The sequence below is a fragment of the Theobroma cacao genome, chromosome 5 (assembly GCF_053813885.1).
Source record: "Theobroma cacao isolate CCN51 chromosome 5, ASM5381388v1, whole genome shotgun sequence".
NCBI classification, from domain to species: domain Eukaryota; kingdom Viridiplantae; phylum Streptophyta; class Magnoliopsida; order Malvales; family Malvaceae; genus Theobroma; species Theobroma cacao.
Window position 1 is genome coordinate 45,088,710 of NC_142643.1, and position 136,222 is coordinate 45,224,931.

The window sequence follows — 136,222 nt, forward strand, 5'->3', positions numbered from 1 at the left end:
CACATTTATATATATTTATGTATAAAACGAATGATTAAAAATGTATCGAAAAGTAATAAAAAAATAATCAAACTCGTATCTGATAACTGAATATAATGTTCCTGTGTTATCCTTCCAAATGTACTTATAAAAATTCGGCTTGGATACTGTAACTCTGATATCAAATAAAAATATGAAATCTCCAACTCATAAATAAATAAAAAATATGTGCAAAGTCTCAATCATCGGCTTCTATCTATTACAAAATCAATTTGAGGTCCACTGACAAAATCTGAAGGGAAGTGAGCAAATTCAACTTGAAATTGGCTTTCTCTTTTAAGTGAATCAGAGAAGATCACAAATGCATACAAAATAATGTCGGTGATATGGAAGTGTCATTTGCTTAAGAGTATAATCTATGGTTTGATGGCATGAAGCCAAAAGAGAAAACAAAGAAGTATGGGGACAACCGTATCTTGTTGAATAGTCATATTCCCATGAGCCAACCATGGAAAAAGAAGAAGGAAAAAAGGTTCTTCTAGGAACATAAAAAACATGTTGGGGACAAAACGTGATGTCTTAAAACAAGCTTTTTTTTTTTTTTTTTTTTTTTAGATTTAGGACTCAGAATACTAAAGTATTTGTCGGCATTAAGGCATTAACTCAGTCCCTCCCCTCCCCCCCCCCAATTGATGTATGTATGTTTACTACAAGGTTCAATTCTTCTCTCTTTTGATCCCCACCCAAAGCATTTGAAGGTCATTCTCTCTTATATCCATTTGGTTGATACTCAAAAGGTGGTGAAACCCTCTCCCTTGTTCCACTTCCCTTCTAAGGTTTGCAAATTAACATTTCAATGGAAAGCACTTGAACTTTTCAATTCAAGTTCAAGATTTGGGGATTTATAAATGAAACAATGGTATTTCTCTCTTCGTATTTCAATATTACAACTAATAGTTAAAATTTGAAATATACACCTGTGCGTATATATACAAAAATGTGAAAATAAGGGTAAAACCTAAATTAAAATATATGTTAGATTTAAGAAAAAACGTATTATTGAAGTTGAGTATAAATATTCTAAATTATACAACCGAAGATAATTATCTCTCATCTTTTTCACTCATCCGTCTTAGGACTTAACTGTCAAAGCTTTATAAATGAAATAATGCTATTTCTCTCATATTTCAATATCAAAAAACTTGTAATTAACAATTCAAACATGTGCGCATACACACATGTGTAGATGAAAGTAAAATTCGAATTAAGATATATCTTAAATGTTTTTAAAATATTAATAACGTATTATCGAGATAAATGATTAAGATTTTAATCTTTCTAAATTATACAATTCAAAACAGTCTACCTATCTTAGAATTCAAATCCCAAAACCTTCAAAATAGCATCCCAAGTTTGTAACTGCTAGAAAGAGATAAGAGATTGGTTATTAATCATTGCAAAACTAAAGAGTATTAATCTTAGTCTATCTATCATGATATTCACCTGGTTTTTGGATCAACTAACTGAGGTATAATATGGTGATTGACCACTGTAGATATCATGTGTTCAAACCAACAGATCATAATTAATGTTTGGAACTTGAGCACTCAACTGAACTTTCCCAACGTTTGCAATGATTACTGCAGGCAAAATACTCTGATTTCAATCATTCCAACATTTTCACTATGACATGAAACCTTATCCAACAGTGGTAAACGAACATCTGATTCCAAAGGCACAGTACATTGGAATCTTAAGGCTTGGTCTAAGGGTCTTGGAATATATAGAAAGATGGATTTACTTTGCAAACTCTAAAGTACCTTTCAAGTAAAAATGATTTCCATCTTACAAATCTTCAGAATTTCCATAATTATTTGTTGGGGTTGGGCTACTCATATATTATAATTACAATGAGTTCGACATCACATTGCCACATCCTTGCCTACAAAGCTTAAAAGTCTGTCAATGCTGTGCTTCTGCTCCAAGGTTCACCTGTTGTTGTAGGAGTAAAATTGGCTCTTCTTTGCTTATGTTCCCATTGGATCACATCAAATGTCATTGGCTATGATTATACGATAAAACATGATTAATCTGTTCAATCTCGATCATGAATAATTTGTATTTAAATTGATCAGTGATTTTCCGTTGACATTATGCAAGTTAAACTCAAATGATAAACAAGTTCAGTTGTCTTGATATCTCATTAGCATTAACTCTTGAATACATGGTTCTTTCTTGAGATACAGTATATTATGTTCTTACTTGAAGGACAAAGAATATTATTGCTACGTACCCACCATATTTTATGTATAAAAAATCAACTTGCAGATAAGAATGAGATTGATTGGTTAAGATTTGACTTGTACGCAAATATAGATATAATTTCTGTGTTTGTATCTTAATTTTCTCTCTATATTCATAATCCCAACATGTCATGATTGCCATTAGGAGGCAGACTTCACCTTTCCTTTCTCTTTCTTAATTGCAATATTGTTTTGGCAAAGTGTTTGTTATACTAATAGGTAAAATGTTTTTTCATGGCAGCTCATTGTATAATTACTGCCAATTGGGATCACTGTCCTTTTCCTCAAATTTCATTTCCATGGTAAATTCATGAGGATCTCTAAAATTATTATAATTAGCAACTTAGCTTTTGTTTTTAATCATAAAATCAGTCTAAATCATTTCATAAATTGATTTAATTACTTGATAAACCATCCGTCTCAATATTAATTGAGTTTGATTTTCAAAAATGATATCCTAATTAATATAAAAATTGCATGCGTAATTTATTTGTCTTGAATTTTATGTTAAAATTTTTTTCTTAGAGTGAGAGAATCTCTTTTCTAATTGTATCTATTCTTGGTTAAATGGATACAACATGTATATCCCCAATGATCAGGACAAAGTTTGATGAAGCTTCCTACCCAAGTGCAATTGTTGTCCCTTCTATTTGATCAAATCAAAATTAGCTAAGAAATCACATACCATCCTATGAGAGGTCAATTTCTTAAAGTTCCATTAAACATTGATGTGATCTACTCGATTAAGACTGATATTAAGTTTACCTATCTTAATTAATTAATTCAAGCATCTAGCTCCCCTATTAATGAACTATTTAGCCTAATCTTAAGTCGGTGATTAAGATTAGACAACGCAAATATGGGTCGGCATTAACTTTTTTTCAAACTTAATGTTTTCTTACTAAAAATAAACAAGAATGTCATTAACAAAAAAATTTGTACTTTAAGCAATGTCACTGCTAATGACTGCCCACATTCCTCTAAATTATGTTTAATTTACAGCTAATACTTTAACTATCTTTTCTCTTTGGAAGCTAATCAAACCCTTTTCTTTTCATTTCTTTCTTTCTTTTTTTTTTTTTTTTTTGTTTTTCATTTCCTATTAAACTTTTATCTTGTGCTCCCACCTACTTGGAGCTTTATAAATTTTAGTCAAGATAAGACAGCTTGGATTAAAATATTCATTTGGGCATTAGATTCTTATGCTGTTAATTAGAATTAATTATGTGTTACAAAGAGCTATAAGTGCTTTAATTTGTGTCCCCCTTTGGTATAATTATGCTTTAGTTTTAAGTTTAGTTTTTGTAACATGATGATGAGACATGTTAAAGTACCATGATTATCGCGATAAATTAATCTTTGATTAGTAAAACAATTAACACTAATTAATGTATATATTTTTCAAGTGTTTGGTTTGAGAGCTCGAGAAAATACTCACAAATTTAACCAAGTATTGTAAAAATACATCAATTACAGAATTAAATGTTCGAATAGAACAAACACTTTAAAGATTGTGATTTTTGTCAAACTTAAACATTTTTTTATAAATGTGAGTTTATTCAATCTCAATAGCGATATGCCATTTCAAATCTTTAAACTGATAAGCCAAAGATTTTCATGACATTAGAAACCCGATATAAGTGTCAAACTTAAACATATAAATTTTATATGCATAATTCGACTATATGTGAATAAAATTGTAGATATTTAAATTTAGAGTTTGCCATATGAAATCGAGTTGAATCCCCAATGGTTAACCACTAACATAATTTTATTTTTTAAGATAAAAAGTGACATTAAGGTCAGTTAAATCTTGACGTTAAATGAGGACATCGGAGTTAAGTGTGAGTAAGAATATGGACAATTCGTAGTGGACTTGTATTAGAGTTTCAAAGATCATTTAATTAGCAAAGAAAATAAGCTTTTGGGACCGACCTTGGCTTCCAGGAAGCTTATCTTATAAGAATTAAATAGTTAATTTGACTAAATCCACAGAACCTTTGGCAAATAAAACTGCAAAAGAAGTCAATGGCGGCATATTTCCGCCAAGCTTTTTTGCTTTGCCATGGAAGGAAATAAAGAAACAAAGTCTTATTTGATAGCCACAAATATATATATAAAGGATCTAAGCATGCTATGCTTCCGTACGCAATTTTATTTCTTCATACGCTATTAGTATATTAATGACTCAAAAGCTTCAAAATGGCCCGGACATGGACTCCTCTAACAAAGAGAATATTAATACTATATTTTTTATGATTAAGATCAAATCTGTCTTTGTAATATGAGTCGATCTTGAATTTTGTCATTGTATTTTATAATTTTGTTGAATTTTGTCGGTGTTGTTTCCATTTTTGTTAATTTTTGGATATAAACTAATCAGTTTGATGAAATTTATTGTTTATATTAACACAATATTTTGTAAAATATTCTGATTTCATTACTTTTTATCCAAAAATCAATAAAATTAAAAGTATAATTGCAAAATCTACCATTTACGTTAACATAATATTTCATGGTATATTTCAATTTTATTACTTTTTATCCAAAAATCAACAAAAATTAAAAGTACAATTGTAAAATTTAACATTTACGTTAATATTTCGTGGTATATTTCAATATTATTATTTTTTATCCAAAAATTATTAGTGACAAAATTCAATAAAATTGAAATACAGTGGTCCAATTTTTTTATCAAAGCATTATTATTTTTATTGTTGTGTACAAAATAGGAATTTCTCAGTGCAATAGAGGAGACCAAAATCCTAATTCAACAAGCATTTATAGTTTTAAATAAATGCTATTTTAAAAAGAAAACCCAATTTCCACTTAAATCAATAACATTATTTTTTTTTTATAATTGGGGGAGGGAGGATTCGAACTCAAGAACATTATTTTTTATAATTGAAATCAAGAACATTATTAGTTACATGAGAAATTATAATTAGCACTTTTGACTATTGCAAATATTATTTGGAATAATGAAATTTTTATTCAATTATTTTCTATTAATAATCTAATAAACAAATCCATTAATTTAAAAACTTTTTATGCTCATTTTTTCTTTTTCTTTTTCTTGTATTATCCTTAATAAATAAACCAATAGAAAGTCTAACAAACCTAACCAAAGAAAATTGAGTATCACCTAATTAAGTTTATGGAACCCCACCTTATAATTAACCCAACTCCATTAGTTTTCCCCTTTTATTAAGTAAGAAAACAATGCCTTTGGCAATTAATTAGATCCTTATCATATCATACAAACAAACAAAAATTTTCCAAATCAGATAAAATATAAATAACCTAAAATCATGGTTTGAATTTGGTCCACAGAAGTGCCTACACATCTACATGAACCCCACTTTCACTTCCTTCACCCAAGGGCACAAGCAAAGGCCAAAAAGAAATGGGCGCATGGGTCCCCCCCTCCCTCCATGTCTGCCCCCCGAAAGCACCATTTTTTCTTCACTTTCATAAATTTTTGCCGCCAATTGCTCCTCCCATGTCTAGATTTATTAACTCCCATCAACTCTATTTAACCCATTGGCCCCCTTTTTTTACATTTGAAAGTTGAAACACAACGTTTTTTACACCTAGACTTTGGTCCCTCCTGCCCTTCCTCCTCAAACCCATGTTGTGAAAATGATGGGGATAAGGGCTCACACACTCTTTTGAAAGCTGCGTACAATTTTTCAAAATTTGTTTGCCCTTAAGTCACTTTACACGAGCTTTGGGCATTGAGGAATGAAACTATTAATGGCAGATGAGTATTTGGTCTACATGCCGTATCGAACACGCATTTCGAAATCATGTATTTATGAATTATCATTTAATATGGTTGATCAATCTGTTTGATTAAATTTAAAAATTATTAAATAAAACAATTAGTACCCTTTTGATAGAGTTCTTTTGAATTTTCATCTAAGGATAAAATCTTGACTTTTTAGTACGATTGCAATGCATTTGTGAAAGGCAATTAAGAAATGGGTTGTGTTAATTATGGAAATTTAGCAGTAAATTTAGGGTTGTATCCCATTATGAGCAAGACCCCAAATTCAAAAGACGGTGGTGGGAGGCAGCTGAAAATTGTCCAAAAGAAACCGCTTGAATCTTTTTGACTTTTGATGGAAACCTTGAAAAGTGAGAATATTCAAAGGAATAGACAAAAGTTCCATTCTTTCTACATTCCAAAACCAAAAAAAAAAATGTAGTTTCAAGTGAGAACTCAACTAAAAAATATTCAATATTTTTAATTTTCCACCCAACTATGATCAAGAATCTTCCAAATATATATACATAAATATATATATATATATATATATATATATATATATATAAAGTTGATAGATATAGGTTTGGTCTATCTCTTAACGTGTGAACCACATAGTAGCCACACCATATGCAAAAATCAATCCATGCGTGGAAAACCTTTTGGGATTCTTGGAACATTCAACAAATTAAGTATAAGAATGGGTGCATTTCAATACCTACTCTTTTGTCTTTGCCCAAAACATCAAATAAACTTTTTCTACATAGATTTTTACTACACCTTGAAAGCACGAATTACAAATTTTCATCTATATATCTTATAAAAAGGGGTTTGACTTATTTTAATAAGTCTCCCATTCTAATTAATTAAACTTATAGGCGAGCCATTAACAATTAAACTAAAATCCAGTTAAAATAATTGTACAAATTCAGAAATTCAATGATACAGTTATAATACAATACTTGAATTGTTAAACATTCAAACTCAGATTGAAACAAAGTCAAAAAGAGAAATAGATGACCTACCAATTAGACTGATATAAAGGTCTTTTGTACGACTCATTTGATTGACTAGCTAGTTGAGATAAGACTAGGATTGTTGAAGCATTTAATTAGATGCTTTTCACACACATTCACAGCCCCTCTCTTGGTTATCTTTCATTTCGAATGCCAGGAAAATTATTAATACCACTCACGAATTTGGTACCACCCAAATTAAAATTGTTCATGAGTTTCATAGCTTATATAGCTAGAAAGCCTAGAATTGTAGCCAAAAATAAAGAGCACATAGCTGGCAATATACTATTAAGGTAGCAATAGCATATTTTACCTGTCATGAGGCTTGCTTTCAAAGCTCACAAGCAATCTCCTACACATACAGTTGAGATATTACTTTGAGGAGTGGGGAGGGAAGGCTTGGGTTTTTTGCCCTTTCCACCCTTTTCCACAGTAGCCAACCAAAGGAAGCTCAGAGAAAGGAATGTCCCCTTTGAAAATTTTAGAGACAATTTCAGAGATTCTATTAAAAAAATTTAAAAAAAAACCTGATGCAATTGACCAGAAAATTTGACTATGATTTTGAAAGATCATATCATGCTTTTCCTTGTCTCTTTTCTTTTTCATCTTTTCTTTACTTCCAAATCTTCTTGTCAGAACTTTGTCATCTTATTAAGATGGTTATACTGTCAGCAAGTTAAAATTAGATTATAAATAGAGTTAACCATATATAAATACATAATTTCATAATTTAATATTTTTTCTCATAATATATGTATATATTACTCACCTCTATAACTATAACATACACAATAATTTTATAATACAAGACTTCTTTTCTTCTAACATTATGACATATATAGTGATTTAAAAACTGAATTATGGAAATTCATGTAATTTAAAGTAATAATATATTTTGATTTTCACATTACACTGTAGAAATTGATTGTAAATATACATAGTATATGGTTATTTTTTAATGCACAAAGTCAATTAAGATGCTCTTGAAAATAATAAAATAATAATAATAAATACCATTGATGCACTCATTAACAACACAAAATGAATAAAAAAATACCCACGAGTAAAGACGGTACAAAAATAAATGATGTTCGGTCTCTGTTATTACATCCTTGTGTTTGACCCCCCGACAGTGAGAATTAAATGGCATTGAATTTTTGCTGGCTTATTCACACTCCTAAAGGACTCCACACATCTATCCCATCTTTTAATACTTAGGAATTTAATTTTTTTTTCATATTATTAATTTAGATCAAAAATGTTAAAGTATCGATTATCAGATTATTTATGAAAATTTAAATATTTATAAAATTATTATTTATTATTTTCATATCATTTATAAGTCATCAAATTTAACATTAAACAAAATAACATAAATTTTGGAATAACTTCTAAGCAATATATCATTCATTCATTTCATGAAAAAATTATTATGAAAGTCTTCACATAAATTAAATATATGCACTCGCACACACACATGTATATTAATAAAAATTTAATATATGCATATATATATATATATAGTTATTAATTAAAATTAAAGAAAGAAAAGTTATGAACATCTACTTTGCAGTGGGTTGTAATTGTGATTCACAATATGAGCAATAAATTGATTTGGAACTGAAAAAATTCATGACATTTCACTGTCATAATAAATTCTTTTAAGAGTGAGAGTTGAGAGCAAATATGGAACCCTATTTATTTTGTAAGACATCATAGAATGTTGCTATTAATTTTACGCAAAATATATATAATGTGGGTTAAGCATTTATTCATATCAATAAATTTCATTCCCTACTAGACTTAAATTGTGTATTTAATATCTTTCGCAAAAAAATAAAGTTGAATACGATTATGAAAAGTAAGTATGAAATTAGAAGTGATCATGATCTGAGTGGACTGTTTGGAAATTGAGACTACTAAATACTCATGAAAAGTAAGTTCTAAAAGATTTAAACTGTGAATCAATTTATGTCTTAATAGGATTGGCTTTAAGATCAATTTTATAATCTTGTGCAATTTAGGATTTATCTTAAATTTTATAAATTTTTAAAAAATAATAATTAAAAAATATTTTATTAATTTAAGTTGCACTCAAATGATATACCAAAATCATGAATAATGTAAAACATTCATATATCCCCTTACAATTCACATTATAATTTATTTGTTGTTAAAATTTAGGATTTTTAAAGTCTTAACACTTTGTTTATATTGTTTGTATTTTTTATTTATTCAATTATTATTTTATAATGGATATATAAATGTTTTAAATAAGTAACTCTCTAATTTAGTGATTAGAATATAATAAAAAGTACTCTTTTTATAAGTTCAAGTCTTACCATTTGTAAATATTTAAGCTATACATATTAAATAGTCATTAGTTGGGAATCTATTTGAAACTCAATTTTTATGATTCAGTCTTTTATTGATTTAGGTTTAAGATCATAAATTACCCTAAAAATATCAATTATGAAAAACTTGACCATAAATCACTGATCAAGTTATGAAACCATTTTGAAATTGATATATAATATTTCGATGATGATCTCATTATATAAATAATAAAAAGATAATACTATTGTACACGATAGTCACATGGTCCGACTACTTGCTAATAGTACGAATGTAATAGATAATAAATGCATAAACATTTATTTCTAATATACAATAAAATTATCAATTTTGAAAATGAGTTATTTGTCTGATGATAATAAGTGCATGTAATTATTAGCTACGAAACTGAACTTAAATTTATTTGATTCAATACTAAGTATATTTATTCGTCAAATCTAAATAATTAAATTTGAATCAACTATTATTTTTTCTTTTTTAAATTATAAATTTATGTAAAGGAAAATACTCTGTATGAATACATGAAAACTGTAATAAAAACTGTCCAACTTCCCCATTTTACTAGCACACACCATCCTCCATAATTCCCTCCCACTTTCTCATCTTGAATTCAAAATCTACCACTTTCCAACCTTTTTCCCACCTTCCAAACATTTCCTTTTATTGTCAAAATTAAAAAAGAAAAAAATAACCCTAGAATCAGCCATGAAAGCACTGTTTTATGGGAAGTTTGGCATCATGGGTACCACCACAACAAACTTCAATATTTAAACCCAAAAATAAAATAATAAAAATAAAACCCTCTCAATAGAATCAATTTGGTCCCTACTATTCATTCAAACCCAAATTCCATTTTCCATAATTAATCTAATTAAATTTCACCAAAAAAAAATAAAAAAGTGATGGAGGGCAAAATGGTCAGAGAAATAATTTGTCCCTTTTCAGGAGTCTCCGACAAACAGCCATTGAAAGAAGATGAGGTACAACACTCCACTGCAACATGTTTGAACAGAACAGAAAAAGGAAAATTTTGAAAAATAAATAAATAAATAAATAACCAAACATAAAATCTTTTTATAAGATTTGAACTGATGACTTTGGGACATTTTCAATTACAGTGCCAACCACCGTTAACCCCACGTCGGTTCTATTTTATTGTCATTAAAAAAAAATTGTAACAGTTAAGTGACGCCGTTAAAATTATCTCCACATAAATCAAAATTCTATGAAAAAGACAAAAGGAAAAACACTTTAAATAAAGTTTGTTTTAAATAAGGTTGAATCATAAATCACTAACGATTGAGTAACGGCTGAATTTATGTGTCAAACGAAAAATATTTTTTTTAAAATAAAATATTCATTTCGAAAACTAATAGATTTACTTAAAATTTTAATTAAAATTTAAGAAGTAAAAATTTTTTACCCTAAAACAAAACATTACTGCTTTGATTTTTGTTTTTGTGAAGAAAATATATCTTTACTTATTTTTTTTAATTTTAATAAAGAAGAGATCAAAATCTGATTTTTAAAATCGATAGAATAAATAAAATTTTTAGTAAATCGATTATTGGGTGAAACTTGAAAAGGATATCTCTTACGATGAGATTATTTTTTTTTATAAAAATCGATGATTTAATAAAATAAAATAAAATGCTAAACATATATGAGTATAATAATATTGTCATTGACTATATATGCACGTCAAAAATCTAACTAACTTGATTCTAAAGAAAATTTTATATTATTTCTTGATCAAAATAAATACAAATATTAAAATCCAAATCTTCTTTGATATCACTTACTTTATGGGAGTTCAATTAAAAACTAAAAAAGTCTTAGTCCTAAGTAGTTGAGCTACAACATTACATGTTAAAGCATTAATAAAAGAAATAAAAAAATTGGGGCTCCAAAAAAGACATGCAATTATTGATGTGATCAAGTATAATAAAATCAAAGAATATATCACTATCTAACAAAATTGGGGAATTAAATGGGTTGGAAAGACATTTTAATATGTTTTAATTAACGATTATTCTCTTTCCATATTAAAAGCATGATCAATTATGTAATTTTTTCTTTTTGGGTTTTTTTAGTTATTTAAATGATGTCTTAAACCTAACCAAGATTAGCAAATTGACATAGCAACCCCATGTGTGCATTGCTTTATTAAAATATTGATATGTGTCCATTTAATTGTTATATTAATTCATTAATTAATTCACAGATAAAGGAAAGAAAAGGAAAGTAATTAAGAAGTGAAGGAAAAGTAAGAATTATTAGAAAAAAGAGGAAGAAATTGGTAGGATGATGTAACGCCGTTAAGGTTAAAAACTGAAAAAACTGTCCCTCTAAATAACCAACAACTCAACATTACAAAGAAAAAGAGGAGAAGTGAAAAACAAATAAAAATAAAAGAAAAAAAAGAACACAGCTTTCAAAGCCTGAGAGCCTAAATAAAAGGAAAATCGCAGAAAACATTTCTTCTGTTATTAAGACACACTAAAATAGAAGAGAGAGAGAGAGAGAGAGAGAAAGAGAGGGAGGGAGAGGAGAGAGAGAAACTGTAGAAGAGAGGAAGAGGGAAGAAAAGAGTTTCAAGATCTTGTTAGATCAAGCTAGAAAAACTGTAAGAGAAAAATATTATATCAAAGTTCTTATCTTTGTTGTTTTGGGTTTTTGGTTTTAACATAAGCAATGTGTGTTTGATCTGTTTAACTGACCTTTTTATCTTGTTGCTGTCTTTTTCAAGGTATTTTTGCTTCTTCCTCATGTTGTTTTCTGGGTTTTTTTTTTTATTTTTAAACTGGTATCTTATTCATGTTAGCTCTTTTAAAGGTACAGTCTTTCTTTTTTGGGGTTTTTTTCGTGTTTGTTTTATATGAATGTTTGCTAAGGAATGAAGAGTTTTTGCTAAATTTCTCTTTTCTCTTTATCCGTCAGCGGTTTTTCAATTCTGGGTTTTCTCATTTTGGTCTAAAAGTGTTGGGATTTGTTGAATTTTTTAGCTCTCTTAAGCTCAATGTGAAGCCGCCTTCTTTTTTTGCTTTCTTATGTTTGTTTTATGTGAATACTTGCCAAGAAATGAGGAGTTTTGCTAAAGCTTTCTCCCTTCTCTTGGTTTTTGAATTCTAAGTTTTCTTATTTTGGTCTAGAAGTTTTGGATTTGTTGATTTTTTTTGGCTTTCTTGTGTTTCTGCGCATGCATGAGTCTTTTCATTTTTTTTAATTGTTGGGTTCCTCGATTTGTCCTTGTTAATTTAAATAAACAAGTTTCTCGGTTAACTTATCATCTCTGTTTGTCCTGTCTCTATGAATGAGCTTGAGTGTTTTATTTCCTCAGAATTTATTTTGATTTATAAGCTTCCCTGAAAGGTGATGGTTTTTTCATTTTTCCTGCTTTTGGCTTCATAATCTTCATTTTCTCTTTTTATTCAAAAGAAGAGATTTTGTTTCCTTATCTTAGATATCTTGTACTTTTTGTGTTTTACGTCTTAGTTCTTACAATTATATGTGAAGGAAACAACTCTGCATACTAAAGTAGAGCCTTAAATTCCTTATAATTTGTATTTGAAGGTTTCATTTCATGGGAACTTCCAAATGATTCCATAAATCCTATTCTGGATTCTTCTTTGGAAAATACCCTGGTCATCTTTTTGTATCCCAAGGATGAAACAAAGTGAAAGTATTGTAAGGTTTGGAAAAGAAAAGGGGTTCTTTGGGAATAAAAGATTGTTACAACTTGAAGTACATGTGGCTGTTGGAAAGCTTCTGCACTAAGAGGAGACAAAATTAGATAGGAATAAATGTGAAAGTTATTACTATTGAATCTCACCTAGGTTTGTTCTAGCTCAGATGTGGAATTCATACTGCAGATCATGTGCAGATCTACTTGAAAAATAGGTTTTATTGTGATATCTGGGTTTTCAGTCACTGGGTTATCTATGCACAAGGAAACTTGTTTCAAATCTTTTATGATCATGTAGTACTTGTCATTCTTAGTGCAGTTCTTGCTTTGGGAACTTGAAATTGCCTGCTGAGGTTGGTTTTCCTTGTCAATGAATCTTGTTAAGCTCAACATGTTCAGCAGTGATCACTTTGTTTGAGATTTAAGTACTTGAAAAATCTGATGCATATTGAAACATTCTAGAAATGAATCATCTGTTTACCTTTCTTTTGATTTTTTTCTCCTTTTCTGAAGTGTCTTTATATATTTTAGCATATGAATGAAATTTTGCCATTTCTGAGCTAAAAGATTTCCAATTTTCTGTATCATTCTAATGCTCAACTTATTTCTAATGCAGTGTAATGGGTAGGGAACTTGCAGATGTGCACATGGACAATAAGCCAAATGGTGTAGTGAATTCAAATGGTGTGGTGAATTCAAATGGTAATCCAAGAATTTCAGAAGGCACTGAGTCAAAGAACTATGAGGTCAAGGAATGCACCGCAGAAAACTCAGTGGTTGAGAATGGTCATGAGAAGCAAGATGTGCTAGGTGTTAAAAGCACAAATTTTGGTATTGACCTCCCTGAAGGGAAAAATGAGAAGGCTGGAGATCAGAAGTCCAGTGACAATAAGAAGTTAAGCTCCCCTGCATCTAAATCCAGTGGTGCTGGAAATATTCATGTGCACCATGCTACCTCAAAAACTGTTGCAAATGGCACAGCAGATGTTAACTCTTCACCTTCCCCTACTGCTACAAAGAATTCAGAGGTAACTAAAATTCTTGAATAAGGATGGAAATTTCTGATCCAGTGAGTACCATATGGACCTTAAGTTGACTTGAATATGATCCAATTTATTTGAGATTTAGTTAGGTTAATACAACTATGTTCAATACAAGAAGCCTGACCAGTAAGAAAATGGTATGCGTTAAAAGTAGAGCCTTTCACGTTTTTATGTGTATTAGGAATTGGAAATATGGGAATAAAGAATTTTCTAAATGGAGATTTAGCATTATTTTGGAATCTTCTTTCCAAATCTTACTGTAATTGACTCTTTTTTTTTATGCCATGTTGAAATGACATTATGGAAATACAGTAAGTGATATTTTCTTGCTATGCTTATAAAGCATACTACGCTGCTTTTTATGCGTCCATCTAAACTTAATTGTTCATACGTGCATGGTTCTGATTTTTAAAATTTTCCCATTTCGTTCAGCCAAACTCTCCTCTGACTCCTCTGATGTTAAGGAAGCCATTGCAACCTTATGACAGGAAGCATCCTGATGAAGAAGATAATTGGTCTGTCGCATCCTCGTATCCTCTATTTGGTGTTAAGAAGTTAAGATATGATGTTATGAGGTTGTTGTTAGCAGTTCTTTTTTTTTTTGTTTAATTATAATTGAGGATTCCCCACTTGAAAGCTGAAGTCTCTCCCTGTACCTATATTTCTCTCTTTTATTTTTAACTTTTTTAGGAGAAGGGTCTCTGGTGGTGTAATTGGCTTGTATTGTTTTAGTTGAATTTTCCTTAGCTATGTCTAGTACTGCTGTATCTGTGCGAACTGCTAGATCGAGGGTAACTATTGGAACTGCTCCAACTTTCAGAAGTGCGGAACGTGCTGAGAAACGGAAGGAGGTATATTCTTAGTCAAAACAGTTATATTTGAATTCTATTTGCATACTTTTTTCAGTCATTGATTTCTTCCCCATTTCATCTTCAAGTTATCCCAATTTTATATTTTTTTTCCATACAGTTTTACCAGAAGTTAGAGGAAAAACACCAAGCTTTGGAGGCAGAGAGAAGCCAGTGTGAGGCCAGGACCAAGGTACATGGCATTTAAAGTATCTCTTTTGTAATATTTAGTTGGAGTCAATCTTCTTGGACAGTCATATTTGTGACATTTTTATACATTTAGTTAATAACAAAATGGGCCTCCTTGCTTTGTTGCAGGAAGAGCAAGAAGCAGCCCTTAAGCAGCTTAGAAAGAATATGGTCGTCAGAGCAAATCCAATACCTAGTTTCTACTATGAAGGACCTCCACCGAAGGTTGAACTGAAGAAGGTATTCTGTTGAATCTTTTCTCCTTTCTCTGAGTCATTCAAGCCTTGAAAATATTAAAAAACATAGAATGGACAAAAGAAGAAACCTGCTTAATTCATAATGATGGCTATGATCTGGGCTTTGGGTGCTGGTGAAAAGAAACTAATCTATGATGTGAAATTGACCATAAGGCTTAGAAAGGTATTTGAGGTAAAATTGCTTAAAATCACAGCTCCTGAAGTTGCCAATACAGCCTAAACCAAGATCCACCATCATCATTACCAATTGAAGAAGGGCCTTCTGCTGAGGCATATCAACTTCCTATTCAAAAATGCTCAAAGATAAAATACATATCTGACACATACCACTTTAAACAAAACTATTTACGTTTCATGCAGCTTTGCTGGGTAATGTATCATTTCATAATTGCTTTAATTTCATTTCAGCTGCCATTGACTCGGCCAAAGTCACCAAATCTTACCCGGAGAAAGAGCTGTGGCGACGCAGTCCATGCATCTCTGGATGAAAAAGCAAAAACTTGTTGCCGTACACATCGCCACAGCTTAGGTAGCCATAGAGAAGCATCCACTACTGCAAATGCACTCAAAAGTAAGGGTCAGCTCAGTGGACAGAGCAGTAATGGTGCTGGCAAGGTGAAAACTCGGGCAAAACAGGTAAAAGAGACGACAAAAGCTGCTCCTCCTAAAATCACCGAGCAGAGCAATGCTAACATCACTGTTCAGTCATGAGCAGCTGGTTTTTTGCTAACTCTTAAGCGGGGAAATGTTCTTGAATTTTCGTAGTGCCATATGGATGTCGAGAAAGGAATTAGCCTGTTTCATTTCAGCAGCGATGACTTGTTTTTTCAGTGGTTTGCGTTGATGTGAATTGTATATGTTTTGTAAGTTATATTGTTACATATCTTGTTATATATAAAAGAGTTATTGATTCTAATGTGGACCAAATGCCTTGCTTTCATCTGATATATTCTTGATGATGGACTGTAATTACTTCTTTCTTAAATTTTCTCATAATAGGTTTGTTAAACCATAACAATCTCTCTCGGAAAGTATCAAGGGCAGGAAAAGTGTGCCCATCATGAACATGAATAAATGCATTTAGCAGGCACAACAGAAATTCAAGGTCGTTGTCGAGCAATGACACTTGTAAAACTTTGTTGGACAAGTAATCACAAAACTTATGGATATGCATAGTAGAAATCTCTTCAACCCATAGAAGGTTATACAAGCTTGAGTTAACTGGACGTGGTTCTTCACTGCAATATTGTATTAAATCCACACGTAAGCAAACTCTTTGAAGTTCTCCCTGTGAGGCACAAATATTGAATTTCCAAAGTAAAATTAATTAAAAAATTGGAGGAAAAAAAAAAAAGAGATAAAAGCATTTAGACATCTAGATTAACTTCCAAGTTCCAACTATAAAATTGGATAAGACAGTATAAAAGAAAGAAACTCGACTCTAGTTAGTTATCCCTCCCTCCAAAAAGAAGGCCATGGCCCTTTCGACCCTCCCCATTTTTTCTTCACCATTTCTCTTCCCTCTCAAAACCCCGAAACCCTTTAAACCCCAAAAACCTCTGACGATAACTTGCAGTTCACAAGAACCGAAAAGACCCTTCAAGGCCCCACAAAGACCCACTTCCAGAAACAGGAAAAGAAGACCATATGGGACCTCTAGGAGGTCAATTCTCAAGAAAACATTCACTCAAGAGCAGGTCAAGTTCACTGCGAGTGTCTCTGATGACCCTCACGTGGGGATTGTTGGTGGAGGAATGGCTGGTCTGGTTTGTGCTTTGAGCTTGGAGAAGAGAGGTGTTAAGTCCACTGTTTTTGACACGGTTGGTTTTTTTTTTTTTTTAATTTTTGGTTACCTTTTGTGGCTCTTTGGTATGGGTTTCGGATCGTTTTTAATGTGGGTTATGGTTGTTTTTTAAGGTAGTTTTGGTCAATGCACAAAAGAAAGATTGTTCTTTTGTTCTTTAAAACTAAACTTTTTGGTTGTTCTTGTTGTTTATTATAAAATGTATGCGAATATAGGTTTTTTTATACAAAATAAAAGAGCTGTTTTTGGTGAATGGAAAGCAAAATTTTTTTGGTTGTACTTTTGGAGTGTATGTCAATGTGAGTTTGGAGTTGTCCAATTATCTTAGTTACTTTGTAATGAATCTTTGTCTCTGAATTTCTTGTCATATGACAGAAAAAGAAAAGACTTCTTTTTATTTTTATATTCTTTGGGAGAGCTCTTTGAACAGCTGTGATCATATGGTTTTGTCTTATTTCAAGATTGTCTTGCTGCTAAACAAATCTTGGATTACTAATTTTTTGTATCAAGTATTAGTCAATTATTGTTCTTCAGATAAGGAAAACTGCAGAATGTTTAATTAATTTAAATTTAGACTTTGGCAAGCATATGATCAATTATCTTTGTTAAACTTACCATTTATTCCAAATGAATGTAATTCAACCCTTGGCATGTAATTTTTCCCTACTACAATTCTTCAATATTAATGGTCAACTGTTTCGTTAGGGAAGGATAAGTGTTAAAATTTGTAGAAGTTCAATCATTTGAATTAACATCCTGTAATGCAGTTAAAAGGATTGCAATTAATGTGGTTTCTAACTTTTTTTTTCAATAAAAGGGTATGCATGGATTGGGAGGAAGAATGGGAACTAGGGTCATTGATCCCCAACAACTTATATTTGATCATGCTGCTCAGTTCTTTACTGTGAGTGATTCTTGGTTTGCTGAGCTAGTTGATTATTGGTTGGAGAAAGGTTTGGTTCGACAGTGGCAAGGTTTAGTTGGTGCACTTGAATTGGGTGGTCATTTTGTTCCTCTTCCTCCATCACCACCAAGGTTTATAGGTGTTAAGGGAATGCGCCCTTTAGCAGACTCATTACTTTCAGAGGTGATTACCTTTCTTTCTTGCTTCTTTTTATGATTTTTATACAGCTTAATTATTAGTAGAAAGGAAAGGTTAAGCTTTTGTTGAAGCAAATAAAATAATTATTTTCTAGAGAGGTTCTTGTTGTTATTGGACCCTGTTGTCTCAGGTGGTTAATTGGGTTGACATTTTAACAGTGGCTATAGCTGAGTAGAGTTTGATGCTTGGTGCAGACTTCTATGGTCAATGTGGTGAGACCTTGCTGGATAAGTAAACTTGAGCCTTTTAATGGGATGTGGCACTTGAGTGAGAATGGAAAACCTTGTGGGCAGTTTGATGCAATTGTTATTGCTCACAATGGTAATTCTATGCCTCCATACTTCCTCGTTTCATCTGTCTTGGTTTTTTCTTTGCAATTATATTTGCCTTTTCAAATCAAATTTGCTTGTTAATATTATATTATGATTATATCATAGTGGGATTAGGATTATATGCATTCACCGGGTGGAGTGTGAATGGCATTGCTACTATTATTGTTACTGTCAAGATCTAGATAGGGCAGACCTGGCAGAGAAAGCACTATATAATAGGTAACAAGCCCCCTTTACGACATAGTCAATGTTTGAAATTATTAATTTGGAGGCAAATCAAAGCATACTGTAAGGTTAGGGACAAGCTGTTTTTTGAAGGCTCACAAAAGGCAGGTTTGAAAACTAAATATCGCAACTATTTAGGGTAGGACGGTGTGGTGTTCCAGCTTTTGCAACTAACTTGCAGGGAAGAAGGATGAACTATGAAGGATACGATTCATTCTCATAACATCTTTTTTGGCTTCATAATTTGTATGATTGTTTTAAAAATAGCCACAATGAAGTCAATGTTTTAGTTTTTTATAATTATTTAGCAAATAGTCTGTGATGTACGACGCCCAATTTAATGACCTTCATTTATGTTATAGACTTATAAATCTTCATGTAGCTTTTTCTGAAGGAATCTAGGTTTCTGAATCTAAACGACAAATTGATAAATATCAGCAATAACCTTTCCATGTAATTGACAGGAAAATGTGCAAATCGCTTGCTTGCTTCGTCAGGTTTACCCCTGATTGCTAAACAAATGAAGGTAAATGCTTATTGTTATTAAATTTATTCTTATTTTGGTTGCGGCCTTATGTTTTCAACTGTTACCATTTTCTTTTGTTTGTAGAGGCTAGAATTGAGTTCTATATGGGCCCTTCTTGCAGCATTTGAGGATCCCCTTCCTATTGGAGATGGTAAAGTGACATTTGAAGGAGCCTTTGTTAAGGGAGTTGATTCTGTTTCTTGGATGGCAAACAACTCAATGAAGCTTTTGGGTTCTCAGACTAATGGTCCTCACTGTTGGACCTTTTTCAGCACTGCAGCATATGGAAAAAGAAATAAGGTTCCTCAGGTTAGTTTTGAGCTAAGGAATAATTCTGTTATTTTTAATGGACTTAAGCACCTAGTTACGCACACACAGCTAATCGAGTCAATACTCAATACGGAGCTATGTCCTCAATAATATGTTTGGCTACGGCCAGTACCACCTAGTAAAGTACTCTTCAGTTTGGATTACCTAAATATGGCCCTTTTAGCTGATTATAAAATATTAAAACAAGCCACCATCAACATCGGAGTTCTGTGAATAGTTTTTGTTAAGCATTTGGAATTGACTCACTTACGCATTCTATGTTGAGCCTTGGTAATACTATATTGTATCATGTTTGGAATTGTAGCATAAAGTTTTATGCAGTTTGCGGTTTTGTTGAAGATGTATAAGTTTCAAATTGCATTCCTAGGAAAATATAACTACTGCAACAGCGGAGAAGGTAAAAACAAGCATGCTTGAGGGTGTTGAAGCAGCACTTGGACTACCAAAACAATCACTTCAGAGACCTTTTTACTCAAGAGTCCAGCTATGGTAACATACTACTTTCTCTAACCTTGTGGATAAGTTGTTGTTTTCCATTTCGATCATTATGACGTGCTTGAATTCCTAGAATTGTATGTGGTTTTGATTCTGAGTTTATTGGAAAGTCCTATTTTTAGGAGCTACAAACATTATGTGTTATTTATGAGTAGTTCCTCAATCATGAGTTGTCCAAATACAAAAGGGCAAAATGATCGAAGTATTAGTTTGTGCTTGAATCAGAGATTGCTTTGCAAATTTTAGAACTTGTTTCTTTCTCTGTGGAACATGCAGGGGTGCAGCTCTTCCAACTAACACTCCAGGTATTCCATGTATATTCGATCCTGATGGAAGGGCTGGTATTTGTGGTGATTGGTTATTGGGATCAAGTTTAGAGTCAGCAGCTTTAAGCGGCATGGCTCTTGGCAATCATGTAAGTGCCACTGTGATTTTTCTTATTTGGAATGAGCTTTCTTCTAGACTGGTCTATTCAGACTGATTATCAGGTCTGATTCTGTGTGGCTGAGGTGGAGTTCAGTTCGACTCATGAGTCCTCAGCTTGTCTCAGTTTAGAGACTAATTGACAAGGCTTGTTTTGATTCTGTACACCAAATCACCTTGATTCTTCAATGAATCAATGTTATGCAGATTGCAGACTATTTACAAAGTGATGAGGCTTGTCCCGAGGAGTTTGCTGTTGGTTTAGAGAAGGAATTTCAGGCAATTCAAGGACATGATATTGGACAATTTCCAGGGGTTGAATCCTCAAGACAAGACAGTGAAATGCCTGCATATCAACTTGCCACTTAAAACCCAGTGTTGAACCTTGAAAGATTCCTGCAAAATCCAAGGTACAATTTGCTCTCACATAGCTTCTCCATTTTCTTATGCACCAACTGAATTCTAATGTTCCTTTTCTCAATTCCACATTTGGGTCCAATACCATAGCTTCAGGAGGCATCGCCATTGATCACAGGGACCTTGGCAAGCTCCAGTCATCATTCAAACAGTTACATACTAGATTTTGAGCTTCACGTAGAAGATTGCTCTGATGCTCGAAAACTGAAAACCAGGTGGAATTTCTGGAGGTTGCACTGGTTCTGGTTCAAATTCATATCACGTTGGTTCTGAAGCCTAAAAGATGTACTTCTCTACCTTACACACGGCAATAGAAGAAACATTGGTTTTGGTTCATTTCTTCTCCTGTCGCCATTGTCTTCTTTGGCTTAAACTTTGCTCAGGACCGCTGCTCATGAATATTTTCCAGTCGAATCCCGGAAAAGAAAGAATCAAAGATCTGGGTTTAGTCTTTTTCAAACCAAATACACAAGAATGTACTCAACAGATAATTTTTCATTCAATTACCAAAGCTCAAATTACAACCTAATTATGAATTACTAAGAAAAAGAAAGGAAAAAACCTAAAAAAAAAATACCGATAAGCTGTTTTACAATTAACAATCACATCTATCATTCTAAAGTTCCCCGAGTTAACCCTTTTTCACCATCAAATTTACAGCGTCTACCTCCTCTGCAAAATGAACCTCCGACGGACATTTCCTTTTTGTGTTCCTCACTTCTTCGTCTTCTTTGGCGTGGCTTTCTTAGCCGGCGATTTCACACTCCTAGGCTTTTTTGCCACCGCCGCCTTCTTCTTCGCCGGAGCCTTTACTTTCTTCCCTGGAGAACTCTTCTTAGCCGTCTTCGCCGCCTTTGCTGGCTTGGCTGCCGGTTTAGCTTTAGCCTTGGGAGTAGCTTTCGGCTTCACCGTGGTTTTCGCCTTAGGCTTCACAGGCGTCGCAACTTTTGTTTTCGCTTTCGGTTTCGTCGTGGCTTTAGCTGTCCTCGGCTTCGGTTTTGCAGCAGTCGAGGAAGTAGCTTTAGGCTTCGCGGCGGCTGGCTTCTTAGCTGCGGCGGAGGCCGGAGGGAGCTTGTAGGAGGCCTTGACCTTGACGAGCTTTCCAGAAGCAACAAACTTCTTCATCTGAACAAGCAGAAGCTTCCGAAAGTTCGAGGGCAATTGCTTATGCTTCTCTTCGATGAATTTCGTGATCGCATATTGGCTCGATCCTGTCTTCTCTTTCAACGTAACGATCGCATCCGAAATCATCTACAGAAAAAGAATCACAGAAAATTCGTATTAAAAACCAATCGAAGATCTCAAGAGAGAGAAACCTACGGTTTCTTGAGAGAGATAATCACTTCGAGAAATGGTGGATGTGAAGAAGCCGATTTCGGCTTCTTAGCGCCAGCACTTTTCTTCTTCGCGGCGGTAGCCGCGGCGGAATTAGTAGCGTAGGCCATGAGTCAAATGAGCAAGTAAACGAGTTCGAAAAGTTTTGAAACTCTGTTAAATTACAGTTACGCGTGAGCCATTTTATAATGGAAATGGTGAAAGCTGATTGGTGGACAAGCAAATGACGCGGATCGAATGACTAATGCGAAATTTTAAATTCTGGACGTTGGATTCGAATGCTATCGACGGTTGAGATTGGGAATTTGGATGAGGTGCGGATCGTGAAGGTTGAAAGGGGAGGGGTGTGAGGTTGAAGTTTGAGGTTGAGATGAGAGTTTGGGATGTGTTTTTGAGCTGATTTGAAGTGCGTGTAAATTGAGTATCGATGAATGGATTTTTATGGGGTTTGATTTTATTTTTAAATTAGGATCAGAGGTTTCTAACAAGAGTTTAATTGGAAATTTTGATTAAGAATTTTGAGAGAATTTCAAATTTAAATCCAAAGTGGTCGGAATTATAATTTTTTCAGAGTTTGATGCGATTTTAGTAGATTTTGAAAAAATTGTGTTCAATAAATTGACGTTTTTCAATCCTACTCGATTGTAGGATTGTAATGGAGTTATTTGGTTCAAAAATTACAAAAATCCGCCATGAAATAAGTTTGTGATTATGATTGGAACACAATTTAAGTTAAACATGCTTATTAAGTGTTATAGTTTATAATATTGAAATCAAATTGATATTATCATTTTAAATAACGATTCGATTTAACGATATCAATCAAACATAAACAAGATTCCCATGCTTCAAATTGTTCAAATCTTTAAATAAAAAGCACCACATTGTGAGTATTAAATTGAAACAACAATAACATTATGAATGGAACTCAAATGTACCCCATGAAGAAACACACAACTTTGTTTGAATATGTCCTTTTTCTCTTCAAGTAACTTACAACCATTGAAATCTCTAGTCAACAACATCAAAATTTGTCAGAATATAAATCAAAGGATTAAGTAAAACTTTGGGTTTGCCATGAAATTAAGAAAGGGCAACTAATTGCCTAGCATTTTACAAAAGCAAAAGCATTTCTTGTCCTTTTTATCATGTGTTCTTGTCAAACTGATCATGGAAGTATCAAGAACTTGGATGAGCAAGTATCCAATCATGCAAAGCTCACACTACCATGAAACCAAAGCAAAGATAGCTTTAGAAGTTTACTTGCTTTAACATATACAAATTGAAAGCAAATTAATTGGTAAGATGAATAAGTAGAGAAAACCAATCAAATTGCCTTAATTTGCTTCCAAGACGTTATGATGTTTAGATCAAAAATGAAAAATCAAAACATTTGACATATATATTAAGCTTTGAACTAATTTATATTAATCAAAGATGATTCGAGAAAGTATTAGAGTACGATCACTGTTATTAGGTTCAAATGTCACAGTGCCAAGACTACAAAGGCAATGTTCAAAAATCGTTAGCAATGAGAGTTCCTATGAGGATTAGCAACATTACATGGAATTTTGGGTGGCAAACATGGTTAAGGTTGCTTATTTCAAACAACTTCAAGCCATTCTAGTTATCTAGTTGGCCTAGAACAAAGGCTAGAATTTATGTTACTCCATCTCATAGCCTGCATATTTAGGTGTATAGGTAGAGCTAGCAGCAAAGTTATCGGTTAGCATCCAACAATCAAGCTGCTTCGGAAGAACTTGATCGAAAACTCAAGGGTCTGATTGGATTAAGTATGCTATTAGTAAATCTCGGTATTATATACGTTAAAATGATATTGATATTTTTTTCAGATAATTCAAACACACGATGGGTATTACAAGTGGTAAAATGACTTGCTGTCATGATCTATTGCGATTAAATCCTTTATTATTTTCATTCGTCAAAAAAAAAAAAATGACACTGGCATATACATGCCATGGCACACGAAGAACAGCTCCCTTTCTTTAACAATCTCATGGTGTACATGAAAGTTATCAATCTTTACTTGATAATCAGTTTCTATTGTATTCTCAAAACAAGAAAAACAATGAATTACAGTTATTGGGACTAAAACTTAAGAAAGAATTTTGTTGGCTTAAGCTGAATAGAGGCCATATTTTATGTGTCTTTGTTGCCAAAGGTGGAACTAGGCATATATTCCAAAAAAGCTCTTGTATTTGTTCAATTAATTAAGTCACTGGTCTTTTATCACTTTTAAATGATTTTAAATTTTTATTTTAAATCAAACAAATCTTTTGATTTAGCGAAAATTATAATGATTATGAGATCCAATGTCAACTATTCTATTTAATCGCATTACATCGGACCTAATTAATTAACACGACCATAATGAAAGTGAAAAGGAAAGAGTGAGGACGAGGAAAAAGGGATAAGTGACAACAAAATCCTACCATCTATGATTAGATTTAGATTTTGCTTTACGAAAAAAGGAAAAAAGGATGAAACAGAGAGGTTTATTGAGAAAATTAAATCAATTAAAAAGTAGAGGGAGGTGTGAGGAACCAAAAATTAAGTTTTTTTTAGGTTTGGTCGGTACCGACAAATTTAGGGTTTGCATATGGATTTCTCAAAATCGAAAAAACCAAACTCCCTCTAAAAAACTCTGAAATTGAACAAAAAAGGTTAATAACCGAAAAATCGAAAACCGAACTACTTCAATTATTTCAATTCGATTATTGAAAATCGAATTTACAAAAAATATACTAAAATTAGATATACAATAAAACCTCTATAAATTAATATCCTTGGGATTATAAAAATTTATTAATTAATCCAGATATTATTTAATCAATAAATTAATAATTTATTAATTTATACATTAATTAATAAAAAATTAATTTATAAAGGTATTTTTTATTTTTTTTCAAAACATTGAATTATTACATGTATTGTGTATTCTGGTTATACAAATATTTTCTAATTATCGAATTACAAATTATCATTATTTTATATATTTGTTTAATCAAAACAAGGTTATGAACGTATTTAGTCTTATTAAAAGAATAAGAGCTTATCTGAATTTTTTTGAATAATTCATAAGTTTTTTCGAACATTACGTCAAATAAAAATTTAAAGATTCGTTAAAATGTAATAAAAGATAAGAGAATTAATTGAATAAATAGATATAGTGCACGAATTTTTTTTTGTTTTTAAGATTAAGTCTAAAAGTGTTCTTAGTGCTTGTTTAACCTGACTTTTTTCTAACTTATCTATCTCTTAAAAGTAAAAGTCAGGTCAAACAAAAATTTTGAAAAGCTCTTAAAAAAATAGCTTTTTTTTTTTAAGAATAAAATTTTTAAAAAAAGAACTTCAGGAAAAGCTTCTGTGAGGAGCTTTTCTTCTCTTCTTTTAAAAATACAAGAGAATTTTTATTTTATTCCAAAAATATCCTCTTATGTTAAAAATAATTATAATATTACCCTATAAAAAAATATCTTTTATGATAATTTTAAGTAAAATTATAACTTATAAAAAAAATTTATAAAAAAAAATTTACCAAATAATTTTACTTTAATTTTAAAAGTTATTATTTTTCATAAGTGCTTCATAATAGCTTTTAAGTTAGAAAAAAATTAAACCAAACAGACTCTTAATCAAGTCTCGGAGAATTTAGAATCTAGAATTTAACTTTATAAAAAAATCCATTCTATTTGGATGATTCATCATGTGAACTTAGAATAGGAGTTGAGCTTTCACATGAAGAGAAAAGACATCATTCCGTGTAGTAAAAGGTTTTGGTTATGAACAAATAGCCTAAAAGCAAATCACGATTACGTTTTAAATATAACGTAATTGCCTATTTGCATAGGATTTAGCCTTGTAGCACATCATCCTTTTGAATTCTATTACTGTCAATTGGCTTCGTATAGCTCTCTAAACATTATTTGGTAAATAAATAAAGTTTAATTAAATGTGTAAGAATATGCTTAACTTTAAATAAATAAAGATAACGTAACTCAAGTTTATGGGGGATTTTAACTAATTTGTGCGGACAATGATCGAATAAACTCCAACAAAACTTAATCATTTTCAAAATCTTTGACCATTCGTAATAAAGATTAAAATTTACGATTCGAATACTTTCTCTAGATTTAGATATTATATGATTCGTAAAAACCCTAAAATAAAAAAAAATGGAAACTCCTAAACCTTTTTTTTCCATGTTAGGTAAGAAAAGTGAGAAGAAAAAAGGGTCATTTTCTCTCTCCCTCTCTCTCTCTACCACTTCCATGAGCTGATGGAGAGAAGGGAACCAATATTTCGGAGCTTTTATGTGTTTGATCATGATGGGCCTAAGGAGGAGAAAATATGGGGCCAATAGATGCAATACTGTGACCAGCACATGTTCACAAATGAGTAGCAAATAAGATCAATGGTGGAATGCAAAGGTTCCCAAGTTCTCACTTTACAAGAACATTAATATAACAAATAAATATTAGGATATAAGTTCACAGCAGCATAGCTTTTTTGATTCTGCTCAAGTTTTTAGTTGACATTGTAGGTTTTCCTCGTACAGATTCTCAAGCATACAAACAATCAAAGCTTACAAATCGAAAACAAGGAGGAGAAACAAGGGTTACACATAAATTCAAAGTTAAGAAGTTCACAAATTCCTATTCTATATAGTAAACCTTTTGGTCTAGTTCTGTGGTTCAAGCTAAATAATGTAGAAATGCTCCACCATTTGCAATCTTAGTTTGAAACCCCATATTATGTACAATAGGTATTCACATCTCTGAAACACCCGGTTTTTTTAGATTTTTTTGCTGATTTTAACAATTGGAGGTTCGGTTTTTGAAGTCAGAACAACAAATTGGTATCGCCATCAAATTGTCATGTATGAGCAGACTGTGTTGAGAGTAACCTTGAATGATTGTGCTCGCCTTCATATGTGACAATCAGCATTGAAGGGTCTTCCAGGCATCTCTCAACGTGCTTCCTTGCGGGGCAACCCCTCACACTGCTACACTTATAGTATCCCCTGCATCATAACAGTTTCTCCATTAATGGAATGGTTTCAGCGACAGGTTTACAATTTAAGTATAATGAGTCTAATACTAAGCTTGGGATAAGACAAATAGATTGTGTAATCGGGCAAAGGATAATTGCAAAGGTTTATATCAACAGAATGAGAATCATGTCTTTCTACAACTGGTCAGGCATAACATGGAATGGGGAAAAAGATTGATTCTTGACTAATGCATAAGGATTTTGGCAAGATCTTCAATTGGTCATCGTGATAATCCTGAGACTGGAATGAATGTCAAATTTGCCTAAAACATTTGATATGTTGCTTTAGATTTGATTCAATTTTCAAAACTAAGACAAACCTTAATTTAGCATGACAGAAGCACTAGAATACATTTGCCAATTTGCTCAAGCAACCAACTAACAAAGCCTTGCCTCCACAAGTTTCAGCCAATTAACATTACCAGAGATACTTATAATTGGGAAAGAATCAATTGATAAATCAACTAATAACTATCTAATACCGAAAGTAGTAAAACTAGTATGACATAAAGTGATAAAAAAATGGTTTTTTTTTTATTTGTTGGGGGTTGGAGGGAGGGGGGGAAAGGTGCTTACCTAGGGTGTGGAGAACCCTTAATTGGCTTTTGCCCATATTTCCTCCATGAATATTCATCAGGAGGAATATCTGCAACTTTGTTACTAATAGCAGGCACTTTAATAGACCTCTTAATTCTCAGTTTCCTATAAACAACAAACAGAAATGATAAGTAATTATAGTTATCATAACACCAACCTTAAACATATGAACTAGAGATCAAATCTAACCTCCTCTTTGAACAATGGCATTTACCGGTAGTACCACATTTCATACTGCCATCTTCTGCCCTACCTGAACACCTCCTTCTCGATTGTTGTGAGATTTGATCAAAATGGTGCGGCATGCCAATTAAATGGAAGGAGTTCCCATCTAAGTTAGTTACACTGCCATCCATGCTTAAAGATGACACAAATGATCTGGTAGATGACATGGTTGGTGTACAACTAGATCCATCAAATTTGATGTTCATACCACTATTATTCTTAGAAAACGCCATATCAGCTTGGTATTTCACTTGTTGCTGCTGAAATTGCAGCCTTTGCATCTGTTGCTGATGATGAACAAAGTGATAGTCTTGTGATGGCTTTATTTGGGCAGTTCGGAGAGAGGGCTTAACTGATGAATTCATCTCAAATGAAGGGTTCTCAAAGAACACCTTTGGTGTCAGCTGCAAGTGATTTTTAGCTCTAGCATCAAGGTCAAAGGGTGGTTTGTCAAACAGGTTGGAACGATATACTTGAAGGGGTTTTGGTGATAGAATTGTTCTGCAGTTGGGACTTTCTAGGAAGATTTTTTGGGGCAAAGTCGATCTAAACTTCTTCAACTTCCTTACTCTTGCGTGACTTAAGTCATTGCTGAGAAGAGACACAACTTTTTTGAACTTAAACACAGCTTCCCCAGTTTCCATCATTAAGTTGCTATACTGAACTTGATCCTTTGGTGAAGACAAGAGACTAAGAACTCTATGACAGCTCTCAATAGCTGCCTTGTTAGCTTGTTCAACCTCCTCCATGCTCACTCAAAACTTCCAAAAACCAAACCCAAGTTCCTAAAAATCCTTACAAACAAGATGAAAAAAACATTTCAATGACAACAAAATTTCTATCACTCCTAAAAACAGACCCTTTAAACCCCAAAAATTAGACCTTCGCTCAAGGCTAAGAAAGCCAAAACTTGAACAAAGACCAAGGCTTTGCAATTGGGTATTACTCAAAATCGAAAACTTTTGGAACAAAAGTAGAGAAAGATTGAAATTAAAGACAAGCCATATGAAAATCAGCCATTTTCAATGGCCAAAAAAAAAAAAAAAACAAAACTGCGTATGAAATGAAACAAAAGTTAAAGTGAACAAACAATAACTTCAAAAAGAGGGCTCAAAGAACAAAACCTTGTTAAAATTTGAACATGGAGAAAAAGAAAGCAAGAGAGAGAGAGAGAGAAAGTCCTAGATTTTATCCCATTAATTGAAAGGCGTGAAAGGAGACTTTTGCTTTGTTTCTGGGACTTACTAAAATCACCCAAAAGAAAACAAAGTCCCCCTTTTTTTCTTTAACTAACTAAAAATTAAATAAAAAACAAAACCATTAGAGAAATTAAAAAGAAAAAAACCAAACTGTGCTCTGTTCATTGCAGAGGCAAAACAGAAAGTAAAAAGAACTCAAGTCTCTGTCAAAGATCCTGTCCTGGGTCCCAACATTAACTATTTTTTACTCTCTTTTTCTTTTAACGTTTTTTCAACTTTTTTTTTTATTAACAAAGTCCAAAATAAATAAATTATTCCCGTTTTAACGTTGTTAAGACACGAAATATTTGGTATCTCATAAAAACCAATGTATCAAGAACCAACTTATTAATCCAGTTAATAAATTAATAGTATAGTCAAATTAATTAAAGAATTTAATAGTAAATTTTTTATTTTATTTTTTCCCTTGGAAGGAAAAATAATAATAAAAGGGAATCACCTCTCAAAAAGTGGGGTCCATGAGTCCACTTTGGAGTGGAGAGAGACATCCAAAGCTGAGGCAATTTGTGAAATGGACCATTGACGGTAGAGATGATGCCACGTGTATCAAAGAATGTTGGCTAAGACAGGATTTTTGTTGTCTACTTCTGCCTAACGTGGGATCCACTGTGAAGACCTTAGCTGACTGACAGAGATTCTCTCTGCCATTCCCTTTTTTGGATTTATTTGAAAATTATATACACTTATTTTTGGGAGTTTTGATTTTTTTTTGTTCTTTTGCTCCCAATTTTACATATTTTATATATATTATTAATTTTAATTAATCATTAGTTTATAAATTCAGAACAAATATTATCATTTTGTTAAAAATTTTAAAAAATAAATATTCATTATTTCGAAATATCTTTAATTTAATATTTTTACTTATCATAAAATTATATTTTTTGATTAAATGATAATATGTAATTTATACGGATTGTTCTTATAATAACTTCTATTCATCATAACTTCTTATGATCTTAAGAGAATAAATTCTCTTGAAATTATTCATAAAAAAAACTTTAAAAATTTATTTATCAAAGCTTCCTAATTTTCTACCTACATGCAAATCCAATTATTAATATTATATACTTTTTTCATTTGTTTGATTAAAATTTTAATTTTTTGTTTATTTAATTAGGAAAAAAAATATTTGTTTAAGGACACTTGGATGAATTGAGTATGGGAGTGTCCAAAGGAAAGTGACTTTGGCCACAAAAAGTCAATGGTGGAACAAAGGCACAATAGTATTTTCATCAGTTGATAATGATTGTGAGATGTCCAATCATTAAGGGAAAAATTAACAAACAAATCCTAGCTACAAACTTTGTGAATAGGGGTATTCATTGCCAGTTTTCTAGAGTGGTGGCTACAGGGCTTCATCATGCCTATTTATCATGATCCCTCCTTTTTTATTATATGAATATAATATATATTTTTATTATAATTTCTTAAAAATTACATTCTTTTCCTTTTCAAATTATTTATCAAAATTTGATTTTTACAGAAATTAAGACAAGAGTTTTAATTTTGATGCATCTTATATTAAAATATAGATATATAATAATTTTTAATATGAAAAATATATTTATAATATACAAAAAATAAGAATATTATGTGTCTAAAAATTAGGAAAAAATCATTTTGTAACATTAATATGTGTTTTTTTATATATTTTATTGGGTCAAAGAAGCAAACCATTTAAGGTAGCATGGGTAAGGTGTAAGTTGATAAGAGGGGAAAGAAAATAAAGGGCAAAGAAAAGGAAAAAAAAATGAAAATTATCTTTTTTTACCCAATATTTTGCCTTTTTCTTTATAATCAAACACAATATTATAATTAACTAAGACCAATTAAAACTTAAATACCATATCCTCTATATGGTATAAAATTAATGGTAATAAATATTTTTTTATGTTGTCAAGTTCACTTCCAAAATCAAGATAATCATAATTATCTTTGAAGATCATTAAGATTAATATTATAAATTAATAGTAATAAAATAGATTGGATTAAGTTTCATGGTGGGAGCACTGCAGAGCATTAACTATTATTATTTGTTTCATATGATATTTTAATTATATTTTTTCATCCTTTTCTTTTGTTTATTATAATAAAATTATAATATAGTATTTTAAGCTTGTTTGGCTTAATTTTTTTTTAACTTAAAAGCTATTATTAAGCTCTTATGATAAATAATAACTTTTAGAATTAAGTTAAAACTGTTTGATAAACTGTTTAACAAAATAAATTATGTAAGCTCTAATTTCGGTTAAAATTACCACAAAATGTATTCATGTCATCTTCAATCACCTAATAAGCTATAATGTTATGCTTCAAGTTTATATATAATTTCAGATGTTAAAATCAAAGAAATCAATCAAAAAAAAAATAACTTTCAAACTTGTATAGTAATAATAATATTAGATTTTTGTTGATCTAACAAACAATTGAACTATATGCTTCAATTCTCAAAAAATAAGAGAAAAGAGGAAACAATGTATTTAATATTAAAATCTTTTTTAATGAAATAGAGAAAAAATCTTTAAATAGTATCTTAATGCAGTTTTGAATTTTAGATTTTTTTTTCTCTTAATCTTTGTAAGAACAAAAAAATTATAGATTTTGATATTCTGTTGTTGAGTTTTTTGTTTTTTTATTAGTTTTTGTAGAGAGAGGTAGAGAATAGGGAAATCGTGATTTACGTTGAAGAATGGTAATTTGCAGAGGAAATGAGAGGAGAGGGAGATTAATTGAGAAATAGAATATTTTTTGAAAATTAATGTATTTTTAAAAAAAGCGAAAAAAAAAGCTCATTCCTGGAGCTTTTTTTTAAGCTTTGTTTTTCAATTTTGTTATTAAGAAAAAAGTTATTTTTTTCTAAAAGCTTCTCAACAGATCATGTTTGACTTGACTTTTACTTTTAAGAAGTAGATAAGTTGAAAAAAAATTAAATCAAACATGCACTTTATTCTTTTAGCTTTAAATGCATACTCATGGAACAAGCATAAGATTCAATTTTTTAAAGGCATGGGCAACTTCTCTATTGTGTCAAGTGGCTTGTAATTGGCAAGGATTTCGAAATCAAGCATGACAATAGGCAACAACACATTACATAGTTGAGTGGTTATTGCTTTTAAATTAAATGTTTAGAAGGAAAAATGGGTTAAAATTTTTTATGAAAATCATCTTATACTTTATGTGCCAAAATCAAATTTTAATTTTGAGTCTTAATATTCTTGTTTGTAAAAAAAAAATTATGAAATTGAGAAAACTCAAAAAAATCCATCAGTTTTTTTTTTTTCTTTTGGTATCAAATTACTAGAAAAGAAAAACCCAATTTTCCTTTCCTCTCATTCCTCTTTTTCTCCTATCAATGGTTATAGAATTTTCATTTTTTTGGGCTAAGCAAATAAATAAATATTGAATCATAAACCCAAAATTTTTTTCTTACACTAGCAAGTAGCAACTTTATTATATATCATAAAACATTGAATCAAGCACAAAAAGAAGGTAAAAAAAAAAGGAAAAAAAATAATGGACATGACAGACATCTACCCCATTGGGTGACCCCATCATTTCCACAAAATGTTGATCTTATTGTCAAATGTTCCTGTGGATTGACATCATATTTCTCCAATTAAATTTCACCTATTTGGAAACCTATGCAGCCTCTAATAATATCCCCACTAGGCAAAGACAAATGAGATGATGATAAACCTACTTTTTTTAAATAAATAAAACTTCAAGAATTCCATCACTTCTCATATTAAAATCACTTAGAAAGAAAGTAACTTGCTTTGTTAACTACAATTTGACTTTCTGAGGAACATTTTCATATTTTATTCTCCCTTCCTTTTATTTTTTAATTTATTAATACATCAATACAAAGTGGCCAAACTCCCCCTCTAAGTCATTTCACATGACAAACATCACCCTGTGGGAAAGTCATGTCAAAAATCTCTTCATTCTCATTTCATTAAGAAAGTGCTAAATTTGTTGACATATGCACCAATAATTCAAATGTGAGGTGCTCTCCATGATAACATTTTATGTGCATTCTTTTCATTTTTTTAAATATATGAATAGGGTTTAGGTTCTGATTCAAGTAAGAATTTCAAAAAATATTTAGATAATTATAAAATTCGAGTACTGTAATTATTAATAAAATTGGAGATAAGACTGAGTACCTTTCCTATTGACAATAATTTCACCTGTCAATTCCTAATTTTTTTTAAATGATAGGATTCAATCCCAATTCTAAAAGCAAAGTTCATCCTGGTGGAGACTAAGGACAATTTTTATTTATTATTATGCCTAAATATCTAATCAAAGGTGCATTAGATTACCCTGGCTAGAATATTCAGTTTCTAGATATTGAGCAATCAATTTTATTAGTACCCGGCACGCAACTATGACTTTGATGATTGTCTTTATTAATTAGTCAAAGGAGAGTGTGCAAGCAATACCAATTTTTTCTTTAGATTAATAGAAGATTTGAATTTGATAAGATTAACATATATATAATAAAAATATAAAATAAAATCAAACTGGGTCCTTGTTGTTTTTATAAGGGTCTTGATGTGTTTAATGGAATTCAAATTATGTTCTTTTTTATTATTAAATTAATCAAAAAAATTCAAATTAAGACTCCGTTTGAAATAGACTAAAACTTTCTTTTACAAAAGATTTGAATGTCATGTGTGTTTAGAAGACAGAAAATGCAATCTGTGTGTAAAATAGTTTACGAATCAATGAGAAAAGCATTTTTTATCGGCATAAAATGTCTTACACTCTTCACCGAATCAATGAGAAAAACACCTCTTATTCGCATAAAATGTCTTATACTCTTCACAGGAGATTAAGAAATTATGAAATTATTAAAAAAAAAAAGAGAAAAACACTTGTTACCATAAAATATCTTATACTCTTTAAGCAAGATTAGAAAGCCATGAAATTATTTAAAAAATGAGAAAAAAATACACTTTTCGTATAAAATGTCTTACACTTCTCACTAGAGATTAAAAAGCTATGAAATTATTAAAAAAATGAAAAAAACATCGATTGCTCGCATAAAATATCTTACACTCTCTACCTAATCAATGAAAAAAACACCTATTGTTTGCATAAAATGTTTTACACTCTTCACATGAGATTAAAAATTTATAAAATTATTAAAATAAATGAGAAAAATACCCATTGTTTGCATAAACTTTCTACTCATTGTTCACATAAAATGTCTTATATTCTTTAAAGGGTATCTTACACTCTTCACGCGAGATTAGAAAGCTATAAAAAATGAGAAAAAAAATTTCTAGTCGTTGGATCAAAGGAAAGTGATGGACCCTTCCACCACATAGAGCGGTTAGTAAGTCTCATAGCTCTGCTGGCACCACCAAGGAATCGATCCCGGGTCTGTATTGTGGCAGAGTACCATTCTATGATGCTCTCATTTCTAAATAAACATCTGTAAACTTGCAAAAAATCCTGCCATGTAACTTTGAGATTGGGTTCGTTTGCATTAAAATGGTTTTAGATTCTTCTGATAATATATATTGAATCACAATAAGATTGCCAAGCTTTTTTGGTTCTTTAAGCAATTCAAGACAATATAGTAATACAAGTTTGTAACATGATCGTAAGCTCATAATGAGAAAAACACAAGATAATTATAATAGTACCAGGCTAAGGGGAAACTTTGATCTATATCGCCTGTTTGATATACAATGTTAAAGGAAAATGACACACAAATAAGAAAAAAGTATTGTTTCTTTTGTAATGCTTGAGTTTCCATGGTTTCCCTTCTCTATTTCTGCAGGGTCAATGGCTTTACTTGATTTTACCAAGATGGGTTCTTGCTTTACCGTCCTTTTGGGTTGACTAGTTGAGAGAAGATGGCACTCTCATTGTTAACTTCCTCATTCACTTCGTGCTCACTTCCAAGGCTGAGGTTGCCTACATGTACTCCTTGTCTTTGGCTTCTTACGCTAGAACCAGTTGAACGGACACTTCCTTGATCACCTGTTGAGCTCGAACCACCGCCCTTCGAACCGTCTGCGGTTTCTTGCAATTGGAGAGCAAACTCAAGATTCCACAACACATCACCCATGTGAGGACGCTCAAGTCCATGATCAGATAAGCACTTCTCTGCTGTATCTGCAAATTTCTTCAGACATTCGGGATCGATTTTTCCCTTTAAATGAGGGTCAATGATGTCTTCCAAAACTCCTTTTTTTTGACAATGAAGTGCCCAATCTGCAAGACTAACTTGTTCTTTCGGGAGGCTAGGATTGAGAGCTGGTCTAGCACATAAGGCCTCGAAGAGGACAACACCAAAGGAGTAGACATCGGATTTTTCAGTTAGTTGCTGCCTTCGAAAATATTCAGGGTCTAAGTAACCAAAGCTACCTTTTACCACGGTACTAACATGGCCTTGATTCATGTCAGGACCAGTTTTTGAGAGCCCAAAATCTGAAACTTTGGCAACCCAATTTTCATCCAAGAGAATGTTTGTTGTCTTTACATCCCTGTGAATAATGGTGTACTTAGCTCCAGTGTGAAGGTAGTGAAGTCCCCTGGCTGCTCCAATACAGATTTCCAACCTTTGTTTCCAGGACAGATGAGATTTCTTGTTGTTGTAAATGTGCTCCCTAAAAGTTCCGCGAGCCATGTAGTCATAGACCAAGCACATCTCACCACCATCCTCACAGAAACCAATCAAAGAAACTAAATGCTTGTGTCTCAACTTTGAAAGCATCTCAATTTCAGTTTGGAACTCATTAATTCCTTGCTCTGATGAGGGATTGGATCGCTTAATAGCCACTTTGGTGCCTCCATCAATAACTCCTTTATACACCTTACCGAAGCCTCCAACTCCAATGACGTTAGATTCATCAAAGTTCTTTGTGGCTTGTTTGATTTCGGATATAGAGAAGTGGCGGGAAAGACCTTGAGCCAGTGTCGAAAGATGACTACTATGGCTCTTGCCATGTGATTTGCTCCCGGTCGTGTGAGAGTTCCCATAAAGTGGTAGCCAGCTAGAGGTATGCGATTCAACCCCATGGACTCGCTTCTTCTTTGTGTAGACAACGATTAGTGCAACCACCACAAAAGCAGCAGCAGCTCCTCCTGTAGCTCCTCCAATTACAACATTGTTGGACTTGAAAGACTTTTTAGGCTCCCTCTCAGCTTGAAGAAGCATGGCTGATGGCTGTGGATTGGAGCCTCCCAAATTCTTGCTCCCATCATTTAACTTGAATATCTCTACTCCATTGAGCTGAGAATCATAGTATTCTGGCTTTGATGCGGTTGATGGAGTTATATCTATCCGAACCATTTCATCACCTGGCCCATCAGAGACAACTATTGCATAATCTTTGTAGATTGGAACTCCTTTCCCATTCGTCCATGCAATTATATCAGCTGGCGTGGGATCAGCTTGGGCAGATTGATTGTTGATATAAACGTTGAAAACTCTCTGGTTGACTTTGTCAAGTTGGAACTCACAAAAATGTAATCTTACAATGTATGTGAAATTGGCATCAACTTGAAACAACCATGTCAGATTGAACTTTAGGTTTAATTGAGAATCTCTGCCCATGGCCCTCGCTGTCCTGTAAATATCTTCTGGAGCTGAAGACTTTGGCAAATCTTTGTAATCAACCCTAAGATTTTTACTTGCCTCAAGATTGACACCCATTGCGGCACCAAACAGGTAAGGATCATCATTATACCAACTCCTTAAAAGGCCACCAGCATCCTTGCTAGGAGAAATAGACTGCCCACCCACATTCAGTCTGAACATCATCTGCAAATTCTCTGTTGAAACATCCACACTTGATGAACCATATCCCACCAAGTTTGTCATGCCAAATAAATTTGGCATGGCAATCAATTCAATCCCATTTATAAAAGCAAAAGAGTTGGTGTAGTTAGTAGAAGGTGTAAAGGTAATATTTAAGACCTTAGTATCCATAGGTGCCAAAGAATACTCTTTAACAAGATAAGCCTGTGTAAGGGCTTGACAGGTAATTGCGGCACTAAAATTGTTCATCAGGGTGACCCCTGCAGCAACCACAGAGATATAGGAATTGCTAATGTTGAAGTTGAGGTAAGCTGAAGGATAAAAATGAAATCTGACCAGATAGCGCTCCTTCATTTTAATCGGGAACTGATAGGTTGCTGGGGATGTGAAAATTCTGGCATTCATGTATGGAACTGTAGAAAGAAGTGAAGGGTCTTGATATCCAGCTTGGAGTTGAACAGAACTATTGGATGGAAGGAGGTACTTGGTATCTGGTTCCCATGTCCTGCCATCTTCATCTTTGCCACCTTTGGAGCCACAGTCCACAGCCAAAGGCTGGCTTGATACATGAATGACACTAAAAATCAGAGAAAACCAAACAATAGAAATCACAAAATAGTTTCTGGTTGCCATGGCTAGAAGAAAGGCCAAGAAACACAAAGAGCATCCAATGGCGTACAGGAAAACAAAGCAATAGAAAGAAGAAGAAATGAAGTTCTCCTGTACGCCCTAAACTACAAAACTGGCTACGTTCTTTTTCTTCTTTGCGGCTGATGAGGTTAGCCTAAGCCATCTCTATTCTCCCATGGACTCTCAAACATTGGCAGGGCCTTACCTGGATTAAAGGAAGCAAACCAGGCAAGAGAAGAAGGTCTTATTATCTTTTGTATTATGGTTTCATTTCCTTTTTCCTTTTTGTTTTTCTTTCCATTTTTGGTTATTGGTCCAAATGGGATGATTGTTGAGAAAATGTAGTTGAAAATTGATGAAGGAGAGTGAGAAACGTGATGGTAGGTTTTTGATCGGTTCTAAGGGCTTTGAATTCCCTTCTGATGCTAAACAACAAGCTAAATTTAGGATTGTACTCCTCAAAATTCTACTTGCTACAAAATAAACTTTTTATTTTTATAAAGTAAATGGATTTGTAAAAAAGAAATATAGATATATTATCTCATTAGTTGTTTTGATGTCATCATATATTGTTATTTTGAGTTGGTTATCTTATTTAGTCTGATTAGATTTGAGTAGATTTTATAGGGATGTCAGTAATTTAAGATAAAAATTATATTAAATAGAGATGTGAATTAATTTAGGAGTAATTTAAATGCACAAAATATATATGGATCGAAAGTTGCATAGGTTAGTATATAAGATTCAAATTTTAAATAAATTTATGAGATTTTTCAGATGCAGATATGCTATCAATTGATATTTGGTGGAACAGGAAACTTATATTTGCATTTATTGTGCAAATTTTTTATATAATTTTTATTTTTTATTTTTTTTACTTTCTAGATTATGAAGTGTTAATATCTGATACAATTTGATACTCTCTACTTTGGTATTTTTAATGTAGCAATGAAGTTTGTTATTTTTAATGGAAATGTTATGTGTTGACTAATTTGATATTTAATAGCAGTTTTATGGAATTAGATCTAATAAATTGAATTCATTTTAAGTAATCATGGAACATCCCAATTCATTGCTTTGCACATAATCAGCATATAAATCTTTAAAGAACATCAAATTCTTGTGTAACTATTTATAATGATCTCCATCTTGGATAAACAAACTTTGTTATTTGAACTTTTTCTAATGATTTTGGTCTTAGATTATATCAAAATACGAGTATTAGTTCCTTATTTTGGATATTCAAAATTTTTATCTAATGATTACAATTAAGTAGATTTTCACCATATTCATTCAGAAAGGATAGTTAACATACATCCAAATATTGATTTCTGTAGAATACATCTTTTAACACTGCTTGGAGGAATATTTTTTAAAACGATGAGACAATGCTTTGAATTCTTTACTATGTATGTTGAATACCAGGACTAGGGATGAGATAGAATGAGATTAAATCCCAAACACAATTAAGCTAAGTGACTAAAAATGTATGTTAACCTCAAATACAATTAAGCTAAGTGACTAAAAATGTACAAAATTGAAAATTAAAAATCAAAATCAAATTAAATTATATGATTATTTTGTCCATAACTTTAAATTACTTAGAACAAAATATGGTGTTTATAATAATAATTCAAAATCTTTTGCATAAACTTAGTGTAAACTTTCTTCCTCATCATGTTCAAGCTTTTCTATCAAGAAAATAAAATTCCAATTCCTTTCTTATCCAATAATAATTGTGAGTAAAATATTGCACAAATGAGATTGGACATGCTCGATTAGCATTTTTTTTTTCAGCAAATTGACTACTTGAGGTCGAAGAATTCCCATTATTAATTGCTTCAACCAATGCCAAGACGAATGATTTTCCCTTTCTATAGATTACAAAAGAATTATTAAAGTTGTTTGTTCATATATATATATATATATATATATTGGTTACATTATATAAAATGGTAGGTTTAATTTTTATTCAACAATTTATAAAAATTAAATTTTTATATTTTTAAAATTGATTATATCATTTTAATTATTTAATAAGGTTAAAATATTTTTTATTATTTATGCTGATATTATATTTGATTGTACTGGCGTGATTTTAATCTGATTATTTTTAATTTTGTAAATCCCCAATTGTCTCTTTCTACTTCAAAAGACGGAAAGAATAGTGTTGTTTGTTAATGCCTTTAGACTGTTGTTATTGGTTGTCGATGCTGTTACTGAAATGACAAAATGAACTTGGCTCACTTTCAAACCATTACTTCTTTCAATTCTCACTAGAATACTATACCATGAAGTTATTAATACAGTAACAAAGATATGCATAAAGACTGGGATATTAGTACAGTAACAAAGATATGCATAAAGACTGGGAGTTTTCAAAGGGGCAAAGAAGGGCATGGCTCCAATCTCAAGTTACAGAGAATTTTAAGGTTAAATCTGATGACAAAGCAAGAGTTAGAGAAGCAATTCTTTCTATATCTCAATGACTTCAAAAAGGAAAATGAACAAACAACATAAATTGACCATGAAATTCTCTTCCAGTCCTCCAGCATAAAGATGAAAGCTGAGCATGGTACATTAGGAAAATTATTTTCATTGCTTTTAACAGACAAAGTTACTTATTCTGGTTATAGATTATGAAATCATCACTAATGGATTTTCTGTGACAATTATTTGGAAGTTGCACATGACATTTTGGGATTGTCTGATATAAAATTAACGTTGCAGACATCAGTAGCTTGATTTGTGGATACTCGATATCATTTGATTTCACTGTGTATGTGTAGTAAATTTTACTTGATAGAGTGAACGATTAATTCTAGCCCAGCATTAAGTATTAATAGAAGTTGTTGATCCACACTAGTCACTTGCACAAGAAAACAGGCAGCAAAGTGCAAGGTTCCTTGATTCAGGGAACTAAATTTTGCAGAATTCTGTTACAAGGTTGAGGAATATGCATGTCATTGTCTCTAACCATCCGTTAAAACCGGTATCTACTGTATAGCACAATTTGTTTGGCAAAATACAAATCTTACAAGAATGTAGCTGAGCCATCCCTCTACCTAACAGACATAGCAGAGCTCCTCCTTCCAAAATTGGTGTTGCCACTCTCCAAATATAACATTGTGGGGGGTTGCAACTGACAGTTACAAATGGATGGTGGAACAACAAGCCTAATCCCCCGAACGGATGCCAACCCTTCTTTCTCCATTAAAGCCCTCCAAATCGTTTCCGGCTTAACCTGGTTGGGCTGGTGTTGTTTCATCAAACAAAACAATCCAAAAGTTAAGAAAAACAAACACCCCGAATTTGTAATATATAGCTCATTCCGACATAGTCCCTCCCCCATCCCACACTTTTCACCATTGCTTGGCCGCGTCAGCTTCTGTTGCTGCCGCGGCCGGCAGAGGTAATACGCTTCTCTGCTCTTTGTATGTTCCATTTATTTTGGGAACAAGAAACAAGAAGCTTATTGTTCCATTCATCTTCCTGTTGAAGCTAAATTTGTGTGTAAAGAAAATGGTGAAGGAAGGAGAGCCAAAAACAAAGTCCATTACATCTTCATCTTCATCATTATCATCATCAACATCATTATGTGACTCAGAAACAGAAGACTTGCAGCGAATGCCATTGGTGCCATCACAATTGATGAAAAACAAGAGATGTTTGTCCAAGCAGTTATCAATGTGTGAGACCTCCAGGGACATTGCTTGGGAGAAAAGGCGCCGCCAGATTCTTCGTCAGGAGAGAGGAAAAAATGGGATTATTGTAACAAATGGCTTGACTGATGAAGACTTGCATGAACTAAAAGGGTGCATTGAGCTTGGATTCGGATTCAAGGAGGAAGAAGGTCAAAAACTATGCAATACATTGCCTGCCTTAGACCTTTATTTCGCTGTAAACCGGCAGCTTTCTCCGAGTCCAGTTTCAACACCTCAAAGCGGAGGTTCATCCTCAACTTCATCACTTGGTGGCAGGTCATCCTCTTTTGGAAGTCCCACAAGTGAGTCAGACTGGAAAATTTGCAGTCCAGGTAAAGTTTCAATGCCAAAAACACATGAACTAAATTAAAGAAAAAACAAAAGTATATGTGTTCTTTTTGTAAAATAAACAGGCTATGAAATAGAACCACTAAGCACAATAAAAGGGTCAAAATCTTATTTAACAACAAAATCATGTTGGTTGGTATCTTGCACTATTGATTATGCTGCCTTTTCCTTTTTTCCAGGGGATAATCCTCAGCAAGTGAAGACTAAGCTAAGGCATTGGGCGCAAGCTGTGGCATGTTCTGTGATGCAGTCATCTTGAAGTGTGGGATGGTTTCTATAGAGGCAGGAATATAAAAAAATTCTAGTGTCAGAAAAGAAAAGAATTAAGTCAGAGAGAGAGAGAGAGAGAGAGAGATGGCCTTCATTGTTTAGGTTCTTTCTTTGATTAAAAAAAGAAAAAAAGAAACAGAACAATGTGCCAATAAAAGGAAAATGGTGCAGCAGTCCGGGGTATTTCTTTTTTTTTTTCTTTTCATTTTAACATAAGGTCAGTCATCTGAGAGATATTGACATTTGGCCTCCAGGAAAAGTTTGGTTAGAGAGGGTTTCTGCCTTGGATTCTTCTAATCTTATTTGATTTTCTTTGAAGTTTCTTTTGAGAGAGCCAAGATTTGTAACCAAATTTTGTGTCTTAGCATCTGATGTAAACAACACCACCAGGCATTTTGGCCCTGGAAATATGGACTGAGAGAAATGTACTGTTTAATTGCTACCATTTACATGATTTAGATCAAGTGCTACAGCACAATAAATTAGTTAAAGTGATTGCAGCATATTAGATCTTTCTTTTGTTATTGCTCCAAATTCCCAGTCCGATTGATTGGTTTTAAGCCTTTTGCCACATTCCAGTCTGATATGTTCCAATCTCTTGCGTCTCCAATGAATTGGAATGAGGGCATGCCTTTCAGCAGTTCCTGAAGGTAACATTGTTTGATCTAAATTAAACCACAGAGCTTGAATCCCATGCACCTGCCCAAAGTGACAAGGGCTATATAAATTTTGGGTTTTATCTTACAAAAATAAAATAAAGTTGTATGTGGAAACATTTACAAAAAGATTGAATTATCACCTAAACTTTTAAGAAGCAATGTTAATTTTTATTAATTATAAAATATTTCCGACGACAAATTAATTAATTATAAAAAAGAGAAAATTTTGCAACATAGATATTAGATAAAAGAAGTATTACTATATCACATGTGAATCATAATAATATATAGTATAAAATAACAAATATTTAGTGTATTGTCAATGTATACTTTAATTTTTTATTAAATAAAAAAAAGAAATTTGTGAAAAAAATAAGAATAAAATAAAGAGAAAAAAAAAAAAAAGGGAGAAATTTGAATTTTTTTAACCCACTTTTCTCCTTTGTTACAAAACCCCAGAAACTTCCTTCTAGTACAAAACATAATTGTAACAAAGGGCAAAGCTAAGTCTTTCAAGTCAAGTCAGTAACTTTGTCTTCTTTTAAAGACTAAACCCACCAAAGAACAAAAAAAAAAAAAAAAAAATTCTGTTTAGGGTTTTACAAAGGTATCGGTAACCATGGCTCCTGATGCTTCAGCTGCACTTGCAGGTTCCCTCTTTCTTCATCTATTCATATTTATGCATATAGTCTTTCATTGTTGTTTATTGGGTTTTTCATCTTTAATATTTAGATTCACTTAAGTTAGAAATTTAATTCTTTTGAAGCCAAAAAGTTGAATCCTTTGATGGGGATTTTCTATTTCTGTCGGTGTGTGTTATAGATGGAAGTTTATGAATATTTGGGTTATGTGTAGTTTAGCTGAAGATAAATTTTCTTTCGTTTGTTGTACCCTGAATGCAAAACAGCTTTTAAGAGTTAAATTTTGAAACTTGTTGATATTTTTGATTGCAGTGAGGCAGAAAGTTCAAAACTTTTTGAATGCAGCTTGTACTGGGAATCTTGATCTTCTCAAGAGTAAGGCAGCTCATTTTTTGCCTTCATTTTAATATTTCAATGTTAAATGTTAATCAAAAATGCTTTTTTTTTTTTGGATCTTTTGATATTGTTTTGAGTAGAGGTTGCTTCTCAACTTGATGATGGGAAGGGTCTGGCAAAAACAGTGGCAGATATTAAGGATGCGAACAAACGAGGGGCAATTCATTTTGCCGCAAGAGAGGGAAAGACTGAGGTGTGTAAATACTTGTTAGAAGAATTGAAGCTTGATGTTGACACAAAAGATGAAGATGGTATGCATTTGATTTTTAAGTCTTGTGTAGCCAAAATTAGCTTAGTACTGTTGGTGTGCTAAAGATGCTTTGACTTATCTTAGTAGTTTTAACTTATCTTCTTGAATTACTTAAAAATGCAGGTGAGACTCCTCTTCTTCATGCTGCTCGGCAAGGTCATACTGTCACTGCAAAATACCTTCTAGAGCATGGTGCCAATCCTTCTATACCCAGTGACTTAGGTGCCACAGCTTTGCATCATTCAGCTGGAATAGGTGTGTTCTCTTTAGCTTGTTTTTTCCTGTTCTGAGGATGGGGTTGGTTTCTATTATTTATTCAATTCTGACGTGGTAATACACTAATCTTAGTTCAATGTGATGTTACTATGGTCCATGGCTCATTGTAACATCATTTACTAGAGAACTATTATTTTAGTTGCTATTGTCCATGGCCAATTTGACACCTCCTATTAATTTCCTTTTCTTAACCAATCCTTGTAAATTCTTACTTCCAATTTACTACTCCTTGCTGCAGGAAATATTGAGTTGCTGAAGTATCTATTGGCCAAAGGTGTTGAGGTTGATTCACAAAGTGATTCTGGCACCCCATTAGTTTGGGCTGCTGGTCATGGTCAACATGATGCTTCTAAAGTTTTGTTAGAGCATCATGCCAATGTATGTTTTCTTTTCATGTTATAATACTTTAATATGAAAATTTTATTATTTTAGGGACTAGAGAATTGTATGTTCTTTAGGGTGCTTTGGAGAAAGACACGCAGTAGGGACTTTTGTTTTGAATAGTTTCTTTGATGTGATTTGCCTTTTACTGCTTATGACGGTTACTTTTGCAGCCTAATGCTGAAACTGAGGATAATATCACTCCATTGTTGTCAGCTGTAGCAGCAGGTTCACTAGCATGCTTGGATTTATTGATTCAGGTTTTATATCTTCTTTATTTCTCTACTATGTTGAACACTATTTTCGCTTATAATAAAATGCTTGCAGGATGAAAATTTAAGAAGAGAAGTTACCAAATATTTTGTTATATTTTTAGTTGCTTTGCTTGATGAGTAACCTTTTAATAGGAGCTTCTTTAACTTTGTAAACAAATCTAAAATTTCCTTTTTTTTTTTTTCCATTTCTGATCTTTGTTCTTTTTTTTCCCCCTAGGTAGATGGATTGCTAATGGATAATATCATTTGTCTTTGATGCTGGAGTTTTATTATGTTTAACTTTTGTGTTTGACTTTATGCCATCTCATGTTAACATTTCATTATTGTTACTGAGTTTTGCATTTTCTCATATGCAGGCAGGAGCTAAAGTGAATGTTATAGCTGGTGGGGCAACTCCATTGCATATTGCAGCTGATATTGGAAGCCCAGAATTAGTAAACAGCTTATTGAAAGCTGGAGCCGATCCTAATGTCATTGATGAGGTGAGGTCATTGATGCATTCATTATTCAGAAACTAATTATCATTTTGCTTTAAAGGTATCCTTTAGTGATCTGCATGCATTTACTAGTAGGGTCGTGGGAAGGTTATTGCAGTTACCTGTCAGGTGGTGAAGTTCCAAACTGTCACTAAAAGCACTGTTTTCTATTGTCTTCTTCAATGTGTTTGTACTAATTTAAACGTGCATCTGGGACTGGGAAGTTGTGAAGCCTGGCATCCACAGAATGGGGGTACCAGTTGTTTCTATTAAAGCATGTTATGCTAAATGATGGGATTTTGCTCACATTGAAGCCACTGTTTCCTTCAGAATGAGCTTACATTGCTGTTGAGCTGTGATCTAATCTTTAAAAAAGTGTATTTGGCAATGGATATTTGCTATTTTGAACTGGCCCCTTTGTCCAGAAGTCAGATAAAAAAAGATTAGTTAAGCTTACTTTTCTTGAATCAAGAATTTTTAGTTTTTCTCTCTCAATTTTCAGGAAAGTAAAACTCCCAACAAACAAAAATTGTGGTTTTATAGATTTATTAGTTTACTTCATCAATAATTTTTTTTCTCTTTCATCATCTTATCACAGGATGGCCAGAAGCCCATACAGGTTGCAGCAGGCAGAGGCCAACGTGGAGCTGTTGAGATCCTTTTTCCTTTGACATCTAAAATTGATACCATTCCAGAGTGGACTGTAGATGGGATTCTTGAATTCATGCAGTCTGAAGCTAACAAACAAATGGTACTAATTGCTAAATGTAGTTCTTTATTTTTACTCCTTTCTTCATTTGTTATTGCTCTTGTAATGCTGGACATTCATGGAGATGATATCAGCTTGAATTTTGATGATGTCCATACCCCGGTATTTTGTTTTAAATTGTGATGAAGTTTTCATACTCTTTCTTTTCTCTTCCCTTTCTCAAGTCTCACATGGACGGCATGCAAATTTTAAAAGATTGCATCTTTGTTTGTTCAAGTTAAGAATGATTTTTAGTTAACCTTATTTACTAAGAAATAGATTACATATCTTAAGAGAGGGACTTTACTAAAGAAAAAGGCTGACCGCTGTTGCTTAGAGTTACTTCCAATTCTACGAGGAATCAAATTTAAGCAGATTGTGAGCTTGTACTCTTTTGCTCAGCTTCCTAATTTTACTTGGACTGCAAATGTAAACATACACTGGTTATCAATATTTATTTCTGAGGTGAATTTTGCAGGAGGAAATGAAAAATCTGAAGGAAGCTAAGGCAGCAAGGGACACAACATTGCCAACGACAGATCTACCTGAGGTGTTCCTTTTACTCTAATTAGTGATTTTTCCTTGTTGATTTTGTCATTCTAGACTTCGTTTGTTAGGTTACTTATATCCTTTGAAGCAATGGGCTTTAAATGATGTGATTCCCATGGTTGTTCTTTGTGGCAACTCTTGCTTGTACTTTTCATGGTTGGAACCTGTTCTTGATATATATATATATATTCTCCTGACCCTGTATTAAACAATTTATCTAGGTGACACCGGAAGCAAAGAAAAGAGCTGCAGAAGCAAAATCACGAGGAGACGAGGCTTTCAAAAGAAAAGATTTTCAGATGGCCGTAGATGCATATACACAAGTAAGCTTCATATCTCATCTATGCAGTTGCATTAACAGTATTCTACTTATTCTAGTACAAGATTGGGAATCCTTTGTGCCTAGACTAGAAATATTCTGAAATTTGAAGCACCACCCTGCTTTTTAGCTCTTTTTTCTGTTTCTTTTCCTATCAAGTGATGGAATGACCTGCAAAAGGAATCACCATTTCCAAAGCCCATATGTCCCAGCTCTTGATTGCTAAACCTCTCACATCACAGGAAGGCAAATGTGTTTTCTTGAATTTGGTGGTTTGAGTATCTATGTGTCTTAGAAGTGGGGAAGTGATTAAAGAACACACTTGATCATATGATTTAATCTCATCTGCTGATGCATCTACAGGCAATTGATTTAGATCCAACTGATGCCACATTGCATTCGAATAGAAGCCTTTGTTGGATCCGTCTTGGACAAGCGGAGCATGCTTTAACTGATGCAAAGGCTTGCAGAGCATTAAGACCAGACTGGCCAAAAGCTTGCTATCGGGAAGGTGCTGCTTTGCGTTTGTTGCAGGCATGTTAACAATCTTTTATCTAGTCATTAAAGTTTCATAATGGTTCTGTTATTTTTGTTACCTGACCATTTTTAGCTGCCCTTTTTATTGCAGAAATATGATGAAGCGGCCAATGCCTTTTATGAGGGTGTGAAGCTTGACCCTGAAAATAAAGAGCTTGTAAATGCTTTTAGGTTTGTAATCTCACTCTACTTTCTCTGCTTAGGTCATCTTTTTTCTGCTGTCAGTAAACTTGATTTGCCTATTGCTAATTGGCAATTTTAATGGGCTATAGGCAAGATGTGAAGAACCTACGGGATAAAAAATGAGTATTTTTCCAAGTACACAAGTGCTATAGATGAGAGTTACAACATCTTGAGTCTATGATTTTATGATTTATGATTGTACTGATATTTCCCACTATTAAGAAGATGAATGCTATATGCAAATGACATCTAAATTATCTGGATAAAGGCTGTTATTTTCTCAGTGTGTCAAATGTATAGGATACTAGGGCATCCTAATTTTGTTTCTGCATTGGCTCTAAGGTCTATATATTGCCTCCTTTGATATATTGCAAAATTTGCAGGGAGGCTGTTGAATCAGGGAGGAAGTTTCACAGTACAGATGCGGAAAAATCTTAGTTTCTTCTTTGCTGATGCACCGAAGAACTGAGAAGATGAATTCACCCTGCTGACCTTTTTTCGGGTGAAGATAATGTTTTGTGGGGATGTTTATTATATTTGGTGGCGAAACAATAAAACTAAAAGTTATTTGTACATAGAGCAAATCTCACTGTTCTCCATGAGAATTGCATGCTTCAGTTCATTTTTCATGAGTGATTGTAAACTTTTTCTTACACTCTTGCAAGTTTTACTGCAAGGAGAGGTTGACAAATTGACATGCTTAGTTTTATGAAATCCATCTTTCCTTCCAGATTCTATCTCCACCTTGTTCTGGCATGAAAATGATTTGATTATACCATGTATTAGCCCTTAAGTTACTCAACAAAGTAGTTAAAGGTCAAATAATGCCTATGGCATGGATTTTTCTAAATTATTAAGCTCCCATTTCTCCTTTATATGCAAATCTGGTAAGGTCTAAACTTATCTTTCTCCCACTCTCTTGTTTTCATAATCTCATTGAAGGACCTTTTCTTTTTCTTCTTCCAAACATAAAGTTAAGCATGGTTTTCTAGTTTTTTTAATTGAGCCAGGTTGTCCAACAGGTTTTCCCAGCTAATGTCTTCAACAGAAAGAAAACAGATGGTCAGAATTTAGGGGAAAAAAAGAGAAAAGAATACAACCATTCTATAAAAAAATAAAAAAAAAATCTTTTTTACCAAATTAAAATCAAATTTCAAATATTAAAAATTACCAAAAAAAAAGGGAGGAAAATCATGCCCCAACTTTGTTAGTTACAAAGTGACTTCCTTTTTCCGTATAAGCCTAGTACTTGCCTCCTTTAGAATTTCCCTCACGGAGAAGGAGAAAAGAAATTCATACAACCCCCCCTCCACCTTAAATTTCCAATCTTTAGGGTTTCTCTCTCTTTCTCTCTTCCTCTCTTTTCTTTCCAAATCTTTCAAGATCCAATCTTTATTCCTTAAAACAGAAACCCATCCCCGAAAATGCCACCCACAACCACGACTTACGGCACCATCACCTCCAACCCAACCTCCACTTCCTCACGTGCCAAACACACGCGCCGCCCGTGGCCAGAACTCTTCTCCTTCTCCTCCTTGTCCCTCCCCAGCTCCTCCACCGATGCCAAGGCTCGAATAAAGCTCAACCTCTCCTACTTCCGCGTGAACTACGTGATCATAATGCTAACAATCCTCTTCTTAACTCTTCTTTGGCACCCGGTTTCAATGATTATTTTTTTGATAACCTTCATTTTCTGGTGGTTTTTTTACCTCTTTAATGACAACCCAGTTGTTGTTTTCAATAAAACGGTGGATGATAATGTAGTTTTGGGGGGTTTGAGTTTTGCTACTGTAGTTTTATTGGTTTTGACTCATGTGGGTGTTAATGTTTTGGTGGGGCTGATTATTGGGGTTGTTGTTGTTGGAGTTCATGCTGGATTTAGAGGAACTGAAGATTTGGGTTTTGGTGGGGAAGAAGAGGAGGAGAATGGGTTGCTTTCTGTTGTTGGAAGTCAGCCTTTGAGGCCTACTTCTGGATATAATAGGATCTGATTTGATTTTTTTTGTAGTTGAATTATTGAGAAAGTTGGATTTTGGGGGTTGATTTGAAGTGGGATTTTGTTTTGTTTTATTGATCTCAATGGAAATTGGATTTAGAGGAATTGTTTGTTTCAAATTTTGCTAAATGATCCTTTTAATGGTTAGGATTGTGGTTGAGCATGGCTTGTGGTTATGTTGTCATTAATTTAAGCTTTCAGAAGGGTGGAATTTGAGGCCTTGTTTCATTCATGAATTCATTTCTGTGATTGTTCAAAATTGAATTAGAGCTGGTATCATTGCGTTTTTAGTTTGAGATTGTTGTGAAATTTAGTGGATTTTGGCGCTTTGATTTGAACTGGGTGTTATGTGGTTCGCGGGGTTTTAACTGGTGTTTTTGGTTTAAGATTGTGGGGGCAGGATTGGAGGCCTTGGGACGATCCTTTAGTGGTTAGTATAATTGTATTTGAGGTCTTGTTTCATTCATGAAATGATCCCTTGATCGTTCTTCATTGGGAGTTATTACCTTTCCTAGGATGGTGAAAGTTGGATTTTTGGGGGCTTGGAGTAGAAGTGGGTATCACAGGTTGTTTTGTATTTCCTCAATGGTTGACGCTCAAAGGTAGCGAGATTTTATGACTTAATGGTGTATTCAATGTATTTAGAGAATAGAGGATCTTGAAGAATGCTGTGGCTGCTCATTCAAGAGTGAGGTTGGATTTTGTACTTTGGCCAATCAACATGATTGCTGAGTTGGATTTGTGGTTGGGGAGATGGATGGTGATGCTCTGTTGCAAAGCAACAAGTATGAAGTAACAGGCATGCTCTTATTTGCAGTGTTGGTTTGGAAGCTGGAGGGATTAGTTTGTTACACTTTTGTACTGATCCTGGAAGTAACTTTGTTTTAGTCATTCAAGTGTAATCACTAATTTGTTGTTTTCTTCTGTAGCACAATATAAATGAATCTAATTATGAATCAACTTTATAGTTCTTTCCCTGCAAACTTGGTGTCTTAGAGCATGTCTCATACTGGTTGTTTGATGCCTCGACTGTGGTGCGTTATGTTAGTAACTTGTTTCAGAATAAGCATTGGCTGTTTACTTTGCATTCAACATGAGAGGTTGCTAACGGCTTTAATCCATGCATTACCCTTTCATTAATGTAGAATAGTAATCTTATTTTGTGATTCAGCACTTCGATATGATTTGGTTTCTAGTGCCACTAACAGGTAGAGCTTGGTTTGTTGTTCTAGCTAAAAGGTCTGCTAAATTTTATCTGTTTTTACCAGTAACTGGTTCATAGAGTAGCTTGGATCTATTTAAGCAGCCAGTTTATCATTTGACCATCGCCATTACTGTCTTCTGCGTAAGTCTCCAGAATCCTGAGACCTGATTGCATGTGTTACCTGAATCCTACTCTTCAAAGCAAGAAAGGGTCATTGTAGCTACTAGTATTTGCATATGAAAGTTTTCTTTTCTGCTAGTACATTATTGATTATAGCTATGGTCGCATGCTCCAATATATTTCTTTATGAATTGGAAGCTTCAAGACCCATAATTTTGTTATCCTACATGCCCGTTCTCTGATTGCATCCATGACCCAACACTTACCGGTGTATTTTCAGTTTAGAAAGCAGCCCTGATATAGTTCTTTGTCAACATACTGATGAGCTATCACTGCAATTGGCTTTAACTAAATAATGTGGCTAATAAAAGTTGTACGGTGCAATGCAGAAACTTTCCCTAATTTTTCTTCAAACAAGGCCATCAGCTACATTTCTCCATTTTCGAATCACATTAAAATCCTCCAATGCATAGTCATACGAATATTTGTGTTAGGATAACAACTTCATTTAAATCCAGAAGATTTCTAGGGAAGATTGGTAAAAACTTAAAGCGTAAAACACAACAATTTTAGAAGTGACAGAAGGAATCAGTTCAAACTTCATATTCATTTCATTCATTGATCTGCCTATACTCAAGAGGTTTATGTCAAGGAGGGTATGCAGGACGACATTTAAGATGACTTAACCCTAAATTTGACATAAAAGATGAGCAAAGCTCTAAGAACAACATGCTGGCTGGCAACAAAGGAAAGTAATATCAAACAAAAGGAAGTAGAAATCAAACTACAGGAAAAAAACAATCCAACGCTATTAATCCTCTTCTAGATTGATGGAATCCTTAAACTTCCCATACAAAATCTTCTTCAACTCAGCCATTTGTGCCAGCACTGATTCTTTCTCCTCCTCGAGTTTTTCCAGGTTCTTGCTAGTCACCTCCTTCATCTCTTCTATCCTGGTCTCCACTTCTTCCTTGGGCACATGAGCGAAGACTTCACCTATTTGGAACCGTACTACTTCCTCATCAGTTAGAATCAACTCGTTACTCGCATCCTCCAGGTTATCATTTGTTTCCTGGGGTAAAAAGTTATTGTCAGGGTATGTAATCCTAAAAGATTGAACCCACATTATGGTAGAATGGGGAGTCCCAAAAGTTTCTAAAATGAAAAAACAGAGAGAACAATTGCATTTTGGTCAGATGCAACAAAACTTAACCATTAACCAAGTTGAAGGCTCTTCTACAGAATATAGACAACTAGTTGCAAATACTCGAGACAAAGTGAGATAATCAATGACAAGAGAAGCCAGAAAAGCAGTTTCAGTTTGTAGCACATATCACATTACTTTCTATAGGTTCTAGCCAAATTAACTTAACAGAACCACTCTATAATTACAAAAATTGAGCTTCGTTTTCCCAATCTATATGCAACCCAAGAACCAAAAGCACTATTTTCTTTCAATTCTCTATATCCATCTAATTCAGCAAAGCAAATTCTACAACTCAAATATCCAAAATAATAATAAAGGAAAGAGGAACTGAGAGTAAAGAAGCAAATTTTTCCCCCCCCAGGAAAAAGAAAATAAACCCTAAAACTCACAAACACATAAAAAAGAAGACCTTAAGACACCAAGATAAGCCAAAACTGAAATAGGGTTTTCTCTCATTCTAAAAACCCACCTCAAAAATAATATTAAAAAGTTCAAAAAAAAGAAAGAAAGAAAGAAAAAGATCCTCAAAACCCAAAACATAAAAGGATTATAAAAACTAACAGAAACTGAAAAGAGAAATAACCCAAACCAAATTAATACCTTGGCAATCTTGATTTCATCTTCAAGCTCATGAAATCGATTGTTTAATCTTCCAAATTTGTTAATGTTCTGTTGATCTTCCCAAGTAACCTCCGTCTCAGATCCTCCAGTACCCTTTAAAAATAGTTTGTCATTTAGACCCAAAACAGAGGAAGAACACAAAAGCAAGAAATAAAAACATCCAATAAAGAAAAATGGGATTTATGTGGGTTTTTCAGAATACCTGTTGCATGGCTTGTTCGGTGTTTTCTTTCTTGGAAGAAAATGGAATGCCAACTGAAGTTTCACCGATGTTCTTTTGAGAGTACCTCTTCCTCGGCTTGAACTTGAAAGTGTGAAACTATTTCTTAGTTTTGTCTCCCGATCTTTGTCTTTCCGGGTTTTCAACTTACATTTTTGGGCTTTGCCCAAGAAGAATATGTTTGGGCTTTTTTTATTTTAAAAATTTATAAATTTAAATAATGATTAATTTCATATTATACAATTATATGAAATCAAGCCAAACGTAATATTTAAAAAAATTCTGAGCTATTTTCAAAAAATTTAAATAAATTTTTATTTTTTATTATATTTAAAAGTTTTTTTATTTTTATTTTGAAGAAAATAAATCTAACTAATTGTTGATTAATGATTATTAATTAAAATATTACTTATTATTTTATATCACTTGGTGTTAACTAAATATATATTGATATGTTATAATAAATGACGATATTACATGTTGATGTAATAATCATGTGCCATTTTCACTATCATGTGCTCTTTTTACCTTCTACGTCAATTTTACATGAATATAAAATGATAAGTGACATTGATTAACATTCGAATATTTGACTTATTGATCGGTATATGAGTAAGTTCAAATCCCTTTCCTCAATTAAACAAATAATATATTAACTAATGATAATTAAAAAAATTATTAATTATGAAAAACTGTTTAATTTAAAATAAAAAAATAAAAACTTAATTGAATACAACAAAAGAATAAAAAATTACGATATAGACCTACATTTATATAATTTCAATTTACTGCAATGAAAAGCAGCCTAGACAGGTGTCATATGGTTTTTGATTCCCATTGCACTGTGATTCTTCAGAATCTCATAGCTCAAAGACATCTTCACCATCCTAGTTTAAAGATTTGGTAAGAATGAAATAAAATAAATTAAATAAATTCATGTGTATTGCATGCATGGTACAAGCATACATGACAGGTAAACTAGTATACAATAAAACTGTGATGATCTTAGAAAACATATATTTAGTTGCAGATGATAAAAAAGCAACATGGAAAAATTAGATGGATGCCTCAAGGAGCTTGAACTTTTCGGCGATATGATAGAACCATCACAAAGTCCTTGGCTGAGGAGCCAACAGATGCTGGGACCTTTTTCGCAGTTGATGCTGTGCGAAACCACAGATCGACCAAGTTATGAAGTTGTAACGTTGGTAGAACAGGCTGAGCCCGGCACATGATCTCCACCTACAAAATGGATTCACTTGTATCATCAGGGTAGATAAAGTGCCAGTAAACATCACTTATTTCACATTATAACTGCATTAATAACAAAAAAGGTACTGCATTTTTTTTTTCAGAAAATGCATTGGAAGGTTAAGAGTTTTGCCAATGCCATCAAAACATGCTTTTACTATGAACTGCTCAGAAGTTGCTAGTTTCCATATGGTTCACAACAGTAGATCAAGTGGGTTTAAGGTGTGTTAAAACTTAAGAGAGGAGGTAATCACAATAAGGAGCAATGCATCTTAACAAAAAATCTCTCACTTCTCCATAAAACCCAGAAAGGGGTCAAACTCTTCCAGAACTGGAGTAGGATATACATTCGATCTACCAAGGAATTAAAGCCCAAGTGTTATCAATGCTTTTGCTTCCAATTCCATTTCAGTATTCTCAGTTTCAAAAAACAAGAAAAAAAAAAGGCAACCTGTAGCAACATATTAACATAAAATTACAGCAACATAGCATCTCTATTTCAGAATGATGCAATTTAGACATTCTCAGCTTTCTGGGAAAACAGAAACCTGGTAAAGGTGATCTCACCTCAGCTTCACTTGCAAGATCAAGTTTCTTTACAAGGTACTTTTGGATGAATGAGACAGGCATTTTACCATCCCTGTTACGAAGAAAAAAAGAAGTCAATAATATATAGAAACAATAAAAACACTATCTCACATTTTTATGCTGCCTTCTCAACATTTACAACTTATGAGCATTAGTATTGCAATATAGAATTGTGGTAGTAAACAAAAACGTACAAAAATTTATCACAAACTCTGCAGAACCAAGTGATGGAAAAAGCAGATTTTTAAGTGGCTAATATGAACAAACTACTCACTTTATCCTCAAGTAGCATGCAGAAATCTGTGGCAGCGAAGCATCTCCTTTCCTGAAGCCATTTCATAAAATCAGATACTGAATTGAAGATATTCAAGTTGAGGCTCCTCTTGGATAAATGTAATATGCCTTTGACAATTAGCTCAAGCAGGAAAAAATTGAAGTAAAAAGGCATATCATTAATAAGTGTATATATAGTGTATAGTATCTTACTGATCTTCAGAAGCAACTAATGAGAACCAAATTGGACTTTCTTTCCTGTTACACTTAGCCCCCAAAGTGTCTAGCATGACTCTAGCTGAGGCAGCCTGCTGAGAGGCAGCTGCCCTCTTTTGTGCTGCTGCACGTAACCTTCTACGCTTCACAGGTCTTGAAATCAAACTTGCCCCATTCTTTTCATCCTGGACTTTTGTATTCTGCCCATGCTCCTTACTCTTAGCTTTAGGAATACACAATTTGCCATCAGGAACAGTGGCAGATTCCAGGTCAGCTTTTGTTTCCGGTATGTATAAGTGACAATCAGGGGCATTATGTGGCTCAGCCTTGGAAGTAGCCAATCCCTGTGAATTTAGCTTAGATGACTTTCTGTTAGCAGCTTCAACAAGACAATTTAAGGGGGTCCACAGATCTGCTTTGCCTTCTAACATTTCAACATCATCTGTATCTTCGTTTGACCTGCGTTCACTAGAAGGTTCTGCCATGGAAGAGTCCTGCACCGATTTAATGAAAATGGACAAATTTTCAATATGGAAAAGGAAAAATGTGTTTAATGACAGGGCCAATCTTGCCACAAAATTAACTCTGAAGCTTATATAATACAACCTTAAAGAATCTTTCTCCAGCCTCCTTTACCTGCCTTTTACTTTGACTAATTTTGTTTGAGGAATCAGGTGAGCTTGTGCCTGAGGGATGATCTTCTGCAAAATCTTCTTTCTTAAGGGATTCCTCAACAGAGAAATTACATCCTCGAAAAGCAGCAACTCTTTTTCGTGCAGTAGCTTTTGTTCTCCTCCCAGTCAAGCCAGTCTGCATTGGCACTTTGGGAGTACTGACCACCAATGATGATAGTGATCTTTCCTTCCTTTTGGCAGGAGGTGAGGTTGAAGGCATAACCTCAGGAGCCCTAATCTTTCTTCTTTTAAAAGGGAAAACTTTGGCCCTTATATCCTGCAAATTGTGGTCTGGCCTGCATATAATCATAGGAAAATCTAACTTTATGTCAGCTTATGCTAAACTTCATTATGAACACCAATGACTAGACGTTTTTATTTAAGTTTGTGCAAACACATGCTTTAAGTACTTGCATAGCACCACATAAATAGAGTGCATGTAGCCAGAATATATTTTGAAGAGCAATACACTATATAAACTCAAAGGTAACCAACATTTGGATGGCACAAATGGATTTATACGAAGTCTTTGAGAAGAAAAGGTGCAGAACAAGTAATGAGTCGGAGGAAGCCAATGGCTCGATGTATAAAAGCTATCATTTACAAGATTAAAATTGATATGACAGGGAAATTATACAGTTGTCATGCCCAGTCAATGGTTACACAGCAAAATTAAACTGCACCAGACACAAGTCTACTTCAGCTACAATTTCAGGAAAATTATCCAAATTTGGCTTTTGCAAAGTGTTTTTTTGATTGATATTACATGCTATTACTCAGTGGGACTGGATTAGAACTTTCCAATTCTACTGCTAGCATTTTCAACTTTTTCCTGGGTAACAATTATAGCTTTTACATTTGATAACAGACTTTGCCACAAAATTCATATATTTCTAAAATACAAGCTAGAATTATACACCGTTTTTTCTTTGTAGGGAGAGACAGAGGCTCAGTAATTATATAGACAAGATGAGTCACCTGAGTTTGTCGACTGGAAGACAGCCCAGCTCAATGTCACATACAGGACAACAATCCATCCCCTCATCCGAGAGCTTCTCATATATGCACTTCCTACAGACTGGATATATTTCAATATTCAATGCATCAAAAACAATCCACAGAGAATTTCAAAACTTTATCAGATAACCAGAAAAGCATATCTTATTCAACATTTCAAGAATACTGTAGCAAGTTCAAACTTCACACATCAAAGAAACCATAAGAGCAAGAAAAGCAGTTAATATGTGTCAGCCCTTTAATTCAATCAACAAAAGAAACGAAGCATTGTTTTAAGAGTGAAATAGGAAGGACGTTGAGATATTTTCTATAAATTCTTCAACAGGAATGCATCACTCTTTCCTTCAGACTGCCCAGTAAGTACATAATGACACATCAACACCCCATGCACAATACTATTGTAATATAGGTCCAGTTTCAGTTTGAGATTGCCTAACTACAGAAGGATAGACTAGGCAACCACAAATCCTATGCACAATATGTTGTCCAGGACCTGACTATTCATGATTGTCACATATAGCTATTGTCAACTTGGCTGGGCCTTCAATTCTTCAGAAGATCTTGGGACTTTTGAAGGTTTCAGTAGAAATTGCACTTTGTAGAGCACTGCAGAAATGAAATTCCTCTTTGAATATGTATAAACTAAAGCTGCATATATGCCAACTTGGGAAAATGGGCAGCTCTTATGCATGAGAAAAGTTGCCATCCATGTTGTCTTCCATGCTAAAACCGTTGCACCAATTCTGGCTTATCCTATATCTCCTACATAAGATTGCCTTATCCTCTGACTATTATACAATAATAGAACCAAAACCACCATTACACACAAAATATTGTATATTTTTGTTCTAGGTATACCACCAGTATGTACATACGTATAAATATGCATGAGACCAACCAAGGTCAGAAAGTAAAAACAGAATGTACAGAATTATGAACCAGAACAACCAGAATGCAAGAGAAATAAAACCGCAAAACAAAATAAACAGAAAGTATATACTAAGTTAAAAAACCCAAATTTCATATAACCATGACATCAAAAGAATTTCAAATTGGATGACAATACAATCAAGACTTTTCGCAGTCATCGGAATTCAGATGCATCTGAAACGTACAGTTTAAAGAATGCAAAACAAGACAGAGATATCCCAACACAACAAATCAAACAAATTGCAAACATAATCTAACCCCAGGTGAAAAACCCAGAAAAAACAAAACCACCCAGAATACAATATGCAAAGACAAAAGGAAGGAAAACCCAGATCAACAATTATCCAGAAAAACAGAAAAACGACCAAAGGAAAGAGAAACTAACACGTATGGAGGCACAAGGAAATAGTTGTAGCTTCCCTTAAAAGCTTATTACAAAGAGGACATGTCATGCATGACTCTAAAGTCTCCCTCTTCACTTTAACAACATGATGATGACCACCAGCCATCCCTTCTCCCTATATTCCTCTCGTCTCCCTTCACATTCAAAGGCTAAAACCGGCTTGATGAAGAAGATAACTCACGAACAAGTAATGGGTAATTCTTAAAAAACCAAGAAAAAGTCTTTAAAGTTCGAAGGTTTTTCCTTTTTGGGTTTTGACAAGTGTGTTTTGGTTCTGTGTATTGGTGTCAAAAAGGTGAGGCCTTTTTTATTTTTACATGGAAGAGATCTAAACTAAAACAGATGTAAAACGAAGTGGCGGGTTTGGGGGGGTTGAAATTAAGAGCAAAACTACGTTACGTGGGATTTGGTTGGATTTTTGGACACAAAAAGAGAAAGAAAATAAGAGAAAAGCAGCGGCTTTTATGTGTTTGTGTTGGGTGGTGTTTGAGTTTTATAAGAACTAAATATATAAAAAAATTCTAATTTATGAAGAAAAAATAAACATCACAATCCTCTTACAATCTACCCGACTTGACTTTTTAAATGTATTATTTGTGCAATTAAATCAAAAAGTTCGTATCGATTCATCAAATTAATTAAAAAATCAATAATTCATTAAATATTTCATTGATTCAGATTCATCTAATGTGATTTTTGAAATTCACTTTAATCTTTTGTTATAACATCTCAAAATATTTTTATTATATTAATATTAATTTGAATAAACCAACGATTCAATCATTGATCTGAAATCAAAAACCCTAAATGATCATTATCCTGTTCAGTTTTGATAACTGTAATCACAGCAAAGCTTAACAACCCTAATCATAATCCAAGATAGAAATCCTATCACATAACCATGACAGTATTAAAACAAAAAAAAAAAAATGTAATTCACATGTATCGTTCGGTGGTTGCATGTTGAAGGGATATGAATGCAAATCTTTAAAATTTTATTCAGTTGTCGTTTTCTTGACCAAGTTTTTCCGTGAAAAACAGCCATTGGTATTAAATAGGCCAAAGAAAAACTAATACTAGTGTACCCTTGTTTGACTATATACTGATTGCTACTTCCATAAACCCTCTTCCCTGCTAATTTCTAGTTTGTGGAAATGTTATTTGACAGGACAAGTATTTGTAAAATAAATCATAAGTTAATCAATATTTATTTCTTAAAAAGAAAGTTGGGTTATTAATATTAGGATCCAATAAAATGTGGGTCAAACATATTTTGGGCTTGCTCCACTAAATTGGGTTGAGGTTTTAAACAAGCAACTTTGGTTATGGACTGTGACATATGTGGAGAACATCTTTAAATTTTGCAAAGCAATTTGACAAGCCATGTCCTGTCCCACATGGTACCAGTGTCTTCAAAGTATAACAATAACACAGCTCAGTTTCAGTTAGATTCCGAGTGACATGTGGAGGGAAGTGGTTGGTTGATTAAGGATCAAGGATATAGAATTCTTGGCTTCCATCCTTCCACTTTGTATGGTGGTCTGACCACCTAGTCCCCCCTGCTTACATCATTTACCGATTGGGGTAGTTCTCACTTGCATTAGTAATTTTGTGTAACATCATATTGATCTCCCCTTTTTTTTCATTTTTGTGTTTTCTTGATCCACTTGAATTCAAATAGATGGCCACCATAACAGCTAGCAACTTTGCTGCAGTGCTGCCTAAGGCAACTTTGAAGGGATCGTACAAAGTTCAATCATCTCCAGTTCTTGGTAGGATTCTAGATTTACGTGTCCACTATCCTCTTCTAAACAAATCCAAGATTCTAGATGTTTGTATTACCTTAAATTCAGATATCAGATGAGTTCAGGTATTGGAAATCAAGAAATGAAGTCTTTAAAATAGGATTTTGACATTTCATGCATGTTCTTGCATGTTTAGGATTGCCTATGATGGCGACAAATGGTAGGGTTAGGTGCACCTTGGAGCAGAAACGATCTGCAAGCAGCATGAGCTTGAATCCCAGCATGGTTGCATCACTGATGGCAGCAGCAGCAGCAGCCATGACCACGACTGCAGGACCCGCCATGGCATTGGTGGATGAGAGATTGTCCACAGAAGGAACAGGACTTCCTTTTGGTTTAAGTAACAACCTTTTGGGATGGATCCTTTTTGGAGCGTTTGGTTTGATTTGGGCATTGTATTTTATCTATGTTTCTAGTCTTGAAGAGGATGAGGACTCAGGATTGTCCCTTTGAATGATGGAAGGGGTTCGGTGTGAGTATTGGAATGGAAATGTAGAGGAAAGGAAGGAAAACTTTGGCTCCTAAATAATGTCTCTTTCAATGTATGTCAGGTCAAGTTTTCTTTTTCCTTTCAATTGTTTCTTATGCTCTCTTTTTGTCTTTTTCACTAAATTATGCCTTAAATTGTATGAAAGTAACAGGTCTGGACTGGAAAATTCATCATTAGAACTATGATCTAGCACCTGGAGCTCCTATGGAAGAGGCTGTAATGCCACAAATGCCCTGCCAGGTGGTTCTACACATCAGTTTAGGAATTTCTGCACACCCCTCAATTTAAAATATGATACCCCATCCATCATGTAGCAAGTGCAAAGAGACAAAAACAGATTCCATATCATATAATCCCAGTGTCAACAAAAAACTGGACTCAATATGTAACATTTTCTCATCAGGAGGTAATCCATTGCTTGCATAAATATTAGATTAAGTGAGGAGAGATTGCAGAGAGACAACAAGCGGGTATTTTAATGCAATTATTCAAGCTCCCACAAGCAATAATTCTTCTACTCTCAACCAAGAGGCACATTTTCGATTGCTGTGATTGTGCAGAACAGAAAGTGGCAGACTGGCAGTTGTCAGTTGTTGAACTTTGCTCTAATGTTGCTGAAGAAAAAATCCTATGAAAAGTAATTGCTTAATCGGAATCATTATGAAAAATAATAAAAAAGAAAAGAAAAGAAAAGAAAACACCTTCCTTGCTGGTATAGGGAAGGTTTTTATCTACTGCTATACAGAGTACCTAAAGCCTATGGGAGATACTGAGGATCTCTGCAAGAGTAGTTAAAGCAAGTCAATCCAAATAAGTCAATGAGAAACTAATACATCAACCACAAGCTTATATTTTACTTCATTTACTTCCTAAATAGAGAATATACTCACACTTGCCGGCATTAGATCTTGAATTGCATAAATAGGATCCATCCCAATGTTCCATCTGTTTCATCTTGAAAACGAAAAATAAAGAAGTATGATCCTATTTCACGAGTACAACTCATTCCCATTGGTTACCTCAAGAAGTTGGCTTTGTTTTTACGCAAAGTAGAATAAACTTATTCCATAGAAAATCAATATCAACTACCTAGTAATTGCAAACTTTTTCTCTATGTCTTAGCTAAAAAACCGAGATTTAGACTTCGTCCTTGTTAAATTTAAAAACTTGAAAACACATTTCTTGTAAGTAAACATCCACTACATATATTGTCTATAGAACAAAAGGAAAAGAAAAGAAAAGATGCATTGCCACAAATTTTAGTCTCTACAAATTTGCATAGAATACCCAAATCATGGCATAACGATAAAATAAAAGTGCAGAAAACTGAAGAAAGAACTATTGCTTGTATGATGGATCCACCATGACTGCCTCCTAGGTACTGCTTGGATTGGTAAGGTTAAGGACCAAAAGGTCATTATCACATCAGGACTCCATTCTGTAAGAGTCGTGACCATGATTGCCACTGGGTTTATTTGAAGAAAAACCAATTCTAACTGAACTAAGAAAAATGAAAATGAACTATGATTTGCATTCTATAAAGCAGAGATACAGGGAAACGAAACAAAAGTTACCTAACCTTCACAAAACCAACCTTGCTATGCCTTTGCTATGGTGAAATTGAGATCTTGAGCTCCATCCAGGACAAGTCATCAAGTGCAAATCAGTAGTGAACAAACAAGCATCTAAGCTCTCACGGTCCACTATAACATTACAAGGAAAGGACAAAAGTTGATATAACAATTTAAAAGTAAATAAATAAATAAACTTCATGAAATCATTTTCACCTACATTTATTAATCGTTTCCCGGTTAATAGTTTAGGTAGAAAATATAATTTGTACAAGCTAATCTAAGGGGCATGCCATCCTGAAGCATTTGCCTTGTCATAATGCAAACTATCACCCCCAGAAATTGGTAAAATTCGTTGCGAAGGCAGTTACTAGAGAATATGTGTCACATTGAAACAGACTCATGAAGAGAAGTTATGCATAATATCAATGCACTTAACAAGGCACAACCAGCCCAATTAAAGAATAAGCTTGTTTAATTCACATGAAAAGCTTTCTGGAAACTCAGGAAGATTAGAGTAGTTTTCACTTAAGAATTACCAGCATGCATTAACTGCAAAGACAACCACATAGGCAGGTCATGAAAGAATATATTGACACTAAAACTTGGCTGTAAAATTTGAAATCAATCAATATTGGAAATAACCTCATATGAATCTACCATTGTTTCTGGTATCTGAAATAGTTTAAAGACTATGAAACAATTAGCAGTAGAAATAAAAGGGCCCCTTTTTATATTTTCTGCAAATGAGAATTTCTTACCACCACGACCTAGCAACAGAACCAAAACAAATGACAAAACTTAATTATGGCTACATGAATCCATTGCAGCATAGAAAAACTTTTAGAATAGAATTTAATAAACAAAGATTGATGGATAACAACTCATTTTATGTTGACATTTTGATCATCTTCATAGTTTCTACGAAGCAGCTCAAAAATAGATTGATCTCCTCCATTTCTACACGATAGATCCAGTAGCATTGTTGCTGTTGACGAATCTGCAGAAAATCCTTATCAACGATCTCATGTATAAATTTCGTTGCCCTTGACGCATCAACGTTTGGAAAAAATCCTTTGATCATTGTATTGTAAGAGCAACTATCTTGCGAGCAGTCAGTCACTTCCATTGTCCTAAACAATTCATATGCTTCATTTGGTAGCCCTTCTTTACAAAGTCCTTTGATCATGATACTATAAGTGAAAACATCAGGGTGTAACCCTTTGAGTGGGACTGCACAAAATAATTTCCTTGCAACATTAAGTTGCCCAACTTGACATAAGCCATCAATTAAGATACTACACTGGACTATATTAGCTTCAATCCCTCTGTTCTGCATAATATGAAAAAGTTCTACTGCCTCATGAACATGACCATGCTTGCATAAGCCATGTAACAAAGTAGAATAAGTAATCGTGTTTGGAACCAGGCCACGAGCACTCATTTCTTTGAAAAGTTGCTGTCAAAAGTCTACCTACTTGGCACATGCCATTTATAAGAGCATTGTAAGTAACAGTGTTAGGGACTAATCCATTTTGAGACATTTCGTGAGAGACTTCAATGGCTTCATCTATCTTTTTCAATTTACAAAATCCATTGACCAAGATGTAGTAACTACAAACATTCGGTATGCAACCCGTGGTAATCATCAAATTAAGAACCTTTCTAGCCTCCTCCGTTCTGCCTTGCAAACAATATTCATCCATCAATGTACTATATGTAATAGTATTGGGATCAACACCTTGTTGAATCATTCCTTCAACAATGTCATGAGCCTCTGAAACCATTCCCTCTTTACAAATAGCATCCACCAACATACTATAGAAGACAACATCCGGTTCGCAATTGTTAGCAACCATTTCTGTCGATAATCTTGTAACTTCCTTCCATTGGCCCAAATTACACGTTGCACGAATTAAGGAATTATAAGTCACAGCGAATTAAGGAATTACACATTCCATGCCCCTTGATGTCTACTGTGTGATGGGGGACTTGAGTTCAACAAGGTTTTGTAAGCTGAACTGTTACTGACAGATCTTTTTGTTTGTGTACGGGGATTTTGGAGTGTTATTCCTGATTTAGAGGATAACAGTTTAAAATCTTCTGCTCTGTTTAGGGGAGAATTTTGTTCTCTCCTTTCCTCAATGTATTAAACTTTCAAAAAAAAGTCACAACATTTGGTGGAATGCCTTTACCTGTCATTTCAGAGAAAAGGTTTAATGCCTCGGTTACAAGCTTGTCCTTACAAAGACGGTCGATGACAGAGCTTTATGTCACAATGTCAGGTAGATAGCCGCTTTGTTCCATTTTCCTCAGCAATCTAATAGCCCCGCTACTGTAGGTGTAGCCAACTTTACAAAGACCATTTATTATAGTTTTATAAGTTATCAAATCAGGTTTGTAACTATTCCTGACAGTCTCATCAAACAGGAGCACTGCTTCAGCTAGTTTACCTTCCACACACAACCCATCGGCCAGGGTGGTAAATGTGGTAGTATTAGGTTGAATACCCAGCTTCAACATTTTTCCCAAAAGCGAAAACCCTAAATCCGACCGATGCAAGCGACAGAAACAATTAAGCAAGATGCTGAAAGTATAAACATCGCGTCTGATTCCAAAAAATTCCATTTGTCTCAGTAGAGAAATGGCAGTTTCATAATGCTTCATTCCAACAATGGCACTAACAATAGCAGGGCGGGGACGGGTGCGAAGCATGTGGTTGAACAACCCAAGGCATCATCAATTTCGTGAGACACACACTTGGGTCTCTTCAAACGGGAGGAAAAAGTAGAGAAAAATGAGGATTGGGAAGAAGAAAAGAAGAATGGGAGTTACCAAGGAGAAGGAGACGCAATTGCAGAGCAGCAGCAGAAGAAGAAGAAGTGCATTTCCAGGGCCTCATCTCTTCTTCACCGTGAAAATTGAGAAGAAATTGTAAGGGTGGTGATCAATTGGCTTCATTTTTTAAATTCAGATATCAGATGAGTTCTGGTATTGGATATCAAGAAATGAAGTCTTTAAAATAGGATTTTGACATTTCATGCATGTTCTTGCATGTTTAGGATTGCCTGTGATGGCAACAAATGGTAGGGTTAGGTGCCCCTTGGAGCAGAAGCCATCTGCAATCAGCATGAGCTTGAATCCCAGCATGGTTGCATCACTGATGGCAGCAGCAGCAGCCGCCATGACCACGACTGCGGGACCCGCCATGGCATTGGTGGATGAGAGATTGTCCACAGAAGGAACAGGACTTCCTTTTGGTTTAAGTAACAACCTTCTGGGATGAGACCCAATTATCATAAATTAACATACATCATATAATTCCGGAGTTATTCCTTCTATTCTTACTAATTTTTTTTACTCTTCATTTCATCAGCTAAGTCATAGTTCAGTTTTTCTGATTGAAACATAGCATAATATAGGAAGGAATCCAGTTAAAATGTAAGAACATAAAGAACGTTTTCCTTTGCAATATGGCAGGAAATGCTCTTTGAGACCAGAGGAAGCTGATGCCTGATGCATAGTAGAAAAATTTGTTCATAATCATATCTCCCTTCTCTTCACAACAATATATATGTATCATTATAGAGTTTACAAGTAGCAACTTTATTTTCTTAGAGATAATTTATTCATGAGGCAGTGGAAACTCTTATTGTAACTTAAAAATTGCTTGGGAGAACAGGGCAAAGGGCTTTTAGTCACCACAATCCACAAAGTCATAGTTCACAATTAGGTGGCCTTGTGCAATGCCGTTCCCATTTGTGTCAAGTTGTCTAAACACATTGACATCCAAATCTAGGCCTCCGTTGCTGCACTGATCAACGATTCTCACCGTTGCCTGAGCTCCGGTCCCGGTGTTCGTGACCTACACAAGCAAGAATAAACTTTTAGGTGCTGCTATTTAACTACTATTGTGGCCTAAGCAGTTAAAGCTAAAAATTGCTTACCCTTAAGCACCTGCCGCAAGCAGCTTGCCCTCGAGGACCAGCCGGACCACAAAAGGCCGTCCATCCATATTTGCGGCGCCATTCCAGAGGCTTATTGGCATCCCAGGTGGCGCAGAAAGCACTTACAGCGGTCAAGTCCCAGTTATTCTGCTCAGGGTTATATAAATGGTAAGTAGCTCTCACATTGGAAGCGCTTTGGGCAGCAGCAGAAGCCACCAGACAAGCTAACAACAGAATGCAGAATCTCTCCATTTTCATTTTCCCCCCCTTTTACTGCAGTTTTTGTTGCCTAAAATGATTCCAGGATGCCTGAATTTATAGTGAAAATGGTCCCTGGTATGATTACAGGATTACCCTTGTCGTGTTAAAACAGAAACTTGACTAATCCAAATCAGAGATTCTAGATCCCCATGTTCTGAACCTGGCCAAAGTAGCATTATCTTTAGGAGGAATAGTCAACAAAGAATTTATGTGCAGCTTAAAAACCATCTAACATGTACTAGAAAAAAAATCATAAGAATCATCATCCTCTGTCAGAACAAATCAGGACCAGAAGATTAATTTCTTGAGAGCTGACGGATCAAAATATTATAATTACCCAGACTGCAAAATTCTATCAAAAGTTGATTTACTTCAAAAATAATACAAGGGTAAACATCAAACTGGAAAACGAATTCAATGGTAATCAATTAATGACTGATGTCTTTCATTTTTCCACTGAACATATATAGAGTAAAGTTAGTTGAAATCTCATTTGCGTGACAAATTATGTATTCCTTTTTTGTGGTTGTTGTGACTTGTGATGCGAAGACTCGTTTAGTCTTTCACGCAAACTAGAAATTCAGACTCGTCATTGGATGATTTTTCTACAATTTTCCATTGAGATTTGGAGTCTTCATCACTCAAATTTTCTTCGCAGTTACCCATTTATTCTTCCTTCATTAGCGGCAGAAAAATGTTCATTTCCTTGTTAGCAGGCTCATTACCATTCCAAAATTAACATTTCTGTTGATGAACACTTTCTTGGATTCAATAGCATACAATCTATATCCCTTCAATACCTCACTGTAACCAGTATGAACCGTTAACTTTGACTTTGCATCAAACTTATATCTCCTCTCATCAGGTATTTTTGCAAAACAGATACAGCCAAACACTTTAAGGTGAGCAACAGAAGGTTTGTATCCAAACCATAGATCAAATGGAGTTTTCTGAGACAATACTCTAGTATAAACTTTATTTTTGGTATAGTTGGCAGTGTTAAGTGCCTTTGCCCAAAACTTCTTAGGCAACCCTACCTGAAAGAGCAAGCATCTTCCCATCTCAGCCAAGGTTCTTTTTTTTTCCTTTCAGACTTACCATTTTGCTGTGGGTTGTAGGTGACAGTTAACTGATGCTACATACCATGTTCAGCCAAGAATTTCTCAAATTCAGCTGTAGCAAATTCAATACCATTATCACTTTTCAAAGTCTTTATAGTTAAGCTTGAGAAGTTCTCTACTAATGCCTTGACCTTAGTGAAAATCTTTAAAGCATTAGACTTCTGCTTCAAGAAATAAACCCAGCAATATCTAGTATAATCATCAAGAAACAATATATAATACTTGCTTCCACTAAGTGAAAGTGTTTTCATAGGTCCACTTATGTTAGTATGGACTAACTCCTGCTTCTGAGATGCCTTTCAACTACTTTTCTTAGGAAATACCTTCCTAGTCTACTTTCCATATTGATGGGCTGCACACAACCTTTCTGGTTTGGTAATACCTGGTAAGCCTTCAACGAACTGATAGATGCCATCAGAGAAAGTGAACTATATTTCACATGTCCCAACCTTCTGTGCTAAAGTTCAAACACATCCTTTTCACTGTACAAAGCCATATGCATAGTGTCCTTCAAATTCATTGGATAACAGTTATTCTTCATCTGAACAGTAAACATCTTTACACCACAAGGATCAAATACAGTGCAAACTTTGTCTTTGAACAATAAAGCATAATGCTCATCTGCCAATTGTCCAACACTCAGCAGATTATGATCTGCTTCAGGCACATAATGAACACTCGTTGTATATCTCATACCAGATGTAGTCTCAACAACAACAATCCCCACACCAAGTATTTTCATGTATTCTCTATTTCCAATTTTAACTTTGGATATGAAACTAGTATCAAGATTAGTAAACAAAGACTGATTACCTGTAAGATGATAAGAACAGGCACTATCCACAACCAAACACTAGTTTTTCTAGATTCTTCACCCATCTTAGCCATGAACAAAAACTCTTCAACTCACTTTCCTGCTTAGCTATTGCAACCTGAGCCTCAGGTTTTGTTTTTTTTGGTTTTTGCACACTTTTCCAACATGCCCCAATTGCTGACAAGCCCTACATTTGACATATGGCCTGAACAAGCAGTATCTTTCAGCATGATTCCTCTTCTTGCAATTTGGGCTAGGAAGATATTTACCAGTTGATTTTATCTGCTTCACATAGTAGATTTAGTTCTTTTCAACTCAATCTTTTTAGAACTACTACTTTTTAGTTTTAGTCGCTTAGTTTTAGCAACCAAGGCATTCTCTATAGAGTCCTCATGCTTAAGAAACTTTCTCTGCTCAAAAGCTAGTAAAGTTGAAATTAATTCTTTCACAGAGATTTTAGTCAAATCTTTTGAGTCTTCAAGTGAAGTTACCTTTGACTCAAACTTATCTGACATACTCACTAGAATCTTGTTGACCATCCTTTGATCGGTGACCTCTTGTTGTAGCATCCTAAGCTGATTCACCAGCTTCAACAGCTTGTCTCTATACTCTGAATGCTTTCCTCTTCCTTTATTTCCATCATTTCGAATTGTCTTGACAAATTCATGATTTGCATAACCTTGGTTCTATCATTTTCTCGGTATTCTTCTCTTGTACTATTCCACACTTGCTTAGTATCTTCCAAATGCATAATCTTTCCAAAAATTGACTCTGATGTAGCTGACTGTAGGCTAATCAAAGCCTTGTACGTCTTTGCAACTTTCTTCGAGTGCTGCTTGATTTGAGCAATGGTTGGTTTGGCATGCCTTTGAATAGGCATCTCACCAGACTCCACCACGTCCCACAAGTAAAATGCCTTGAGATAAGACCTCTTTTTTACTACCCAGAAGGGGTAATTCACACCAGTGAATGCAGGAGGTGAAGCAACACTAATTCCAGTTGTAGCCATATTAAATTGAAGAAGCTTTGATCAAAACAGTGTATTACAAGTCCCTTGAGACAATGTGCTCTGATACCATGTAGTGAATTTGAGAAGAAAAACTCAAGAGAATGAAGAACACAGGAACAGAGAGGGAAAACAGAGAGAATCAAAAACAACTCAAAATTTGGGAAAACGATTTTTGACTGTTATTCCCTAGTAGTATTTATATCAACACTGATAAAACTAAACTCCTTAGATCTAGCCTCGATTACTGTGCATTACCAACTAACTCAGTTGAGCAGAGAAACAAATGCCATTGATTTCTGTGCTATAGCAACGGTAACAACTCCTTACAAACAACAGAGTAAAATAAAGAGAAGACGATACAAATATAAAATGGCAAAGCATAGTGCCGTATGACTCTAAACATGGACTTATAAAACCACAACAAATAAAATTACATCGTTTAACTAAAAATCTTCTATCTTCATAATGCTGTTGGTTCCCTCCAATCTTCAACAGCTTCCTTCATTCTTCAACAACTTCAACTAGAGACAAAAGATTAAATCTTCAAAATGCCAGCCAAGTGGGGTTTACAGTGCGCTTTCGTCCAGTTTTTGTGTTGTAAATGATTAGAGTGTGACGAGCATCTGTTGTATGTATTGTATAGAGTGATGCTCAGTTTTTGATGGCTGCATATTTTTTATACTGGGTCTGTACCGTTCGAGGGCTGTTGATCTTATGCACGGGAAGGTTGGCTCTGAAGATAGGTTGAGCTGATCTTGAGTCGATATGTTTTTCCTTTGAAGTATAAAGGTTTAAAATCCCTCTGTTTTTACAGGGAATTGAGTTTTGAACCAATTATTATTGTTCAAATCAGGAATCAGAATACTTCCAAAACATACACTCTTCTCACAGAGCTTTACTTCATTAAGACATTGATTGAAAGTTTAGCATACAGAATCCCACTTTTTGATGTCATTTCCCAACACCAAAGATTACCATCCTAGTAACATGATATTACATGATGCTTCTTATCACAGATTTATTCATGAGAAAAGTGGGAAGTCTAACTTTGTAACTTAAAAGTTACTGGGAGTAGACAAGCACTGCATCATCGTCACAATCCACAATCTTATAGTCCACTATTAGGTGCCCTTGTTTGATGCCGTTCCCATTGGTGTCAATCGGTTTAAACGCAGTTTCGAGGTCCAACTCCAGGCCTCCAGTGCCGCATGTGTCAACGATTCTCACTATTTCCTCGTCCTTAGTTTCAGTGTTGGTTACCTGCAGGTACAGTGGCGGAGCCAAGATTGATTAAACTATGCATGAAAATAATATACAACTCAGAATTTTAACACGTTATGGCCTTGATTTGCACGACTTAAATTTAGGAGTTTCAGAACTTTTGAGGTTGCCATGGCCCCTTTGAACCTAACTACCATCCTATCCTGCATGCAGGTGAGGATAAATTATGTTTATATCTCATAATTTCGATGTATTGCACGAGCTGAGCTTTTCTAAGGCGAAGTCTCTAATTTTCTTTCAGTACTATATATTCAATAGACATATTCAATTTATGAAGATGAAAATTAGTGAGAGGTAGAAAAAGTTGCTCACCTTTAAGCACTTGCCACAAGCGTCTACTCCCGTAGGACCAACTGGTCCACAGAAACCGGTCCATCCATACTTGCTGCGCCATTCCAAGGGCTTAGCACCAACCGCTGCGGCGCAAAAAGAAGGTATTTCCCAGCTATTCTGTGAAGGTTGGTAGTCAGTCCAATAAGCCGTGACATCGGTAGCATCTGGGACGTCGTCTGCATCACAATCCACAAATGCATAGTCCACAGTAAGGTGACCTTGTTTAATGCCGTTTCCATCAGTGTCAATGGGTTTAAACGCAGTCTCGAGGTCCAACTCTAGGCCTCCAGTGCCGCATGTATCGACTATTCTCACCGTTTCATAAGCTCCAGTGGCAGTGTTGGTCACCTACACGTATGCAAGAGAATAAATCGTACGTATAGCTCAGAAATTTTAATGAATACACGAGCTTTTTTATTGAAAACGAAAGGGAAATAGGAAAGATAAATAACAAAATTATCAAGGAAACAAAGGTTTAGGTCCTTGCATTTAAGCACTTGCCACAAGAATCTACCCCCTGACTACCACTCGGTCCACAGAAGCCGGTCCATCCATATTTTTTGCGCCATTCCAAGGGCTTATCACCATCCACTCCGGCGCAAAAAGAAGGTAGTTCCCAGCCATTATCGGTAGGCTTGTAGTCAGTCCAATAAGCTGTGACATCAGAAGCACTTTGGGCAGCGGCAAAAGCCACTAGGCAGGCCAAGAACAGAATGCTTAAGCTTAGTCTCTTCATTTTTTGTGTGAAATACTCTATCGGTTTTCTTGAAATCGTTTCCACGGTGTGCTCCATTTTATAGACTTAATTAGTTCACCGTACTTGTAAAGATTAAACCATGTGATTTTCATTCTCTTAATAATAGAAAATTACACATCACCGTCCAAGTGGATAAGGCATATGCTTTAACTAAAATTTCTTATAAATTAAAAAAAAAAATCCAGTGCAATCATTGCTTTTGGCGTCCTAAACTTGAATTTCGTGTAATTTAATGGAAATTCGTAAAGATCAGAGCTGCACGTGATTTTCGCGCTCCTGTTTTTGTCATTTTGTCAATAATTACTTCGGTCACTCAAGTCCGAGTCAGCTTGTGGGTAAGCACAACGTATAATCGTTAACGTACTCGACAGTCGACAATTGTCCTAAAGTGTAAGCGGCATCGTGGTCCTACTGTCAGTAGCTAATTTGTCTGTTTTCATCGTTTATTGGTCCTTCTCAATATTTTTTATCTAGACTGGTGCAGGCTGCTCTTGTCTTACTCCTTGGACTTGCTGATGATCCATGAGATAAATATTCAGGCAACTCGTTCGTTAAGGAATATATTAAATAGCTCTAGTTAAGTTAATTTCTACTGAACAAGGGTTGAAGCGCAAAAGAAGCTGGATGTGCTTTCAAATAATGAAGTCTTTATCAAGGCTTCAATTAGTAATTAGATGGAAATTTTAAGTTATTTATAAATATATTAAGTTAAGAATATGGATGTTTTACAAGTGCATTCTTATCTTAAAAGAAAATAAAGAAACAATATTAATTTGTGACGATTCGGCCATGTCCATTATTTTTTAATACATATTAAATCATTACATTCAAAATATGATATCTATAGTTTATGAGTGGATATTACATGTGTGAATAGTGATAATGGTGTGTATTTGAACAGAAAAATAATAAAAAAGAATATTATCTCATTTGGGAGGCTCTCAAAATGAGGAAAATCGGTTCCCATGTCAACGGGAGTCTCTAACAGCTTCAACTAGAGATTAACAGTGACATATCATATGAACTTGGCTTGATTAATTTGTCCTCGTCAATTTAATTTGGTTGTACTCCTGCCTATGGTATATTGCTGTATGTAGGGGTGATGTTGACATAGAGTAGCTAATTAATGCCCACTTTAAAATTTTATTAATCCTGGTTTATTTCCTGACAATTTTGCTGAGTTTCAAGCAGTTAAAGAAGGCTTTTCATTTGCTTTGTCCTCTCTTGGCAGGCGTACGGTGCATCAACCTCATCTGCAGGCAATCCTTCTTGATTGTCTTCAGCTTTCTATTTCTTTTTTCTTTTGTGCAGATCGATATCGGTCTCTTGCTGTAGGGAAAGCTACTGGTATAGCTAACCTTCTGTCATGGAGAGCTGCTCGTGTAGAACGATTTAATGAAATCAATGAAAAAAATATAATTTTTTATTATTTGATAGTGAAATGATATGCATATACTCTATCAAGTAGGCTATATAATATTTACACGCGTTTTCTTTTTGCATGCACTTAATATGATTCCCACGTCAACATCATAGTTGCTGCCAGCAGAAAAGAAAATTGTAGGTCAGCCACATTTTTTGTGGACGTAATAAATCCAACATGAACCATGTGATAGTGAACCAACATGGATATCTTAATTTTTTTTTGTCATTTTCTCCATAACTGTGACATGTGACAAATATAAACATTAATCATTATACTATACATCAGCCTTTAAAATAATAATTAAATAATGTTATGAGGTTAACCAAACATCAAATTAAAAAATTAATTCGAAGGAAATTCCAATGAAAAGGTTCAAGTAATTTTTCCTTGTTCAATTCTTCATTTATGTAATTTTCCGATGAAAGCAGAAATAGGATTTATTGATGGTAGTTTACCGAGAGATATTAACGGATTTGATTGCTTATCAATTAGCAACGGGGAATAACATTGTCAACAGGATATCCTTTTAGTATATTATTGACAGAATATTTTGTCACTGACAAAATAATATTACCAACAATTGCTTCTTTGACTAATTTATCAGCGTAATTTTCCGCTGATAAATTCTCAATACCAACAGAATTTCAAACTTTACTAATTGAATATTCTATCGATAAAAACCATAATTTTTGTAGTTTTGTTTAATGGATGAGCATAACCCCTAAATAAACGGGGAAAAATCCTGTTACAAGATCAACTATTGTCATAGCAGCACTCCCATAAGCATGCAGAAAACAATTACATAACCATAATTAAGTGTTTGTATAAACGATACAAACTAAATAGTTTGATGGTTGAGTCATGGCAATGAGAAAAACAAATCATAATAATTGTTGTGTTGCTCAACCATTAGATTCAAAATTTTTTTCCCATCTTTGGGCACCACTTTTCATTCTTGCTGACAACGACAAAGCCAAAAGAAATTTGATTCCCCTTGTCCTCTGAAACCAAAGTTATTTCTCTGGTCCCGATCGGAAGGAGCAGACAGCTAGCTAGGAGAAAACAAAGGTTTCAACCCAAGGTATGTTAAAACAAGAGGAAGTGGTCACGGTGGAGTAGATAAAATATTACCACTGTAGCTTTTGTTCAGGAGCGACTCAATAAATTTAAAGGCTTAAAGCAAAATATTCAAATGAAGTTTTTTTTTTATTGAAATTAAAAAAAGTTATTAAAATTTTATTCTTTTAGCATTTTGAGATACAAAATTTTTAATTAAACTTTTATAATCAAGTTCTTCTAATATTTCTTTTTCAATTGATAATATAGTTAATCCATTTAATTTTTCTTGAGACATTGTTGATTTTAAATAAGATTTTATTAATTTTAGTTTTGAAAAACTTATTTCTCCTGAAACAATACTTACTGGAATTGTTAACATTATTCTAAAAATATTTAACTATTATAATTATCTTATATTTTTTAAATGGCTAATATAAAATCAACAATCAAAATTTTTAATTCAAATAAATCAACTATCACTTAAAATAAAAATAATATAACAATATAATATAAATCTAAATTAAAGTAAAAACATTTGTAAAAATTAGAACAATAGTACATAATTGTTGAATGCTTATTGCAAATTGCAAATGAGGCTTACAGCTTTATGAAGATAATAAAAGAACAGACTTCTTGTGTATTCTTTGGAGAAAAATTAAAGTTAAAGGAAGAATGAGCAAATGAGAAATGAAAATTTCAAAAGTAGATATTATACATTGAAAAAAATAATTAGTTTTATATATAGAAAAAATATAGTTGTTGGAAATCATTAAATGTGTTGATTGGAAATAAGAGAAATAAGTGAGAAAAAAATAACTATTGGAAATGATTAAATACATGTAACTGTTAGTTTATTGGAAATAAGAGAATATAGTTGAGAATTAATAGTATTCAAGAAATAAAGAAGTAATAAAAAATTAAGATTTATTAAGCACATAATTAAAAAAAATAAAAAATAAATAATTTGATGAATTATTTTTTATTTTTATATATTTTTAATATAATTAATTATATTATAATTATTATAAAATTATAAATCTTTTTTAAAATTGGGGCCTCTCCAAATTGGGAGCCTAAAGTCTTTGCTTGCGTTTTGTTTATGTCCTAAGGGCAACAGGCTAGCATCAGCACGTTCTGAAAACATGCTGAAATTATTGTACAGTTGGAGCCACATCTAGGGCAATTGTCCTCATCCAAAAATCCTATTTTGGTTTTTCAAGTAGGGTCTAGCATTAATTCTTTTGGGTGAGGATGTGTTGGATTTTTGGATAAAGTTGGGGGTCTTCCATTTTCCAAGTTCAATTAGATCCTCACCAGGGTTGACTTACATATATCTCGGAGCTAAAATGTCATGGTGAGTCTTGAACCTTGGAAGTAGAAGAGTCATGTTGCTTTGTAAAAGCGACGACAATGTCCGAACCAAATACAAAAGCGATCAGCTGCTTACCAAGCACAAAGCAGCACCTATCCAAGAAGAATAGAGCCCCTATACAGAAAATACTGGGCAACCAGAAACGAATCAACAAAAGACTATACATCAGCTAGACCAATGTGAAGTGATCCAAAAACAGCAGAGAGATCTCGTTTTCAAAAGTTGAGATCAAGCGGCCAGAAATGTTGTTTTGAGACGGAAATTCCCTCCAACTCAGAGGAGATCAAAATCTTTGCGACGATCTTCTATTTCTTCTTCCAACTCAACGGATTGCTTCCTTATTCGTGGAACCGGCCATGATAATACTTTTTCAACCTGACAAAGCAAATATGCACCCAATTAAGATATATTATTAAATTTGTTTGTATGGAGACTTAATTAGTGATAAGAACAGATAGTAGTGTACTTTCTTTTATTGCTAAAAGTTACAGTAGATATCTGAAAGTAATTTCTTCTTGAGACAAAAAATGTCTATAGCTTATACCAATATCAAATAGCTAGACCAAGCAATCCTGTCAACAAGTGATAAGTCTTAATAAATTGCAATAAGTTTATGTCAAAATGTTTAAAGCAACAAATTTTATTGTAAATAAGAGATAACATATTAATGCATGTATGATATGTGTGAATTGTATACTATTTGCAAATTCATTTTCATATATGTTTTCAAAATTTTCGGCAAAGGTTCAAAATATTCTATCTAAATGAATACATATGTCATATGTGAGTTTACCTCAAAATTCAGTGCATGTTTTGTGTAGGTAATATCCACATTCTTTACATATATAGGTTGGACAATGAATTTCCAGCTTGCAAGCTTGGCAGCCAAAATTTTCATCTTCCTTATGTACCTCATGAAAATTCGACCGATGATGATGGTAGAAATGCTGAATTTACATCCGAAAGAGAATAGAAAAAAAAAAAAAACAAAAGAGACAGTTACTCTGTTTTAAAGATATTCAGAAAAGTATTAAAGAAAGATTCACTGATAATGAAAAATTATTATATTAACCTAAGACCATTCTCTCTACATTCTTTAATGTCATTCTAAAATTTAAGCTAAACATCTCACCTAAAATCAATTTGATAAGTGAAGTTCACAGGAATTCTCCTCCATGAAAACCGAACAATCCACATAAATTGCAATAATATATTTGTCATTTTTTGTTGAGAAAATCGGACATCTCAAGCTATGAATCACCTTCTTACCTCTTTCAGCATATAATAACATTAATAAATTTTCCTTCACAGAAAGTTTAGCATACAGAATCCCACTTTTTGATGTCATTTTCCAAACACCAAAGATTACTATCCTAGTAACATGGTATTACATAACGGTTCTTATTACAGATTTATTCATGAAAAAAGTGGGAAGTCTAACTTTGTAACTTAAAAGTTACTGGGAGTAGACAAGCACTGCATCGTCGTCACAATCCACAATCTTATAGTCCACAATAAGGTGCCCTCGATTGAAGCCGTTCCCATTGGTGTCAATCGGATTAAACGCAGTTTCGAGGTCTAACTCCAGGCCTCCAGTGCCGCATGTGTCAATGATTCTCACTATTTCCTCGTCTTTAGTTTCAGTGTTGGTTACCTGCAAGTACAGTGGCGGAGCCAACATTGATTAAATTACGCATGAAAATAATATACAACTTAGTATTTTAACACGTTATGGCCATAATTTGCACGATCAAATTGTATGAATTTGAGAACTTTTGAGGGATCCATGGCCCCTTTGAACCTAACTACCATCCGATCCTGCATGCAGGTGGGAATAAATTATGTTTATAGCTCATAATTTTCATGCATTGCACGAGCTTTTCTAAGGCGAAGTCTCTAATTTTCCTTCAGTACTATTCAATAGATATATTCAATATATGGAGATGAAAATTAGTGAGAGGTAGAAAAAGTTGCTCACCTTCAAGCACTTGCCACAAGCGTCTACCCCCGTAGGACCAACTGGTCCGCAGAAGCCGGTCCATCCATATTTGCTGCGCCATTCCAAGGGCTTATCACCAACCTCTCCGGCGCAAAAAGGAGGTATGACCCAGCCATTATTCGTAGCATTGTAGTCAGTCCAATAAGCCGTGACATTGGTAGCATCTGGGACGTCGTCGTCTGCATCACAGTCCACAAATTCATAGTCCACAGTAAGGTGACCTTCTTGATAGCCTCGTCCATCAGTGTCAATGGGATTAAACGCAGTCTCGAGGTCCAACTCTAGGCCTCCAGCGCCGCATGTATCGACGATTCTCACCGTTTCATAAGCTCCAGTTGCAGTGTTGGTCACCTGGACGTACGCACGAGAATAAATTATGCGTATAGCTCAGAAATTTTAATGAAGACACGAGCTTTCTTATAGAAGACAAAAGACAAATAGGAAAAAATAAATAACAAAATTATCAAGGACACAAAGCTTAAGTCCTTACATTTAAGCACTTGCCACAAGAATCTACCCCCTGAATACCATTCGGTCCACAGAAGCCTGTCCATCCATATTTGCTGCGCCATTCCAAGGGCTTACCACCAACCACTGCGGCACAAAAGGAAGGTATTGTCCAGCCATTTTCCGTAGTATTGTAGTCAGTCCAATAAGCTATGACATCAGAAGCACTTTGGGCAGAGGCAAAAGCCACCAGGCAGGCCAAGAACAGAATTCTTAAGCTGAGTCTCTTCATTTTTTGTGTGAAATACTCAATTGGTTTGCTTGGTATCGTTTCCAGGATGTGCTCCAATTTATAGGAAAGGTTCCCTGATACAATTATAGACTTCATTTGTCACCCTACGTGTAAAGATTAAACCATGTGATTTTCATTCTCTTAATAATAGAATTATACATCATTGACATTTTGTCAATAAGTACTACACTGACTCAAGGCCCAGTAAGTCTCTAGATAAACACAATGCAGAATCACTAATTCACAAGGTCTGTTTGCACCATTATTTGCCAGTAGTGTTTGTCTTTTTTTCGTCATTGATTGGTCATATCAATAATAGCAATCTCTTCATACTTTTTATATTTACTGGTGCGGGCTGCTCTTGCCTAAATTACTGGACTTGCATATGATCCATGAGATAAATATTAGGCAATTAGGGCGGCTTTAAGGTCAAGTCACCAAACTAAGGATTTTAGGTTTCAAATTTTCATAGATGTTGTAATTTTATAATAATAATATAATTTATTATTATATTATATTAAAAATATATAAAAATTAAAATAATTATTAAAAGGACATATTTTCTTCTTTCTCTAATATGTACTTAATAAATTTCAATTTTTTTTATCATTTTTCAATTCCCACAATACTATTAATTATCAACTATTTCTCTTATTCCCAATCAACTAAGAATAATATGTATTTAATAATTTCCAACCACTATTTTTTTTCTATTATACATTTTCTTTCCTTATTTGCTCTTTCTTCCTTAACTTCAATAAAGAAGACTTCATTTTCTTAATTTCAATAAAAAAGGCCTTTTAAGCCTTTAAAATTATTGAACTGCTATTGCAAGCAACTCCTTGGTTAAGGAATATTAAATATTTTAAATTAATACCAAGTTAAGTTATTTGTTCTGAATAAAGGGTTGAAGAGCAAAAGAAGCTGGATGTGCTTTCAAATAATGAAGTCTTTATCAAGGTTTCAATTAGTAGTTAGATGAACTTTTAAGTTATTTATAAACATATGAGATGCTACGATTTTCTTTTAACAATATAGATGTTTTACGAGTGCATGTTTATCTTTAAAGAAGATATAGAAGCAACATTTGTGAGGATTCGGCTCCTGTCTATTACTTTGTCATTGTCATTTGTATTTGTTTGGTCCTCCTGCCTACGGTTTTTCTATATGCAGAGGGGATGATGTTGTCATGGAGTAGCTAGTGCCAACTTTAGAATTTTAATTTCTGACAATTTTCAAGCAGTTAAAGAAGGCTTTTTCATTTGCTTTCTCCTCTCTTTGCAGGCGTCTAGTACATCAACCTCATCTGCAGGCAATCCTTCTCGATTGTCTTCAGCTTTCATTTTTTTTTCTTTTGTGCAGATCAAGATCAGTCTCTTGCTGTAGGGAAGCTAATGGTGTAGCTGACCTTCTGTCATGGAGAGCTGCTGTTCTTATGAAAGGAATTAATGAAATCTATGAAAAATATATATTTTTTATTATATGATGGTGAAATCATATGCATGTATTATAAAATAAGCTATTTAATATTTACACACGTTTTCCTTTTCCATGCACTTAATATGACTCCCACATCACCATCGTAGTTGAGGCCACCAGAAAAGAAAATTGCAGGATAGCCACATTTTTTCTTTGGATGTAATAAATCCAACATGAACCATATGATAGTGAACCAACATGACTACCTTAATTTTTAATTTCTTGTCTTTTTGTCCATAACTGTGACGTGTGACAAATCAAAACCTTAAGCATTACTATCTATCTATCACCTTTCAAAATAATAATTAAATAATATTATGAAATTAACCAAACATCAAATCAAAAAATTAATTCGAAAAAAATTCAAATGAAAAGATTCAAGTAATTTTTTTTTCAATTATTGATCATTCATGTAACCTACCAGCAGAGCAAAAATAGTATTTATTGATGAAAATTTAGGTACTGATATTGACGGATTTATCGCTTACCAATTATTTGTTTCACCAATAAGAGAATATTATTTTCAACAAAGTATACCATTGGTATGTTGCTGACGGAAAATTTCTTCACCAACAAAAAAATATTACAACAACCATTTCTTGGATTGATTTAGTGACGAAGTCTTTTGTCAATAATTCTCAATACTAACAGATTTTCAAGCTTTATCAATTGAATATTTTATCGATAAAAATAATAATTTTTATAAGATTTTTAATAGATAAGTATAACCCAAAAATTAACTGGAAAAATTCTGTTACAAGATCAACCATTGTCATAGCAGCACTCCCATAAGCATGCAGAAAACAATTACATAACCATAATTAAGTGTTTGTATAAACGATACAAACTAATTAGTTTGATGGTTTTTTTTTTTATAATTGGAAGAGGAGAGATTCGAACTCTACTCTTTAGGCAGAGGGATTATGTACCAGTTAATGAGATAAATGCTCGGGTGTAAATTAATTAGTTTGATGGTTGAGTCATGGCAATGAGAAAAACAAATAATAATAATTGTTGTGCTGCTCAACCATTAGATTCAAAAATTTTTTTCCATCTTTGTGCACCACTTTTCATTTTTGCTGACAACGACAAAGCCAAAAGAAATTTGATTCCCCTTATCCTCTGAAACCAAAGCTGTTTCTCTGGTCCCGACCGTAAGGACCAGACAGCTAGCTAGGAGAAAACAAAAGTTTCAACCCAAGGTATGTCAAAAACAAGAGGAAGTGGTCACGGTGGAGTAGATAAAAAATAACCGCTGTAGCTTTTGTTTATGTCCTAAGGCAACAGGCTCGCATCAGCACGTTCTAAAAACATGCTGAAATTATTGTACAGTTAGAGCCACATCTTGGGCAATTGTCCTGATCCAAAGATCCAAAGATCCTTTTTTAAGTGGATAGGCCTTCTTTTTTATATATAATGCATATGTCTGCTTCACCTTTTAAGTGTTGTTTGGAGGCAAGTCGGTGAATGAGAGTTTTCTATGGATTTTGGTTTTTTATTTTGGAAAGCATGTCTATTTGATTTTTTAAGTGATTTTTCTAGTTTGTTTAATTGTCGTAGTCGTTATCATATACATTCTCCCAATTGTGTGGTTAACATGAAATATGAAACCCTCTGATTATTTATTAATAAAACTCCTTTTGGGTTTGGCAAAAAAGAAAAAAATCTGCTTCACCTTCTTGGATATCTGGGTTTGGATCTCAATGCATGATCCTCAGATATATGATCACCAGCTTTTTCAAATAATTTTAAAGAAGGAAGACAACCTCATAATTAAGTTTTCTCAATCCACATCACAGTTCAAACATGGTCGTCAACATTTACCCTTCCTTCCAACTTGTATATCATTTTTTTTGAATAGTGGTTGGCTTATATATATCTCGGAGCTAAAATGTCATGGTGAGTCTTGAACCTTGGAAGTAGAAGACTCATGTTGCTTTGTAAAAGCGACAATGTCCGAACCAAATACAAAAGCGATCAGTTGCTTATCAAGCACAAAGCAGCACCTATCCAAGAAGAATAGAGCCCCTATACAGAAAATACTGGGCCACCAGAAACGAATCAACAAAAGACTATACATCAGCTAGACCAACGTGAAGTGATCCAAAAACAGCAGAGAGAGCTCGTTTCCAAAAGTTGAGATCAAGCGGCCAGAAATCTTGTTTTGAAGACGGAAATTCCCTCCAACTCAGAGGAGATCAAAATCTCTGCGACGATCTTCTATTTCTTCTTCCAACTCAACGGATTTCTCCCTTATTCGTGGAACAGGCCATGCTAATACTTTTTCAACCTGACAAAGCAAATATGCACCCAATTAAGATATATTATTAAATTTGTTTGTATGGAGCCTTAATTAGTGATAAGAACAGATAGTAGTGTACTTTCTTTTATTGCTAAAAGTTACAGTAGATATCTGAAAGTAATTTCTTCTTGAGACAAAAAATGTCTATAGCTTATACCAATATCAAGTAGCTAGACCAAGCAATCCTGTCAACAAGTGATAAATCTTAATAAATTGCAATAAGTTTACGTCAAAATGTTTAAAGCAACAAATATTGTTGTAAATAAGAGATAACATATTAATGCATGTATGATATGTGTGAATTGTATACTATTTGCAAATTCATTTTCATATATGTTTTCAAAATTTTCAGCAAAGATTCAAAATATTCTATTTAGATGAATACATATGTCATATGTGAGTTTACCTCAGAAAGTACGCATTTTATGTGAGTAACGAACATGTCTAAACATTCTTCACAATAATATATGTGATTTTTTGTAAATTGTTTTTCTTTACAAATATCACAATAATACTCTCTTATATCATCCTCGACAAATAAATTCTTAAAAACAAGTGGATGACTGTGATGTAACCATTTGTGGTATTGGAAAACAATCCAATATCCACATATGAAGTTCTTGGTATTAGGAGATCTAGTAAGAAGGTTTAGCGCATGCTGGAATGATGAGGATGTAACACCTCATTGGGCAATTCAGTGCATGTTTTGTGTAGGTAATATCAACATTCTTTACCTATATAGGTTGGACAATGAATTTCCAGCTTGCAAGCTTGGCAGCCGAAGTTTTCATCTTCCTTATGTACAGGGGCGGGGCCTCCTTACGTAATGGCGCCCCCCCCAAAAAAAAAACTTTTAAAATTTTTTCCATAACATATAAAAATTTTTAAATTTTTTCATATATTCTATTATTAGCTCCCTCAAAATAATGGTTTATTTAATAATTAATATAAATAAAAAATAATAAAATGATTTCACTTATCTTACTCAACTTTAAATTTTTTTAATTTATATTTGTTTATTTGTTTATTTTTATTTTATTTATTCATATGTTATAAGTTTTTAAAAATATTCTTTCTCAAATTTTTACAAATCATTAACCATATTCTTTTTCTTTCTTTTTTGTTATGTAATATGCGGTATCTACCTTCTACTTGCCATGTTATTCTTTTTTATGTTACATAAATTTTATTTTCTATGATTTTAATATTTAAAAATTAATAAATTATTATATAGTTCTCAAATATAAGTTGTAATAGTACATTGTTACTTAAAATTTCATCAACGTATCATTTTTTTATTAATCTTGATTATGTAAGAGAAAATTAACTTGAATATATTTTTTTATATGCTTTACATTTTATGTTTAGTTAAAATAAAATTCTCTTGAATATATAGTATTTAAATAATTCTGATTATATAAGAAAAAATTATTAATCGTATATATCGTTTTTAACTATTTATATTTTACGAATTATAGTTTTATATTTAGTTTCATATTTCTATTATTAATATTTTTATTGTTGATTGAATTTAACATATTAGGGTTTTATAATTTTTAACTCTTATTTAACTGTGTTTGGCCCCCCCAATAAAATTTGGCTAGCTCTCCCCCTGCTTATGTACCTCATGAAAATTTGACCGATGATGATGGTGGAAATGCTGAATTTGCATCTGAAAGAGCAGAGAAAAAAAAAAAACAAAAGAGACAGTTGCTCTGTTTTAAAGATATTCAGAAAAGTATTAAAGAAAGATTCACCGATAATGAAAAATTATTATATTAACATAAGACCATTCTCTCTACATGCTCTAATGTCATTCTAAAATTTAAGCTAAATATCTCACCTAAAATCAATTTAATAAGTGAAGTTCACAGGAATTCTCCTCCATGAAAACCAAACAATCCACATAAATTGCAATAATATATTTGTCATTTTTTGTTGAGAAAATCGGACAACATCTCAAGCTATGAATCACCTTCTTACCTCTTTCAGCATATAATAACATTATTAAATTTTCCTCCACAGAAAGCTTAGCATACAGAATCCCACTTTTTGATTTCATTTTCCAAACACCAAAGATTACCATCCTAGTAACATGGTATTACATAACGGTTCTTATTACAGATTTATTCATGAAAAAAGTGGGAAGTCTAACTTTGTAACTTAAAAGTTACTGGGAGTAGACGAGCACTGCATCGTCGTCACAATCCACAACCTTATAGTCCAAAATAAGGTGTCCTCGATTGATGCCGTTCCCATTGGTGTCAATCGGTTTAAATGCAGTTTCGAGGTCTAACACCAGGCCGTCAATGCCGCATGTGTCAACGATTCTCACTGTTTCCTCGTCTTTAGTTTCAGTGTTGGTTATCTGCAAGTACAGTGGCGGTGCCAAGATTGATTAAACTATGCATGAAAATAATATACAACTCAGAATTTTAATATTTTATGGCCATAATTTGCACGATCAAAATGTAGGAATTTGAGAACTTTTGAGGGAGCCATGGCCCCTTTGAACCTAACTACCATCCGATCCTGCATGCAGGTGAGAATAAATTATGTTTATAGCTCATAATTTCGATGTATTGCACAAGCATTTCTTAGGCGAAGTCTCTAATTTTCCTTCAGTACTATTCAATAGATATATTCAATATATGGAGATGAAAATTAGTGAGAGGTAGAAAAAGTTGCTCACCTTCAAGCACTTGCCACAAGCGTCTACCCCCGTAGGACCAACTGGTCCACAGAAGGCGGTCCATCCATATTTGCTGCGCCATTCCAAGGGCTTATCACCATCCACTGCGGCGCAAAAAGGAGGTATGACCCAGCCATTATTCGTAGCATTGTAGTCAGCCCAAAAAGCAATGACATTGGTAGCATCTGGGACGTCGTCGTCTGTGTCACCGTCCACAGCTTCACAGTCCACAAATTCATAGTCCACAGTAAGGTGACCGTTTTGATAGCCTCTTCCATCAGTGTCAATGGGTTTAAACGCAGTCTCGAGGTCCATCACTAGGCCGTCAGCGCCGCATGTATCGACGATTCTCACCGTTTCATAAGCTCCAGTAGCAGTGTTGGTCACCTTCACGTGCGCACGAGAATAAATTATACGTATAGCTCAGAAATTTTAATGAAGACACGAGCTTTCTTATAGAAGACAAAAGACAAATAGGAAAAGATAAATATCTAAATCATCAAGGAAACAAAGCTTAAGTCCTTACATTTACGCACTTGCCACAAGAATCTACCCCTTGAGGACCATTCGGTCCACAGAAGGCGGTCCATCCATGTTGGCTGCGCCATTCCAAGGGCTTATCACCATCCACTTCGGCACAAAAAGGAGGTATTGTCCAGCCATTATCCGTAGCTTTGTAGTCAGCCCAATAAGCTATGACATCAGAAGCACTTTGGGCAGCGGCAAAAGCCACCAGGCAGGCCAAGAACAGAATGCTTAAGCTTAGTCTCTTCATTTTTTGTGTGAAATACTCAATTGGTTTGCTTGAAATCGTTTCCAGGATGTGCTCCAATTTATAGGAAAGGTTCCCTGATACAATTATACATCATTGTCATTTTGTCAATAAGTACTACAGTGACTCAAGGCCAAGTAGGTCTCTGAGATAAACACAATGCAGAATCATTAACTTTCTCGAGAGCCGACAATTGTCATGGTCTGTTTTCACCATTATTTGTTAGCAGTATGTGTCTTTTTTTCATCGTTGATTGGTCATATCAGTAATGGCAATCTCTTCATACTTTTTATATTTACTGGTGCAGGCTTGCTCTTGCCTAAATCATTGGACTTGCATATGATCCATGAGATAAATATTAGGCAATTAGGGCGGCTTTAAGGTCAAGTCACCAAACTAAGGATTTTAGGTTTCAAATTTTTATAGATGTTGTAATTTTATTATAATAATAATAATAATATAATTAATTATTATATTATATTAAAGATATATAAAAAATTAAAATAATTACTAAAATGACATATTTTCTTCTTTTTCTAATATGTACTTAATAAATTTTAAATTTTTATCATTTTTCAATTACCATAATACTATTAATCATCAACTATTTCTCTTATGCCCAATCAACTAAGAATAATATGTATTTAATAATTTCCAACCACTATTTTTTTTCTATTATAAATTTTCTTTCCTTATTTGCTCTTTTTTCTTTAGCTTCAATAAAAAAGACTTTATTTTCTTAATTTCAATAAAAAGGCCTTTTAAGCCTTTAAAATTATTGAACTGCGAGTGCAAGCAACTCCTTGGTTAAGGAATATTAAATATTTTAAATTAATTCCAAGTTAAGTTGTTTGTTCTGAATAGAGGGTTGAAGAGAAAAAGAAGCTGGATGTGCTTTCAAATAATGAAGTCTTTATCAAGGTTTCAATTAGTAGTTAGATGAACTTTTAAGTTATTTATAAACATATGAGATGCTATGATTTTCTTTTAACAATATAGATGTTTTACGAGTGCATCTTTATCTTTAAAGAAGATATAGAAGCAACATTTGTGAGGATTCAGCTCCTCTCTATTAATTTGTCATTGTCATTTGTATTTGGTTGGTCCTCCTGCGTATGGTATTTCTATATGCAGAGGGGATGATGTTGTCATGGAGTAGCTAGTGCCAACTTTAGAATTTTATTTTCTGACAATTTTCAAGCAGTTAAAAAAAGCTTTTTCATCTGCTTTCTCCTCTCTTTGCAGGCGTATGGTGCATCAACCTCATCTGCAGGCAATCCTTCTTGATTGTCTTCAGCTTTCTATTTCCTTTTTCTTTTGTGCAGATCAAGATCAGTCTCTTGCTATATGTAGGGAAAGCTAATGGTATAGCTGACCTTCTGTCATGGAGAGCTGCTCGTGTAAAACGATTTAACGAAATCAATTAAATAAATATAATTTTTCATTATTTGATGGTGAAATCATATGCATTTACTATATCAAGTAGGCTATATAATATTTACAGACGTTTTCTTTTTGCATGCACTTAATATAATTCCCACATCACCATCATAGTTGAGGCCAGCAGAAAAGAAAATTGTAAGTCAGCCACATTTTTTCTGGATGCAATAAATCCGACATGAACCATATGATAGTGAACCAACATGGCTACCTTAATTTTTTTTTTTTGTCATTTGCTCCATAATTGTGACATGTGACAAATAAAAACATTAATCATTATACTATATATCACCCTTTAAAACACTAATTAAATAATGTTATGAGGTTAACCAAACATCAAATTAAAAAATTAATCCAAAGGAAATTCCAATGAAAAGGTTCCTGTAATTTTTCTTTTTTCATTATTCACTTATGTAATTTTCCGATAAAAGCAGAAATAGGATTTGTTGATGGAAGTTTACCAAGAGATATTAACGGATTTGACTGCTTATCAATTATCGACGAGGAATAACATTATCAACAGAATATACTTTCTGTAGATTATGGACAGAATATTTTGTCATTGACAAAAATATATTACTAACAATTGCTTCTTCGACTAATTTATTGACAAAATATTCCGTTGATAATTCTCAATACCAACAGAATTTCAAGCTTTACCAATTGAATATTCTATTAATAAAAACCATAATTTTTGTAGTTTTTTTTAATGGATGAGTATAACCCAAAAATAAACAGGAAAAATCTTGTTACAAGATGCAACCATTGTCATAGCAGCACTCCCATAAGCATACAGAAAACAATTACATAACCATAATTAAGTGTTTGTATAAACGATACAAACTAATTAATTTGATGGTTGAATCATGGCAATGAGAAAAACAAATAATAACAATTGTTGTGTTGCTCAACCATTCGATTCAAAAAAAATTTTCCATCTTTGGGCACCACTTTTCATTCTTGGTGACAACCACTAAGCCAAAAGAAATTTGATTCCCTTTATCCTCTGAAACCAAATTTATTTCTTTGGTCCCAATCGTAAGGACTAGACAGCTAGGAGAAAACAAAGGTCCTTTTTATAAGAGAATATTCCACAAGAAAATGTAAGTAGAAGAGTTATTGATTGAGAACAACAGGGTCCTGAACAACCTGCTTCCCGCTTATGTATGATATTTCTATGACTTTGACTCTTCATTGCTTTATGAATTGCAATTTGACATTAAAAAAGAAAATTCATATTCAGCTACTAGCTTTATCGCTTATATTTTGACTGTAATTATATTATACTATTGGTTGCAAGCTTTATCGCTCATTCTTTGATCATAGTTCATCATTCTTACTTCAACCGCAAGCTTTACTGCTCATATTTGGCTGCAATGATATTTTTCTATTAGTCACAAGCTTTATCGCTTATTCTTTTATTATAATTTATTATTCATATTTCAGCTGCTAGCTTTATTGCTTATAATTTGGCTGTAATGATGTTATGCTATTGGTTGCAAGCTTTATCGCTCATTTCTTGACCCTTGCTTATTACTTACAAATTGGCCGCAACTTTTATGCTTACTTATTTTAAGGGTTGAATTAATCTCCTTCATATCAGGTTAGAGTTAATCTCCTTGATGTAAAGTTGAGAGTTCCCTTTTGGTCATATACAATAACGTGAAATAAAAATAAGTACGCAGCATGTGTATGATATTATTATTATTGCAAAAAGAAAATAAAGATACGATATATCATTAGCAAAGTACTAGCTCAAATGAGCTTTGAAAATGGTAAAAGAGAAGCAAAAGGGAAGCAAAAGCCTAGTCAATTACATATTCCATAGAGAAGAGTTACTATTCTTAATATTGACAAAGATATCTAATTGTTTTTGCAGTTCAACTTCATGCTTTCTCGATGAAGCTATCTTTGTTGCAATGTCTTCCAACTCTTTTTTCAAGGAAGACTTGTTGAGAAAAACTTTGGCTTTAGATCTACAATCATTGAGGCATTCAAGTTTGAATCCAACATTACAAGCATCATCGATATCCTGTAACATCTGTTACAATTCCTCTGGTGAAGTACTTATTAATGGAGCATGGGAAATGACTAAAGCTCTACCCAACACTTCCATCATTAAGCAAATGATATCCATGTTCTTCAAAAAGGAGGTACTCCAAAATTCCCCTTCTATACTGAAAATTTGCTCCAAGAATTCTACATATTCTGAAGAAATTTGAAAACCATGAAAGTCGACTTTCCTACCACTCTATTCAATACGTGCTACTTGAGTACCAAAAACACTATTGGCATCTTTATGTGCTAGCATTGGGGAGGAAGAAGCATGAGAATTAATTGGAGTAACTATAGCATCATCAATAACAACTCCAACATCATGAACAATCTCAATCAGGAGTTGCTCTAACATTATCGATGACTACATCAGGAATAGCTTCAGAATCAACTCTAACTTCAGTGGAGCTCCAAACATGTGAAAGAAATAGAACATCCAACTCAATGAAATCATCAAAAGGGGCTAGCTCACCCTCAACTTCAGTTTCATCAACATCAACAGACTCATCATCAAATTCATCATTACGTTCAAAGTCACATGATTCTTCCTTAGTCTCAACTTCAAAAGTCTCTTCCTCTTCAATCGAGTTAAGTTCTACTCTCGCAAGTGTTGCTCTTTACAAAAAAAAAAGTATGACGAGGAAATGAATTTTAAAAAAAATGTAAAAGAAGAAGTAAAGGATAAACTTACTTTTCGATGCACATGTTTTGTTTGATGAGTAAGAGTGCAAGGAGCATAATCTCTTTCTTCATTTACATATTTTTTCTTTTTGAGAGGAATCAAGCGTAAGGATAAATCCGTGTTACTTATAAGAGGAGTGTAGAGACAAGCTATGGGATTAGTCAAAGGCACAATAAAAGATCTCAATTCTTCAACACACTCTCTCCAATAAGCAAACTATCTAGAAGTGTGGATACCAACTCTATCAAAAGCTGGGACAGTACAACTCTTAAGTTTATCTAAATAGAGTTGAAGTCCTGTCATGAGAAATGAAGAAATGTAAGAAGAAAAACTGATGGTTGAAGAAGAGTCAGGCGGAGCCAGTTGGTCAAACCCAAAAACGATTGTCCTGGAATACCACTTCTTTTATGAAGAGGTGCTTCTGAGCATAGACGATTCCAATCATATCCAACAGGTTCAGAGGGATGTTCGTCAACTTGTTTGGCACGAACTTTTTCTCAAAAACGATATTTTCCTCTTTCGCTAATAATTTTATCTTTCCAATTTTTAGAGACAAAAGGAACTTCACCACTTTTTCCTACTCTACTTTTCCTTGGAGGAATTATTTCGGAATCATTATTCTTCTTTTTATGTCCAGTGATCTTTTTCCTTATTGAAGCTCTTCTAAACTCACCATAATGGATATTTGGAGGGAAACGTGTTTTAGGCATAGAGGAAGATGGAGAAAGATGGAAAAAGAAACCTACAAACATGATCATGAAAAAAAAGATAAGTATACAAACGTAATAATTTTTATTATTTATGCATTTGTCAATTAAAAATATATATAATAATAATAACAAACACGACAAAGTAAAATAACAAAATTTATCAAAATGATAGATTTTATTATTAATATATATTATAAAAATTAACAAGTGAATATAACTAAAATATATATATATATATATAATTTTTTTAAAAAAATAATTCAAAGGTGCTCGCGACACCCCACTTAAGAGAGCTCGCGGCATATACGGCGACTTCAATTGAAAAAGCTCGCGGTTTAAAAGCAAAGGCTTTAATTCAATAAAAAAAATACTTGTGCTGCTTGTACTTGCAACAGTCCAAAGGCCAAGAAACAAAAGAAGCAACAAAAAGCTGACATACACCAGCTTTTGTTTACTCCTCTTCAGTTCAGCTATTATTTGTTTTTTTATTTTAATGTTTCACAAGGAAGAGTTATACTTCAAAACAAAAAGAAAATTCAAAACAAAAACAATCAGAACATCAAAACAAAGCTTTAAGGCAAAAATCAATTCAATATAAAAAAAATTTCTTCCTTGACGTGTTTGCTTGAATTTTTTTAACACTTTTGCTTTTGCAATTTACTTTTAGCTACATCATGACTTGAAACAAATCCTTGTTTTACCAAGATAATTTCTTTCCAAACATAAATAATTCCTGTTTTGAACTTTTTTTTAAAAATCAAACAATTTACCTGTTTGTTTAAATATATACATAAAAAAAATCTCTTTCAATCAAAAAACTCCATCTCATGCATGAATCTTTTTTTCTCATATTTCAATTAAAAAAATTTCATGCAAGGGGCAACAAACATGTAAGCCAAAAAAATTCAATTTTTTTGAAAAGCAAGAAAAATACTAATAAAAACAGAGGGAGAGCAAACAAGAAATTAAAAGAAGAAGAAAAACTTGCAAACAAAAAATTATAAGAAGAAGAAAAATGTACGTGTTAAAAAATATTCGCAAAAGAACAGACCTTACTCTAAATTTTATTTTGCTTAGAATTTGAATGAAGAAAATTGTTCATAGTAGCTTCATATTTATAGAGCATATAGAATCAAAGTTTTTATGAAAAAGATTAACTTTCCTTTTACGATTTGTATCTTGAAAATATTATTCTATGAAAATATATTATTATATAATTAATCAAATATTACACTAGATAATAATATATTATTACCTAAAGCATTACTGCTTAAGGTGTTACTATCTAAAACAGTACTACTTGAGACGTTACTGTCTGAGATGCTATAGGACAATACATTATAGTATAAAATAAAACTTTTTCCTAAAGTAATGCATAAGAATTATTCTTAAGTAAGAATTCTTATGCAGGAGGCAAAATGTAGATACTTGATTTTAGTTAATACCTATTCTCTAAAGAATTATGTTATAACATAATATTGTACAAAGAACAACTAAAACAAGTGAAGCACTATTTCACGCAGAATAACTAGAACAAGTGAAGTGCTACTTCACACAGAACAACTAAAACAAGTGAAGTACTACTTAAAACAGAACAACTAGAGTAAGTAGAGCACTACTCCATATGGAACAACTAATACAAGTAGAACAACTACTTCGAATAGAATAACTACTTCACTTGAATGACAGTGAAAGCAACTCGAAATAAGTGGCAAGGTTCATGGGTTACTTTCATCTTGGGATGTTTTGGAGAGTTTGGCTTGGTGGCTCAGATATGGAAGTAGTTAAGAGGTCTTCCTCTTAATCTTTTCTTGAAGGTGTTTCACCCTCCTATCTTGTTCTCGTATACCTGTTCTCATATATCTTCTTCTTTTGTACTTGTTTATGTATAGCTTCTTCTTTTGTACCTTTGTACATGTACCTCTTTTCTATTACCTTTTACTTGAAAAAAAGTCTTATTATATCCAATTACAGTAACGGTTACTCACATTAATTGTTTTCATAATAATATCATTCATTTGGCGCATTAAAGTCTATTATTGAGTAACCGTCACTTTTAGCACTATATATAGAGCCTCACAATTCATTTAGAGGGGTTCTTCCCTCCCTTAAAAAAAAGGCTAACACATTCTCCTCCAAAGCTTCTCTTTCTAAATTCACTCTCTAATTCTCTTCTTATTCTCTTCCACCTGTCACAACACTCAATACTTTAGAAACTGCTCCAATCTTCCTCTTTGCCGTCTCTAGTGCTTCTTTTTACTTGTTTGCAACGCCTCTGTTCTCTATCACAAAAACCCCCTTTAAAGTTGTCAACCCAAGGTATGTTAAAACAAGAGGAAGTGGTCATGGTGGAGTAGATCAAAAATTAACACTGTAGCTTTTGGTTATGTCCTAAGGGCAACAGGTTAGCATGAGCACATTCTGAAAACATGCTGAAATTATAGTACAGCTGGAGCCACATCTTGTGCAATTGTCCTGATCCAAAGGTCCTTTTTTGGTTTTTCAAGAAGGGTCTAGCATTAATTCTTTTGGGTGAGGAAGTGTTGGATTTTTGGATAAGTTGGGGGTCTTCCATTTTCCACGTCCCATTAGATCCTCACCAATGTTAACAAAGGGTACCCTTTTTTAAGAGGAGAGGCCTTCTTATTTGTATAGAATGCATATGTCTGCTTCACCTCTTAAGTATTGTTTGGAGGCAAGTGGTGATTGAGATTATTCTATGTATATTTGTTTTTCTAAGTGATTTTTCTAGTTTGTTTAGGTGTCGTATTCGTTATCATATACGTTCTGCTAATTGTGTGGTTAACATGAAATATGAAACCCTCTGATTATTTATTAATAAAACTCTTTTTGGGTTTGGCAAAAAAAATATCTGCTTCACCTTCTTGGATATCTGAGTTTGGATCTCAATGCATGATCCTACGATATATGATCACCAGCTTTTTCAAATAATTTTAAAGAAGGAAGACAACCTCATAATTAAGTTTCCAACACCATAAAGAATCTAAAGTCTAAAACAAAGTCAATCCACACCATAGTTCAAACATAGTCGTCAACATCTACCCTTCCTCCCAACTTGTATATTATTCTTTTTTAAAAAAAAAAAATAAGTGGTTGACTTACATATATCTCGGAGCTAAAATGTCATGGTGAGTCTTGAACCTTGGAAGTAGATGACTCATGTTGCTTTGTAAAAGCGACAATGTCCGAACCAAATACAAAAGCGATCAGCTGCTTATCAAGCACAAAGCAGCACCTATCCAAGAAGAATAGAGCCCCTATACAGAAAATACTGGGCAACCAGAAACGAATCAACAAAAGACTATAATTAAGCTAGACAAACGTGAAGTGATCCAAAAACAGCAGAGAGAGCTCGTTTCCAAAAGTTGAGATCAAGCGGCCAGAAATCTTGTTTTGAAATGGAAATTCCCTCCAACTCAGAGGAGATCAAAATCTCTGCGACGATCTTCCATTTCTTGACATTGGTTAAGGAATATTAAGCCTTTAAAATTATTGAACTGCTATCGCAAGCAACTCCTTGGTTAAGGAATATTAAATATTTTAAATTAATTCCAAGTTAAGTTGTTTGCTCTGAATAGAGGGTTGAAGAGAAAAAGAAGCTGGATGTGCTTTCAAATAATGAAGTCTTTATCAAGGTTTCAATTAGTAGTTAGATGAACTTTTAAGTTATTTATAAACATATGAGATGCTACGATTTTCTTTTAACAATATAGATGTTTTACGAGTGCATCTTTATCTTTAAAGAAGATATAGAAGCAACATTTGTGAGGATTCGGCTCCTGTCTATTAATTTGTCATTGTCATTTGTATTTGGTTGGTCCTCCTGCCTACGGTATTTCTATATGCAGAAGGGATGATGTTGTCATGGAGTAGCTGGTGCCAACTTTAGAATTTTATTTTCTGACAATTTTCAAGCAGTTACAGAAGGCTTTTTCATTTGCTTTCTCCTCTCTTTGCAGGCGTATGGTGCATCAACCTCATCTGCAGGCAATCCTTCTTGATTGTCTTCAGCTTTCTATTTCCTTTTTCTTTTGTGCAGATCAAGATCAGTCTATTGCTATATGTAGGGAAAGCTAATGGTATAGCTGACCTTCTGTCATGGAGAGATGCTGTTCGTATAAAAGGATTTAATTAATGAAATCTATGAAAAATATATATTTTTTGTTACATGATGTGAAATCATATGCATGTATTATAAAGTAAGCTATATAATGTTTACACACGTTTTCCTTTTCCATGCACTTAATATGACGCCACATCACCATCATAGTTGAGGCCAGCAGAAAAGAAAATTGTAAGATATCCACATTTTTTCGTTGGATGTAATAAATCCAACATGAACTGACATGACTACCTTAATTTTTAATTTCTTGTCATTTTCTCCATAACTGTAAGATGTGACAAATCAAAACCTTAAGCATTACTATCTATCACCTTTCAAAATAATAATTAAATAGTATTATGAAATTAACCAAACACCAAATCAAAAAATTAATTCGAAGAAAATGTAAATGAAAAGATTCAAGTAATTTTTTCAATTATTGATCATTCATGTAATTTACAGACAGAGCAAAAATAGTATTTATTGATGACAATTTAGATATTGATATTAACGGATTTGTTGCTTACCAATTATTTGTTTTACCGATAGGAGAATATTATTTGCAACAGAATATACCTTTGGTATATTACTAATGAAAAATTTCTTCACCAACAAAAAAAATTACAACAACCATTTGTTGGATTGATTTAGTGACAAAGTATTTTGTTAATAATTCTCAATACCAATAGATTTTCAAGTTTTATCAATCGAATATTTTATCCACAAAAATAATAATTTTTATAAGTTTTTTAATAGATAAGTATAACCCAAAAATTAACGGAAAAAATTCTGTTACAAGATCAACCATTGTCATGTCAGCAGTCCCATGAGCATACAGAAAACTATTACATAACCATAATTAATGTTCGGATAAACGATGTAAACTTAATTAATTTGATGATTGAGTCATGACAATGAGAAAAACAAATAATAATAATAGTAATGGTTGTGCTGCTCAACCGTTAGATTCAAAATTTTTTTCCATCTTTTGGTACCCCTTTTCATTATTGCTAACAACGACAGTGCCTAAAGAAATTTGGTTCCCCTTATCCTCTGAAACCAAATTTATTTCTCTGGTCCCGATCGTAAGGACCAGACAGCAAAGGGGAAACAAACGTGTCAACCCAAGGTATGTTAAAACAATAGGAAGTGGTCACGGTGGAGCCACATTCATAATAACATGCTGAAATTATTGTACATTGGAGCCACATCTTGGGCAATTGTCCTGATCCAAAGGTCCGTTTTTGGTTTTTCAAGAAGGGTCTAGCATTAATTCTTTTGGGTGAGGAAGTGTTGGATTTTTGGACAAGTTGGGGGTCTTCCATTTTCCACGTCCAATTAGATCCTCACCAGGGTTGACAAAGAGTACCCTTTTTTCTTATTTGTATATAATGCGTGCGTCTACTTCACCTTTTAAATATTGTTTGGAGGCAAGTGGTGATTGAGATTTTTCTATGTATATTTGTTTTTTTTAAAAGCATATATATTTGTTTTTTTAAGTGATTTTTGTAGTTTGTTTAGGTGTTGTATTCGTTATCGTATACTGCTAATCATGTGGTTAACATGAACTATGAAACCCTCCGATTATCTGTTAATAAAACTCTTTTTGGGTTTGGATAAAAAAAATGTCTGCTTCACCTTCTTGGAAATCTGAGTTTGGATCTCAATGCATGATCCTAAGATATATAATCACAAACTTTTCCAAATAATTTTTAAAAAGAAGATAACCTTATAATTTTTTTTATGTAATAAAGGAAGCAAAACAACCAAATTACAAATTCTTGTTTTTTTTTTTTTGAAAAGCCGTGTTTCATTTAATTCCATGATAAATATATCAACATAACCAGGAGGAGATCAGCCTCCAACAGCTAAAAGCCATCTGCAGAGAACATCAAAAAAACAATCGACAGATCCTAGAAACCTCTAGAAGCCCCAAAAGCAACACATTTGCATCCCTCAACCAGCAATAAGGTTAGCACAACCTTAGCCAAAACAAACAGAGGTAAACTAGGGACAAAACGTGAAAAGAGCCCCTATACATCAACACCATCATTCACAGAAGTATCCAAAGACCAGAAAGACGATCAAACTCCCCTGTACACTTCCAGGATCCTTTCTGTATCCTTTACAGTGCCCAAATTACCCCTCAAGCACCAGAAGCTTAACCTCCCCAAGTCCCTGCACACAGAAACATTCAGCAACAAAATAGCCATGGCCTCCTCAGAAAAATCCTCCAACATAGGCTCAACAAGCAGAGCTCCAACCACAAAAACCAATCAGGTTGCTACACGTCATCCTCTTCATTTGAAACCCATAAAAAATCCTCCATCCGCATCATGGTTTGTCTTAGTTTTCAAGGGGCTGTCTCCGGCTTCCTCACCCACTTCACCGCATTTTCCGAATCACTTTTAATGATAACTTTGCCCACATTGGCCCACCTTGATGCTACCACAATTTAAAGAGCTTTCTTTATAGCCGTAATCTCAGTAGTGTTTGCATCCATCACACCAACCGATGTGGAGAAACTGAATTAAAATTCAACCCATATCATTCCTAAGCACTCCCTCTTTTCGGACCTTGTTTGGATTTCCCGTAAGGGCCCTATCCACATTAAACTTAATAGCCCCTCCGAGTTAGTTGCCATACCTCCATAGAATTAGCATTTTTAATTTTCTTCAAAACCATCCTAAGGCTCGACATTCTCACCAAATCCGTAATAAACAGATTTAAGTTAGGCCATTTGACATTAGCTCACCATGCCACTCGGAGCTTGACCACATCATAAACTAGCTCCCAAATTGAGTGCTTTTCATAAATGGGCCTGAGGTATAAGGTATTTTTAAGAATAGTCATCTCTATAATTTTATCTATTTTTAGCTAAGAGAAAAAAAATTGGATAAAATTGTCCTTAATGAAATCGACCCATTCGCTAGGCTCCGCTCCTCAACCCGAAACCTATTAACGGGTCCAATATGTTTAGGTTTGCACCTCAAACTGTCTCATATGTTTTGAGCTTTCCTCACTAGACTATTCATCTCTAGAGTATACCTTACCAGAAAGAAAAACGTTTAAACATTTTGAGCATTTTGGAGTAGTTTTTGATACACGAAGAAAACCTGTGAGCGTTTTGAGCATTTTTAAACATTTTAGAGTGATTTTTGATATATGAAGAAAAACTTTCGAACATTTTGAGCATTCATATTTGTTAATTATGTTGTTAAATGGAATATAGTGTATCGTTTGAAGTTGTTGATCTTGTTAAATGGAATTCAGTAGTTTTGATGATTTTTTAGAATTATGTGACTAGTTTTTAAGTATTGCGTGACTGACTTTGGGCATTACGTGATTGATTTTTGATAAGCCATTACGTGACTAGTTTTTGATATGGCATTGCGTGACTAGTTAATAGGCATTGCGTGACTGACTTTGGGCATTGCGTGACTAGTTTTTATAAAGCATTGCGTGACTAGTTTCTGATAAAGCATTGCGTGACTAATTTTTGATAAGGCATTGCGTGACTAGTTTTTGGTAAGGCATTGTGTGACTAGTTTCTGATAAGGCATTGCGTGACTTGTTGATAGGCATTGCGTGACTTGTTAATAAGGCATTGCATGACTTGTTAGTAAGGCATTGCGTGACTAGTTCATAAGGCATTGTGTGACTTAGGCATTGCTTAAAAATCAATAATGCAATGTATAAAAACTAGTCACGTAATGCATAAAACCAATCACGTAATGATTAAAAACTAGTCACATGGTAATTAAGTCACGCAATACCTAAAAATCAGTAAACTCAATTTTGGGTTTCTATGAATAAACCAACAAACTCAAGAACCTAAAATACATTTTTTTTTGCTAAGCCATGAAATTGTGCATTTCATAAAAGATAGGTTACAAAACTCCATAACCCTTCAAAGCAAGAGAAAATATATCCCGATCGGGAGGTCTTGCTCACTCCTTTTTATACAAAAACAAAATATACCTTCTTTACAAAATATTCCCTAAACAATTTTAACTCAAAATCTTATAAAAAAAATCAAAATCCTTAGCAAACATGATTAACAATCATCTCAATCTCAGACACAACAAAACCGTGATCAACCATAAAACCCATCAAACATGCTTTAGCTGTTCTTTCTCCCTGAGCAAAATCGCTGCCTGCAAAGGGCAAAATCGTTGTTCATCGCCCTTAAAAATCCCAAGATCCACTATCCAAAAAATAAAATAAAATAAGAAAGAGCTTGATGTCGTATCTGCGAATTGAATGGCGAAATATACATATTTGAGCAGAGAGAGAAATCGAGATTTAATTTTAAAATTTTATCTGGATGGCGAGAGAAAGAAAACTGAAACCATTTTAATTTATCTGAAATTGTTTAAAGGGTATTATTGTCAAGTCATACCAAAAACTGGCTAAAAACAGTTAAAATTATAGAGATAGTCATTTTTGAAGTCACCTTTCTATGAAGGTTATTTTTCACAATTTCCTCTTCTATATTTTGCCTCTGAAAACAATCTCGTTTCTAGCTATCCAAATGGTAATAACCAAAAAAGTCAATCTCCAAATTTCTCCATTACTCACGCATCTTGCACCTCCATTCCAATTAAGAAAACAAACTGATGGGTCAAAATGATTCACCAAACCCAACCCCCAATTCTCAACCCACAAATTTTAAATCCCTTATGTTTCATTGCAATTAAAAAATAAGTGGCCTAACAATTCAAGTTCTTTTTGGCACAAGAGACAATAGGCAGTGTCTACTTTGAGTAACCCTTTCCTCAATTGCACTTATTTAACAGCAATCTCCCCTTTTATCAACTGCCACCTGTGTTAAGGATAATATTAGAGGTTATCTATTATTGTAATCTAATTTCTATTCCTATTGTCTTAGCTTTATCTAGATACTTAGTTTTATCAATTAGTTTTACATTCTTGTGTATACACACACACACACACATACATACATGCATACATACATACACACACTCTTGTCAATCAATAAAAATTAACACTTCCAAATCTCTACATGGTGTCAGAGCTTTATCACCATGAGTATGATTCCTCAAACCTCTGCCTTTCCTCTCTCTGATCATCACACCTTTTTTGTCAAACTCATTACCAAAAACTAACTGGCTTGGTTTTATTGATGGAACCTCTTCTGACCTAACCAAGATTATTCCTTCTCCCACCACACCCCAAGAAGAAATTCTCAATCCTGAATATCAATCTTGGTTTCTAAAAGACCATATGCTTCTTTCTTGGCTATTATCTTCTCTAATTGAAGAAATATTTCCCTATGTGATTGGGTTATCCTCTTCTTCCACTGTTTGGCAAGCTCTTGCAAATGCTTTTGAGTCTATTTCTCAAAATTGTCAACTCCAACTTCACATTGAACTTTAGGAATTCAAGAAAAATGATCTCTTTGTCTCTGAATATCTACAACAGGGCAAAAATCTTGCTGATGAACTAAGTGCTGCTGGGTGGACAATGACTTTTGTTGAATTCAATGCCATTATTTTCTAAAATATAGGTCTTGATTTCCATAGTATTATTATTGCCTTTAATCTTCGGCATGATCCTGTCTTTTTTCATGAGTTGCATGGTCAATTAGTTGTTCACGAAATTCTTTTTAACGGCACTCATGAACAACCAATTGCTAACATTGTCCATAAATTTACTACCTCTTCCAACAATTCTGCCCCTCTCCTTCCTACACCTTTTATGCCACCATCTTCTAATCCAAAATCCTTTATCTCCCATTCAAGTCGCCATGGGGCCCTTGTCAAATTTGTGGACTCGTGAATCACATAGTAGATAAATGTAGAAAGCTTTATGCTCCAACACAGTTTTTTAATCCATAAGCTCATCATGTCTTTTATGGCTCATCTCCATCTTTTTCATCTGTTCCTTATTCACCCCATCCATTTGCATATTACACTCATGTTTGGACCTTAATTTTCATACTACTCTAGATCTCTCTAATCTCACAATTTCCAGTGACTATAAAGGTGGTGATCAACTTCATGTAGGTAATGGCCAAGGTTTGCGCATTTCTCATACTAACACTACATTTATTCCTTCTTTTCATGGCAATCTCAAACTTCGAAATATTTTTCATGTCCCATATTACCAAGAATTTCTTATTTGTTCAAAAATTTGTTAATGACAATTCTTGTTTCTTTGAATTCTGACCTAACACTTTCCTTATTAAGGATCAAGACATTAGGAAGGTTCTATTGCAAGGATCGAGTGAAGATGGAATTTATGTTCTTTGTTCTTTGCCAATGAAGAAGGAAGCCTTGGCCAATGAACGGTTGTCTCTTGCAGATTGGCATGCTTGACCTGGCCATCATCACCTTCACATAGTTTCTCAAGTATTTAGAGATTTTAATTTGCATTATTCAAAATCTTCACCAGTGTCTCCTTGTTCTTCATGTTTGTTAAGTAAATTAGCTCATTTGTGTTTGGCTTCTGTTGATCATAGGAGTCAAGCTTTATTTGATATTATTCATTCTAATGTTTGGGACCCGACTCCTATGCTGTCAAGTTTAGGACATAGATATGTCATTTTATTTATTGATGATTTCACTAGATACACTTGGGTGTACTTTTTAAAGAATCAAAGTGAAGTCTATTCCATTTTTCTTAATTTTCATAACTTTGTGGAACAACAATTCAATACTAAAATTAAAGCTTTTCATTCAAATTGGAACGGTGATTATCATAAATTAAAAAAATATTTTCTCTAAATCGATATCATTCATCGCATTGCTTGTCCACACACAAATGAACAAAATGATATTGCTAAATGCAAAATTCATCATCTTGTTGACACTGGCCTTACTTTACTTGCTCATGCTAAAGTCCTTTTAAAATATTAGAATTTTGCTTTTGATATGGCCATTGTTCTGATTAATACCTTACCATCTCCCATTACTCAAAATAAAAGTCCTTTCTCCTTGCTGTTTAATAAAAATCTAGATTATTTCATTTTCAAACCCTTTGACTATGCTATTTTCCTTTATTGCGTCCATACAATAAACATAAATTTGATATTTGCATAAAACCATGTTTATTGAGGTGATTCTCCCTCTTGTTGTGCACATTGTTTTCTTGAATTGGACACAAGTTAGGCATACTTAGCTCAGCATGTCAAATTCTTAAACAAAGATAGTCATTCGATCACATGCAAGCCTTTGGGTAATGTTTCTAATTCTTCTACTCTATCCTTATCTTCTATCCCTATCACCTTACTTGTCCCGTTATCTCATTGTCAACCTTTACCTACCCAAGTATGCCCCCTTCTCCAGGTGATTCTAACCCCACATTCTCTTTCTCTCTTATAATTTCTCGATCTCCTTTATCCTCTCCTTCTAACCTTTAAACTTTACCTAGTCTTAATTTTTTTTTTGAAAAGCGAATTTATTGGCCTCATAACCGTGATGTCATTTTGAGTCTCTTGCTTGAGCACAAAAAACTCTCATAGCATAAGCAAATAAGGTTAGGGCAGGAGAAAACTATACATTTGTCCAAAGAACCAGTCATTACAAAAGATACTGGCCTAATCAAAAAAGAAAAACCAATCGAAAAACCTAATGAAGGGACAAACACCCATGAATAGAAAAAGAACAATCAGACCATCATTATCACTCTTACTGCTCCAGTCATAACAAGACACAACAAGCTAAAAAATTTGTTGAAAGCTAGATGAGGTGCTCTCTAAAACTAATCAACGGAGCCAACCCACCTTCACATGGAGAGACAAAACACTTTAGTCCATTGAAAATCTCCCTTGACCCCACAAGAACCTGAGAAACACTAGAAAGAAACCACCCAACATAAATATCTTGAAAGGCCACCTTATCTCCAAGCACCAAGTAATCAAGCCTTTGGACCTTCCAAGACCAATGTAGTTTCTCTAGCAATTAAACCCAAGATAGAAGGATGGTAGCAATGTAGTCTGAATTTAACCATTGATTTAACACAATATCCTATTTCCAATAACTTCACCTCCAACACCGATACTTGTTCGTCCTCACCACCTCTCACACGTACAATGCAATTGTGTCCCTCTACTCTCCAAAAATTATGACATGCTGATACAACCTTGTTGCCTTCCTCCAAACTAAACTTTTTTTATCAAAAACCTCACACATTCTCCCAAGCCAAGCCATATGTTAAATTGAGAAATGCCATGTGTGATGAGATTAATGCACTCCTTACCAATAACACATGCACTTTGGTTCTTTGTCCGCAGCATCAAAATGTTATTGGCAATAAATGGGTATTCCAAATTAAAAGGAAATCGGATGACATTGTTGATCGCTTGCCAAGGGCTACTAGCAACAAGGTGAAGTGGATTATGTTGAAACTTTTAGTCCTGTTAATAAAAGCAAAACTATTCGAACTGTGCTAGCACTAGGTGTTTCTTATGGTTGGTCTTTTAGGCAGCTGGATATATCTAACACATTTCTACATGGTTATGTTGATCATGAAATCTTTATGGAGCAACTGGCTAGCCATATTGACAGAGAGCATCCTGATTATCTTTATAAACTACAAAAGTCATTGTCTAGCTTAAAGCAAGCCTCAGGAGCTTGGTTTTAACGACTTCATAATTATCTCATTCAACGTGGCTTTGTTCCATCTAAGGCCGACACCTCTTTGTTCATTAAGCTACATGGAAATTCTAAGCTGTTTGTTCTTGTTTATGTTGATGACATCCTAGTCATAGGTAATTATCCTAATATGATTCATTCTTTTGTCAAAGACTTACATCAAGGCTTCCTTATTTGTGACATGGGCTCTCCACATTATTTTCTTGGTGTTGAAATTACTTATTTACTAGATGGTATGTTTTTGTCTCAACAAAAATATGTTAGAGACTTGCTTTCTCGAACCAATATGGCAGCAAGCAAATCTTGCTATACGCCTATGGCTGCTAGTCCTCCTTTGTCAAATCTTTGGGTGATCTTTTTGAAGATCCTAAATTGTATAGAAAAATTGTTGAGGCCCTTCAATACATTACTCTCACTAGGACTGATGTTGATTTCTCCGTCAACAAGTTCTATGAATTCATGCATTGTCCTACTACTGCTCATTGGAAAGCTGTAAAATGCTTATTCCGTTATCTCAAGCATACTATTGATTATAGGTTGTTCTTTGCCAAGAATTCTTCTTCTTTGCTCCAATGCTTCATTAATAGTGATTAGGGAAGGTGCCCTTATAATAGATGTTCAACTAACGGTTATTTAATTTATTTGGGAGTCAATATGATTTCTTGGATTGCCAAGAAACAACTGAGAATAGCTCGTTCATCCATAAAGAGTGAATATAAAGCCATGGCCAATGTCCCTACTGAGTTAGCTAGGCTTCGTTCCCTGCTAGGAGAATTGGGTTTTCATTCCTCTTCAGCTTCTAGCATATGGTGTGATAACATTGATGCTATTTATTTTACTGCCAATCTTGTTTTCCATTCTCACACAAAACATGTTGAATTAGATTATCATTTTGTATGGGAATTGCTAGCTCAAGGTAAATTGGCTATTCGGTTTACTTCCAGTACTAATCAAATAGTCGATATCCTTACTAAACTGCTAGGTAAATCTCTATTTGAAAAGCATCGTGCCAAGTTTCGACTAATGTCAAGATCGTAATTAGCTTGAGGGGGGCTATTAAGGATAATACTAGATTTTTCTATTATTGTAATCTAATTTCTATTCCTATCATCTTAGCTTTATCTAGATACTTAGCTCCCATCCAAACAAATTCCTCTAAAACTCAATTCGCCATTGCCACTTGTTATAAACCTAATCACCAAAGTTATCAATTATGTCATGTTTAGAGTTAGTCAATGCATAAAGTCTAAGAAAGCTTTCTTTCATAATGATGCCCTCGATCCACTATTCACTCCAAAAGTCGATGTTTTTACCATTGCCAACCAAGAAGCCCACACCCTCCTTGACAACTTATGCCACACTGTCCACCAAGACTAAAGGCTTCATTATATTTTTCCATATGCCCAATGATAATTTTATTTTATTCTAATTTTGTTATTAAATATTAGCTAAAGTCCTCAATTTTTAATTATAATTTATTTATTTTTAGTTATTTTTATAATTAATTTATTTTTAAGTGAGTTACTTTAATTTATATCATTATTTTTAATTTAGTTATTAATTATTAGTTTTTATATTTTGTAGCAACTAAAAGAAATTGGGCTTAATTTTGGAAAGTGTGATGTTGAAATACCAGAAAGTCTGCTTGCATATGCTTTAATGTTTTGACCATAACTCGAGTTACAGAACTCCAAATAATGCGATTCTTAGACCATTGGAAAGATAAGAGACAGAGCTAGAACTTTTATGAATATCATTTTACCAAGTTCTGCTTCGAAGATAGAGAAAATTGCTTCAGAAAATGACTAAATATACTATGCCGGGAATGGAAATTTGTAAAGACTGACAATTGATTTTTGGGCCTCTCATTACACTTTTAAGCTCAATTAAACCCTAGGTCAGCTTAAGAAACCTTAGGTTAAGCTTATTAGTATAAATAGGATATGTTTAACAACATTAGGGTAGATAACCTTTGGAGATTCAAGAAGCTAGAAGTTAAGGTTGAGACTTGGAGATCAAGATGGCAATTATTGTTTTGTTTTCTTCCTTGGCTTTTATTTTTCTTGTTACTTTCAATGGTTGAATTTATTATAATGTTATTTGTTTTTGCAATTATGAGTAGCTAATTTTCTTTTTATAGAATTGCAATTGAACTCACATGTAGTCTAAATTTTTAATCTCTTTCTTACTTATCTTTAATGAGAATTGAATTGTTTATTCTAATTTGTTCTTAATGCTTTTAATTACTTGGCCACCAATTAAATAGATTTAGGAATCTAAACAAACTTGGAAAAGGGAGTTTAGTGTAGACTAAAATTGAGATAGCATATGATCATATTAATTGATTTGTATATAGGATTGAAATATACCTATAGGCCATATATAGCTAGATTAGAGCCTGAACTTAATGAGTCTATTTTAATTTCAATTCACATAAGGATATAGTGTTTTGGTTAAAATAGATTTTTTTATAAGATGAGTCGGGAGACCCTTATAAATAATTTAGGACTCTAAGTTAGCATTTAACCCATTGAAATAATTTAAATTAACTACTTCCATCAATCAAAATATACATGAATGAATTAATTATGAATTTCTAAAATTTGGAAAAGACCAATTTTATAAAATATAGCATATGAGATACTATTGAGATTCATAAACTGGATTTGATTTTTTTTTTCCAAATATTAATTTGGCAATCTCATGCCAAAATTTATTAATCTCCATGCCTAATGTACTTTTACATACGAATTCTTGCTTTTCTTTTTATTTCTTGAATGTTATCCCCAAGGATTCTTGCATTTGGTTCTCTTTAGTTTCTATCTTTCTTGGTTTTTCTCATCCGGGTTTATATATATATACATGAGAGATGTGCTTTTTTCTTTTTGTCAAAGGTTTTGGGATGTATTTTATTTTTTGTCTATTTAAGTGAAAACGAGTCTTTGTCTTGTTTCTGAAAAAGGTAAATTTGTCGTTTCTTAACTAGTCTAGTCTGGTTACACTAGCTCATGTTAGCTAGTATCGAAGTGACATTAGAAAAATTAATAAAATAAATTGAGTATGATTAATAGTATGTTTTTAAGAGTTAATATTGATATATTTGTGATAGAAAATAATATTCATATTATTCAGAGACGAAGCTAGTTAATTTTTGTTAGGGGGTCAAAAACGAAAAAGAATAAGGATTAAAAATTTTTAAAACTATTATATTAAATTTAACCGACAATTATTATTATTCATAATAGAGAATAATTTTATATGACATGTCAATCAAAAAAAATAAAAAAAAAACTTATAATAATATTTTAGGAAAAGTTGTGCTCGATGATGTTTCCTGAATTTTAATTTATCAATTATTGACTCTATATTAAAAAGGTTAGTATTGTCTTTCTCAATATAAACAACTAAATTATTTATAAGAAATTCATTATCCATGTTATTTCGAAGTTTTGTTTTCATAATTTTCATGGTTGAAAAAGACTCTCTCTATAATTGCTGTGGAAATCGAAAGAGTCAAAACAATGCGAATTAATTTATCAAGTAGGATTAATCAAAAAAATGATACATTGATGAAATTTTAAGCAACAGTCAACAGTGTAACATTATAACTTATATTTAAGTTACGTAATAATTTTTTAATTTTTAAAAACTAAAATCATAAAAAATAAAATCCAGATAACAGAAAAAAGAAGATAACAAATATAAGATAGGACCTACATAACAAAAAAGAAAGAAGAAAAATAGAAATTTAGTAAAGAAAATCTATAAAACTATGAACATATGAGTAAATGGAATAGAATTGAATAAAATAAATAATATCAATAATATAAATAGAAAGAAGAAGACAAAAGAAAAAAATATATTATAAATAAAAAATTATTTATATTAATTATTAAATAAAAAATTATTTTGAAGAGTATTAAAAATATATATAATAAATAAATAATTTTAAAAATTTTTGGGGCTCCATGCTATCATCCACCCATGAGAATATTGTCATTTTTTTTTTTTTTTGCTCAGCCATAAAAATATATTCATTAATATCACTGAAAAAAGAGTTCAGCCTATAAAGTTGGAGACGAAGTGCATTAATAGAGCAAAAATCAAAGTCAAGGGTGCATAACAAGTGCATCACGGAGCCTACTAAAGTTTGATATAAACTAGAACGAGTGCACAACCCAATCAATCCTTTCTGGTCTACAAAGTGAATAACAAAGCCTTGAGTTTTACATCAATTACCAATAGGGGCAGATCAAAAATTTTTTTTAAGTGATGTCATTACTAAATCTATTTTGATTTAGAGCCTTTAACCGAACTCCTTACTAAATTGTAAAAAAATTAGTGAATTCATTAGTATCATTAACTACATAAAACTATAACATAAGTAGTATAATTAATAGGAGTTTTTGCAACTTTCTAACTCCACCTACTTTCCAACACTTTGGACAACTCTCCAAATGCAAGACTTTTCAAACCATTGAACTTTAAAATTACAACGACTACACATACCAAATCATTAAACATTGAAGTGTTTAACTAAAGCATTAAACAGGAATTAAAAAAGAATTGGTAAAGTTGTTTTTTAAATTGGTCATGTGTGGACAACCATGTAACTTCTTCTTCCTTCTTACAAACCTATTTATTGGTGCTCAAATATATTTAAAGTTGAGTTTCAAATATTTCTATTACATTGAGATCAAAGTTCTTAACAATATGTCATTTATGAAAGTAACATTTCTTGCAGTTTTAAAAAGAGAGAGCTCATCAATTATATCCACTTCTTACAGGCTACAAGCATTCGAATCAGAAATGCTGTGGAGCCCCTGGAGTGTTGCTAATAAAGAAAATAGTTTCCAGAATCTGATTCGATTCCTTGCTCTATTTATTTTGATTCGGAGGGCAGCTTTGTTCGGTTGTGGATTGAAGATGAGTTGACCAATTGTGGGCTGGACTCGGTTGTGGATTGAAAATGAGATGAAGAATCTTGACCAGTTGTGGGCTCATTTATTTCATAAAATTTATTAAGTATACGGCATCACATCCCCCGAGTCAAGTGAACTCTTTTTGTTTTTTTTCTCATCTTCCATTCTTCTATAAGAAAAAAATGCAATGGTTGCTCTTTTATTTTGTAGACTATATTTTTATATTTTTCCTTTTTATGGATAAATATTCTGTTTTATCCAACTTTTGTTATTTTTATTAGAACTCATACTTGATTTTGCCTTTTGATGGTTTGATGGTTGTCTATAGAGGGAGAGTGTTTTTCTTATCGGGTAAAAAAATCAAATATTTTTAATTATATTATTTCCTAAATTAGTTAATGCATTTAAAAAATTTAATGATATTGAGTGACAAAGACACTAAATTAAAATTGTCATACACTTCAATTCATTTGTAGTGAATGGTTGACAAAGGATAAGGTATTAATCCAAAAAGTTTTTGGAGAAATTGCTAATAAAAATGTTTTTTATAGTATTTAGAAGTTATGTGATTTAAATAAATGTCATGATCTTATGAATCACTACCTTTAAAAATCTTGTAATTTAAATAAACAACAAGTGTCCCCTTATGATGCATATCAATATCGAATGGTTAAAGAATACTCTAGATAATTCATTTTTATTTTTATTTTTTGGATAAGTTAGAGATGCACTATATTAATCACAAAAAAAAAAAATACTGGCGATATATGCTAGCAATGAGATAAAAGATTTTTGAGTCCTGCACCATTATATTAATCTTGGAATGTCCTGTACCACTAGAAAATAGCCTGCCTTAAAAATTCAACTACAGTACAATTTTTGAGTCCATCTCTAGCATTATTGGCCCCAAATTATTGAAGAAAGAACAAAAACATTTGCTTTTCCTCCAATTAAGTCATGGAATAATTGTTTAACTATATATGTGAAAATATAAAATAAGACAGCAAAGATGCTTTAATGACTTTGCTAAGTTGGCCAACGCAGAAACTTGTTCTTTTTTTCGAGGCTTAATTTGCCAGGAAATACATCAAAAATCAAATCAAATGGGATCAAAATTTGCTAGCTTGCTCTGGATTAATGTTGGACTTGTTTCTTTCATTGAATTTATAATTATTGTATTGAAATAAAAATAATGAGGTTGCTTATGTACTTTGGCGTATATAAACCTCCCTGTTTTCTATTTTTATTAGGTAAATATAATGCAATTTGTTTTTAGTTTGGACTGACCTCTTCGTCACCGATGGAAATGAATGCATCACATAATTGGTTTTTCTTCTTTCTCGTGGTGATTGGAATTTGGCATGGCATTCCTTCATTGGCTTGTCATTTACTGTCACACCAATCAAAAGCTCTACTATACAAAATTTTTGTTTACAGTTTCTCTGCCTTTTCTCTCCTACCCAGCGTTTCAACCAGGAAGCACAATCTCTCTAATAAGATTGAAAGCTTGATAAATCCAGAAAGGCATAACCAGTGAGCGAAATCAACCAAGAACCAGACTTTGAAGTTCCAAACCAAAAAGAAGATGACCGACAACTCCAAGAATCCATCAACCTCTCCCTCCTCCGCCTTGATAACTTCAACAACATTATCGTTTTGTTATGTATGTTAATGGTACAGGCTGAGGATAATGAAGGAGCTAGCGGATGAAATAGATGAGTCAATGGTGCGATGAGGCAATGCGAGAAGATAGAGATGTGTGCACTACTGAACCAATAAAGGTTTGCTTTTCTTTCTCAGGGTCACGCTTTCTAGTTGTTGAGGAAAAACAAGTTTTGATACTTGTTTTTTGTATCAATGGTGGTAACTTTGGGGAAATTAGTGAAGAAATTAACAAACTTCTGATTTCTGAAAAGCTTTGACAAATTGAGATGGTTGGTTTTATATCAATTTAGCTTGCAATTTGTGAGTGGTATTAACATGTCAAGTTTGTTGTTGTAGGATGATGGTGAGCTGGATTGTGAAGAAGCTGTGAGAGTGGAGGAAATTGGGGAATGTTTGGACCTTCATGTCAAGTGCCCTTGCGGCAAAGGCTATCAAATGATTTTGTCTGGACAGAATTGCTATTACAAGCTCATTTCGATTTGGCTCAGCAGTGGCTTCAAAACGTTCATACCATCAAAGATTGAGTACTCATCAATCATCATATTTGGATTTCAGTTCTTTTGTTAGGGTTTGTTCTTCTGGAATTGTAGCCTTTTTTTTCCTTTTAGGTAACATCCGGTTCTCATCTATGAAGAAGGGATGTACCTGTTGTATTTGTTTTATGGAGAGATTTTGCAGACTCAAAATCTAGATATATCTTTTACATGTAGGTTCAAACTGGAAACATATTGCAATAGAAGCAGAGGTCCATAAGGAACCTTTTTTTTTTTTTTTCACATTTCAGAAAGAATTGTTACAATAACAAGGGATGTAAAAAATTATTCAACATAAGCTGCAAGGTAGAAACATTCCTCCAATTGCTATCCTCAGAATTTTGACTGAAGATTTTTCACGATTTTTCTGTCCAGTTTAAAAGGCCTTGGCTAGAAGATCAGGATTAATGGATGGGTCTGATCCAAACGCTGCATTTGCTATTGTAATGACACCAGGATTCTGGCTGCTTAAAGCAGCAAGAGCAACAGCCAGAAAGCCGAGGTCAATGATTGTTGGTGAAAGGACATAATTTACTAGAGAACTTCCTGTTACAACCTGATAGTCCTGCCAAGAAAAAATGGTCTGACTTACGACCTCTACATTGAATTGGAGGCCATTTAAGCTGTTTGTAAAACATTGAGATTAAAAAATACTACTAAAAATCTATGTATAGAACTGAATAACAAGGAATAGGCAGCCAGATTCATTTAACTTTGCAAACTGATAAACATTATTTTTGCTAGAAGTTTGCAATGAGAACATTGAACATAAGAAGATGAACAAAATAGCAGAACTGTAAAAAACCAGTAAAAACATTGTAATAATATAACATCAAAGCTTATAAACCAGTAGAATTACTCAACAAGGTTGAAGTAGTTGCACTCTCAGACACGAGCGAGGGTCTCAAAGTATTCACAGCACCGAAACCTTGCACGATCGAACAGATAATTGTTTGCCTTAGGACCATCTGTCCGTACTTCCATCACCTCCATTTCCTCATCCCTGAGATTGTAATATAGTGTCATACCACTTTCAAGTACTGCAACCACTGAATCTCCTTTGTTCTCATCACAGAGCACAGTCAGACAGAAAAGATTATAATTTCTGTAAGGAGGTATAAGGTTGAAACTTTGCATTTCAGCTTCAAAATCAACACGGTACATGATAAACCAACGCGAGTAATTCTCTATCAATTCATAAACTCGAAATATTAAACGCCAAGCAGGCTTTCGTCCAACGGCAAGATGCAAATAGCCTCCGGACTCCCCAAAATATCGAGGACCGCTATACCGCCTACGTAGCTTTGGCATTGGCATCGGCATCAAGCATTCGGTCCCCACATCAAAGTATAGCGACTCTCTAGCAGTGCTATCCCAATGGATCGCACCGTTAAGGAAAACAGCATGGTCGAACTGTATAGCGACCTCTGAAGTGAATTTGATTTTCGATACACTCCAAGAATCTGTCTCTGATGAGTATATGTCCATAGAAAAATTAGAAGTCATATGACGTAAGCAATTGTTTTCCTCGTCTTTCTCGAGGAAAACTTCCTGCCAAATAGAAATAATCTTATAATAAGGTGATTTGCGAGGGTCAAAAGCAAGATTAACACCAACAAGCTGATATTCCAGCATTGGAGGCCTTGGAAGAGAGATCATCTTGAATTTCTTGATCACAGGGTTACAGATAAAATAACTCTGATTACCGTAATCACAAGTGCAAAGAAGCAAACCAGTGCAAGATTGCATTATTTTGATGTCAGGGGCATTCATGAAATCCAAGAGCGGGAGTTGTTTGGTGTCGCAGTTCAAAGGAAGGAACACGAACTTCGTAGGTGGTTGTTTGTAGATAACATCGAGAAAGAGTGCCGAAGGTTTGAGAAGGCCTTCATTGAGGAGGAAGCGAGTATGGGAAATGCTGAACTCGGGGCTGGATATAAGCGACAGCCATTGTTTTGAAACGAGTTTGAACTGTAACAGAGTTTTCGTAGGTAATCGTCGGAGGATTTCTGTTAAGAGGTCGTCCATATCGGCAACCTCCTCTGCTGGTGTCTTCACCCTTCTTTGACTGGACGCTCTATAGCTTGCCATGGCCATAACAATGGCTTAATGATTTCTGATCACTTGGTTACCCTGTAATTCTTTGAGAGTGTTTTCCTTTTTATACTCCCTAAATTCTATATATATGGAAATTAAGAAACTTACCATATAATTTAATCTAACCTAATCATTGAAAACCAAAATTTATAAGAAAAATACTTTAGATATACCGACTTTTAACGGAAAACGAATTTGATGTAAAGAAGTTATTTTATTCACATATTAATAAGTTAAATTGAGTTCACGTGTCAATTAATTATTGTAAAAGTTAAAATTTTATATTGAATGATCATATTAACCTTTAACGAAAAATGAATTTAACTTGGAAAAAATATTTTGTTCACATGTTAATAATCTAAGTTGAGTTCATGCGTCAATTAATTATAAGAAAAAAAATATAAATACAAATTTTGTATTGAATGATCAAATAAATCTTGTTTTATAATTTGAATACACATTTAATGTATTTTTTGGCAAAAAAGGAAAGCAATCTGTTTTTTGGATTTATATGAAAACTAAGGAGGGAAAACAAGGAAAGAAATCCAAATTTGCCAAGGTAACGTATCCTTTTGGATTTTTTCTTGACATAATCCCTAATTCATTCTGTTTTCTTTGCCAAGCCACCTCATTATCTTCATTTTCCTACTAAGCTTCTAACCTGGGCTAAAACTTTCCTACTATATTTCCATTCTTGTCATATGCCTTGCTCTAAATTCACTCACTTTCCCTTTTAATGAAATCCATTACAGTAGGATGCATTTTGGCTCTGCATTTAATGTAACGAACATTCAACAATCGACTAGCAAAATTTTCTTACCCAATAATTGTTGCCACTCCAAAGTCTTTTCGTACTGTTTTTCAATGCAAATTTCTCATTATGATTACTATGAGTTACTTGGTACAATAATTGAATCAACATAGTCTAAGTGGTTGTCTCAGATGATTTTTTGTTAACATTTTCTCATGATAGTACAATAATCGGGCACTAGATAGAGATAGATTGTATAAAATAGATATTCCATGTTAATTTGTATCTCATTCCAATCATTTAAAGTCGTGTCATCAACTGAAGATGTAATACGTTTCGCTCCAAGACACCTCCTCCTAATGAAATATCTTATATCTACGCATACGAGTACCAACAAGAGTGATCTACTTCTAACGTCTTTGTTCAGAATTTGATGTTTGTATCCCATTCCAAGAGCTTGTTCTCATTGGTCCTTCAAGCATCGTCTCTATATTGGCTATTTATCAACATTGACTCCCTTCAATATCTGCCTTGCTCACTTTGTCAAGCCAAATTAAAGCAATGGTCGATAATACTTGAAGGTACTAGGTGAATGCATTTTGACCGCTGCTAGACAATCTCCAATTTCTCAAACATTTCTCTTTTCCAATGGATTCCTTTATCCGATTTTAATAAATTTCCCTGAACTTTAAGGGAAATGAAATTAAAAATTACTACTAAAAAGCTATGTATAGAACTGAAAAATTATTAATTTAAAGACCTTTAGTATGTACAAGGAAAAGGCAACCAGATTCATTTAAACATTATTTTTGCTACAAGTTTGCAATGAGAACAGAAAGCATAAGAAGATGAACAGAATAGCATAACTGTAAAAAAACAGGACTAAAACATTGTAATAATCTAACATTAAAGCTTATAAACCAGTAGAATTATTCAACAAGGTTGAAGTAGTTGCACTCTCAAACACAAGAGAGGGTCTCAAAGTATTCACAGCCCCGAAACCTTGCAATATCGTATCGATATCCGTTTGCCTTAGGGCCATCTGTCCGTACTTCCATTTCCTTATCCTTGAAATTGTAATATAGTGTTGTTCCACACTGAAGTACTGCAACCATTGAATCTCCTTTGTCCTCATCAGAGCGCACAACCAGACAGAAAATATCATAATCGCAGTAAGGAGGTTTAAGGTTGATACTTCGCATTTCGGCTTCAAGATCAATACGGTACTTGATGAACCAATCCGAGTAATCCACTAGCATCTCGTAAATCCGAAATATTAAACGATAACCAGGATTTTGTCCAACAGCAAGATGCAAATGGCCTCCGGACTCCCCAAAATATCGAGAACCGCTGTACCGCCTACTTGGCTTTGGCATCGGCATCGGCATCAAGCATTCAGTCTCCACATCAAAGTATAGCGACTCTTTAGCAACACTATCCCAATGGATTGCACCGTTAAAGAAAACAGCATGGTCGAACTGTATAGCCCACTCTGAAGTGAATTTGATTTTCGATACATTCCAAGAATCTGTCTCTGATGAGTATATGTCCATAGAAAAATTAGAAGTCATACGACATAAGCAATTGTTTTCCTCGTCTTTGTCAAGCAAAACTTCCTGCCAAATAGAAATAATCTTGTAACAAGGTGATTTGAGAGGGTCGAAAGCAAGATTAACACCAACAAGATGATATTCCAGCATTGGAGGCATCGGACAAGAGATCATCTTGAATTTCTTGATAACAGGGTTACAGATAAAATAACTCTGATTATCATAATCATATGTGCAAAGAAGCAAACCATTGCAAGATTGGATTATTGTGATGTAAGGGGCATTCATGAAATCCAAGAGCGGAAGTTGTTTGGTGTCGCGGTTCAAAGGAAGGAACACGAACTTCGTAGGTGGTTTTCTGTAGATGGCATCGAGAAAGAGAACTGAAGGTTTGAGAGAGCCTTCATTGAGAACGAAGCGAGTGTGAAAAATGCTGAAATCGGAGCTGGATATAATTGACAACCATTGTTTCGAAACGAGTTTGAACTGTAATAGAGTCTTTGTAGGTAATCGTTGGAGGATTTCTATTAAGAGGTCGTCGATGTCGGCAACCTTCTTTGCTGGTGTCTTCATCCCAACCTCATCTGCTGGTGTCTTCATCCTTCTTCACCTTGACACTCTACAGCGCACTATGGCCATATATAATTCTTTTTTATACTCTCTAAATCCTATATATAAGGAAAATTAACAAACTTACTATTTAATTGAATTTAATCTAATCTCCTCTAATCATTGAAAACTAAAATTTATATAAAAAAAACAGTTTAGATATACCGACTTTTAACGAAAAATAGATTTGATGTAAAGAAGTTATTTTGATTACATATTAATGACCTTAAACTAAGTTCACGTGTCAATTAATTATTATAAAAATTTAAATTTTGTACTCAATGATCATTTCAACTTCTAAGGAAAAACAAATTTGACCTAGAAAAGATATTTTGTTTACGTGTTAATAACCTAAGTTGAGGTCATGTGCCAATTAATTTTAAATAAAAAATTAAATTTAAATTTTGGGTTGAATGATCAAATAAATCTTCTTTCTATCATTGGAATACACATTTAAAGTATTTTTTGGTAGAAAAGGAAAGGAATCTGATTTTTGGATTTCCATAAAAAAAATCCAAATTTGCTAAGCTAACGTATCTTTGTGGATTTTTTTTCTTTGACATAATCCCAAATTCATTTTGTACTAAAAAGAATTCAAATTAAGATAATATTGACAACTAGGATTCACCTCTCTGTACCATACCCAAAATTGCCACCTCATTATCTTTATTTTTCCACTAAGCTTTTAACTTGGGTTAAAACTTTCCTATTATATTTCCATTCTTGTCGTATGACTTACTCTAAATTCGGTCAAAATATTTGGAAAGTCCTTGTATTAGGATAGTTTGTTCAATTTAATCCCTCTATTCAAAATCGCAACAATTTTGTCCCTCAATTTTGAGAATTACTTCAATTTACTCTCACTTATTAACGGCATTCAATTTTACCGCTAAAAGAAATGGCGTCTACGCTAATGTGGCACATTTGGAGGATGTGGCACAACATGATGATGTGGTAGTACCACATGGCACTAAATATGATGATGTGGCAATGTTGATGTAGCACTAACATGTTGATGTGTCAGTATCACATGGCATATCAAAAAAATTATGTCATGTCATTGGGATTAAATTGAACAAAAATATATAATATTAGGATTAAATTTAACAAAATTGAGATGTTGAGTGACTAAATTATAAAAAATATTTTAAAAATATAAATATTTAATAGATAATAAATATACTTATTAATAAGCTAAATATTTAAGTGTATTATCACATCCAACTTGAAATCCATTACAGTAGCAATCCTATCTTTTCGCTGCTGCAAGAACTCTTGTCAGAACAAATCTAATAGTTTATACAAAATCTGCAAAAGCCATATCGATATTTGTTATATTGTAACACCACACCCTCTTCATTCTCCCATCCTCCAAATTATAGAAAATTGCATTTCCCCTTAGCAATACTGCAAGCATTGAATCCTCTTTTTCCTCGTCACATTGAACATTGTATGAAGATTAAATCAATACTATAATTTGCATTTCCAAATACGAAATGTAAGAGTTATGATAAAATTGAAGAGAAGGCTCTGAATTCCATCTTCAAGAAACAAAAAAAGCTTTAATTAGAAGAAAGGCAAAAAAGTTACTAAGAGGGGCTATTTTACTGGGAATGAAGGTTTTTTCCATTAAGCACAAGCATGAGAGTGATTTTATGGAACATAAAGGGGATTGGGATCTTGTGTGAAGGTCATGGCATTGAGGAGGATTATTTTGAGTACAAGAGATTGTTCCAAGATTCAAACTACGCAAGTATCATGGTTGCTGTCACAACTGCATTGGATTTATTTAATATGGGTTTGAAAACCTAACTCCCTTGTTGTGGTTTCATGGATAACAAACGAATTGGTGAAGCCTTGGGACTACTAGAAGATTTTCTCAAAGAATGACAAGTCACAAATGAACATTGGGAAGGTGATTTTCTAGCGTGCTCTTATGGAAGATAATTGCTTTGCAAACTATTGGGCAGGGCTAGGAGTTGATCGTTGTAATTTATTCTATGTTTGGTGGTAGGAACTCTTTAGGTATGTAATTTCTGTTTGACTCCAGGGTTATGTCTCGAATATTGAGTTGGCTGGCATTATGTATTTATGATGGCGTTAATGTGTTCTGAGGTGTATCTTTTATTGTGTTGTCAACCCATCTCAGACAATGAGACGTGAAGATTGTAATGATCTTTATCACTAATGAAATTAAATTTTTGATTGAGAAAAAAATTTATAGAGTCCATTGCAGACTCCACCAGTTCGTCAGGTCGGGACATTAAGTAACCGCAACACGCCGTAGTTTCAGAGCTTTAAGCAATGCAATTAATTAATTAAAAAACACCACCTCACACCACAACAAAGATTACCAGCAGAACGTAATAGAAGGAAGCACATCATCTTTCCTACTCCCATTAACTCTATGATCAACTTTCCTACTCTCACTCATATTGAAGATGCAAAGCCATGCAAAACAAAGGCATAATAAACAAAAAAAAATCCTTAAACTATTTTAAAAAATTCAAATAAACTTTTCTACTTTTATTACGTTCAATCAAATCTTTATAATTTTATTTTGAGCCAATAAGCCCTCGTATTGTTTATTTTAAATCAAATAAGTCCTTATGACTAATGATTGATTTAATCAAAATATCATTTGTTATTCTATATCGCATGATGCTGTCGTGATATGTTAAAATATCATAATTGATTATAATGTGGCAAACTGGCGTAACATAATTGATATGACATAACATATTAATTTGACATGATAATATAATCATATGGTATTTTTTACCTTCCATATCAATGTCATATCAGTATCATGTGGATATACAATGACAAGTAACATTTTTAGCGAAGACAATTAATCAATCATTAGTAATAAAGGCTTATTTGACTCAAAATAAAAGTACAGGAGCTTAATGAAACGCAATAAAAGAATAAAGGCTCATTTGAATATTCTTAAATAATTTAGGGGCTTATTTGAGTATTATACCTAAACCAAATTCAATTCCAATTAACTCAAGGTGATTTGAGTCGTGGATTTTAATCGAACCAAAGCAAACTCCATGGATATGTCCTTGGAAGTCTATTAACATGTTGGTGTATTTTCAAAATGAAAAGTTATGTCTTTTCATATGAAAAGTTACAAATGAAAAGTTAGTTTTTCACATGAAAAATTGTGACTATTTGAAAGCCACATCAATTGAAAGGTTATATCACATAGTGTGACATAGTGTGTCTATTGAATTGTAAGTGATTTTTCATATAAAAAGTTATGTCTATTGGTAAAGTGTCATATTAGAAAAACACTTTTAAATCCAAAAGTTATAAGATAATTAAAACACATCACTATTCAAAAGTTTGGATATGAAAAGTTACCTTTTCATATTATAACTCAACGGTTTTGTCTTATGAAATAAATAGTTGTCCTTTTGTAAGGTAATTATTAGAATAATACCTTTATTCAAAGATTATGTCTTGCAATAAACAAAATATCTTTAAGACGTAAAGGTGCCTTGATAAAAAAGTTGTATCTTTAAAGAAGAGACACTATAAAATTTATATAAAGAACTTACTGTCAACCATTTTGACATACCAAAAATAATTAAGACAAGAGTAGAAAAATCAAAAGCAAGAGAAGTGTTATGTTCTAAATAAAATTCAAAAAATGAACATACACACTTGAGTTCCCATCATCTTCCAAAGGAGACCAAATTTCTTATAATCTATTTGCTACAAAAAGTAAGCTCTAAAGCCAAACAACTTTGCAACTCTAAGGGTATGTCAAGCGATCTACTCTTATAAAGTGAAAGATGAAGTTAGATGTTGGCTTCATTGTATCCTAAGGCTATTAGCATTATTCCCCTTTACGTATTGAGTAGCGATGGCAAAATAAGCCTTAAAGATGGTGTCTTTTAAAAGACATGCATTGAAATCAATTTTGTCGATTCCTTTAAATTCCAACTAAACATTATTTGCACCAACACAACACTCCATCACATTTGCTTGGTACTGGTTTCCCTTTAAAAGATTTGTCAACATTGAATTAAAACTCACGAAGCAAAATCCATGAGGCTCCCTTCTGTGCAACTTGAAGAGTATAGCTAAGTTTAACTTGCCATGGTTCAAGCCACCAAACAACTACCTCCTTTATTCGCCTCATGTCTTTCACTAACTCTAATTTAGAACATGGACATCATTTTAACGAGAAAGAGCATCTCTTTTCCATTAAAGATTGATTTATTTCTTATCAATTATAGTGACCAAAGGGTAGTATCACATACCGCTCCAACATAAAGAGTCAAACCATGACTTAATAAAAGATTCAATAGAATGAGGAATAATCCAAGAAATTCCCCACCATTGTAATACAAAATACCAAACAAACCAACCAAAGTGACATGTAATAAGAATGTGTTTGCATATTTCCTCAACAATACCACTTCGACAACAAAAATAATTACTAGCACCCACTTAATGAAACACCTTATTGGTTGAACAAAAAATATATATATAGATTCTAAAAAATTAATAGTTGATGTACTACTTTACCAAAAAAAACAAAAAAAAAACTCAAATTAATAAACAAAGAACAACTGGGGATTAGTCCTTTACGTTACTTGAGAATTATTCAAGATAAAAGGCAAAACGAAAACATTGGAAGGAGATCCATTGCATTGTAGAAAATCACAAAGCACATACAAATCATTATTGACACTCAAGCTTAACTCGCAAACTCAAACACAAAAACTCCACCCATAAACACTCTCCCTAACAACAGAAAGCACCTACTTTCCTAACTTTGTAAAGTTTACTTTCTTAACATCCCGTGTGAATCCCTTGTGACACACCATACATTCACAGTACTAAGATCCACACAACTCATAATAAAACCACATATGGATCTCAAAAGCAACCACTCAGTGGCAAACAATAACTTGCCACACCTGTCTCATAGATTAACTATGTCATGACACACTTTTGACACCAAATTAAAAATGCATGAGCAATAAACAAGAAGCCTGTTCACTATTTTCTATTCTTGCACTCTCTTTTGGCCACTTCTTTCATCTCCATCCCTGCATTAACATTGAACATTTTTGGTTTTATACCATCACCAGAGCAGCTTTTCCATAACCCATAAAATGTTGAGCAATAATACTTGCATGGTTGTAACATACTGCTATTTTCAAACTTTGTTTCTTTAGTTTCTATCAGTTTGCTTCAGTGTACTGGTTTTAGAGTTAATCCAATCTTGAGCTATCTTTTTAACATGTTCGTTTGCATGGAAATTAACACTTACACTTGTTAAACATGTTTACAGCTGTTTTTTTATGTACACAAGGTATATAAGCCTTGTTTTGTATTGATAAAAATAGTTCTGATCATTATCTTATATAAGCCTTGTTTTATGTACACAAGGTATATTGAGCAATTGTAGGATCTTATTGGACCTGAAAAAACTAAGAATCTTCCTTCCTTCTATTTAGTTTTCTCTTCCTATATTTTCAGCATGTCTTCACCAGCAGCTTCTTATGTGTCTCCGCCTATATTTGATAGCAAAAACTATCAAGTTTGGGTTGTCAAGATGGAGGCTTTTCTCAAAGTTTATGATCTTTGGTCAGCTATTGAAACTGAAGAAGAACTTGTTGCCTTGAGAGACAATACAACCAGAAATCAGATCAAACAATACTCTGAAGAAGTAACAAAGCGATACAGAGCTTTGTCCTTCATTCACGCTATTGTGTCTGAAAAGATCATCAGCAGGGTTATGAGTAAAATTGCAAAGAAAACATGGACCATGCTTGAGGAAGATTATGAAAGCACAACAAAGACCAAGCAAAATACAAGCTTAGAACCTTCGAAGAGAGTTTGAATTGATTAGGATGAAGAGTCACAATCTGTTGAGGATTATATTGATTAAGTCAGTCGACTAGTGAACCAAATGAGGTTACTTGGAGATGATCTGTCAGAAATTCAATTTGCTCAAAAAATCTCATCAATTTGCCTGAGAAATTTGAAGCAACTATTACATCAATAAAACAAACTAAGGATATATCTCAACTCACAGTGTCAGAATTGGTTAGTTCACTTTAAGCCATTGAACAAAGAAGGTCAGCTCGACTGGAAGCAAATGTTGAGAGTGTTTTGGTTACTTCGAGCAAAGGTAGAGTTAATGTAGATTCTCATAACAAGAAGTTTACCAAAAATAAACAGAAAAAGGCTTCACATGCAGGTCAATCTTTAACCAAGAAAGGTAAGTACAAGATTTGCACTTACTGTAAGAAAAAAATTGTTCTGAAGATCAGTGCTAGTTCAAATCAGATGTTAAATTTCAAGCTTGAAATGAAATGGGACATGTTGAGAAAATTTGCAAGAAGAAATCCACTGCCACTGATAAAGCTCTTCAAATAGTTGAAGCTACTGTCAATCTTGATGAAAATCTATTCATGGCCCTGAAAAAGTCAGTAAATGACGTTGATAACCAAGAATGGTTATTAGATAGTGGGAGTTCAAGTCATGTTGCTCCAACTTAAGTTGTTTTTGTCAGCTTAGATAAGAGTTACCATTCAAGGGTCAAAATAGAAAATGGGATTTATCTTCAAGCTATTGGCAAAGGTACAATTTGTGGTCCATTCTGATGTAGCAGGACCAATGAAAGTAGAATCATTGAATGGCAGCAGATATTACTTGATTTTTGTTGATGACAAAACTCGATGATGTTGGATATACTTCATGAAAGCTAAATCTGAAGTATTTGAGTTATTTCAGAGATTTAAAGCTATGCTTGAAGTTGATATTGGCTCTAAAATTAAAGTTCTCAAAACTAACAATGGAGGAGAATATATCTCCAAAGAATTTACTGATTTTGTTGCAACTACAAGTATTTGTCATCAGTTCTCTACATCTTATTTTCATCAACAAAATGATGTCAGTGAAAGAAAAAATAGGACTATTCTTGATATGGTAAGAACTCTATTATTTGAGAAGAATCTTCCAACAAAGCTCTAGGCAAAAGCTTTTAATACTGCAGTATATCTGCAAAATATACTTTCTATTCAAGCACTAGGTGGGAAATCACCATATGAAGTCTGGTTTGATCAAAGTCCTTCAATAGAGCATTTCAGAGTCTTTGGTTACATTTATTATGTCCAGGTACCATAAGCCATGAGAGATAAGTTGCAGTACAAAGCTTAAAAAGCCATCTTTATTGGCTATAGCTCTAAGTCTAAGGCTTACAGAACCTACTTTCTTATTTTTGGTAGAGTGTTTGTCAGCAAAAATTTGGTTTTTGATGAAGCTGCAAGTTGGAATTGGGATATGTAAGATATTGCAGAGTCTCAAAGTCCAAGTGTAATTCATTCTTTTCAAGAAATTGAGTTTGGTATTGATCAAAATGTTGATGATGAGCCTATGAGAGGAACTTGATCACTCAATGATGTATATTATAGGAGTTTAGCTATAATTGAAAAACTGACTTATTATGCAGGTGCTACTAAACAACTAAAGTGGATAGTTGCTATGAAGGAAAAGCTTTATATGATCAATAAGAGTGGCACTTGGTCACTAGTTGATCGACCTCTAAATAGAAATATAATTTGGGTCAAATGGATCTACAAAAATAAGCATAATCTTGATAGGTCTCTCAACAGATATAAAGTTAGACTAGCAGTGAAGGGGTACAATCAACAACCTGGTGTTGATTACTGGGAAACGTTTGCTCCAATTGCAAGAATACAATTTTACTATTGTTAGCCTTGTCTGCTGCCTTGGGATGGAATATCTATCATCTTGATGTGAAGTCTGCCTTCTTTAATGAAATTCTTGAAGAAAAAATCAATGTCGATCAGCCTAAAGGATTTAAAGTAAAAGATGAACCAGACAAAGTTTACAAGCTTCATAAAGCTTTGTATGGTTTGAAGCAAGCCCCACAATCCTGGTATAGCATAATTGATGCTTATTTGATCTCCAAAGGTTTTACAAAGAGCAATAATGAAGCTACATTGTATATACTCAATAGTGAAAATCAATCTCCATTAATTGTTTCACTATATGTGGATGACTTAACGATTACTGGAGGAAATGATGCTACTCTACAATTGTTTAAGAAGCAGATGCAAAATGAATTCGAGATGTTTGAGTTGGGATTAATGAATTTCTTACTTGGCCTGGAGATTAAACAATCTACTGCATGGGTATTTTTGTTCTAACAAATTTATGTCAATAAGGTTCTAAGAAGGTTTCATATGCTCTAATGTAAACCTACAGCTACACCATTAACTGTAAATAAGAAATTTTCAGTGAATAGTGTAAGCAAGTTGAAAGATCCATCTTAGCTCAAAAGCTTGATTAGCAACCTCTTTTACATATGTTTTTCAAGACCAGACATCATATGCTCTGTAAGCTTGCTATCTAAATTCATGAAAAAACCTACTTATCTTCATTTAGCAACTGGAAAATGTATACTTAAGTATTTGAAGGGCACTCTAAACTTAGGAATCTATTATACCAGAAATCTAAACTTCCTTCTTACTGCCTATTCTGATAGTGATTGGGCAGGTAATATAGATGATTCCAAGAGCACTTTAGGCGATGTTTTTACTCTTAGAAATGGAGTTTTCTACTGGAACTCACATAAATAATCCATTGTTGCTCAATCTACAGTTGAAGTAGAGTATATATTAGCTACGGCAACTTCCAACCAAGCTATTTGGTTGAGAAAAATGCTCATTGATTTGCAGTTTCCTCAGAAATTTCCTACTACATTATTGGTCGACAATAAGTTACCTCTTGTTGTCACCAAGAACCTTATTTTGCATGGCAAGACCAATCATATTCAAGTGAAATTTCATGCCATCAAAGAAGTTAGGTGAAATTCATGTTTAGTATTGTTGTTCTAAACTGCAGTTAGCTAATATCATGACCAAGACTTTGGGAAAGCCAAGATTTGAGTACTTGAGAAGCAAAATGAATGTACAAAATGCAAGTATTATGAAGGAGTGTTGAGCAGTAATACTTGCATGGCTGCAGCACATGGCTATTTTCAAACTAACTTTGTTTCTTTAGTTTATATCAGTTTGCTTCGTTGTACTAGTTTTAGAGTTAATGCAATCTTGAGTTGTCCTTTTGACGTGTTACTTTGCATGTAAATTAACACTTATACTTGTTAAACATGTTTACAGGTGTTTCTTATGTACACAAGGTATATAATCTTTGTTTTGTATTAATAAAAATAGTTCTTATCATTATCTCTTCTATATACTCTGTTCTTTCTCTCATTCATAACATTAATAGAAAGGTCTCGACAATCCAGAAGCGATTCACTAGAGATGATCTCATTTAAAAATCAGATACAAATCTAGTAAAAACAAAAACACGTTGCAGCTCTACTTTGTAATCCGATATTCCCTCTAGATTTAAGCATAAACCATCAACAATTAAGCTTGTTTTTTGTTGATTACATCAACTTTTATGGCAATTAAGCAAAAATACAAACTATAAGGAAAGGAGGGAGAGAAAAGACTAGTTTTATATTCATGTGCTATAAAATTTATCATTTCTACTCTGTGTTCCTTGACCTAACCTATAATTCTTAGTTGCCTTGAGCTGCACACTAATTTTCCTACACCAGAAAGAATCTAATGTCTAAAGCAAATTCAATCCACATGATAGTTCAAACATGGTCATCAAGTTGTTGCCAAAAGTTGAGAACGAGCGGTAACAAATCTTCTTTTGAGATGGAAATTCCCTCCAACTCAGAGAAGATCAAAATCTCTTAGACGATCTTCTATTTCTTCCTCCAACTCAACGGATTTGTTCCTTATTCGTGGAACCGGCCATGATAATACTTCTTCCACCTAACAAAGCAAATATGCACCCATTTAAGATATATTAATAAATTTGTTTGTGTGGAGACTTAATTACTGATAAGAACATATAGTAGTGTACTTTTTTCTTTTATTGCTAAACGTTGCAGTAGATAATTGAAAGTAATTTCTTCTTGAGACAAAAAATGTCTATAGGTTATACTAATATCAAATAGCTAGACAAAGCAATCTTGTTAATAAGTGATAAATCTTATAAATTGCAATAAGTCTACGTCAAAATGTTTAAAGCAACAAATTTAACTATAAATAAGAGATAACAAATTAATGCATGTATGATTTGTGTGAATTATTTGCTGTCTGTAAATTCATTTTCATATATGTTTTCAAAATTTTCAGCAAAGATTTAAAATATTCTATCTAGAGGAATACATATGTCATATATGAGTTTACCTCAAAAAGCACGCATTCTAAGTGAGTAACGAACATGTCCTGACATTCTTCACAATAATAGATATGATATTTTGCAAATCTTTCTTCTTCACAAATGTCACAATAATACTCTCCTGTATCATCCTCAACAAATGAATTCTTAAGAACAAGTGGATGACTGTGATGTGTAGATTTAACCATTTGTGGTATTGGAAAACATTCCAAATGAAGGCTTATATTAGCCTCAATGCAGAAACAGAAGGGTCCAGCACCGGTTTCATCACATCTAAGACATGTATATCCGTTGAAGAGCATTTGGCAACCTATCCCAAAATAGAAAAAATCAAGTTTGCATGTTCGAAGGTTAAATTTTAGAGCCCGCCTCATGGAATTAAGGCATGTAGGATGGAGATGTAAGTCACACTCCAAACAACTATAGCTAATGCCAACGAATCGGAAATCACAGGCATGGCAACTTTCCGTAAGGAACATTTTTGCCATAAGCGGGTGTAGCGGATGAAAGGGGTGTTGCATCTTTTCAGGAAATTCAAGACAAGATTCACGAAGAACATAAATATCATTGCAGTCTAGGCAACAGTAAGCCAGACCAAAGATTTCTAGTTGGCAATAGCTACAGTAGTAGTCTTTCTTTGCACTGCCAAGTACCAACATGTGATCATGACTGAAATGAGATATCTTAGTTTTTCTAGCCATCTCTTTTTGCCTTTGGCCTTGATTGCTAGGAGCACTCAGTCCTGCACATTTCACATCAACCTTGAAATGACACTCACAGCAGAAGTAAAGAAAACCATCTGAAATGTCCCCACATTCATCACATATAAAGTGCCTGGTATTAGGAGATCTAGTAAGAAGGTTTAGAGCATGCTGGGGATGAAGAGGATGTAGCACCTCATTGGGCAATTCAGTGCATGCTTTGTGTAGGTAATATCCACATTCTTTACAGATATAGGCTGGACCATGAATTTCCAGCTTGCAAGCCTTGCAGCCAAGATTTTCATCTTCCTTGTGTACCTCATGAAAATTCAAAGGATGATGATGGTTGAAATGCTGAATTTGCATCTGAAAGGTAAAAGAAAAAACAAACAAAAGAGACGGATACTCTGTTTTGAAGATATTCAAAAAAAAGTATTAAGGAAAGATTCACTAATAATGAAAAATTATTATATTAATCTAAAACCATTCTCTCTACATGTAAAATTTAAGAGAAATATCTCACCTAAAATCAATTTAATAAGTGAAGTTCACAGGAATTTTCCTCCATGAAAACCAAAGAACCCACATAAATTGTAATCATATATTTGTCATCTTTTGTTGAGAAATTGTGACAACATCTCAAGCTGTGAATCACCTTCTTGCCTCCTCCAGCATATAATAACATTATTAAAGTTTCCTTCCGCAAAGATTTAATAATTTCAAAACTTAAATTAATAAAAGAATATGACTTTTGAGTTTCAAGGACTATTAATATTTTTCCAATACCAACACAAAAAGCATCAATTTCATTAAAAATTCTCCATAAAGACCAGGGGGTCAAATTCTTCTCCTTTACCATAAACACTTTCACTTACTTACATACGTGAAATTTATTTTATTACAATTTTAACATAACACTAAGACACCGAGTTTTGCCATGCAAAACATTTTGTACAATACTGTCATTATCAAAGACTAGGAGTCAAATTGCTTCAAGAGTTAGGGGAAAATTTTATACTATTGTCTATGATGCTATACTTTAAGTTCTCGACTCTTGTAAATAGTAGTATCAATTGTTTCACCAAGCTCTGATTCACCGTGTTCCATCACTTTCTCTACCGAAACTTTGCCATCCACCATGAGGGAGGTTGCCCCATGCTCCAATTCCATATTCATAGACCCCGGCATAGAGTTGGTTGATTTCTGCTCAGTCAAACATTTACATTTTCTATTAGTAATACAAAGAGAGAGTGAAGCAAAGGGATTGGATTTCTGCCTCATATATTCTATTAAATTTGCCTTTTAAAAAAATAATAAGTCTTACCTGATTGAGGCCACATTCAAATATGAGTTAGATAATCACATCTCTCACAATAACATGATTGTTTGAATTTTTTTTTTTCTTCACAAATATCACAATAATACTCTCCTGAATCATCTTCTATAACCAAATCTTTAAGGGAGAGTTCATGCCTATGAGATCTATGTTTCACTTTAGACGGTATTGAAGCACAATCGAAATCAAAATTGAGATCGCATTGCACACAGCGGTAGAAAGCACACTTCCTTGGGACGGAATTATGATAAAAAATTTTTCTAAATATGTTTGGGATATCGTGACAACAATTCCCACCACAGCTGTTGCATGTGAAAATTTTATAGCGAGAGTGTTTTAGCAAATAGGTCAGGTCATGCTCATGGCAGTTATTCTTGAGAGTGGGTAGGAGTCTTGCACAGCCAATATGAAGCCAGAAGTTGCAGTCATAACAACAATAGTGTCGATTCGGATACTGATCAAGTTCCCCTTTGCAAGCATTGCAATAGGCCGAAAGATTGCTAAACTGCAAGTAAAGATGGTGAGAAGGATGAAAAGGATGTTGCAGCTCTTTAGGTATCTCCCAAATGCATGATTCATGAAGGAAGAAATCGCAATCAAAGCACCCATAAGACCTGCCTGATAAAGGCTCCTCACACCAAGTGAAAACGTAGCTCAATATTGATATCTTCCTATAGCTGAAGAGGCTCAGCCCATGCTGGTGGATGAAATGCTTAATAATGCTTCTTTGCTCTTTATGTACGCATCTCCACCGGCCTTCTTCATTAGTTTTTAAAGCACAAAAGTAATCAAGATTGAAGGAGCAATGTTCGCAGCTGTATTTGAAACCTCGAGCTATGCAAACACATTTATCACATATGAAATCCTGCGATACATGGAAAGACAGATCAAGGAAGTGTTCAGAGTGGAGAGCGAGTGTTATCTGAACAGGAAGCTGTTGTTGTTTAGTCTTGATGGAGCCAAAAGTTGCAGCTTTCACAGGAATAGGCCCCAGATACAATTTTCTGAGTGCATTTAGCACATACCCTGGGATGGATATATTGATAGTCATAGTACAAAGGACCGTGTTGTAGATTATCATAGCACAAGAAATGTTCATGAAGGAAAGGTTTGATCTCCATCTCAAAGGAAAATTGGTATAGTTGGTAAGAGTCTAAAGAGATCAGTATAAAGCCAGAAAGGCAAAATTATATGGTATCAACAATCTATTATGATCAAAGCAAAAATGAATTTGTAAAGTATATGTAGACAATAATTTCATACATTATCATCAAACCAAACTTCGCTATCTTTCATTATGAGGGTATAAGCTCAAGTATTTGGCTGTAATAACAGCCTCTGTTATTGAAACGTAAAACAGGGATGAACAGAGCTTAGGGTCCACCAAAGCAAGAATTGATAAAAGCTTCATAAGGATATTCTGAAGATTAATTACAAGCTAAATATATGAGTTATACATGATCAACACTTGTAAAACTGCATGAACAAATGTTTAGCTTAAACCATATAATGGACATCCATGGCTACACGTTACAAGGACATTGAAATATACTGGTAACTTTGCATTACAGCAAGACAACCTGAAATTCTTGTCCAAGTGTACTGTGTATGCAAGTATCAACTTTAACATCTTTTGGTATCAAATAATTGAGGGTTGTGTGGTGGATTTCGGATTGCTTGGATCAATCATAAAGCTGAGTTCTGAATAATTGATTCTTGCGGTCGGGCCAACACAACAAAGTTATTCCATCTTCCTTTTTACTATATTCTTTTATTTTATTACAAGGCATAGAATTATGACTTCAAATTTAAACTTAAACATTTGAAGTTCATTTTCAGTTGGAATAAAGATATGTAAAAGAATATTTCAACAAAACAAGCAAACCCCAGAAGAAATTTATTAAGCCAGCTCTCAAAACAGCAGCATATTCCCTCACATGATTTGGCTTTTCTAGCACATAATTAAGCAGCAAACATTTTATTTACTGCTATCATCAACAACAGAGGAAAGCAAAGGGTTGAAACCATCGCCACAATTAACAAACTCATATTTTACTGTAAGGTGGCCTTGGGCATATCCTACTCCATCAGTGTCCAATCGGTTGAAAACACCCACATCCAAATCCAAACCTCCATTGCTGCATCGATCCACAATCCTCACTATTTCTTGAGCATTTGTTCTTGTATTTGTAACCTGTAAAAGCAGCACAAAATCAAGATTAGACCTTAAAGAAATGAAGGCAATATTAACTTGATCAATGAATAAACTTTGATCTTGAATTAACAGGGGGGAAAAGGTTCATTAATTTCTTACCCTCAAGCACCTGCCACAAGCAGCTGGGAAAGTAGGACCAACAGGGCCACAAAAGGCAGTCCAACCATACTTACTCCTCCATGAGAATGGCTTGCTAGCATCCCATGTAGAGCAATAGGCACTCACAGCCATCAGATCCCATCCATGTTGCTCTGGATTGTAGAAATGATAAGTTGATGTCACAGTCGCAGTCTCTCCTCCAGGCCCACTACTTTTGCAATTACTCTGGCAATTATTTTCAGGCAAACAATAGGCATCGGTGTTGCCACACCACCCATATTGGCTGCAACATAAGTTGTCCGGGCAGATTGTTCCACCAGCTTGCCAGCCACATTGCTCAGCAACTGCTGCTCCCACTAAGCTAACCAAAAAGACAAGCAACCTCGAAACAGTATTAACTTTATCCATAGTTTTCTTTTCCAAACTGTTGAATTTGTTATGTGCAATGTTGTCTTTGATTTGTTAAGGTTTTATAGAAAGTTGGGTTCATGTTATCATTAAAAAATTGACGTTGTAAACGCGTTGGCAATTTGGCATATAACAATTGGAAATTTGTAAATTACAAAACTAGGGAGATGATGTTCCTTGCTTCCTAGGATATGGACCATTGGATTGCTAATCAAATGGTTTGTGATTTGAGAATGTTGAAGATGAAATGGCAAGGGATTGAGGTGGAAGTGCTCACGATGGAAAGCGTGAGGCGGCTAAATAGTTTGTCAAAGGCGGCTAGAAATAAATGTTGATTAAGAAGATAAGGACAAAGTTTGAGATTAGCCGCCTGCTTTCTTTGCTCAATTTTGCCTACATCCATCTACACAGCTTACTCTCCTTTTCGGGCAACTCAAGACACAAGGAAATTTTTAATGTTTAAGTACATGTTGGATTCTTGTCTCTGAGAATGAGCTTTTTCTAAGTTAATAGTGCTTCTCTTTTTCCCAAAGTTTGTTTTTTCTTTCTTTTCCTTTCTTTCACCAAAGTTCTTTTTCTCTTTTCTTCTCTTTTTTATTTTGAGTTAGCTATATATCCTTTTCGTGCTTATCTTTCCCACTTATGTTATTAGATGTAAAACATATTATTAATTTACTATTACTAATTAATCCACAAAGCTATCTTGAAGTGATCAATCATTATTAAAAAAAAATCGAAATATCTTTTGATGTATGTGATTTTCTTAATTTTATTCTTGTTTTAATCGGATCTTTGATTATAACCATAAATAACTTGATGAGTAACATGAGTTTTGACTCTAATAAAAAAAATATTGTTTAAAATTTGTGCGCATTCAACCCATAAATATTTTTAAAAAACAAAGATTTAAGTTTAAAATGAGTTCAGAAAAGTCCAAGCTCAAAACAGTTCAAATTCAATCAAACTCAATCTCCTATCTTATTATACTTCCACGGGAGAGACATAAAAATTAATTTTTAGATCCAATATCAATTGACATTTTCAAGAGATATTTGTATGTAAAAATAACTTTTTTTTTTAACTTTTCTATGATATTGAAGTGGATAATATTTTGTTCTAAATTGTTATGATCTATGGAAAATAAGTTTGTAACAATTTAATTTTTATTATATAAAATATTGTAGACATTCATTTTTTCCCTTAATTATAATAAATGAAAATCAGCTCAAAAATAACAAAAAAAAGAAAATTCTAGAATTTTTTTAAAAAAATTAATAATACTAATATTGAAGACAAAATCAACACGCTGAGCAGAGGAAATTGGAACTGCCAGGGGCATTCCCATGCATAGATTGCTTAATTGGCCAATTCCACTTTTTCTTTAAAAGGTTGTCCTAGTATACTGCAACTTTGATCAAATTAAGAGTAAGATATTCTCGTTTATGGGGAAAGCCAGGTGTCCCTGCTAGACTTTAGGGATTACCCTTTATGGTAACCCCCTGACTTTTGTACACCATGTAAAATTCATGTAAAATGCATAACATGAATTATTTCTTGTAATTAATTTAATCAAGCATGCACAAGATTAAGCTAAAGTTCTATCTTTTCTTTTCTTTCATTTTTTTTCGCAAACACACCATTAATTCTCCTCTTTGATTTGTTTTTAATATGGGTTTTCATCATGCATTAGTGTAAGATTTTGGTTTTTTCTTTTTTCCTTTTTGTTGGTACAAGATTCATTTCACTATGTAAATATGTATTTCTCATGAAAACAAATTGCAAATTTAAAAGAAAGAAAATAACCTCATAATTAATTGGGGATAATATGTATCAAATTTAATTAATTAATTTCAGATAAAATGCATTAAATCATAATAAAATAAATGAGCTTAAATATTAAAAAAAGGGTCAAATATTACTTTTAGTGGGCTAGGTACGAGCCCACTATCCTTGGTTGCTGGCCCTATCCCTCTCTTCCTTCCTTCCATTCTACTTCTCTTCTTAGGCCTTTTTCTTTGGCTCTCCCTTAAACGGCCGTTTTGGTAACCTCCCCTCCTTCCAACGTGTGCACCATTTCTTCGAGTTGTTGCCAAAAGTTGAGAGCAGAGCAGCAACAAATCTTGTTTTGAGAATGAAATTCCCTCCAACTCAAAGAAGACCTTTATCTCTGAGACGATCTTCTATTTTTTACTCCAACTCAACAGATTTTTTCCTTATTCGTGGAACCAGCCATGATAATACTTCTTCTACCTGAGAAAGCAAATATGCACCCAATTAAGATATATCATAAATTTGTTTGTAAGGAGACTTAATTAGTCAGAAAAACAGAGAGTAGTATACTTGTTTCTTGTCTTGCTAAAAGTTACAGTAGATAACTGAAAGTAGTCTCTTCTTGAGACAGAAAATGTCTATAGCTTATTCCAATACCGAATAACTACACTAAACAATCTTGTCAACAAGTGATTAATCTTAGGAAATTGCAATAAATCTAAGTCAAAATGTTTAGAACAACAAATTTTACAATAAATAAGAGATAACAAATTGATGCATGTATGATATGTGTAAAACTGTTTGCTATTTACAAATTCGTTTTCATGTATTTTTTTTTTCAAAATTTTCAACAAAGATTCATAACATTCTATATAGAGGAGTAAATATGTCATATGTAAGTTTACTTGATAAAGCACGCATTTTATGTGAGCAACAAACATGTCAGTGACATTCTTCACAATAATAGATATGATTTTCTAGAAATCTTTCTTATTCATAAGTTGAATTATCTTCCACAAATGTATTCTTAAAAACAAGTTGATGAATGTAATGTGTAGATTTAACAATTTGTATCTTTCCTGATATAAGTTTCTTTTAATACATGTCTTCCAAGAGAATTTGGCAACCTGTCCCAAAAAAATAAAAATTAAGTGTGATGATCCTTTCCAAGTGAAATTTTAGAGCCTATCTCAAGTAATTAAGGCATCCAGGATGAACCTCTAAACCACACTCGAAACAACTATAGTTGATGCCAAGGATTCTGATATCACAGGCATTGCAGACTACACAGTAGTCTGCCATGTTTGCCACAAGCAAGTGAAGCGGATGAAAGGGGTGTTGCATCTCTTCAGGAAATCCTAGACAAGATACATGAAGAACATAAATGCAGTCTAGGCAACAGTAAGCCAAACCAAAGATTTCTAGTTGGCAATAACTACAGTAGTAGTGTTTCTTTGCATTGCCAAGTACAAGCATGTGTTCATGACTGAAATGGGATATCTTAGTTTTTCTGTACATCTCTTTTAACCTTTGGCCTTGATTTCTTGGAGCACTCATTCCTGCACATTTCACATCAACCTTGAACTGACACGGGAAGCAGAAATAAAGAAAACCATCAAAAATGTCCCCACATTCATCACATATAAAGTGTTGGGATATAGTTGAAGGAGATCAAGTAAGGAGTAGAGGATGCTGGGGATGAAGAGGATGTAACACCTCCGGGTGCAAATCAGTGCATGCTTTGTGTAGGTAATATTCACATTTTTTACAGATATAGGCCTGAGTAAGAATTTCCAGCTTGCAAGCCTGGCAACCAGGATTTTCATCTTCCTCAAGTACCTCATGAAAATTCAAGGGATGGTTACGGTTGAAATGGTTTATTTGCATCTGAAAGGGAAAAGAAAAAAATACCAAAGACACGGTTACTCTGTTTTGAAGTATTGTATTTAGAAAAGAATTTAAGGAAAATGCACTAATAATAAAAAATTATTATATCAATCCAGACCATTTTCTCTGCATGCTATCATTCAAAATTTTATAATAGACATCTCATCTAAAATCAATTTAATAAGTGAAGTTCACATGGAATTCTCTTCCATGAAAACCACACAACCCACATAAATTATAATCATATATTTGTCATTTTCTATTGAGAAAATCTGACAACATCTCAAGCTACGAATCACCTTCTCTCCCCTTCCAGTATATAATAGCATTATTAAACGTTCATTTTGCAAAGATTTAATCATTTCAAAACTTAAAATTAATGAGAAATAAAACTTTAATTTCAACATGTACTTTAATTTCAAACTGTACTTTGATTTCAACTTTAAATTTTCAAAAATCGAGCTCAGCTCGATCCATGAACACTTTTATTTGCTTACGTAAATATGTGAGATTTATTTTATTAAGTTAAATTATGTAACTAGTCCTTTTACTCTAACAAAGTGGTGGATTGAGTCTTGTATAATAACTTGTAAAAATTGAATCCATATACTTTCTAAAATTGACAATACCAGTCAAATTCTTAACAAAATTAAAATTTTTATATTATTTATACTGACATGATTTTTTTTATTGTTGTGGCATTGAATATGATGTCTTAATGATAATAAAACATTTTTTATCTATTTCACAGCACACTTTTCAGTGCTTTAAATTATGGGATACAGAAATTCAATTCTTCTCTATCTCACAACACTCTTTCCCTAAATCCTAGAAACCTATTCGTATTTTCGATTTATCTTCTTTTTCAATCCTGTTTAAAACCACTAGATCACATTAGATAATTTCAAGTTTACACTTATAAAATCGATGTCAATACTTGATCATGTCATATTAGTACTACTATTACATCATTCATTAAATGTCACATTATTATTGACATCTCATCAAATTCAGTATTACATCAATAAAAAAGTATTACATCAACACAACCAAACATCATATTAGTATAGATAACAGAAAATTTTTAACACATTGAACTAAAATTGTCAATTTTGAAAAATACAAAACTCAATGTTTGCAAATTATAATACAAACTAAATTCACCATTTTGGTATAGTATAGGTACTAATTGCATATTTTGACCATTTTATTACAACTTTAACATGACACTAAGACACCGAGTTTTGCAATGTAAAACATTTTGTACAATATACTGTCTTATCAAAGACTAAGAGTCATATTGCTTCAAGAGTTAAGGGTAATTTTTATACTGTTGTTTTGGATTTTGTACCTTAAGTTGTTGACTCTTGTAGATACTAGTATCAATTGTTTCACCAAGCTCAGAAAGAAATTCTGGATTGCTCTGCTCCCACTTACCTTGTTCCATCACTTTCTCGATCGAAACTTTGCCATCCACCTTGAGGGAGGTCGCCCCATGGTCAAATTCCGTATTCATAGACCTGGGTATCGAGGGCAACAATTTTTTGGTTGATTTCTGCTGAGTCAAACTTTTACATTATGTATTAGTAATATAAAAAGAGAGTGAAGGAAAGGGATTGGATTGTGCCTCATATATGTTAAATTTGCCTTTGAGGGGAAAATATATATATATAAAGTAGGTCTTATCTAATTGAGAACACATTCAATATGAGTTACATATTTGCATTTTTCATAATAATAGATATGGTGATTTGAGTTTTTTTTTTTTTCACAAATATCACAATAATGCTATCCTAAATCGTCTTCTCTAACGAAATCTTTAAAGAAAAA

General features: G+C 33.4%; 18 protein-coding genes and 2 pseudogenes across 21 annotated transcripts; 6 read left to right on the forward strand and 14 right to left on the reverse strand.

The window, feature by feature from the left end:
* The first annotated feature begins 11,910 nt into the window (after positions 1–11,910).
* Positions 11,911–16,360, forward strand: WDL1 (WVD2-like 1). The gene is made up of 7 exons (XM_007030473.3): positions 11,911–12,048; positions 13,724–14,135; positions 14,583–14,680; positions 14,908–15,001; positions 15,120–15,191; positions 15,317–15,427; positions 15,853–16,360. Exons 2-7 carry the CDS (start codon positions 13,728–13,730, stop codon positions 16,153–16,155), a joined length of 1,086 nt encoding a protein of 361 aa, XP_007030535.3. The 5' UTR covers positions 11,911–12,048; positions 13,724–13,727; the 3' UTR covers positions 16,156–16,360.
* Positions 16,361–16,847: 487 nt separating this feature from the next.
* Positions 16,848–21,434, forward strand: LOC18600163 (FAD/NAD(P)-binding oxidoreductase family protein). Its single transcript, XM_007030474.3, has 9 exons — positions 16,848–17,264; positions 18,066–18,335; positions 18,545–18,671; positions 19,372–19,433; positions 19,518–19,742; positions 20,131–20,252; positions 20,535–20,673; positions 20,889–21,091; positions 21,189–21,434. Exons 1-8 carry the CDS (start codon positions 16,920–16,922, stop codon positions 21,048–21,050), a joined length of 1,452 nt encoding a protein of 483 aa, XP_007030536.2. The 5' UTR covers positions 16,848–16,919; the 3' UTR covers positions 21,051–21,091; positions 21,189–21,434.
* Positions 21,435–21,575: 141 nt separating this feature from the next.
* LOC18600164 (histone H1-like) lies at positions 21,576–22,603 on the reverse strand. The gene is made up of 2 exons (XM_007030475.3): positions 22,442–22,603; positions 21,576–22,349 (listed from the first exon to the last, which is right to left on the reverse strand). The coding sequence occupies exons 1-2, from the start codon at positions 22,541–22,543 to the stop codon at positions 21,813–21,815; spliced, it is 639 nt and encodes a 212-aa protein (XP_007030537.2). The 5' UTR covers positions 22,544–22,603; the 3' UTR covers positions 21,576–21,812.
* Positions 22,604–26,900: 4,297 nt separating this feature from the next.
* WRKY39 (WRKY DNA-binding protein 39) lies at positions 26,901–29,466 on the reverse strand. Of its 2 annotated transcripts, XM_088806059.1 has the most exons (4): positions 28,293–29,466; positions 28,083–28,208; positions 27,692–27,747; positions 27,373–27,477 (listed from the first exon to the last, which is right to left on the reverse strand). In XM_088806059.1, exons 1-3 carry the CDS (start codon positions 29,075–29,077, stop codon positions 27,720–27,722), a joined length of 939 nt encoding a protein of 312 aa, XP_088662185.1. In that variant the 5' UTR covers positions 29,078–29,466; the 3' UTR covers positions 27,373–27,477; positions 27,692–27,719. The 2 variants fall into 2 exon arrangements, with proteins under 2 accessions (XP_007030538.1, XP_088662185.1); XM_007030476.3 differs by lacking the exon at positions 27,692–27,747 and having other exon boundaries at positions 26,901–27,477; positions 28,293–29,440.
* A 5,871-nt stretch (positions 29,467–35,337) lies between these two features.
* On the reverse strand, positions 35,338–38,003 carry ANX1 (Malectin/receptor-like protein kinase family protein). The gene has a single exon (XM_007030478.3). It carries the CDS (start codon positions 38,001–38,003, stop codon positions 35,427–35,429), a length of 2,577 nt encoding a protein of 858 aa, XP_007030540.3. The 3' UTR covers positions 35,338–35,426.
* A 3,519-nt stretch (positions 38,004–41,522) lies between these two features.
* Positions 41,523–42,366, forward strand: LOC18600167 (uncharacterized). The gene is made up of 2 exons (XM_007030479.3): positions 41,523–42,036; positions 42,232–42,366. The coding sequence occupies exons 1-2, from the start codon at positions 41,523–41,525 to the stop codon at positions 42,309–42,311; spliced, it is 594 nt and encodes a 197-aa protein (XP_007030541.1). The 3' UTR covers positions 42,312–42,366.
* Positions 42,367–43,447: 1,081 nt separating this feature from the next.
* TPR10 (ankyrin repeat family protein) lies at positions 43,448–48,742 on the forward strand. The gene is made up of 13 exons (XM_007030480.3): positions 43,448–43,631; positions 43,935–43,997; positions 44,099–44,269; positions 44,392–44,523; positions 44,783–44,922; positions 45,099–45,185; positions 45,557–45,682; positions 46,275–46,427; positions 46,903–46,974; positions 47,195–47,296; positions 47,656–47,826; positions 47,921–48,000; positions 48,396–48,742. The coding sequence occupies exons 1-13, from the start codon at positions 43,601–43,603 to the stop codon at positions 48,448–48,450; spliced, it is 1,383 nt and encodes a 460-aa protein (XP_007030542.3). The 5' UTR covers positions 43,448–43,600; the 3' UTR covers positions 48,451–48,742.
* A 498-nt stretch (positions 48,743–49,240) lies between these two features.
* On the forward strand, positions 49,241–50,991 carry LOC18600169 (PRA1 family protein E pseudogene; annotated as a pseudogene).
* A 929-nt stretch (positions 50,992–51,920) lies between these two features.
* AIP3 (ABI3-interacting protein 3) lies at positions 51,921–53,502 on the reverse strand. Its single transcript, XM_007030482.3, has 3 exons — positions 53,363–53,502; positions 53,140–53,253; positions 51,921–52,404 (listed from the first exon to the last, which is right to left on the reverse strand). Exons 1-3 carry the CDS (start codon positions 53,369–53,371, stop codon positions 52,144–52,146), a joined length of 384 nt encoding a protein of 127 aa, XP_007030544.1. The 5' UTR covers positions 53,372–53,502; the 3' UTR covers positions 51,921–52,143.
* A 769-nt stretch (positions 53,503–54,271) lies between these two features.
* On the reverse strand, positions 54,272–60,841 carry LOC18600171 (E3 ubiquitin protein ligase DRIP2-like). 3 transcript variants are annotated; one of them, XM_088806239.1, is made up of 7 exons: positions 60,714–60,841; positions 57,361–57,460; positions 56,315–56,678; positions 55,706–56,202; positions 55,494–55,544; positions 55,199–55,271; positions 54,272–54,622 (listed from the first exon to the last, which is right to left on the reverse strand). In XM_088806239.1, exons 2-7 carry the CDS (start codon positions 57,417–57,419, stop codon positions 54,449–54,451), a joined length of 1,218 nt encoding a protein of 405 aa, XP_088662365.1. In that variant the 5' UTR covers positions 57,420–57,460; positions 60,714–60,841; the 3' UTR covers positions 54,272–54,448. The 3 variants fall into 3 exon arrangements, with proteins under 3 accessions (XP_088662365.1, XP_007030547.1, XP_007030546.1); XM_007030485.3 differs by lacking the exon at positions 60,714–60,841 and adding an exon at positions 58,715–59,220; XM_007030484.3 differs by lacking the exon at positions 60,714–60,841 and adding an exon at positions 58,715–59,218 and having other exon boundaries at positions 56,345–56,678.
* LOC18600172 (photosystem II reaction center W protein, chloroplastic-like) lies at positions 60,202–61,066 on the forward strand. Its single transcript, XM_018120505.2, has 2 exons — positions 60,202–60,504; positions 60,674–61,066. Exons 1-2 carry the CDS (start codon positions 60,414–60,416, stop codon positions 60,988–60,990), a joined length of 408 nt encoding a protein of 135 aa, XP_017975994.2. The 5' UTR covers positions 60,202–60,413; the 3' UTR covers positions 60,991–61,066.
* Positions 61,067–63,482: 2,416 nt separating this feature from the next.
* Positions 63,483–65,429, reverse strand: LOC18600173 (uncharacterized; annotated as a pseudogene).
* Positions 65,430–66,119: 690 nt separating this feature from the next.
* On the reverse strand, positions 66,120–66,843 carry LOC18600175 (pathogenesis-related protein PR-4-like). The gene is made up of 2 exons (XM_007030491.3): positions 66,546–66,843; positions 66,120–66,463 (listed from the first exon to the last, which is right to left on the reverse strand). Exons 1-2 carry the CDS (start codon positions 66,801–66,803, stop codon positions 66,293–66,295), a joined length of 429 nt encoding a protein of 142 aa, XP_007030553.1. The 5' UTR covers positions 66,804–66,843; the 3' UTR covers positions 66,120–66,292.
* Positions 66,844–70,615: 3,772 nt separating this feature from the next.
* LOC18600177 (uncharacterized) lies at positions 70,616–72,143 on the reverse strand. The gene is made up of 3 exons (XM_007030494.3): positions 71,852–72,143; positions 71,344–71,712; positions 70,616–71,010 (listed from the first exon to the last, which is right to left on the reverse strand). Exons 1-3 carry the CDS (start codon positions 72,098–72,100, stop codon positions 70,813–70,815), a joined length of 816 nt encoding a protein of 271 aa, XP_007030556.3. The 5' UTR covers positions 72,101–72,143; the 3' UTR covers positions 70,616–70,812.
* Positions 72,144–77,250: 5,107 nt separating this feature from the next.
* On the reverse strand, positions 77,251–78,760 carry LOC18600178 (uncharacterized). Its single transcript, XM_088806423.1, has 3 exons — positions 78,468–78,760; positions 77,957–78,328; positions 77,251–77,632 (listed from the first exon to the last, which is right to left on the reverse strand). The coding sequence occupies exons 1-3, from the start codon at positions 78,714–78,716 to the stop codon at positions 77,435–77,437; spliced, it is 819 nt and encodes a 272-aa protein (XP_088662549.1). The 5' UTR covers positions 78,717–78,760; the 3' UTR covers positions 77,251–77,434.
* A 5,648-nt stretch (positions 78,761–84,408) lies between these two features.
* LOC148762993 (uncharacterized) lies at positions 84,409–86,006 on the reverse strand. The gene is made up of 3 exons (XM_088806422.1): positions 85,716–86,006; positions 85,190–85,576; positions 84,409–84,865 (listed from the first exon to the last, which is right to left on the reverse strand). Exons 1-3 carry the CDS (start codon positions 85,962–85,964, stop codon positions 84,668–84,670), a joined length of 834 nt encoding a protein of 277 aa, XP_088662548.1. The 5' UTR covers positions 85,965–86,006; the 3' UTR covers positions 84,409–84,667.
* Positions 86,007–111,085: 25,079 nt separating this feature from the next.
* On the reverse strand, positions 111,086–112,800 carry LOC18600181 (F-box protein At5g07610-like). The gene is made up of 2 exons (XM_018121081.2): positions 111,638–112,800; positions 111,086–111,332 (listed from the first exon to the last, which is right to left on the reverse strand). Exons 1-2 carry the CDS (start codon positions 112,798–112,800, stop codon positions 111,086–111,088), a joined length of 1,410 nt encoding a protein of 469 aa, XP_017976570.2.
* Positions 112,801–114,516: 1,716 nt separating this feature from the next.
* LOC18600182 (F-box protein At5g07610-like) lies at positions 114,517–115,707 on the reverse strand. Its single transcript, XM_018121082.2, has one exon. It carries the CDS (start codon positions 115,705–115,707, stop codon positions 114,517–114,519), a length of 1,191 nt encoding a protein of 396 aa, XP_017976571.2.
* A 9,755-nt stretch (positions 115,708–125,462) lies between these two features.
* Positions 125,463–127,043, reverse strand: LOC18600184 (uncharacterized). The gene is made up of 2 exons (XM_007030501.3): positions 125,985–127,043; positions 125,463–125,564 (listed from the first exon to the last, which is right to left on the reverse strand). Exons 1-2 carry the CDS (start codon positions 127,041–127,043, stop codon positions 125,463–125,465), a joined length of 1,161 nt encoding a protein of 386 aa, XP_007030563.3.
* Positions 127,044–129,878: 2,835 nt separating this feature from the next.
* On the reverse strand, positions 129,879–130,878 carry LOC18600185 (pro-hevein-like). The gene is made up of 2 exons (XM_007030502.3): positions 130,328–130,878; positions 129,879–130,207 (listed from the first exon to the last, which is right to left on the reverse strand). Exons 1-2 carry the CDS (start codon positions 130,733–130,735, stop codon positions 129,992–129,994), a joined length of 624 nt encoding a protein of 207 aa, XP_007030564.1. The 5' UTR covers positions 130,736–130,878; the 3' UTR covers positions 129,879–129,991.
* Positions 130,879–136,222: the final 5,344 nt, after the last annotated feature.

Bases quoted from the DNA above. Each gene is read 5' to 3' on its own strand.
- LOC18600171 (XM_007030485.3), bottom strand. From the start codon at position 58,838: ATGGCTGGTGGTCATCATCATGTTGTTAAAGTGAAGAGGGAGACTTTA. The intron at 55,545-55,705 runs GTAAGATACTAT...AAATGGCTTCAG, and splicing joins TTAGTTGCTTCTGAAGATCA to GAAAGGAGATGCTTCGCTGC. The intron at 54,623-55,198 runs GTGAGATCACCT...TCCATTTTGTAG, and splicing joins ATCTTGCAAGTGAAGCTGAG to GTGGAGATCATGTGCCGGGC.
- WRKY39 (XM_007030476.3), bottom strand. From the start codon at position 29,077: ATGGAGGAGGTTGAACAAGCTAACAAGGCAGCTATTGAGAGCTGTCAT. The intron at 28,209-28,292 runs GTTAGATTTGAT...TGTTGTTTATAG, and splicing joins TGCCATTGTTCAAAGAGGAG to GAAACTGAGAATTAAGAGGT. The intron at 27,478-28,082 runs GTAAGCACCTTT...GTTATGATGCAG, and splicing joins AAGGGTTCTCCACACCCTAG to GGGATACTATAAGTGTAGCA.
- LOC18600182 (XM_018121082.2), bottom strand. From the start codon at position 115,707: ATGAAGACACCAGCAGATGAGGTTGGGATGAAGACACCAGCAAAGAAG.
- AIP3 (XM_007030482.3), bottom strand. The intron at 52,405-53,139 runs GTATTAATTTGG...TTTTTACCCCAG, and splicing joins ATGAAATCAAGATTGCCAAG to GAAACAAATGATAACCTGGA.
- ANX1 (XM_007030478.3), bottom strand. From the start codon at position 38,003: ATGGCAACCAGAAACTATTTTGTGATTTCTATTGTTTGGTTTTCTCTG.
- LOC18600164 (XM_007030475.3), bottom strand. From the start codon at position 22,543: ATGGCCTACGCTACTAATTCCGCCGCGGCTACCGCCGCGAAGAAGAAA. The intron at 22,350-22,441 runs GTGATTATCTCT...CTTTTTCTGTAG, and splicing joins CACATCCACCATTTCTCGAA to ATGATTTCGGATGCGATCGT.
- LOC18600163 (XM_007030474.3), top strand. From the start codon at position 16,920: ATGGCCCTTTCGACCCTCCCCATTTTTTCTTCACCATTTCTCTTCCCT. The intron at 19,434-19,517 runs GTAAATGCTTAT...TTTTGTTTGTAG, and splicing joins TGATTGCTAAACAAATGAAG to AGGCTAGAATTGAGTTCTAT. The intron at 19,743-20,130 runs GTTAGTTTTGAG...TTGCATTCCTAG, and splicing joins AAAGAAATAAGGTTCCTCAG to GAAAATATAACTACTGCAAC.
- LOC18600177 (XM_007030494.3), bottom strand. From the start codon at position 72,100: ATGAAGAGACTAAGCTTAAGCATTCTGTTCTTGGCCTGCCTAGTGGCT. The intron at 71,713-71,851 runs GCAAGGACCTAA...GCATACGTGTAG, and splicing joins CTTGTGGCAAGTGCTTAAAT to GTGACCAACACTGCCACTGG. The intron at 71,011-71,343 runs GTGAGCAACTTT...CTGTACCTGCAG, and splicing joins CTTGTGGCAAGTGCTTAAAG to GTAACCAACACTGAAACTAA.
- LOC148762993 (XM_088806422.1), bottom strand. From the start codon at position 85,964: ATGAAGAGACTAAGCTTAAGCATTCTGTTCTTGGCCTGCCTGGTGGCT. The intron at 85,577-85,715 runs GTAAGGACTTAA...GCGCACGTGAAG, and splicing joins CTTGTGGCAAGTGCGTAAAT to GTGACCAACACTGCTACTGG. The intron at 84,866-85,189 runs GTGAGCAACTTT...CTGTACTTGCAG, and splicing joins CTTGTGGCAAGTGCTTGAAG to ATAACCAACACTGAAACTAA.
- LOC18600184 (XM_007030501.3), bottom strand. From the start codon at position 127,043: ATGCAAATTCAGCATTTCAACCATCATCATCCTTTGAATTTTCATGAG. The intron at 125,565-125,984 runs GTAAACTCATAT...TTGCTTTGTTAG, and splicing joins TAGAATGCGTGCTTTTTGAG to GTGGAAGAAGTATTATCATG.
- LOC18600175 (XM_007030491.3), bottom strand. From the start codon at position 66,803: ATGAAAATGGAGAGATTCTGCATTCTGTTGTTAGCTTGTCTGGTGGCT. The intron at 66,464-66,545 runs GTAAGCAATTTT...TTGCTTGTGTAG, and splicing joins CTTGCGGCAGGTGCTTAAGG to GTCACGAACACCGGGACCGG.
- LOC18600181 (XM_018121081.2), bottom strand. From the start codon at position 112,800: ATGGCAAGCTATAGAGCGTCCAGTCAAAGAAGGGTGAAGACACCAGCA. The intron at 111,333-111,637 runs GTTTCGGTGCTG...TTTTACAAACAG, and splicing joins TATCTGTTCGATCGTGCAAG to CTTAAATGGCCTCCAATTCA.
- LOC18600172 (XM_018120505.2), top strand. From the start codon at position 60,414: ATGGCCACCATAACAGCTAGCAACTTTGCTGCAGTGCTGCCTAAGGCA. The intron at 60,505-60,673 runs GTAGGATTCTAG...TTGCATGTTTAG, and splicing joins TCAATCATCTCCAGTTCTTG to GATTGCCTATGATGGCGACA.
- WDL1 (XM_007030473.3), top strand. From the start codon at position 13,728: ATGGGTAGGGAACTTGCAGATGTGCACATGGACAATAAGCCAAATGGT. The intron at 14,681-14,907 runs GTATCCTCTATT...AGCTATGTCTAG, and splicing joins AATTGGTCTGTCGCATCCTC to TACTGCTGTATCTGTGCGAA. The intron at 15,192-15,316 runs GTACATGGCATT...GCTTTGTTGCAG, and splicing joins AGTGTGAGGCCAGGACCAAG to GAAGAGCAAGAAGCAGCCCT.
- LOC18600178 (XM_088806423.1), bottom strand. From the start codon at position 78,716: ATGAAGAGACTCAGCTTAAGAATTCTGTTCTTGGCCTGCCTGGTGGCT. The intron at 78,329-78,467 runs GTAAGGACTTAA...GCGTACGTCCAG, and splicing joins CTTGTGGCAAGTGCTTAAAT to GTGACCAACACTGCAACTGG. The intron at 77,633-77,956 runs GTGAGCAACTTT...CTGTACTTGCAG, and splicing joins CTTGTGGCAAGTGCTTGAAG to GTAACCAACACTGAAACTAA.
- TPR10 (XM_007030480.3), top strand. From the start codon at position 43,601: ATGGCTCCTGATGCTTCAGCTGCACTTGCAG. The intron at 46,975-47,194 runs GTGTTCCTTTTA...CAATTTATCTAG, and splicing joins CAACGACAGATCTACCTGAG to GTGACACCGGAAGCAAAGAA. The intron at 47,827-47,920 runs GCATGTTAACAA...TTTTTATTGCAG, and splicing joins CTGCTTTGCGTTTGTTGCAG to AAATATGATGAAGCGGCCAA.
- LOC18600167 (XM_007030479.3), top strand. From the start codon at position 41,523: ATGGTGAAGGAAGGAGAGCCAAAAACAAAGTCCATTACATCTTCATCT. The intron at 42,037-42,231 runs GTAAAGTTTCAA...CCTTTTTTCCAG, and splicing joins CTGGAAAATTTGCAGTCCAG to GGGATAATCCTCAGCAAGTG.
- LOC18600185 (XM_007030502.3), bottom strand. From the start codon at position 130,735: ATGGATAAAGTTAATACTGTTTCGAGGTTGCTTGTCTTTTTGGTTAGC. The intron at 130,208-130,327 runs GTAAGAAATTAA...CTGCTTTTACAG, and splicing joins CTTGTGGCAGGTGCTTGAGG to GTTACAAATACAAGAACAAA.